A 144,179-nucleotide genomic window follows, 5' to 3' on the forward strand; every position below is an offset into this window, starting at 1 on the left:
CAGGTCTTTGCCGGACAAGTCCTCACATAATGTCCAGATTCCCCGCAATACAGGCAGAGGTTGTTAGCCTGCCGGCACTGTCTTTCTTCAGGGGTGAGAGAAGAACGGATCAGGCCGAGTTGCATCAGTTCAGCGGTATCAGTAGAGGAGTGTGCAGGAGGGTTAGGTACACGTGGTAACATCCACACTGGGCGAGAGGGACCAGTTGCGCGTTCAGCCCTGCGTTCTCTTAAACATCTATCAATTTGAATTGACATGTTGATAAGGTCTTCATGTGTGACAGGAATGCCTACCCGGGCTAATTCATCTTTTAATGGTTCAGAAAGTCCCATGCGAAACTGGTAGCGTAGGGCGGCGTCGTTCCAGTTTGTGTCAGAACTCCAATGATGGAATTCAGATGCATAGTCCTCCGCCACCCTACGGCCCTGCTGAAGTGAGAACAGTGCTGCTTCTGCGGTGGCTGCCTGTTGTGGATCTTCATATAAGAGCGCCATGGCTTGGAAGAAGGTTCCCAAGTGGTCGAGGCAATTGTTCTTCTGCTCCAGAAGTCGATGGGCCCATGCCGGAGATTCACCTAGTAGGAGGGAGATGACAAACCCTACTTTAGTGGTTTCTAAAGAAAAAGTCCAGGGTTGTAATGCAAAGAAGAGTTCACAGGCATTACGGAATGATCTAAACTTGCTGCGGTCCCCGGAAAACCTTTGTGGTGTAGGTACTTTGGGTTCAGGTGGCAGCATGACCACAGAGGGAGCAGCAGGTGGACCCGGAGCTGGGTTAGAGAGAACTTGGACACGCTCGTCTAGTTGTTTATAACCGTCTTGTAAGTCTTTGACAGCTTGTGTAAGTCCAGCTAGATGACGGCATAAGTCCTCCATGGGTGACGTCCCCTGCGTGGCCTCAGACATGGCTGTCCGGTACTGTCACGTACCTGGTAGGTAGAGCCCAGAATGCAGGGAACGGCCTCTCGTATACCTCCGACTCGGGAACCCCTGGTATTGATGACAGGGGCTCGAGAGTACGAAGGGGCACAAGTGCCTGACTGGAAGGCTGGAACAGAGAGCTGAATCAGGTAGTCAGCTGGGAGGTGTCCTGTAGTCCGGCAGCAGGATGTAGACAGTAGGGAGGTGTCTTGTAGGCCGGCAGCAGGATGTAGACAGCAGAGAGGTGTCTGGTAGTCCAGCAGCAGGATGTAGACAGCAGGGAGGTGTCTTGTAGTCCAGCAGCAGGATGTAGACAGCAGGGAGGTGTCTTGTAGTCCAGCAGCAGGATGTAGACAGCAGGGAGGTGTCTTGTAGTCCAGCAGCAGGATGTAGACAGCAGGGAGGTGTCTTGTAGACCAGCAGCAGGATGTAGACAGCAGGGTACAGGCAAGCCAGGTCAAACACAGGCTTGCAGATCAGGCACAGAAGGCAAATCCAGGAGAGTAGTCAAAGTCCAAAAGCTGAGATCAGGGCAGGCAGAAAACAGAGTAGTCAAAGTCCAGAAGCCGGGATCAGGGCAGGCAGCAAACTGAGTAGTCAGGAACAGTCCAACAGGTATCAGGTAGCAAATACAAGTAACAGGGCACTAGGGGTCTTCAGGAACGCTGTAGACCGGACAGCAAGGCAGCAGTAGAACAGTCCTCTTTAAATAGCCTCTTTGGCGCCAAGTGCTGTCACAGGGGGCGCGCGTGCGCACCCGCGCGCGCCCGTGCGCCGCTATTGGCGCTATTGCGCATGCGCGTACTCCCGTGCGCGCTATTGGCGCTATTGCGCGCGCGAGCGCCGGATGGCGCTTCTATGCACAGGCATTCCTTTAAACTTCAGTTTGCTGGGATATTTGCAAGAGGGCTTTTCCTGACACTATGCTTACTGCAGAACAACTATCCTTGATCAGGGCAAATATTGGTGGCCCCCTACCCAACAAACTGCTATCTTGCAAATAGAACATACTGCCATTGCAGCAAATCCAAAGCTTCTCCTAAGTGCTTTATTTTCTAAATTGTGCCCCTCAAAGCCCTTCTTGGATATAATTAATGCTACAGTGAGAACCTGTACAGCCCTCCAGATCATTGAGACTCTTGCAAGCCCCTCCTCCCTCATCATCAGAACTCCCATTCCCAGACCTCTCTCTTAAACTTTAGATTCTAGCAGGAATCAAAAATGTGGGAGACTTATTTACGGACACTCACATCCACCCATTTCAACATCTGTTGCGTAAATTTGACATAGCAGCTAAATCTTTTACATAAATCCACATAAATGCTCCATCCTCTCACAAATATCCTGGAATGACAACTTTTTACTATGGACCTTATTGAAATTTTATGAAGGTCCTAAATCTTGGGCAAAGGAATCTCCTTTATCTATAAGCTACTAACTGAACCAGCTTCTGAACTTATAACATCATCAATGCAATACTGAGAAAACATCAGTCACCTATCTTTCTATCCTACTCAGTGGTACTAAGCACTTACACCACCCTTAAAACCTCCCACAGGCACTTTACGCTGACCAGGCTTGAAACCATTTATCCTTCCCCCTCCCCTGCCTGCAGAAGGAATTGTGGACAAAATGGAGCTCTTTATCATACCTGGTGGGGCTGCCTTAGTCTTACTACATATTGGTCTGAAATTGCTAGATTTATTGCCTCGGTAACCCATATTTCCTTTGTCCGTACACCGCAAGTGGTCTTACTGGGTTTGGAAATTGATAACTAGCCTTGATAAAGGTTTGATAAATTTCAAACCTTCATTACACCCACTCCTATATTGGCTCAACTAGCTTGACTAGCACTTGCTTTTCCATGTTCTATGTACTGTGGGAGACCAGATATAGTGAATACAGGGTCCTGGCTTTAGTGAGCACAGTGATTGAAATCTGTTTCTTATTGGAGAGAGGAGCACTGATACTCAATGTCCAATATGTTTGATATGTAGACGCAATGTCCAACTGATCAAGGGACTTCCGGCCCCAAAATGAGGAGTGGAACGCACGCCAAGCGGCCATCTTGCCTAGATACCGGAAGTGGCATGGTTTACATGCCGAATACAGTGTGAGTTGACTCTCAAATTGGGGATTAAATTTCTTATATAAATCCTGTTGGCGGCAGTGGGGGGACCCCCAGACGATGTCCAAGGAGACAAAACGTGTTGGGTAGGATCCCACTGCCGCCATTTTACTTACACAGTGCTGTTTTATATCCATTTTCATGTGGGTGTATTTTCTTCTTTTTAAATAAATTTGGTACACATTTTCTATATGGGATTACACTATGTGGCCTTTTTTCTTCTTCTTGTCCAATGTAATCACTATCTAGTGCGGGCATCACCCCCGAGGCTTACACCATTCCAAAGATCATCCTAGGATCATCTTTCACCTTCTACGGAACTCCATCAGCCGTTTATGACTCAAGCTTGTTTGACCCAATTGAACGTAGGTTTTTTTGGGTTCAAACGTTCCCGTAAGCCTCCCTATTGTTGGTGGTGGTGTTTTTCCATTCCAGATGTCTTCTGCACACTGACATGTTTTATGCATGAAGTCACACATATATTGAGGACTATTATCCTATTATTTTGTATGATATATTCTTTGAGGACTTTGAGGACTTTTATTATCTTTGGATATACTTTTTTATGTCCCCCCTTTTGCATTTTGGATGTGCTGATTTGAGGAACTTAATGGTCTTCATGCTACATAACATATGGTTATTCGATTTTTTATATTAGCGCTACACTTATTCTGTTATCTGCCTTACAGCCGGGTGACCTGTTCCTACGCTATCTACATGGGAAATGTGCAACAAACCGTGGAGCTAGGGTCTTAAATAGACTCTAGCTGACCCCAGATGGCTGCCAATGTCACATGGGATGCTAGCATCCAATCAGATGCCATCTCTCTATGACCGAGGAAATTATAGAGGAACTAGGTTCCTCTCGACTTCCTCCCCACCTGCATTTGCCCCAACAGACAAGTGCCACCTGCAGTGGAGAAAACAGACAGCACCAGCCTACAAGAGAATGTAGAGTCACATTTAAAAGGGACATCAGTGTTTAGCTGACATGTGCCTGTCTTTGTCACATTCTGAGCACTTAATTGTGGTCTTGCAGTCTTAGGTGAAGGGCTCGTGGATGCACAATATCTGAAGCTATGTCACAGTTTCTTAGAAACTCCTTGTGTTTATACAATTGTACAACACTTGATGAGAGTATGGGGTTTGTCATGAATGAGACTGTAGGAGTTTGCATCTCTTCTAATTTCACTGATGCTGCTGGTAGCGGATGTCACTTCTGTGTTTTCTAAACGAGACAACGTTTCTAGAGTTTTTGTATTTAATATTGAGGTTTCCTCTTCTTGGTGGGCTACGAACATGTATAAATGATAAATTGAGAAGCTTGAGATGAAAAACTTAAGTACTCTTAAAGTGATTGTAAATATTCACCTTGTAAAAACAGTCCATTCAGGTTTAAAATTGAAACAAAAAGCAAAACATTTATGCATAGACATAAAAAACCCATTATAAATACAATTCTCCCCCTTTTTATGTGATCACATTCTCTTTGCTCTCTCTGTTCTCAACTGCATAAGAGCTGACGGGGGGGGGGGGGGAGCAACCGTGCACTCAGTTACTCAGTGAATGGTTGTGGGGGGGGGGCATGTCAAGACAAGTCTGATCATTGGAGGAAAGCAGGTTGAGTTCCCAGTACAGCAGGAGAACTGACCACTGTGTGTTCTCCTGCTTAATGTGGTCAGTTTTTAATAGGTAAGCAGAGGGACTGACAGGAATGCCAGGGATTTCACATAAAGAAAGAAATACAAAGAGAACAGGATACTTCTTCATACAAGTACATGGTACAAGAGGCACATATCAGGAATATGAAATGCTGGGGTAATAAACACTTTAAAGTGGTTCTAAAGGCTCAAGTTTTTTTACCTTCATGCATTCTATGCATAAAAGTGAAATAAACCTCTCTGCAGCAGCCGCCCCAATACTTACCTGAGCCCCATCTCGATCCAGTGCTGTGCACGAGAGCCTCGGCTCTCCAGGGACTCTCCCTCCTCATTGGCTGAGATAGCAGCGGGAGCCATTGTCAATCACAGCCAGTGAGCCAATGAGGTGAGAGAGGGGAATGAGCCTGCTTGGCTGCCCCCATTCTTTGCAAGCTGCTTGCTCTGACGCTACTCGGCAGGAGGGAAGGGCCAAGAGCGTCAGCGATGGGCCCGAGAAGAGGAGGATCGGGGCTGCTCTATGCAAAACCACTGCAGAGAGCAGGCAAGTAGGACATGTTTGTTTTTTTATGTTTTTTTTAAAGAGCAGTTTACTGCATTAAAAGAGAGGGTAGCCATAAAAGCTGAAGCTGTCAAAGCCCATACACAGATGCCCAAGCCTTTGCACACTCAGGAGCACTAAGCCACTAAAGCCTGAAAGCAGGCAGAACTAGAAGCTTCCCAGGCAAGTGCAAAAGCGGCACAAACAGGAGCCCAACTAGAAATTATTCAGAAGGAAAGAAACAAAGTAGCAGCCTTATGCCGCGTACACACTGTTTTCCGACAACAAATGTTCGATGGGGGCTTGTTGTCGGAAATTCCAACGTGTGTAGGCTCCATCGGACATTTTCTGTCGGAATTTTCGACAAACAAAATTTGAGATCTGGAAATCCGTTCTCGTAAATTCCGATCGTGTGTACACAATTCAAGTATGAGACGGAAGTGCTTGTTCTGGTAAAACTAGCGTTTGTAATGGGGATAGCACATTCGTCAGGCTGCAAATTTTTAAATCTTTTAATGCAGTGCATTCTCTTCTTCTTTGTTATTTCTTGTGGTCTCATGAATATATATTTTTTTTCGTCAGATCTACATAATAATGTTTAGAATCTTTGTTTATAGTGTTTTTTTTTTTTTTTCCAGACCTCCTATTTTTTTTATAATGATCTCCATAATTTTTTCCTTCGTTTTGTGTCAAGTTACCACAACACCATTATTATGTTGTATTTTTTAACCTCAAGGAGGTTGGTGTTGGTGTCCCTTGTTAATTTGACATTGTATTTTTTAAATGTACCTGCCAACTCACAAACAAACTGTCCTTTTTCAAGTAAAACACATAGGCAAGTATTTGTGAAAAATAAATAGCCATTTATTCTGGGTCATAACAAAATAAAGAGGCAGGCAACGCTGGAGAAACTGGTGAAATTTGCAAAGCCTTTGTACCCCAGGGCAGACATCAATTATTTTACAGTCAAAATTGGTGGCCTGAGGAGAATATATAGTAGTGAGCACACTCTGGTCCAGGACTACAAGAGATCAGGAACAGCAGCAGATGACATATCGGTCCCCAGGCTGTGGTCTTACAACAGCCTGCGTCTTTTGTCATACCAGACTGAACCCAGGCCATCACTTTCTGGTCTTCCTTCCATGCTTCCTTCCACACTTGCTTCCAGGCTGTGGCTCTGGTGTTGTAGTTGTGGCAGGAGGTGGAGGAGGAGGACCATGGTGAAACTCACAAAAGTAGCTTTGGCTTGTGCGTTCGCCCCTCAACCCTTTATTTAGGGCTTGTAAGATAACTTCCTCACAAAAGAGGCATTGGCCCTCCTCCATTTCCTGCATTTTGCAGGCTGCCATGTAGGCATAGTCGTCTTGATTATTGGGTGGGTTCTGAGGGCCACAGTAGCCTTCTGAAATAGGCCAAGTGCTGCCTCCTCCAGGTTACTCCTCTACCTGGGACTTTTTTTGGAAGGTGGAGGGAATGGACCTGGGATCCGGGCAGGCTACTGGGCCCGGCCACCTCCTGGCTGACACTTACCCCTGCCACCTCCTGGTTGCCACTTTCCACCGCCGCCTCCTGGCTGAGACTTTCCTGTGTATGAAAAAGGGACATAGTTTTAGTTTTTGGTTCATCAATCACACAGCTCATGACTGTTGCAAACTGAAAGTTAATAAATAGAAAAGACTATCATTCTGACCCCAGCATTTTTCATTCTTGTCCCAATCATTTGTGGCCACTACTGTCTATTGATATGTAAAACACTTTAAAAATTAATGATCAATAATAACATCTAGTTAACATCATTAATTATTTGACCAGAAATATGTTGAACAATGCTATACCTGGCTCAAGCTGGGCTCCTCCACTTCTTCCTGGCTGGAAGGCCCAGGTTGGACATCGGAAGCCTCAGCTGAGGTGGAAGGAAGCCTTGAAGGAATACTGGAGAGTGGTGGCCTGTGTTCAGTCTGGCCTGCCAGAAAATGCAGTCTGTCATAGTGCCACAGCCTGGGTACATAAATGTCATCTGCTGCAACTTCTGATCTCTAGGAATCCTGGACCTTCTTGAGCTCCCTATTATAAGTGCTCCTCATGCCACCAATTAGGGCCTTCAAATAGGGGATGTCTGCTGTGGGGATCACTGACTTCACAAATTCCAGCAATTGATCCAGCTCTGCCTTCCTCTTTGTTTTATTGTTATAAAAGGGGTGGTTTACCTGCCACAGACAGGGTAGCTCCCTGTACATATCAATGAATATGGGGATAAAGTCCTCATCATTGAATAGATCCATTTTCTCTGCAAGACACAACACAAGACAAATCCTAATGTCAGGCTAAACTCTTCTAAACTTGTCCCAATATAGGCCTCAATCTATAAGCAGTATAGGCTACTGATGCACCAAGTTAAAATTGTACCTTTGTTCTAACAATTGGCACTTCTGATTGTTAGAACTAGTGTGGGACACCAGAACAAACTTTTTAGGGTGTCCCACACAGGCGCTCCAGTGGACACTAGGGGTGTCTCCATGTGTGAAAATTGTAAAAAAAAAAGGTAAGTATTCCAGCTTTAGAAAGGGAAAAAAGTGTCTTCAGCTCGGAACTCTGCCCAATAAGACAATTGTACGACACTTCCAAGCAATGTTTCAGATTCCTATTTCTGCTCTCAAATATGTGTGTGCTAAGTATACCTTTTTTTATTCACATAGGGGAGAAAAGACTCAGGACATCAGAGGACACCAGGGACCCCCCACCTCCTAAAGAAGGGGAAATACCAAACACCACAGCCAGAGGATGTGGAGGAAGGAGAGGTTTATGAAGTGGGCAAAATAGTGACCACAACAGGTGAGTGTCTGAGACCACAGCTTCAGGTAATAGATGTACGCCTGCATATTTATAATACATGATGTGTTTTTTTATTTTAGGTGATGTGGATGCTGTGGAAGAAGAAACTCATTTCACAAGTGCAAGTGCACACGTCCTCATCGGGGAGATCATGGTGTGCAATCGGGATTTACAGAAGATCAAGGAAAACATCAATGATGTTGAAAAAAGACTCAAAAACATCATTGATGATTTAGGCAGAATCTAAAGCACACATAAATTCTTCCATGTGTTGCTATTTTTAAAATTTTTGAATCTTTTTTGAAGTATATTGAAAGCCAAATTTTGAAGATGCACACAGTGTGTCAACTTGTGCTATCTGCCATCACAGGATATGTACGCGTTTTGTGGGTGCAACCCCTTCCTCGCAACTCAAGTGGCTGAGAGGAAGGGGTTGCACCCCGAAAAACGTCCATTGATCCCCCATGATGGGAGCTAGCACATGTTGACATTAGGCATGGGATCAGGAGGGAAATCCCCATTTTGACTCTCAATTTGTGTGCATCATCAAAATTTGTCTTTCAAAGGGGTGACATCACCCCATCTGATGAAGGCAATATCAACACAATTTGGACATTCTAATGTATGCTATTGCCTTCAAATTTTCAATGTTGAACTTTGTAAGTTCCTGAGTTGTGTATTGTTTTATGGTTTTAAACATGCCTGTTTAACACAAAAAAGGCTATCTGTACTGTCAAAACCAAAAATGTTATTACAAAAATATTTCAGTTTGTTCCAATACCCTTTTCTAACGCACATGTGATTGTGCACAGAGTAAAACATTTTCTACTCAACAATGTGTGGCTTCTTATTTCAATGCTCAATAGCAGTTTTTGGACTAAGTTAGTGTTTACAGTGACAATGGGGGTTATTTACTAAAGGCAAATCTACTTTGCACTACAAGTGCACTTTCAGTGCAGTTTTAAGTGCAGTTTCAAGTGCACTTTTGCAGTGCACTTGGAGTGCAAAGTGGATTTTCCTTTAGTAAATAACTCCCACAGTGCTTTATAATTTGCAACAATCAGGCCATTTTCATGACTCCCAAAAATTAATTAATGGTGCTGAAAATTATGAATATTTTTATCAGTAATGCATTACATACATTAACAACAAAAACAAGGTGTGTGTTTGTAGCAGACCCACAACATAATAGTTCGCTGAAGAAGAGATTGTCACCTCATGTATCAAATAAATTACATTTGCACTATTGAAGAAAATGGTCAAAAAGAAAAGCCCATTGGATAACCTAAGAGACAGCTAAAAGAAACACAAGCAGTAAATCAAAGGAAATCTTATTTCAGTCTAACTAAAATATTTATTTTTAAAATGTTTCCTAAACATTTTCTGGCATATCAATGGCCCCCTACCCCCAAAGTACTCAACATACTTCTTTTTTACTTTGCGGCACTTTGGGGGGGGAGCCAGGACGGCCAGCTTCAAGCGCTGTCAGGGTTTCTTCTTGAAGTCCGGCCTCAGGCTCAACTGAGGCCACATAGTTCATTGAATTTCTCCTTAAATTGTTGTGGAGAATGCAGCATGCAAGGATTATATGGTTAAGTTTTTATTCCCCCATGTTGATTTTAGTAAGGAATAGGCGGAAAAGGCTGGCCATTATCCCGAAAGCATTCACCACCACTCTTCTGGCTCTGGCCAGCCAGTAGTTAAAAACCCTCTGGTCTGGGGTGAGGGTCCTCATGGATTCAAAACGGCCAGCTGGTCAGAACGAACTAACAGAAAGCACTGAAAAACAGAAAGGCCTGAGAAGAGCAAGCTGAAAATCAGAAACGAGCGGACAAGAACACACTGAGAATCAAATACGTACTATAATAATACACACTGAAAAACAAATGCGAACTGACTACACGCACTGACAACCAGATACGAACCCACAAGCACAAACTGAAGAGCGGTAACGATCTAAAAAGCACAAGACTGAAAAGTGCGAATCATCTCTCACCAAACTTCTACTAACACGAGATTAGTAGAAGGAGCCCAAAGGGTGGCGCACTGGCTATTGAACTTCCCTTTTATAGTGCCATCGTACGTGTTGTATGTCACCGCGTTCTTGATGTTCAGAATTTCTGACAAGATTTGTGTGACTGTGTGTATGCAAGACAAGTTTGAGCCAATATCCGTAGAAAAAAAAGATTGGATTTTGTTTTCGGAATGTGCGATTGTGTGTACGCGGCATTAGAGTGGTATTAAAGGAAAAGTAAGCCTTTTGGGCCATACTTCTCCTATGGATCACAGGTGTGCAGTTTGTTATACACTCCTGTGACCCATTTTCATCTGACAGCAGGCTAAAAATTGCTGTTGGCTGATGTAGCTTAGCCGGTCCAGGCTTGGGAAAGATCCCGACCATATGGTCAGGATCCACCCAGATGCCTGGACCGGCACCTGGCTCAGCCTCTCAGTGATCCACAGCATTATCTACTGTTTCAGCAAAAACCATTATAAGTTCATTGCTTAGTGAGGATAACTGAGGGGACGGATCTTGGTGATGACTGCTGTGTTGTTATCCCTTTGCCCAACTTCCTCTGCTTGATGCCTGCAGTACTGTACTGTTGAATATGGTGATCCTTTCCAGATATTCTTCTAATGCTACCAGTGGTGAGCTGAGCTGTCACTCCCACATTCTGATCTGCATCCCTGGTGTTACTTTACCTGCAGTGGTGTTTTTGCACTCTTCTTTAGGAGGAAGTAGAGTAGAAGGATGCAGTTTCTTGCAAATGTGGTATCTTACTGTCTATCAGTGACTTGGTCTACAATAAGGCCTTGTGCTTTCCTTTGTTAAAGACAGTAAAGCTATGTACTGTAACTATTTAAGTCTTTTCTGTGTTGATAGGCGATAAGAAGAAACCAATCAAGTAAACAAGGCATAGTGGCCCAAAACCACTAGTATTGAATCACTTATACCAGGCCCCATTTTGAACAGGACTGATATCAGCCATTTAAAATCAATAAATCCACATTATGGTATATTTTGTTCACTGAAAAAAAAGCCCCCAAATATTGCAGTGCTATGTTCACAGTACTGAATCATTTGTACTAAGCCACATTTTAAACAGGACCAACACTAGCCATTTTAAAACCAATAAATCTACATTAGAGTACATATATTTACTGAAAATCAGTTCCAAAAATATTGTAATACCTATATGCACACTAATCAATCTGCTGTACTAGGCCCCATTTTGAATAAGCCCCACATATGTCACTTGAAAAATCAAGAAATCAACATTATAGTGTATAGTATTTTTTTTTTTTTAAAGACCCCAAAAGGTTGCAGTGTTTATGTGCACAGTAATCACTTTTACTAGATCTGTTTTTGAACATGACCCACATCAACCATTTTAAAATCAAGAAATCTACATTAGAGTATATATTGTAATGCAGTGTTGCATCACTTGTACTATGCCCCATTTTGCATAGTATCCACACCAGCCATTTTAAAATAAAGCAAAAATTACATTAGATCATCATTTTTTTGCTTAAAAAAATTAAAATAAAATATTGCAGTGTCTATATATGTACAGTATTGAATCACTTGCACTACGCACCATTTTGCACAGGATCCAATCCAGCCATTATAATTCATAAAATGTACAGTGGAGTTTAATTTACTCACTTAAAAAGCCACCACATTATTGTAGTGACCGCATTCACATTATTTAAACACTTTAACTACCGGTAGGCTGCTTTATCAACATGGGCTACAACAGCCAGCTTTTATTATTAAAAAAAAAACAGCATTATGGCATCTTTATTACACTGTAAAAAGCCCCCAAAACATTGTAGTGAGTACATTAACATTTAAATACTTTGCAGTTAGCACTTAACAGTTCATATATTTGAGAGGAAAAAAAACGACCAAAAGTCTAATGAGTATGTGCACAGCCTTTAACAACCTTTTCTAAACATAATCATCAATCCACCTTTTTTTAAATTCTAACTGAAAAAAAAGGTGAAAACATAAAATAAAAAAACAGTAAAAAACAACCCTCAAAATAAAACAGCAACTACTAAGTACTAAAGTTGTATCTGACACACACACACAACGTATATCTCCTTAGAAACACCCTGAGATCTCTCCCAAATCTGATATAGGAGTGTTCAAACACAGCTGAGGGAATACAAGCAGTTTTCTGGTGCTATAGCTCTTTAAAATGGCTTGCACCATATTCCAAAATCCATTTCATTCATTTCAGAAGCTTTACTGACACATGTGGAAGATTCAAGTAGTTGTTTAATAATGTCACTATCACAAAGCGGCACTATTAATGGACCAAATTAAAAAATAATTACCTCCAGGAGGAGGTAATTAAGATCTAATCTAAATTGGCATACAGAGATAGGCAGAGTGCTTGTCTATGTATGCTGTGCAGCAGATAGGCATGTTTTACGGCCACTCCCCACCTATAACTGATTGTTAAGGGGGCTGTCAGCTTCACAGCCGACAGCCTGATAACATCCAGTGATGCTGTAGTGGGTGGAACCTGAAGGGGAAGCTGAGACACTAGTTACCATCAAGTCTGCTCTCACTATGAGTGACAGCAGGCAGTGGGCAGATTCTATAGCCAATAGTAGATTGTCTATTGGCTAAGGATCCACCTATCGCCTAATATCAATCACAAGGCAACTGGACCTGGTGTGAAACTAGTGTCTGTGAATCCCCATCTGGCTTTGCCCACCCATCTTAAAAACTCCTCTCTGCTTCGGTGTCTGTGTGACAGATGCAGTGGCTGGAAGAAGAGCAGTTTCACTGAAGCCAGAGTTTCCATATAGACCAGGGGTAGGCAATCTTAGAGAGTTGGAGATCTACTTGAACAACACTGATGAAGTCAAAGATCACGGGGATCACCGCAGGGATCAGGAATGCGTTACGCTCAGAATGCAGGGTCAAGGAGTGCATTGCACTCAGAATGCAGGGTCAAGGAGTGCGCTGCGCTCAGAATGCAGGGTCAAGGAGTGCGCTGCGCTCAGAATGCAGGGTCAAGGAGTGCATTGCACTCAGAATGCAGGGTCAAGGAGTGCGTTGTGCTCAGAATGCAGGGTCAAGGAGTGCATTATGCTCAGAATGCAGGGATCAAGAGTAAGTTGTGCTCAGAATGCAGGGTCAAGGGGTATGTTACACTCAAAATGCAGGGTCAAGGAGTGTGTTAAGCTCAGAATGCAGGGTCGAGTGCATTGCTCTCAGAATGCAGGGTCAAGAAATGCATTGCGCTCAGAATGCAGCGATTGGGGGGGTGATGTGAAGTGTGGTAGAGGACACTGCTATAGGGGTGGTCCTGCCCATAGCAGTGTCCACTGCCCCCTTACAAAACCCCCTTTCCCAGCACTCACACTCAGTAGTGTCCTCTTACCCCCCCCCTTCCCTTACATAGCATCCTACCTGTGCAAAAGTGACTTTTTATATTAACAAGCCGGTGATTGGTTGCTTAGGACCAGGCAACCAATCACCTGCTTGTTAAATTGGCCAGCTCCTCCTCCCACCCTCCATCCTGAGCTATCCTGCCTCTCATTCTCCGCTGTTCACTGATAACAGCGGCAGAAAAGGCTGAGGAAGTAGAGAGAAGCAGCTAACAATAGTAGGTGGGTGTTGCAGGGAAAAAAACTGTTATGCCCCGTACACACGGTCGGACTTTGTTCGGACATTCCGACAACAAAATCCTAGGATTTTTTCCGACGGATGTTGGCTCAAACTTGTCTTGCATACACACGGTCACACAAAGTTGTCGGAAAATCCGATCGTTTTGAACGCGGTGACGTAAAACACGTACGCCGGGACTATAAACGGGGCAGTGGCCAATAGCTTTCATCTCTTTATTTATTCTGAGCATGCGTGGCACTTTGTCCGTCGGATTTGTGTACACACGATCGGACTTTCCGACAACGGATTTTGTTGTCGGAAAATTTTATATCCTGCTCTCAAACTTTGTGTGTCGGAAAATCTGTGATGGAGCCTACACATGGTCGGAATTTCCGACAACAAGGTCCTATCACACATTTTCCATCGGAAAATCCGACCGTGTGTACGGGGCATTAGTGTGTACCAGGCTAATGCCCCATACACACGGTCGAATTTTCCGATGGACAATGTCCGATCGGAGCATGTTGTCGGAAATTCCGACCGTGTGTGGGCGCCATCGGACATTTTCCATCGGATTTTCCGACACACAAAGTTGGAGAGCAGGAGATAAAATTTTCCGACAACAAAATCCGATCGCGTCAATTCCGACCGTGTGTGGCCTGTTCCGACGCACAAAGTGCCACGCATGCTCAGAAGAAATTCCGACACGGGACAGCTCGTTCTGGTAAACTTAGCGTTCGCAATGGATACAGCACTTTCGTCACGCTGCAATGTTCAAAATGGTTTAATACAGCGCACTCTCTTCTTCTTTATAATGTGACAAGAATTAAGTCGTTTTGCTGCTCATATTCACACACACTTCTCACAAACTTTTATTTGTGTTTTTTTAGTGGGATTCCATGAATATATTGTTATTAGTTGTCACATCTGACAGTTTTATATTTTTTTTATTTTTTATTTTTTGGATTTTCAGCCTTTTTTTTTCTTTAATGTTTGGATTTTTGCCAAGGCTGATCTTTGTTCAATGTTATTTTTATTTTTACTCCCGAATATTTTTGTGTGTGTTTTGTGTGTCAAGTTACCCCAACACCATTGATATCTTTTATTATTTAATCTCAAGGAGATTGTTTGTTGTTGGTGTCCCTTGTTCATTTCACATTGTATATTTGAAATGTACCTGAATCCTCACAAACCAACTGTCCTTTTTGAAGTAAAACACATAGGAGAGTATAATTCAAAACAAAAATCCTTTATTAAGGGATCAGAACCAAACAAAGAGGAAGGCAACACTGGATCAACAGGAGAAATTAGCAAAGCCTGGGACCCCCACGGCAGACATCAATTCTTCAACATCAAAATTGGTGGCCTGAGGAGTCTATATGTAAGGGAGGCCAGTCTGGTCCAGAATTCGCAGAGATCCGGATAGCAGCAGATGACATCTGTGTCCCCAGGCTGTGGTACCACAAGAGGCTGCATTTTTTTGGCTGACCAGACTGAACCCAGGGTCATCACTGTCTGGTCTTCCTTCCACGCTTCCTTCCGGGCTGTGGCTGTGCAGTTGGAGATGTGGCAGGAGGAGGAGTAGGACCTGGAGGAGGAGGAGGACTGGGGGGACCTGGAGGAGGACTGGGGGGACCTGGAGGAGGACTGGGAGGACCTGGAGGAGAGGGAGGAGGAGGAGGAGGCCCTGCAGGAGGAGGAGGAGGACCATCCCAAAGATGTGTGTGAGGTGTAATTTTGCCCCTCATACCTTTCTCCAGAGCCTCCGATATGAGGGCCTCACACAAGACTTTTTGGCCCTCCTCCATCCTCTGCATTTTATAGGCTATGAAGGCAGCAATGTTCTCCTGCATGGTGTGGGGTGCTCCCAGGACCTCTGTAGCCCTCCAAAAGAATGCTATAGCAGCCTCCTCTAGGGTACTCCTCCTACTGACACTTTCTGTTTTCAGGGGGGGCAGAGGGACCTTGATATCAGCCAGCCGGCTCGGCCCGGCCACCTCCTGGCTGAGACTTCCCTGTGTATGAAAAAGGGACATAGTTGTAATATTTTGCATCATCAATCACAATCCTAAATTAGTACTCCCAACTAACATCTAGTTAACATAATTGATTGGACAAGCAGAAATATTTAGAGGAATGCTATACCTGGCTCAATCTGGGCTCCTCCACATGTGGCCTGGAAGGCCCAGGTTGGGTGTCAGAAGCCTCAGCCGGGGGGGAAGGAAGCGTGGAAGGAAGACTTGAGAGGGATGGCCTGGGTTCAGTCTGGCCTGCCAGAAAGTGCAGCCTGTCGTAGTACAACATCCTGGGGACATAGATGCCATCTGCTGCTCCGGATCTCTGTGAATCCAGGACTTTCTTGCGCTCCCTTAGATATGTACTCCTCAGGCCACCAATGAAAATCTTTAAATAAGTGATGTCTGCCGTGGGGATCACCTGCTTCACAATTTCACACAATTGCTCCAGTGCTGCCTTCCTCTTTGTTTGGTTCTTGAAATGGGGGTGGGTAATCTCCCACAGACAGGGCAGCTCACTTAGCATCTCTACGAATACTGACATGAAGTCATTGTCTTTCATTAAGATATCCATGTTCACTGCAAGACACAACACAAGACAAAGCCTAATGTCAGACAAAACTCTACTAATCTTGTTACAATATAGGCCTCAATCTAGAAGCAGTATAGGCACAAGTTTGTCTCTTACCTTCGTTCTTACGATCAGCGCGTCCAATGCTCCTTCCTCCACTCACAGATCGTACGTAATACGCACACGTGTTACACTTTATACACACTGCTCATGCGTGTAACTATGCCCGCCCCTGACGTTCTTTCTAGTCTATTCCCCGCCCCTTTTCGTTCGGCGCAGTGGGTGAAGAGCATGATGGCGGAGTTACAGCAGGTGCATGCTAATTCTAGCAACGAGGAGGAGGAAAGGCCGGATCCAGGCACGTCCCGATCCAGAAGGAGACGTTTTAAGGCCACAAATATGTCGTTTGGGGAGATGTTGGAGATGGTCGACATCATGAGGAAGTCCGACTATGACGGAAAATATGGGCCTTACCCCAACATCAACATCCGAAAGGCCAAGATCATGGCGAAAGTGGTCAGGAGTCTTGAGAGGAATTTCAGGGTACGAAGATCGAAAGATCAGCTCAGGAAGCGGTGGTCGGACCTGAAGTTGAGAGAGCCAGAGCAGTACCGACAGATCCGGAGAGTGCTGCAAAAAAGTAAGTAGTTGTGCTGTGTTCCTATTCTTTCTGTCTTTATTCCGTTCTTTCTGCTCCATATGCTTTTATTAATTGTAACGTTTAAAAGGGCAACTTTAATGTTCATGGGCCCATTATTCGTTCGTATCAAACATTTTTCTTTCGGCCTCTAGAACACCATTGTTTAGGCCATATGCATTTTCCTACATTTTTTTTGGGCCTACTTGGATGCCAAATATTTGTTTGTGTAGATGGGTTTGTTACTAGAATGAAATGCCAACTAGATTGTGTGTAAGGAGAGGACACTGAGCAGCTGTTTTCACATCTGGACACTGGAGCACTAGTGTGGGACCCCAGAACACCATTTTTATTAGGGGGGGCACACAGGTGCTCCAGTGTATACTATAGGGGGGGCTACATCTGTGAAGCTTGTACCAAACAGGTAAAGTATTGCAGCTTGACAAAGGCCAATAAAAAATATACATCTTGGAACTCGGCTAAAATAGACAATTGTACCCCACTTCCAAGCAATGTTTCCTAGTTCTAGTTCTGCCATCAAATATCTGTGTGCTATGTATACCATTTTTGTTTTACATAGGGGAGAAAAGATTCGGAGGACACCCCTAATCCCAGGAGAACACAGACCCCCCACCTCTGGAAGAAGGGGAAATACCGCAAACACAAGAAGCTGAGCAGGAGGAAGAAGACGATGTGGTGGAGATTGGCACCACAACAGGTGAGTGTCTGCGACCACAGGCTCAGGTAAAAGAGATGGATGGTGGCAGATTTTTGAGACCTTTTTTTTTGTTCTTTATCTCTTTTTAGGTGATCGTGATGTTGTGGATCCAGAACGTTTCACATCTGAAAGTGCCCAGATACTGATTGGGGAGATCATGGGGTGTAATCTCGAATTGCACAACATACAGCAACAAATCAGTGATGTTATTAAAAAAAATAATAACATCATTGATGTTTTGGGGCGAATTTAAACCCCACAAAATCACCTGTTTTCTTGTGGTCCAATCTTGCAAAAATTTTTTCAATGTTTAGAAAAGCCAAATTTGGAGGATGCACACAGTGTGCCAACATGTGCTATCTGCCATCACGGGAGATCAATGGATGCGTTTTGGGGGTGCAACCCCTTCCTCAATTATAAAGTCGCGTTGAGGAAGGGCTTGCTCCCCCAAAACACGTCCCTTGATCCCCCCTGATGGCAGATAGCACATGTTGACATTCGTAAATTGGTGTACATCTTCCAAATTTGGCTTTTCCAGGGGTGAGTTCCCCCCATCTGAACGCTATATCAAACCCACTTCCTAAATACTGATGTCTGATATAGCCTTCAGGTTTTACCATATGTGAACTTTGTAAGTTCAAGTTTTTTGGCTTTCTTGTTGGTTTTACACAGGCCTGTTTTATCTGAAATGGATATTTCGAGTTTTGATAATGCTACTGCAAAAATTGTTATACAACAAACATGTTGGTTTGTTTTAAAAACCTTTCGTAAATGCACATGTGATTGTACAGGTATAAAAAAGTGGCTTACTCAAGAATGTGTGGATTATTGTCTCAACACTACAACACTTTTGGGGTGATGTAATTGCTGTTTTATGCAAAAATGGGGGTTATTTCCTAAGGGCAAATACACTTTGCACTACAAGTGCAGGTTCAGTGCAGTTGCAAGTGCACTTGTAGTGAAATGTGTTTTTGCATTTAGGAAGTACCAGCCAACACTGTTTTTTATAAGGTTACCCAATCACGACATTTTTTGCACTCAACACATTTCTGTCAGGGTCAGCTAAAACAAACACAAGCAGTAAATGTCCACAAAGAATTTCTTTTGGTTGTTTTTTATTTGAAAAAGGTTTCACAGATTGTCTGGCATATTGATAGCCCCCCTACCCGCAAAGAACTCCAGGTAGCGTAACCGGACATCACGGGCACTCAGGGAGGGCAAGCCAGGACGGCCACTTTCAAGCGCCGTCAGTGTTGATGGATTTGGGATTCCGGCCTCAGGCCCAACTGAGCCAGCATAGTTGGCTGAATATTTTCTTAAAAAATTATGGAGAACACAGCAGGCAAGTATTATATGGTTCAGTTTATACTCCGCCATATGGATGGGTGTCAGAAATAATCGGAACCGGCTGGCCAGGATTCCAAATGTGTTCTCCACCACTCTTCGGGCTCTGGCCAGCTGGTAATTAAAAACCCTCTGTTCCGGGGTGAGGGTCCTCATCGGGAATGGCCGCATCAGGTGGTCCCCCAGCGCAAATGCTTCATCAGCAACGAACACAAATGGGAGACCTTCAACATTGTCCTCTGGAGGTGGCAAGTCCAAGCTGCCATTCTGGAGACGCCTGTAGAACTCCGTCTGGGTGATCACTCCACCATCGGACATCCGGCCATTCTTCTCCGCGTCCACATACAAGAACTCGTAATTAGCCGACACCACCGCCAACATCACTATACTATTAAACCCCTTGTAATTATAATAGTACGACCCCGAGTTGGGTGGTGGGACGATGTGGACGTGTTTCCCATCAATTGCCCCTCTGCAGTTAGGAAAGTTCCACCGCTGGGCAAAGTGGGAGGCCACAGTCTGCCATTCCTGTGGCGTGGAAGGAAACTGTTGAGGAAAAAACAATAAACATTACTATTTTTTCACAGAAACATGGCAAGCAGATTAGACACAAACATAATGGGGCAACCTCCAGATAGCATTTATTAAGGGGAATTTAACAACAACAAAGTATAAGGTACACCTATCATATTCCCCCTCCCCCCCTCATGGGCCATTTCTAACATTATAGGGGGGGAACTCTTGGACAGGTAACCCTCTTCACTTCATTGAGAGATGAATGCCTAAATAATGGGTATTACTTGGAACAGACCCTCCTTAGTTACACTATTGGCAGACCACTGGACAGGTAAGAAGTGTCTGAATACAAAGATATAAATACACACTGTACACATTTGAGGACATTTGGACATTCTGCTATTACCTATCAAGATAATAGGATACAAGAACTTTAAACAGTACCATTGGAAAGTATACAGGCAGGCCCTTGCACTACATGCTTTGGGGAATTCATCCATAAATCTCACCAGTAAAGAGGTGGGTATAGTGTGTATGGGTTTGGCAAAGTCAGCAGATAGATGATTGAGGATAGAGAATTGGGATCAGCTGACTTAGCAGTTGGGGGAGGGAGGGTTACTAAAAATTATTTGGGGACACCACAAAAAAAAGCCTCTGGCACTCTGCCTGAATTTAAATCAAAAATAACATTTCCAAACATTTAAGGGGGTGTTTGGGGTAAAGCACTACTATAGAGCTGATAAAATACATTGTTAAGTGACTACATGAGGTGAATATAGGGCAGGAGACACCATGCTGGAGAGGTTATTGAAGGGCAAATATGTATGAAGGACATAAAATAATAATTACATAAAAATCCAGCATGCATGAGGACAAAGGGGACATTCACAGCATATTACAATCATGGTAATTAGGGAATGAGGAAAGAAATACAATATATTATCAAACATTCAATACAATAAAATGGGATATAAAAGGATAAAAATCTTACCTTCATATATTCCTTCTGCAGGACCTGGATGATGGCAGAATAGGTCTCCGGGATAATGATCCCCAGAGCCTGGGGGGAGATGCCTGTCGAGAACTTCAAGTCCTGCAGACTTCTCCCTGTGGCCAAATACCGCAAGGTAGTGACCAACCTCTGCTCCGCAGTGATGGCTTGCCTCATGCAGGTATCCTGCCTGCTGATATAGGGGGTCAGCGAAGCCAACAAATGGTGAAATACGGGGTCCGTCATCCTGAGAAAGTTCCTGAAACATCAGGATTATTCTCACGGATCTCATGGAGCAAAGGCATATGACAGAACTGGTCACGCTGAAGCAACCAATTCTTGGTCCATGAACTCCTCCCCATCCTGTTCATGGACTGGACTTGTGTCAAGATCAGGACCCCAACACCAAGCCCCTGCACAGCACGAACTCTACGAGGAGTACGCATACGAAACATGGCTAGAAAACGGTCGGCTGCTCAGAATGAAGTAACAGAACGCACTGAAGAACAGCAAGGCCTGTGAAGAGCGACCTGAAAACTAGTAACGAACGAACAAGAATACAATGACTACCTAAAGTCATGCGGAACTTGCTGAAGAGCAGATACAAACCCACAAGCCCAAACTGAACGGCAGAAAACGATCTGAAAGCCACGAGTCTGAAAAAGCGCGAATCGTCTCTCACCAAACTTTTACTAACACGAGATTAGCAAAAGGAGCCCAAAGGGTGCCGCGCTTGGTTCTGAACTGGCCTTTTCTAGTCTCGTCGTATGTGGTGTACGTGACCGCGTGGTTTTCGATCGGAAATTCCGACAACTTTGTGCGACCGTGTGTAGGCAAAACAAGTTTGAGCCAACATCCGTCGGAAAAAATCCTAGGAATTTGTTGTCGGAATGTCCGAACAAAGTCCGACCGTGTGCACGCCCTATTAGTGTGTACACGGCTTAAGGCTCCTTTACAACAAACTGTTGGTGTGTCTGTGGCTCAGTGTAAATATAGATAGACAGTTTTTTAGCATCAGTAGCAACATTAGCACCCAAAGTCTGTTATCTTTCCTTATCTATGACTATGTCTGTGCTCCAATACACTGAACAAAGGCTGCTGGGAACCTTGACTTTAATAGGGATGGGCCGCTACATAAAAAAAAAAAATCATTATCGACTCTTCTAAGCTACCCGACGACAGTTTAAATGTCCTTAAAGTCTAGTACACACTACAAGTTTTTTTCATTCAATCCAGAAGAGTGAACAAAAGAAAACTGACAGCTCAGGTCAAGCAGGTGTACTAACTATGCAATGTTAGTACAGAAATCTCCCTTGCTGTTTTATTGTGTTCTAAAAGGGGGATGACCAGAACACTCTCGTCAGAGTTCTTATCCATTGGCTGACAGCGCTGAATGGAGCTGATCGGCAGACCTTTCTCGGTTGGCTTCTGTCGGACCAGCTGCAGTACACATTGGACCAATGTCGGCCAGTTTCTATTGAATCAGCCAATGCTGCCTGACATTCGGCCTGTGTGTATGATTGCTATTGGGTTGCTATATTGGTGAACGGTCACATTGGTTTGCGTTTTTTTCCAAACTGCGTAAGACTTGAGTTTTGGTTGAACTCATGATTGACCTGAACCTCTGAAAAATATATGCATATTTTTTTTCCCTTTTATAGGTTGAACTAGATGTGGACTGGATTTGTGTTTCTTTTTTTTTAACCTGACTAGCTATGTAACCTGAAACTCATTCTTAGATCTTACATATGCCTGTCATGCTGTACACTGTTTGCTATGTTTCTTAGCTTCTTAAAAAAGTGCTATTAGAGAGGTAGTTAACAGGGAGGCCATTAGTGGATAATGGACCATAACCAGAGAAGTACCTTCAATGCTCAATATGTCTAATTAATAGTCAATGTTACTTTAGGTATTAATGGCTTTTCCTGAAAAAATGAATACCCCCAAACCAGTAACCAGAGACATTTCCAATTAACACAGTGGTTCAGTTTCAAGTATAAGTGACATCTCCCACTAGGGAAATAACTGAAGTCATCGTGGACAACCCAATTCAGTAAACATTTAGAGGCAAATTTATAAAGTTGTAAATGTGATATTCATCAAATATTCATTGCAGGCAATTCTTTCTTACAATGTGTTTTATTATACAATGAATGTTTCAACACCAGTGTATGTTTGATGAATGTCACTTTAACTGCTTCTTAAATATGCCACCGTTTTAGGTGAGGGCTTTTTTTTCTGATTTCAGTTCCCAAAATACTTTGTGTATTTTGACTTTTGCAGCCCAATTGGAATAGCACCTGCTTTATATTTGTTCTCATTCACATAGTAAAATAAATAAATAAATGAAAAACAGTTGCTGCTTACATTTTACTTGCTGCGATTTGAAAGCTCTAATGCTGATTTTTTTCATTGTTATGCATTGAGAGCTCTATTATGCAGAGGGGGCTAGGGTAATTGTTCACCATAATCCCCCCCTTCCCCCTCCCATCAGAATACATTGATCAGCACTTGCAGCTATTCAAATGCTGGCTTTTCAGCAAGACCGTTTGATAGAAGCCGGTCATTAGACTGGCTTCTGTTGAACAGACAGTGTTACACATATACTGAAAGTTTGGTACATTTGGTACTTGTGTACAGGGCTTCATCCATAATTAATCTTGTCTGTACTGTGCTGGCAGATCTCACTAACAGCTTTCAATGGGATTTGAACACTGTCCTAACAAAGGGTTAAAGATCCAGAGGTTGGGCTTCTGTATTCTATGAGAAACTTGAATTGTCCCTCTTTGTCAGTGGGGATAGATTGAAGTGATTGTGAAGTCTTGTTTATTTTTTTTAATGGTTTTGTACAGAGCAGCCTGGATCCTCCTCTTCTCAGGTCCCTCTTCGCTGTTCATGACCCCTCCCTCCTGCCGATTTCCCCCACAGCAAGCAGCTTGCTATGGGGGCACCCAAGCCGAGCTGCAGCTCCGTGTGTCCATTTAGACACAGAACTTCCCTTTGGCCCTGCCCCCTTTCTCCTGATTGGCTAACAGACTTTTATTGACAGCCGCTGGAGCCAATGGCGCCACTGCTGTGTCTCAGCCATTTAGGAGGGAGAGTTCTGGACGGCCGATGTTCTGGACATCGCTGGATAGAGATACGGCTCAGGTAAGTATTAGGGGGTAGTATAACCTAACACCAACAAATATTTAAAAAATAATAATATAAAGTCCAAATCTCCAAAATGGTAGGATGTTCGGTTTGAACGTAAATAATAATCCAAATGAGCTATGATTGCTCTTACCAGAAATACCAATGATATGAGCGGATGGCAAAAAACCCTGCCAGGGCCTTTGGAATGATAGACCAGTCAGCACCGTCCGTTTTTCAAATCAAATACCCTCAGTGGATACAGGAGAAAAAACAAACAAAAGGAAACTGGCCATGGTGTAGTATTTTAAATATTAAGCATGGACAGACAAACATACCAAACACCCTGGTGTGCACATAACAACAACCAAAAACAAAGGGGGGAGGGAAGTGAAAAAAACCCCACCACCGTGGCTGTAGATTGTGCTTACCAAATCACGGTGATAAGCAGGCTCTAAATGAGTTGGAGGCGGATCAAAAGTTGGCAAGGAACACTTTGATTCATCCACATTAGCCCGAAATCCACATCATCAGTACACCACCCAGAATACAAATGATAAGCTTTCCATGGTGAAATACGTTTAAAATCAAGTTTAATAAGTAAAGTAATGCACTTACAGGATAAAAACACTTGTATCGCATAGAGTATAAGTCGCCGGCCGGCATACAAACATGGAAGCGAAGCTCGTCCTACTTCCTGATCTCGTAGTAGCGTCGCTGCGTGCGTACCCAGACGCGTTTCGTCATCAAAAGGACGTTCTCAATGGGGACGAGCAGCGCAGTGAGCCACCACCATTATATAGGCATCCAAGCCTCGTTCTGAGTTGCAAGCACAAGGACGCCATCTTAGATATGGGCAAAAAGCCATAATTTTCCCTGAAGTATGTACGTAGTTGAGATTTACATAATGTCCGCAAGAACAGACTAAACCGCCATAATGGATATGGGCAGTTGCCCTAACTATAACAGGACAAGCGAACAGCGCGCACTAAGACGCGCAAGAAAAACAACGTACCCGGAAACACATACAGCAATTCAGCCAAAAAATGAAAAATTATTATCAAAGGATAACAAAAAATAATGGAAACCTAAATATAAGACGTGACCAGATCCAGTCTTAATTAATAAAATTATGACCCAACAGAACATATATAAAAATAATAAGTCCCATAAGGAGATTAAAGAAATACTATTAAAGGTGTATTCCCACCTCCTAACAGGTGTAAATGAATAAGAAAAAGGTGAAAAAATAAAATGAATTAAATAGAAAAAAAATAAAATGAATTAAAAATAAAAAAAAATAAAAAAAAACTTCTAGTGAAAAATCTATAGGGAGCGAAAAAAGAAGAAAGAAAAGATGGTGAAAAATTTATAATATCCACCCTGGTAAGTATAAGTGCACATTTAGTGGTTATAAGTGACCACAAAAATTATTATTAAATTAAAATATAAAAAATATAAATGAATAATAATTACATTACTCATCTATAAATACAAAATCAATCATTAAATCAAAAAATTATGAACATGGTGTCCTTTAGCAAGCATCTCAAAACGAGTACACATCTCATGTATAGACGCATTCAAAAATTGAGACATAAACAGGTAAAATAAAATAAAATAAAATAAAAAAATAAAAATAAAAATAAAACCAAATTAGGAATTATCTATAAAAGCATTAACATCCATATCGATGTTCAACCCATAAGGGGCATATGTCCTTAACCTATGGATCCAGCTCATCTCCAGCTGGGATATGCCCCTAATTAATGCACTGCCCCTCCAATGGGGCCTAAACCTATCTATCCCCACAAAAAGGGTTTTTGAGGGGTCCCTATCGTGTACCAATAAGTAGTGTTTGGACACTGAATGATTCCTAAACCCAGTGATTATATTGGTGATGTGTTCGTTGAGTCGCACCTGGAGAGGTCGCTTAGTCCTGCCCACATATTGAAGGCCACATGGGCACTGCAACAAATAAACGACTCTCTCCGTGGTGCAAGTAATGAACGATTTGATGTTATACGTCTCTTGTGTACTAGTAGAGGTAAAAAAAGAAAAAAAGTAGTCCGTCTATGGGAACATGCATTCAAAGTACAAACCCTGCATTTCCTACATTGATAGAAACCAATCAATTGATCAAAGAAGGTTGGTTTAATAATTGGAGGATTTAAAATGTTGGGGGCCAACTGATTGCGTACAGAGGGCACTCCCCTGAAAACGACACGAGGCCTATCTGGCAAAATGTCTTTAAGAGTTGTGTCACTCTTAACTACATGCCAATGCTTATAGATTAGATTTTTTATGCTGTTGTGTTGTAAGGAAAAAGACGTAACAAAAGGGACACCTAAACCAAAATTCCCCCCACCATCAGAGCTCTTCTCCACAAGCAAGTCATTTCTATTAACACGTTGTACGTTTTCAAGGGTTCTATCAAGGGAATCCTTAGAGTAACCCTTCTCCAAAAACCTCTCGGTAAGTACCTTAGCCTGTGCAGCAAAATCCACATGGCTGGAGCAATTCCTTTTAATCGGAAGGTTGGGAGAAAGAAGAGAGGAGTCAGAGGGGGAGGCGGGTATGAGCCACACAAAAAGCCCAGAATGTAGCTGGTACAGGGATTTTTAACCTTAGTTCTAAAACATTAACTAATTCTGAAAAAGCTATATTGGACAAGGGGCTTAAATTTGTCCCCCCCACTAAACTTAATAAATTCCAAACTTTTATGGATATTCATAAATTTGTTAGGAAACTAAGCATTAAAAGATATATGGCCAGTCATCCCATCAGCGATGTTGAGGTCAATGATATGGGGATTACCCACTCAGGGTTGAGAAATGCCTCCTTGTTTAACCCTCCAGGTACACTGGCACCGGCTTTGCGGGTTTTCAGAGATGGTATTCTTAGAGATTTGGAAGTATTGGAAGTTAAGAAGGCCAGACTTAATAAAACCCTACAAGAGGGTTTGAATTCTCTGTGTAATAACAGAGATTTGGTCATTAGACCAGCAGATAAGGGGGGGGGGGATTGTTGTCTTAGATCGACAGGATTACATGAAAGAAATGCACAGGATCCTGGATGATACCACCACGTATACACCTCTCCCCTCTGACCCTAAAGCTAAGTATTTGAAAACATTGAAATCATTGATAAAGAGAGGCAGGCAGTTGGGGGTTCTGACGGAAAAGGAGGGCCTATATTTAATACCTACGGCCCCACGTACCCCCACCATCTACTACTTACCTAAATTACATAAGGACCCTATCTGCCCCCCGGGACGTCCTATCGTCAGTGGGATTGATTCCCTGACATCCCGGGTGGGCAGATATATTGATTTTTTCTTACAGCCTCTAGTACAGAGGTTGCCTTCATATGTTAAGGATTCCAAACACATTATTCAGTTACTCAATGGGGTCCAGTATTGTGCAGGAATGTGGCTAGTCACTGCTGACGTGACATCCCTATATACTAACATCTCACATGTATTGGGTTTTCAGGCTGTTGAACATTATTTGATTAGGGATTCTAATCTTGCTCAGGTTCAGATATCATTTTTGATGGATTTATTAAGGTATGCCGCCTCTCACAATTACTTTTGGTTTAGTAACAACTTCTATAGACAGGATGTGGGGGTGGCTATGGGGGCTAAATACGCCCCTAGCCTCGCCAACCTCTTTATGGGGAAATGGGAGGAGGATGTCATCTATGCCCAGGGCAACTTCCAGTTGGTCCTATGGGCTAGATATATAGATGACATCCTCCTCCTATGGGATGGCGAGCTCCCGGCTTTGCAAAATTTTCTATCTACCCTTAATACTAATTCTATTGGGATTAAACTGAACTATGAGTTAAGCCAGACCACTATCAATTTTTTGGATCTTAGAATTTCTGTGGATGGTGACAAGTTGATCACGTCCACTTTTTTCAAAGAAACCGATAGAAATTCGTTCATACCAGTTGATAGTTGTCATTATCGCCCATGGCTGGAGTCGATCCCAAAAAGCCAATACCTTCGGATTAAAAGGAATTGCTCCAGCCATGTGGATTTTGCTGCACAGGCTAAGGTACTTACCGAGAGGTTTTTGGAGAAGGGTTACTCTAAGGATTCCCTTGATAGAACCCTTGAAAACGTACAACGTGTTAATAGAAATGACTTGCTTGCGGAGAAGAGCTCTGATGGTGGGGGGAATTTTGGTTTAGGTGTCCCTTTTGTTACGTCTTTTTCCTTACAACACAACAGCATAAAAAATCTAATCTATAAGCATTGGCATGTAGTTAAGAGTGACACAACTCTTAAAGACATTTTGCCAGATAGGCCTCGTGTCGTTTTCAGGGGAGTGCCCTCTGTACGCAATCAGTTGGCCCCCAACATTTTAAATCCTCCAATTATTAAACCAACCTTCTTTGATCAATTGATTGGTTTCTATCAATGTAGGAAATGCAGGGTTTGTACTTTGAATGCATGGACGGACTACTTTTTTTACCTCTACTAGTACACAAGAGACGTATAACATCAAATCGTTCATTACTTGCACCACGGAGAGAGTCGTTTATTTGTTGCAGTGCCCATGTGGCCTTCAATATGTGGGCAGGACTAAGCGACCTCTCCAGGTGCGACTCAACGAACACATCACCAATATAATCACTGGGTTTAGGAATCATTCAGTGTCCAAACACTACTTATTGGTACACGATAGGGACCCCTCAAAAACCCTTTTTGTGGGGATAGATAGGTTTAGGCCCCATTGGAGGGGCAGTGCATTAATTAGGGGCATATCCCAGCTGGAGATGAGCTGGATCCATAGGTTAAGGACATATGCCCCTTATGGGTTGAACATCGATATGGATGTTAATGCTTTTATAGATAATTCCTAATTTGGTTTTATTTTTATTTTTATTTTTTTATTTTATTTTATTTTATTTTACCTGTTTATGTCTCAATTTTTGAATGCATCTATACATGAGATGTGTACTCGTTTTGAGATGCTTGCTAAAGGACACCATGTTCATAATTTTTTGATTTAATGATTGATTTTGTATTTATAGATGAGTAATGTAATTATTATTCATTTATATTTTTTATATTTTAATTTAATAATAATTTTTGTGGTCACTTATAACCACTAAATGTGCACTTATACTTACCAGGGTGGATATTATAAATTTTTCACCATCTTTTCTTTCTTCTTTTTTCGCTCCCTATAGATTTTTCACTAGAAGTTTTTTTTTATTTTTTTTCTATTTAATTCATTTTATTTTTTTTCTATTTAATTCATTTTATTTTTTCACCTTTTTCTTATTCATTTACACCTGTTAGGAGGTGGGAATACACCTTTAATAGTATTTCTTTAATCTCCTTATGGGACTTATTATTTTTATATATGTTCTGTTGGGTCATAATTTTATTAATTAAGACTGGATCTGGTCACGTCTTATATTTAGGTTTCCATTATTTTTTGTTATCCTTTGATAATAATTTTTCATTTTTTGGCTGAATTGCTGTATGTGTTTCCGGGTACGTTGTTTTTCTTGCGCGTCTTAGTGCGCGCTGTTCGCTTGTCCTGTTATAGTTAGGGCAACTGCCCATATCCATTATGGCGGTTTAGTCTGTTCTTGCGGACATTATGTAAATCTCAACTACGTACATACTTCAGGGAAAATTATGGCTTTTTGCCCATATCTAAGATGGCGTCCTTGTGCTTGCAACTCAGAACGAGGCTTGGATGCCTATATAATGGTGGTGGCTCACTGCGCTGCTCGTCCCCATTGAGAACGTCCTTTTGATGACGAAACGCATCTGGATACGCACGCAGCGACGCTACCACGAGACCAGGAAGTAGGACGAGCTTCGCTTCCATGTTTGTATGCCGGCCGGCGACTTATACTCTATGCGATACAAGTGTTTTTATCCTGTAAGTGCATTACTTTACTTATTAAACTTGATTTTAAACGTATTTCACCATGGAAAGCTTATCATTTGTATTCTGGGTGGTGTACTGATGATGTGGATTTCGGGCTAATGTGGATGAATCAAAGTGTTCCTTGCCAACTTTTGATCCGCCTCCAACTCATTTAGAGCCTGCTTATCACCGTGATTTGGTAAGCACAATCTACAGTCACGGTGGTGGGGTTTTTTTCACTTCCCTCCCCCCTTTGTTTTTGGTTGTTGTTATGTGCACACCAGGGTGTTTGGTATGTTTGTCTGTCCATGCTTAATATTTAAAATACTACACCATGGCCAGTTTCCTTTTGTTTGTTTTTTCTCCTGCATCCACTGAGGGTATTTGATTTGAAAAACGGACGGTGCTGACTGGTCTATCATTCCAAAGGCCCTGGCAGGGTTTTTTGCCATCCGCTCATATCATTGGTATTTCTGGTAAGAGCAATCATAGCTCATTTGGATTATTATTTACGTTCAAACCGAACATCCTACCATTTTGGAGATTTGGACTTTATATTATTATTTTTTAAATATTTGTTGGTGTTAGGTTATACTATCACTTTACTTCAAACATAAGATTTTTGGTTAGCGCAGTTTATAAATTCTTTTTGTTTTGATTGGTGTTGTCGCACTGTTTACTGCTGCTTAATTTTATATACTTCTAGCGCGGAATTTTTTTGTTATATAAAGTATTAGGGGGTGCTGGGAAGGCTGCTACACACAGAAGGCTTTTTATCTTAATGCATAGAATGCATTAAGATAAAAAAACCTTCTGCCTTTACAACTCCTTTGAGTTTCCTCTGTTTTCAAATGTCCAAACCAGCTTGCAGTCTACCCAAGGCTTGATCCAAACTGATGCCTACAAAAATAAGAAATGTTTTTATTATTATTTGAAGGTATACTGTGTAAATGGGAACAAATATATAGTGGGGCTTTCCAAAATTTGGCTGCAGAAAGTGGAAATACGCTTTAATTCTGATGGCCTTTATACACTGGTTTATTCCACTACCTAGAGGTAGAATCCTGGCAATAGAAGGGTTAACTTCACTCTCAGTTGCTTCATTAAACTTCCTCTCTAGGCAGTTGTGGTTGATATTTCTGGTTGGATGTTTTATTGCCATAATTTGTCACCAAGGCTCTGTCTGTCAAGTTTCATTATCAGATGTAACGAGATTTGACTGATGTTCATGGACAGAATAGGTTGAATAGGATGTCACTTAACAAATATAAATAAGAACTCTGTTTCCTTCATGTTTTCACATAGCGATCAGGTTTTCTTGTTTAAATTTAAACAATAGACAGAATGCTATACATTTTTATTAGAGCAAAAACTAAAAATTGCATTACCACCCGGTGCATTTCAATATGAAAAGCTAAAGTAATAGTTTGGATTCACTGGTATCATTTTTTGAACTTGAAAAAAAAAACGAATTATAAGATTGTGCATGACGGCACATATTTTATTTGAAAGCAAAATATACTGGATGTTACAGCCTGATTCACACCTATGCATTTTTTAGTACATTTTCAATTTTACAGAAACACAGAACAGTCCATTTAACATGGTTTCCTATGTATTATAGTTCACATCTATGTATTTTATGGAAAGGGCCAGGGTTTTTTCTGGTTTTTGGTTCCATAGACTTTAATAGTTTGAATATGTGTATTGAAAAACGCAAAATGCACCTGCAAACTGCAACCTGCACAAGTGTGAAACAGGCCTTAAAGAAATGCGTCAGCATTTTAATATCAAGAAAGGTCACAATCTTTGTTTTGTTTTACAATACATTATTTTTAAAAGGCATTTTTCAAAGTACAGGCTATGGCTCCTCTTAGATACAGGTTAAAATGACATGTTAATATTTCTTTAACCACTTGCTGACCAGCCGCCGCAGTTGTATTGTGGGCAACATGGCTCAGCTGCGTGAATCGGTGCCATGTTATGTCGGTTAATATTTTGTCCACCAGGGGCATGTGCGTGCGCCCCCTGCTTGCCCACGGAGCAGATGTGAGTGCCAGGCGGTCACTATCACCACCGGGCTCCCGCTATCGCTTGGGGCAAATGGAGAACCAGGATCTGTGTGTGTAAACACACAGTTTCGGGTTATCTGAGGGGAGAAGTGACAGATCGTCTGTTCATACAGAGTATGAACAGTGATCTATCTCTTCCCCTATACTGTCCACTCCCCCCTTCAGTTAGAACACACACTAGGGAACACATTAACCCCTTGATCGCCCCTAGTGTTAACCCCCTCACTGCCAGTGACATTTTTACAGTAATCAATGCATTTTCATAGCACTTCTGTATTAATGCCAATGGTCCCAAAAATGTGTCAAAATTGTCCAACGTGTCCGCCAAAAATCGCAGATTGCGCCATTACTAGTAAAAAAATGAATAATAAAAATGCCATAAAACTATCCCCTATTTTCTCGAGGCTATAACTTTTGCGCAAACCAATCAATATACGCTTTTTGCAATTTTTTTACCAAAAATATGTAGAAGAATACATATCTGCCTAAACTGAGGAATTTTTTTTTTTTTTATATATATTTCTGGGGGATATTTATTATACCAAAAAGTAAAAAATAATGAGTTTTTTTTCTTCAAAATTGTTCTTTGTTTGTTTATAGCACAAAAAATAAAAACCACAAAGGTGATCAAGTACCACAAAAAGAAAGCTCAATTTGTGGGAAAAAAAAGACAACAATTTTGTTTGGGTGCAACATCGCGCGATCGGGCAATTGTCAGTTAAAGCGACACAGTGCCAAATCGCAAAAAGTGCTCTGGTCGGGAAGGGGGTAAAATCTTCCGGGGCTGAAGTGGTTAAAGGCTAAGTTCACTTTTTTTTTCTAAAATCCAGCTTCCCTATGTACCAATATACCAGTAATGTACCTCTGTTGCACAAAAATACACGTTTTCTTTGGTTTTGAAGACCAGGTCTACATCCATCCATGGCTGTAGTTTGCAGATCATTACAGAAATGTTCTGGTATTTTTTTTTTTTATATATTCTCTTTTTATTGGTATAGGTTATTCAAGTTAAACAGCCTTGTTAATTATTACATTTTTACAAAAGTTGCCTTACATTTTCAATACATTAATCTATATTAGACATACCATCCCTCATCACATAACCTGAAAAGAAAATTTCAAAGTTTAGTAGATAATTAAATAAATCCCATAACCACACCTCCCTCCCCCCTTCTCTCTCTCTCCCTCCCCCCCACCCCCCATGCATCCACCCTCATGACTCCTCTTAACACTCCACCATCATCATATATTCTGATGATTTTTTAAACTCTAGCCACCCCTCCCATACACTGTACAGTATATGTTTCCATGGAGTCTTCACTTCTAAGTATTGTTTCTTCTATTGATCTCAACTAATCTATTTTTACTATCCATTCTTTCATTGAGGGGGGATCAGGAGTTCTCCACACTCTTGGGATCAGGCTTTTGGCTGCATTCGGAAGGTGGGGTACCAAGGTATTCTTGTATTGAGCTACTGTTTTATCCGTATCATGGAACAGACATATCCACGGCTCTTTCCGAACATGCTCTCCTGTTATTTGGTAAATGTTATCTATGATCCTTTCCCAATAAGGCTGGATCTTCACACAGTCCCACCATAGGTGTGCAAAGGTCCCCAGGGCGCCACATTCCCTCCAGCATGTTGGTGAGGTCTCTACACTATACTTCTGTACTATTTGCGGGACACATTTCTATTGTCTTAATATCCCTAGATGTAGAGCACGCTACCCTAAGAATCTTACACCTATGTTCCTCATCCCGCAGGTCACCTATTTCCTCTTCCCATTTCCCCAAATAGGGTGGGTATTTAGGTTCTGTTTCTTCTACCAATATTTTATATATTTTAGATATACTCTGGCCCAAGCACCCCAGGGAAGAGAGTAGCCTCTCCATAGGCCTTATATTAACTCTTCCCCGTAGTGGCTGGGGAGTGTCTGTAATAAGTGCTGTATTTGTGCATATCTCCATCTATCTAGTGGTCTGTTTCCCCATTTTTGTGTTAATTCAGAGAAAGTGCATAATCTCCCGTCATTACATCTTGTAAAGTTATGTCATCCTTCTTTGCCCATCTAATAAAATACATGTGCTCATCTTTCTCAGGTTTAAAATAATTTGTGTCTAGTAAAGAAATTAAAGGGGAGTTATATTGCCAGTGATATAATCTACTCAAACCATCCCATATCCTAAAAGTGTTTTTTGTTAGTGGATTTGTGCTATTTGATAATTTGCGATATTGATATGGGATCCATACCCTTTTCCCTAAGTCTACTTTGCTTTGGGCTTTTTCAATATTCACCTACCCTTTCCCGTCTTTATCATGTATCCAACCTGTTATCCGTGAGATAATAATTGCATGATAATATTTTTTAAAATCCGGTGCTGATAATCCCCCTAATTGTTTCCCCTTTACAAGTGTTGCATATGAGATTCTAGGGTGTTTGTGCCTCCATATATATTTTATTACTAGATTTCTTAATTTCGCAAAGAAATCTTGTGGGACTCTTATTGGGATCATTTGGAATATGTATGTTAATTTTGGCAGGATGAACATTTTTAAAGCATTGATCCTCCCTAACCACGAGAGGGGTTTGTGTCTCAGATAGTTTAGTTGGTCTTTGACCTTATTCAGTATAGGGATATAGTTAGCCGCATAGAGAGTTGACAATGATGCTGTAAGTTTTACGCCTAAATAGCCAAGCTCTTCTCTACACCAAACGAAGGGAAATGTAGGTTGAATTGCCTGCTGTTCTTCTTTTGATGTAGTTATGTTTAGAATCTCTGACTTTGATGTATTTATTTTAAAATTTGTCATCTTCCCATATCTACTCCGTTCCTTTATTAGGATTGGTATTGTTGTCCTGGGGTTTGTGATATAAAGTAGTATATCATCTGCGTATGCAGCTACCTTATATTCCTTATCACCTACTCTTACTCCTCTTATGTCGGTATTTTCCTGGATCGCAGCTAGCAGGGGTTCCAATGCCAGTACAAATAGCATTGGTGAAAGGGGGCAGCCCTGTCTTGTACCGTTAAACAGTTCCAGGGAGGGAGAGAGACTTCCATTTATTTTTATTCTAGCTGTTGGGTGATAGTAAAATGCGGATATCCATCGCATCATCCTTTCCTTTATTCCCAAATGCCTCAGTGTTCCCATCATGAAGCCCCAGTCGACTCTGTTGAAGGCCTTTTTGGCATCTATCGACAGTAGTATGACCGGGTCCCCACTCTCTCTAACCTCATGTATAAGGCACAGGGATTTAAGACTGTTGTCTTTCCCTTCCCTCCCTGTTACAAACCCCACCTGATCACTGTAAACCCATTGAGGCAGAAGTGGTTTTAATCTTCCCGCTATTATTTTTGCAAAGATCTTTATGTCTGTGTTTAGCAATGATATTGGTCTATAGCTCTCCGGTGCCGTTGGGTCCTTGCCCTCTTTTAAAATCAGAGTAGTATAGGCCATCAATTCCTCTTCCCGAAGATTTACCCCTTCTGCCAGAGCGTTCAAGTAATCACATAGTTTAGGGGCCAGTAGCTTTTGGAACCTCTTATAGCAGAGGTGGGGGACTTGAGTCACATGACTTGACTTAAGTCAGACTTGAGTCACTTGTTTGAGGACTTGCGACTTGCTTGACAAAATTAAATAAATGACTCGACTTGACTTTGACATGTCACTAATGACTTGCGTCTTGACTTTGACTTGGGCTATTTGACTTGCAATGACTTGGCACCACCCCCCCGAAAATATTACCCACACACTCAGCCCACCACCACCTCTGAGCCAATCAGCATTTGCCAAATGCCATTGGAGCTGTTCAGGGTAGCGGTAAGAGTTATGTCAGTCCCTGCATCAAGCGCACCTGTTGAACGTGTGTTCAGCCATGGTGGGGTGATAATGCGACCCCATCACTTACAACTGAGTGAGAAAGTACTTTCCAATTTAATTTTTTAAATGCAATGCATTTTAAGTGGCTATTCTCATCACCATTCAAGTGTCCAGATGTTGGCATTGTGTCAAGTTCAAACTTTGAGCTTAGTTATTTTCCCCCTCAGCAAGGACTACATTTTTTCAGGCTTGTTGGCCATTTAATTGCTGAGTGTTCTGCTCCTTGTCTGCTGTTTGGGCATTCAAAGTGTTTCTTTAATATGCCAAGAAAAAAGCACTAAGCAGTTTTGTTAATGTTGAAAATAAAACAAAACCTTTCCTGAAAACTGACTTTTAACTCATTTAAAGGTGGAAATGGGGTAGATCAGTATTTTGACTTAATTTGTGACTCGACCAAAATAAATAACTTGACTTGATTTGCTTGACTTCTAGCAGGGACTCGACTTGACTTGCTTGCTTTTCGCCACAGTAACTTGGGAATTGCTTGTGACTTGAAGGTTAAGACTTGAGACTTGCTTGTGACTTGCACATATGTGACTTACTCCCATGTGTGTCTTATAGTACGTAATAGAATACCCATCGGGGCCAGGACTCTTCCCCATTGCCATATCCTTAATTGCTCTTAGGAAATGTTCTGGTATAAACATAGGACAGACAAGCCAGTAAGAACCAGGAAGGAGTTTGCCAGCTGTCCTCATTAGCACACCTTCACCCATCAACTAAGTTTTTACAGCACCCCCGGCATTCCTCCATGTGTGAATTCGCCTGACTTCCCACAGTATCCCTTCAGATGGGTTTAGGGTCCATGCTAAATTCCCTGGGGCAACATGCAGCCCACAGGACACCCCAGATGTAGTGCAAGAGCCTGCCCAATTGGATACAGAGTGATTGGATAGATGGTGTGCCCTCCTATTATATAGTTTTGGTAAATCTAAAGGAGATTGTACAATCAGATTGTATAGTGTATGGCCACATTTATACACCTAAAATTACCTAGTTGCACTTTCAGTGTCATTAATTGTTAACGGCACAGCAAACACAGAAGCAAACACACATTTTGCCACATGAAAAAACAGGTGACAAACGCAGTAAAAAAATTACAAAAATGTCACATGAGCTACTTTGCCAGGTGTAGCGGCGCAGCCCATTAAAATCAACGGCCTGCCCTATGTGTGTCACTGGAGACACATTTTACATCTTTGGCTGCCCCTGTATGTTTGAACAAACACTATCCTCATATTTACACAGCCTCTTTAACCTCAAAAAAGAGGAATACTCATAGCGGTGAAAAATATGGTAATTTTCCAAGTTAAACAACTTGCTTTAGACCCAAATGGTCGATACTTTATCCTAGCCTGTACCATCAACAAAATTGATTACACACTCGCAAATATCTATGCCCCAAACATCCACCAAATCCAGTTTCTCCGCAAGCTCATGCAAATTGTCAAACCTATGCAACAAGGACACTTAATCCTATGTGGAGACTTTAACCTAGTTCCAGAAGTTCAACTAGATTCCACCTCTGCAGCAAAGCGAAGGGAGTCCCCCCTGAAAAATTACCTCTGCACACATGATCTATTCGATCTTTGGCATTGCCATCATGGATCGGAGAGAGACTACACATACTTCTACACTCTCCATAAAACCTACCCAAGAATTTACCTCTTTCTCGCAGATAAATGGCTACTTCAAAAACTTAGCGCATCTGTAACCCACACCATGACTTGGTTGGACCATGCCTCTGTCACAATTTCTATATCATACTCCCCCACAACAAAAGAATACAGTCCCCTGTGAAGTCTCCGTGCGTCAGAGGAGGGGGGTCACTGGGTGGCCCTGCCTTCCATTATAAGAAGTTTCAGAAGAACCCAAGCGTCACACGGCAGAAGACTCCTACTGAGGTGGATCGTGCGGACGGAGCGGAGAAGAAGCCGGAGGATGATGCGGGACGAGAAGAGCGAAGGAGGAAGAAGATGGAGAAGAAGAAGATGGAGAAGGTGAAGGTGGAGGAAGAAGAACACCGAAGGAAGACCAGAAGAAAGAAGATGGAAGAAGAAGAAGAAATTAATAAAGGACTTAGTAAAAACTGTCTCTTGTGTTTTTTTAACCTTCTTGACACTTTTTTTTGTGAAATGGTAGGGGTACATTTGTACCCCATTACCAATTCACACGGGGGCGGGATCTGGGGGTCCCCTTGTTAAAGGGGGCTTCCAGATTCCGATAATCCCCCCTGCTCGCAGACCCCCACAACCACCAGGCAAGGGTTGTGGGGATGAGGCCCTTCTCCCCATCAACATGGGGACAAGATGCTTTGGGGGGCTACCCCAAAGCACCCTCCCAATATTGAGAGCATGTGGCCTGGTATGGTTCAGGGGGGGTGCTCTCTCGTCCCCCCTCTTTTCCTGTGGCCTGCCAGGTTGCGTGCTCGGATAAGGGTCTGGTATGGAATTTAGGGGGACCCCCACGCATTTTTTTTTTAATTTTGGTTTGGGATTCCCCTGTGGGGAAATTCCATTCCGTTTTTATCAATGAACTTTTATGTGTATTGCTGGACCGACAATTTATTATAGCCGGCGCTAGCGATTGTAGTTTTACATGACTTTTTTTCCTTTAGAAATGTAATTTTGCTGTCAGACTGTTCTAAACACAGGAAACATGCGCCCCTTTACAGGCATACTATAAACACCCCCCAGGTACAAAATTTAAAGGAATATTACACTTTTATTGTTTCACTTTAAGCAGTATTAAAATCATTGCTCCCGAAAAACCGCCATTTTTAAAACTTCTTTTTGCATTGATACATGTCCCCTGGGGCAGGACCCAGGTCCCCAAACACTTTTTATGACAATAACTTGCATATAAGCCTTTACAATTATCACTTTTGATTATTCATGTTCATGTCCCATTGACTTTAACGGTATTCGCGTGTTCGAACAAATTTTTTGCCTGTTTGCATGTTCTGGATGCAAACCGAACCGGGGGGTGTTCGGCTCATCCCTAGTACACGCCCCACACTATATAAGGCCAAAAAGAATAAAAAATTACTGCGCTTCCCTACACCCCCAAGCTGCAGTTCTAATTCATAGGTACAAGAATCAGATATATAAAACAATTAACATAACTGCGCTAGAAAACTAAAGTGAATACAATTCCCATCAACCAGAATATCTCAAATATTGTGTTAAAATCAAAACAACATAATATATACTAAACCCAAATATCAACACAACATGATTGTGATTAATTAGATAGTTACAGAATATTGTGACTGTATTAAAAAAACTTTAAAGCAAATAAATTATAAGAGGTGATAAAAAAGAATAAGTCAGTGACTGATAGTGACTTCAAATAAAAACAGTCCTTAATGTAGATAATTCCACCAGTAGTGATTGAAGCATCAAATAGACAAAAACATCCCGTTTCACATGGGCCATTCGCACAAGCGGGATTCCAGGTTCCCCCTGTTGAATTTTGGCCTCTATGACGGAGAGTTTCGGGTGATCCTCCCCCCATGTTGAGACCGATGGTGGTGTCCCCGCAGATTGGATTGTGAATATAAGCTTTGATTAAGCGTACCTCTGGTAAGCGTACATCTTTATAGGTGGTGGATCCTTCTCACGAGATGTTTTTGTCTATTTGACACTATTTAAGGCCGCCTGCGTGTCGGCCTTGTGTAGTGTGTTGCAGCGTGTGAGAGAGATAGAGAGAGAGTCAGAGTGTCATTTCATTTCATTTCAGTTAGATAGAGCAGGCGGGTGATTCAGGTAGCTGCAATCAGTGTATTTAGTATGTATATGCATCCCAGGAGTTGTATATATATACATATATATATATATATATATATATATATACTGTATTCAGTTTAGCTAGATCTCACTTCAGAGTGTTCCTGTTATTCTCGCTGCAGTTTATTAAGTCAGTGTACTGTATACTGGGCAAAGTGTGCAGCTAAAGCTGACTGCAGACTATTCCTGTTCTATTCCTAATAATACATGCAGTTGATTGAGCTAAGCTGCAGTTTATTAAGTCAGTGTACTGTATACTTGGCACAGTGTGCAGCTCATCAGCACGTGGCTTGTCCTTTTTTTTCAGCAGCTGGCCATGTTGAGCCGCAACATGCAGAAGAGTTGGTAGAGTGGATGACCAAGCCGTCCTCATCCTCCTCATCCTCTCCCACCCAGGCTCAGGGTACTTTGTCTGCCAAAGCAGCTGCCAAAGCGGCCTCTTTCCTCGGCTCAATGGCATCAGTCACCTCTTCCCTAGCCCCACCATGTCCTGAGGAGTCCCCCAACCTGTTTGACCACAGTGTTGGGTACATGCTGCAGGAGGATGCGCAGTGTTTTGAGGGCTCCGATGATGGTACCCAGCTCGAGGAAGGCAGTTACGTGACCCAAGAGAGAGGGGGTGTCCAAGAAGGACAGCAATCTGGCAGTCATGTTCCCCCAGCTGCAGCATACTGCCAGGTTTGCTCCAGTGACGAGGAGGGAGGGGATGATGAGGTCACTGACTCTACATGGGTGCCTGATAGGAGAGAGGAGGAGGAGGAGGCACATCTCCAACAAGGTAGGATTCCCTCCAGGGGCCAGCTTAAGGGCAGCCAACTGACTGCATCACACTGCAGAGCTCCGCATGTGCAGGGCGCTGCTGTCTCTGCACGTTATTCCAAAAGTTGTTTGGTGTGGGCCTTTTTTGAGACGTGTGCAGGTGATCACACCGTTGCTATTTGCAACATATGTCTCAAGCGTATTTTGCGTGGCCAAAACATCAGCCGCTTGGGCACCACATTCTTGACCAGACGTCGACCTGCCATGCAGTCCATTGGCAAGCATACATAAAAGACCCACATCAAAGAACAAAGTGGACCTCTCCTTGCTCCTCATCAGCTGGGATCTCCAACCCCACTATACCTTCAGTCCTCTCAGAAACCTGCATTGAGAAGAATGAAGGTGTAGAATTAGATGTGTCACTGCCAAGTACTTGCAGGCAATCTGCTATCGGTACACCAACGTCAGATTGTACCAGGCAAATTTCCCTGCCCCAGCTGCTGCACCGCCGAAAGAAGTTCGCTCCCAGCCATCCACATGCCCAGCGGTTGAATGCTAGCCTGGCTAAATTGCTAGCAATTCAACTACTGCCTTTCAGTTGGTAGACTCTACCCCCTTCCGTGAGTTTGTGGAAGGTTCCCAAACGGCACTTTTTTTCACGGAAGGCAATTCTGGCTCTCTACCGGCATGTGGAAGGCAATGTCTTGGCCTCGCTGGACAGGGCGGTCAGCGGTAAAGTGCATATTACCGCTGACTCATGGTCCAGCAGGCATGGACAGGGACGTTACCTATCTTTCACGGCCCACTGGGTGACTCTGCTGGCAGCTAGGAAGGATGCAGGACAGGGTGCAGTAGTGTTGGAGGTTGTTCCACCACCACGCCTCTAAAATGCTACTAGTGGTGATTCTGCCATACCTCTCTCCTCCACCCCCACCTCTTCTTCTTCCTCCATGGCCTCTTCCTGTGCTTATTTGTCCTCGGAACCAGCGGTGCTCCGTAGTCGTTTAAGAGGCTACGCAAGTATGCAGGCAAAAAGATGCCATGCGGTGCTTGAGCTGGTGTGCGTGTCATGATCAGGGATGCATTCACTGTCCTGTCACCATTTGAGGAGGCCAAGAGGATGGTGAGCAGTGACAGTGCATGCATCCGTGACACTGTCCCTCTTGTCCACCTGTTGGAGCACATGCTGCATGGAATAATGGACAGGGCACTTGAGGCAGAACAGAGGGAGGAAGAGGAGGACTTCCTTACCTCTCAAGGCCTCCTTTATCCAGACAGTGTTTCTGCTGGCCCACCGATTACACAGGAAGAGGAGGAGGATTGTGTTAGCATGGAGGTGGAGCCTGGCACTCAGAATTAGCAGCAGTCTTCAAGGGATCATTTACAGGCCCAAGAAACCCATGGAATTGTACATGGCTGGGAGGAGGTGGCTGCGGATCATGTCACCCTTAGTGACCCAGAGGACTCTGGACCAAATGCCTCAGCAAACCTACGCTGCATGGCCTCCCTGATCCTGCAAAGCCTGCAGGACAGATCCTTGTATTTGTGGTATCAGGGAGTGGGATCATTACTGGCTGGCAACCCTCCTTGATCCACATTACAAGGGTAAGGTTGCGGACCTTATCTTGCCGTCGCAGAGGGATCAGAGGATGAAACATCTTCGGGAGGCCTTGCAGAAAGGCTTGTGCAACGCTTTTCCAGAGCCTGGGACAAATTCCTGGTCCTGGACAACATGTTGCTGAAGCTTCGGTCACAGAAGTAGCGGTGGAGAAAGTGGCCGTCTGACCGATTAATTCAGACAATTTTTTAGTCTGTATGATCGGTTCCAGCAACCATTGCCAGCATCTGATTTATATGGTGCAGGAATACCTAGGGGCAAGATCAGACTTGGACACCTTTCCCACCGAAAATCCTCTGGGTTACTGGGTCTTGAGGATGGATCACTGGCCAGAGCGTGCACAGTATGCAATTGAGCTACTGGCCTGTCCTGCATCCAGCGTTCTTTCAGAACTCACATTCAGTGCTGCTGGAGGCTTTGTAACCAATCATAGGGTGCACCTGTCCACCGAATCAGTCAATCGGCTGACCTTCATAAAAATGAATCAATCTTGGATCACCAGCTACCAAGCACCTGTTGCTGATGTAACCGATTATTTTTTTTTAATGTGAGATCCTTTCAAGACTGCCTATGCTGATGCTAAGTGACTATCTTGTTATGCTGAGTGACTATCCTCTTCCTCCTCAATTTTCATGCTGATAGCTTGTAAGAACATTTTTAGTTCTGGGCACTGCCACCAGTGGCTAAGGCCCAATTTTTCTGCCCCTGTTTAACAGGGGCATGTAATTACAATTTTAATGCAATATTTTGCAGCAGGGCTCATTCCTGCGCTCCAACTAGAGTATCTGTGAGGGGTTGCAGTGTTGTGGCACCAGCACCGGTGACTAAGGCCCAATTTTTCACCCCCTGTTTAACAGGGGAGTATAATTACAATTTTTTATGCAATACTTTACAGCAGGGCTCATTCCTGCGCTCAAACTATAGTATCTGTGAGGGGTTGCAGTGTTGTGGCACCAGTGGCTAAGGCCCAATTTTTCAGCCCCTGTTTAACAGGGGAGTATAATTACAATTTTTGATACAATACTTTACAGCAGGGCTCATTCCTGCGCTCCAACTAGAGTATCTGTGAGAGGTTGCAGTGTTGTGGCACCAGCACCAGTGCCTAAGGCCCCTGTTTAACAGTGGCAAATAATTATAATTTTTGATGCAATACTTTGCAGCAGGGCTCATTCCTCAGCTCCAACTAGAGTATATGTGAGGGGTTGCAGTGTTGTGGCAACACCAACATCTAAGGCCCCAATTTCTGCAGAGTATTTAGGGCAGGCCCCTACTTTCAAACTTTCAACTTACAAACGACTCCTACTTTCAAACAGAAGGAGACAACAGGAAGTGAGAGGAAATCTACCCCTAGGAAGGGAAATTCTCTCCTGTAAGAGTTCCTTGTTTCACTAAAAACCCAAAATTTTCAAAATCCAATTGTCATTGGGGCAGAAAGTGAGGTGAAATCTCCTGAACAGGTGCACAGACAGCAAAACAAAGGTTACAGGGGTGATAACCCTTCCCCATGTTTCCCAAAAAGCTTAAAAATAGAATTTTTGGCTGGAGCTAAACTTTAAAAATGTACCAGTTCAAAATTACAAACAGATTCTACTTAAGAACAAACCTACAGTCCCTGTCTTGTTTGCACCGCCTGTATACTGCTGTTCAGAGTATATAGGGCCTGGGGGCCCCACATCTTTCCTTTTTTTTAATTTCAGTGCGGGGTTCCCCTTAATATCCATACAAGACCCAAAGGGGCTGGTAATGGTCTGGGGGGTGTACCCATGCCTTTTTACTCAATGATTTTCATTGATATTGCCGGGACCAGACATTACATTAAAGCTGCAAGCAGTTTTAAATTACTTTTATTCCTTTAGAAATGTCATTTTGTGCAGAGAAAGTTCTAAACACGGGAAACATGTGCCACTTTACAGGCATACTATAGACACCCCCCAGGCACAATATTTAAAGGAATATTTCACTTTTATTTTTTCACTTTAAGCATCATTAAAATCACTGCTCCTGAAAAAACGGCCATTTTTTAAACTTTTTTTTTGCATTAATACATGTCCACTGGGGCAGGACCCGGGTCCCAAAACCTTTTTAGGACAATAACTTGCAAATTAGCCTTTAAAATTTGCACTTTTGATTTCTCACGTTCGAGTCCCATGGGCTTTAATGGGGTTTGAAAGTTTGTGCAAACTATCTTTCCATTTGCAAGTTCTGGTGCGAACCAAACCGGGGGTGTTCGGCTCATCCCTAGACAGGATACATTGGTAATACCTTCAAAATTGTATTGTGAGTACCTGGGTATAGTGAGTACCTGTGTACAGTGAGTACCTGTATATAGTGAGCACCTGTGTATTGGGAGTACCTGAGTATTGGGAGTACCTGAGTATTGCCTGTAACTGAGTATTGTGAGTACCTGAGTACTGTGAGTACATAAATATTGTGAGTACCTGAGTGTTGTGTGTACCTGAGTGTTGTGTGTACCTGAGTATTGGGAGTACCTGAGTATTGTGTGTACCTGAGTGTCGGGAGTACCTGTGTATTGTGAGTACCTGAGTGTTGTCTGAGTAGTGGTGGGGATCGTTAGTACCTGTGCACTGTGTTTACCTGTGTATTGTGAGTACCTGTGTAGTGTGAGTGCACGTGGGTCTACGAGTGCATGTAGGTCTGCAAGTGCACATGGGTCTGCGAGTGCCCGTGGCCTGTGGGAGCACATGGTCTGTGGGTGCACGTGGGTCTGTGAGTGCACGTGGGTCTGCGAGTGCACATGGGTCTGCAAGTGCGCGAGGGTCCGTGGGTGCATGTGGGTCTGCGAGTGCATGCGGGTCTGCGAGTACCTGTGTAGTGTATTGTTGAGTATTAGTGTCAGAAAGCTAGTTGTTAGGTAATTTGGACAGGGTATAATCCCCAATCCTCATTACATTGGTAGGTACGATGCCCAGTGGGTGTGGAGAGTGTCCATCTTACGGCATGTATGCGTTTCTTGATTATCTGATCGAGGGCGAATACTGCTGTGCAAAATGTAAGCACATTGTTTCCCTGGAAGCCCAGGTTTTGAATCTAGGGAAGCACTGAGAAGACTCTCCATACTAAAGGAGAAATCCTGGTGCCCGAAGACACGGTTATGAACCCCTAAAGGTCTATTATAGACAGACCAAAACATTGAGTGGAAAAAGGTATAAATTTATTTTCATATAACAATAGTGAACATATAGAAATCAATACATAAAAACAGTATCTGATACCCGATTAGTACAAATGTATGAGCTGACCACTGTCCTGGTGCGGGACGGACTAGTGATGATCAATACAGATGTAAAACACCTTACATGTTACGAAATAAAACTTGGTTCACATGGGAAGAGATTTTATAGTAAAATAGGGAAGTAGAAAAACCTAGCTAGAAAAATGGACTTTTTTGGGCACACGGATAAGCCATCTAAAAGTAATAAATAGTTTTTATTTGATAGAGAATTGATTGAAAAAATAGGTATAACATATAGGTACATATAAAATTCATAAAAATGTTGTTATAGGCCCCACACACAAAATATGACACCACTTATTGTAGTCCCAAAGTACAGTGATACATTCAAACGGACAGCAATTAGAGTTCCCAAAGTACTATCCAAGTAAAAGAGGAATACTGTGGGTCAGAGTTTGTATCCAGGCACAAGATTCATTTAGTCACTCGACATGTTGTGCGTACAGATACACTTCTTCAAGAGCATAACAGTCGTGTAATTATCAGACGCAGAACAATTAATATGATATATTATTTGTAAACAGAATTCTATAGATATATCCAGGGAGATAAACACCTGTAGAGGATTGGTCTGGAGGCTCAGACGCTAATGCGAGACCAGGAGATCTGTCTACACCACGCACTATGGCTCCAAATTTTCTGAGGTGCTAACCTCTCTGAGCCTCCAGACCAATCCAGTGTCTGATTAGACTTTATAACCAGAATAATGCTGGCCTTAACACCAACACCTGTGCTGTTTTAGGTCTGTGTTGGTGTTTATCTATCTCCCTGGATATATCTGTACCACTGTATCCCTGTACTTTGGGACTACAATAAGTGGTGTCAGATTTTGTGTGTGGGGCTTATAAACAACATTTTTATGAATGTTATATGTACCTATATGTTATACCTATTTTTTCAATCAATTGTATATCAAATAAAAACAATTTATTACTTTTAGACGACTTATCCGTGTGCTTAAAAAGTCCATTTTTCTAGCTAGGTTTTTCTACTGCCCACTATTGGGACATTGGCACACTGTTATCTGTATATTCACAGTGTCACCCTGTGAAAGTACACAGTAACTAGTATTTCTTTTCCAATTTATAGTAAAAAAGTCCACATGGAATAGGTCTGAGGAATAGTAGATGGTCATTCCAATCCAGTGGCGGCCCGTGCATTGTGGGCGCATGAGCATCGCCCCCCCATCCATGCGCCTGGCCCCTTTTAGAACGCCAGATGCATGGATTCCTGTGGCGGGGCGGGAGGGGGTGGTACATTTTGAAACACCAGATTAGAGCCAGAGGCTCTAATAGGCTTCAAAATAAGGTGGGTTTGGGGAGCAGAGAGTGTGCCCTGATCCCACCCAATTGTGTGACGATAGCTAATTAATTTTCACTATTTTCACACTAACCTTCCTCCCCGCCAATCAGGAGCAGGGCGTCAGACCTGTTTCCTGATTAGCCAAAGTGCCAGGCCACCCTATTGGATGCCTGGCGCTTAGGAAGAGGAGTGGAGGACACACAGGCTGGAGCAGAGGTCGCCGCCATTCTGGTGCACTGTCTTGGAGAGGAGCTTCTGCCTGCCTGCGGTAAGTGCCAGGAGGGTCTGTCAGAACCGCGCGTGGGGGGGTTGCCAGAGCTGTGAGCCCCACGAGTAGGGGTGTCGGTGGGCACAGTGGCTGCATAAACTGGGCACAATTGGCTGCATATACTGGGCACAGTGGCTGCATATGATGGGCACAAGTGGCTGCATTTGAAGGGCACAAGAGGCTGCATTTGATGGGCACAATTGGCTGCATATAATGGGCACAAGTGGCTGCATATAATGGGCACAAGTGGCTGCATATGATGGGCACATTGGCTGCATATGATGGGCACATTGGCTGCATATGATGGGCACAGTGGGTGCATATGATGGTCACAGTGGGTGCATATGATGGGCACACGTGGCTGCATATGATGGGCACAAGTGGCTGCATATACTGGGCACAAGTGGCTGCATTTGATGGGCACAAGTGGCTGCATTTGATGGGCACAAGTGCCTGCATTTGACGGGCACAAGTGGCTGCATTTGATGGGCACAAATGGCTGCATATGATAGGCACAAGTTGCTGCATTTGATGGGCACAAGTGGCTGCATTTGGTTGGCACAGTGGCTGCATATGATGGGCACAGTGACTGTATTTGGTGGGCACAGTGGCTGCATCTGCTGTGCACAGTGGCTGCATATAATGGACGCAGTGGCTATATTTGGTGGGCACAGTGGCTGCATATGATGGGCACAGTGGCTGCATTTGATGGGCACAGTGACTGCATATGATGGGCACAGTGGCTGCATATGATGGGCACAGTGGCTGCATTTGATGGGCACAGTGGCTGTATTTGATGGACACAGTGGCTGTATTTGCTGGGCACAAAGCACCAGGCCACCCTATTGGATGCCTGGTGCTTAGGAAGAGGAGCGGTAAGTGCCGGGGGGTCTGTCAGAGCCGCATTCGGGGGGTAGCCAGAGCTGTGAGCCCCATGAGTGGGGGTGTCAGTGGGCACAGTGGCTGCACAAACTGGGCACAAGTGGCTGCATATACTGGACACAGTGGCTGCATATACTGTACACAGTGGCTGCATAAACTGGGCACAAGTGGCAGCATATGATGGGCACAAGTGGCGGAATATGATGGGCACAATTGGCTGCATATACTGGGCACAAGTGGCTGCATTTGATGGGCACAAGTGGCTGCATTTGATGGGCACAAGTGGTTGCATATACAGGGCACAAGTGGCTGCATATGATGGGCACAAGTGGCTGCATATGATGGGCACAAGTGGCTGCATATGATGGACACAAGTGGCTGCAAATACTGGGCACAAGTGGCTGCATTTGACAGGCACAAGTGCTGCATTTGACGGGCATAAGTGGCTGCATTTGACGGGCACAAATGACTGCATATGATGGGCACAAGTGGCTGCATTTGATGGGCACAAGTGGCTGCATTTGGTGGGCACAGTGGCTGCATATGATGGGCACAGTGACTGTATTTGGTGGGCACAGTGGCTGCATATGATGGGCACAGTGGCTGCATATGATGGGCACAGTGGCTGTATTTGATGGGCTCAGTGGCTGAATTTGCTGGGCACAGTGGCTGAATTTGCTGGGCACAGTGGCTGCAATTGATGGCACAGTGGTTGTATTTGATGGGCAAAGTGGCTGAATTTGATAGGCACAGTGAGGCTGCAATTGATGAGTTTTTTTTTAGAATTTTTCAGTTTGTTTGCGCCCCCCAAAAAATCATGGACAGCAAACGAGATCCCCTCCAGAACATAGCAAGCTCAGAGACACAAACGGCAATCAATGCTTTTGGTCTGTCTATAATAGACCCCTAGGGGTTCATAACCGTGTCTTGGGGGACCAGGTTTTCTTCATTTGTTCTTAAATTGGGTTGGACAGATCAAATCCTTGTCCACACACATTCCAATCCCTCCCCCCTTTTCTTGTCTACACTAAAGGAGAGCCAGGAACGCACCAGGCAGATGCCAGCAGGGGCCAGCACAGAGGCGGATGGAGACAAAGAGGTACAGGCACTAGAAAAGAGTAGATGGGTTACATTCAGGAAGGGTGGAGGGGGAAGTGCCAGGGAGGCTGATCCAGGGCTGGAATATCCCAATAAGTACGCTCCATTGAGTGACATTGGTGAAACCACTCAGGGACCAGCACTGCTGCAGCTGAGGGACTCTCCTAGCTGCCAGGGGAAGAACTCATCCAGTGAGAGTGGGGGGGGAGTGAAGGGAAAGGATAGACAGATTCTGGAGGTAGGGGACTCAATTCTTAGAAGGACAGAGAGGGCAATCTGTGACAAAGACCTGAAGCGCCAAACTGTATGCTGCCTACCAGTCGCTCGGGTTCGGCACATCATGGATGTGGTGGACAGATTACTAAGAGGGGGTGGGGAAGACCCAGATGTCATGGTGCACGTTGACACCAATGACAAAATCAGAGGCAGATGGAGTGTCCTAAAGAATGATTTTAGGGACTTGGGAGCTAAATTATAAATATTCTCAGGAATACTACTGGTACCTCGAGCCACACCAGAAAGGCAGAGGGAGATTAGGGAAGTAAACAAGTGGATGAGGAGCTGGTGTAGTAAGGAGGGGTTTGGGTTCCCGGAGGACTGGGCCGACTTCTCAGTCGGTCACCAGTACTATAGAAGGGATGGACTGCACCTAAATGAGGAGGTGCATATCTTCTGGGAGTAAAGATGGGCAAAAAGTTAGAGGGGTTTCTAACTAGGTGATGGGGGAAGGTCAGGAGGTAGAGGTAGTCAGCGTGGAACATAGTCCAGAGGGTAGTATTGGGGGCATTAGTGATAGGTTGACTAAAGCACATAAACCCAAGGTAAGTATAGTAACAAGTCCTGGTTGCAATCTTGGATCAACCAATAAGAGGATAGTATGCGACCAGTCTAAGCTACATTGCATGTTCACCAATGCCAGGAGCCTAGTGGACAAGATGAGTGAACTAGAGATACTGTTGTATGAGGAGGATTTGGATTTTGTGGGAATTTCAGAGACCTGGTTAAACAGCTCTCATGATTGGCTGGCAACCATTCAAGAGTATACCCTTTATCGCAGGGATAGAGAGGGTAAAAAGGGGGAGGGGTTTGTCTATATATCAAGAATAATGTACAAGTGAATGTGAGAGATGACATCACTAAAGGAGCTAGGGAGGAGGTGGAATTCTTATGGGTAGAGCTCCAAAGGGATGAAGCTAAGGGGAAAATAATACTGGGACTATGCTATATGCCCCCTAACCAGGGAGGAGGGGGAGATGGACCTCCGATCACAATTTGGATTAGCAGAAAGGATGGGAAGTGTCATCATAATGGGGGATTTAAATTATCCAGACTGGGCGGAGGAACAACGCATTTGTCTAAGGCTCTCCAGTTCCTAAATGTCTTGTAGGACAATTTCATGGGTCAGATGGTAGATGCACCAACTATAAATTCAGATCTACTGATTACTAACAATATAGACCTGATCACGGATATGGAAATACTGGGCAATTTAGGAAACAGCGATCACAGGTCAATTGGTTTCAGTATAAATCACACAAATAGGAAACATAAGGGAAATACAAAGACACTGAATTTAAAAAGAGCCAACTAACCTAAACTATGAACCTTGCTAGAAGGCATAAATTGGGATAAAATCTCAGGAACAAAGAACACGGAGGAGAGATGGGTTCGCTTTAAGAGCAGATTAAATAAGGGCATTAGCAAGTGCATCCCATTGGGTAATAAATTTAAAAGAGCAAACAAAAGTCCTGGATGACTTAACTCCAATGTAAACATGCATATAAAAGCAAAAGAGAAGGCCTTCAAAAAATACAAGATTGAGGGATCATCATCAGCATTCAGATTTTATAAAGAATGCAACAAGAAATGTAAGGCTGCAATTAAGGTGGCTAAGATAGAACATGAAAGACACATAGTGGAGAAGAGCAAAACAAATCCCAAGAAATTCTTAAAATGGAGGACAGACCATATTGGCCCCATAAAGAATGAGGAAGGACATCCGGTTACAAAGGATGGGGAGATGGCAAAGGTATTGAATGTATTATTCTCCTCAGTCTTCACAAGGGTATTGGGAGGCTTCAGTAACCCAAACTGCAGTGTTTATCCTCATGACACATCACAGGAAGCACCCTCATGGCTAACAGAGGACAGAATTAGACTTAGACTTGGAAAACGTAACATTAATAAATCACTGGGACCTGGTGGCTTGCACCTGAAGGTACTTAGGGAACTCATTCAAGTAATTGCCAGACCATTGTTCCTAATTTTTACTGACAGTCTACTGACTAGAATGGTACCATCGATAAGAGAAAAGCCAATGTAGCACCAATATTTAAAAAGGGCCCAAAATACATCCCTGGGAATTACAGACCAGTTAGCCTAACATCAATAGTATGCAAGCTCTTGGAGGGGATGATAAGGAACTATATACAAGATTTTAGTAATGAAAACTATTGTTAACAGTAATCAGCATGGATTCATGAAGAATCGTTCTTGTCAAACCAATCTATTAACCTTCTATGAGGAGGTGAGTTGCCATCTATATAAAGGAAGGCCCGTAGACGTGGTGTATCTGGATTTTGCAAAAGCATTTAACACAATTCCCCATAAACGTTTACTGTACAAAATAAGATCCGTTGGCATGGACCATGGGGTGATTACATGGATTGAAACCTGGCTACAGGGGTGAGTTCAGAGGGTGGAGATAAGTGGGGAATACTCAGAAAGGTCAAGGGTGCGTAGTGGGGTCCCACAGGGTTCTGTGCTGGGACCAATCCTATTTAATTTGTTCATAAACGACCTGGAGGATGGGGTAAACAGTTCAATCAATGAATTTGCGGACAATACTAAGCTAATCAGGGCAAAAACTTCTCTGCAGGACGTGGAAACCTTGCAAGAAAATCTGAACAAATTAATGGTGTAGGCAACTACATGGTAAATGAGGTGTAATGTAGAAAAATGAAAAATAATGCATTTGTGTGGCAAAAATCTGAATGCAATCTATACACTAGGGGGAGAACCTCTGGGGGAATCTAGGATGGAAAAGGACCTGGGGGTCCTAGTAGATGATAGGCTCAGCAATGGCATGCAATGCCAAGCTGCTGCTAACAAAGCAAACAGAATATTGCCATGCATTAAAAAAGGGATTAGCTCCAGGGATAAAGCGATAATTCTCCCACTCTACAAGACCAGTCCGGCCGCACCTGGAGTATGCTGTCCAGTTCTGGGCACCAGTCCTCAGGAAGGATGTACTGGAAATGGAGCAAGTACAAAGAAGGGCAACAAAGCTAATAAAGGGTCTGGAGGATATTAGTTATGAAGAAAGGTTGCGAGCACTGAACTTATTCTCTCTGCAGAAGAGACGCTTGAGAGGGGATGTGATTTCAGTTTACAAATACCATACTGGTGACTAGGGATGAACCCGATGTTTGAGTCGAACGTAAGTTTGACTCGAACATTGGATGTTCGTCTGATCGCTGGACAGTGAACATTATGCAGTGTTCGCTGCAAATGCGAAAGCCAAGGAACACCGTTAAATTCTATGGGACATTAACATGAAAAACCAAAATTGCTCATTCTAAAGGCTTATATGCAATTTATTGCCATAAAATGTGTTTGGGGACCTGGGTCCTGCCCCAAGGGACATGTATCAATGCAAATATAAGTTTTAAAAATGGCCATTTTTTTCAGGAACAGTGATTTTAATAATACTTAAAGTGAAACAAAAAAAAATAAATATTCCTTTAACTATCGTGCCTGGGGGGTGTCTATAGTATGACTGTAAAGTGGCACAGTTTTCCCATGTTTAGAACAGTACCACAGCAAAATGACATTCCTTTTTCTTTCTTTTTTCAGTTTAAATATTTTATTGTGTTTTACAGTTTACAAATTAATTGCATCATAAGAATTCAAGAATTCTTATAAAATAGAGAGTAAAAAAAGTATAACATATAAAAAAGCTTCATAAATGTGTATAGATTAACAAAGTAAAGTTATCTATTGGTATATACTGACTATCTTTAACACAAATAATGCTTCTTAAGATAAGTAATGTTATGTTGACATTAATATCTAAAAAAAATATAAGATAGAGGTAGTAAGAAAGAGAAAGTGTTAAAGCATTAGTTATAGTGATATCAGTAATGGGATGTTAACTCGGAATTTTATGGGTTGGCTGATGAATAGGTCATTCAAACCAGGGCCAAGATCCGACTCTATGGCTTGGCAGTACCTGGTAAGAAGAATGTACAGACATCAATCATCCCAAGTGTTCTTATTTATAATAGAATGAGTGGTACATGGATTTGGGTAAGGGAAAGTTTAGCATAAGGGAAAGAAAGGGGGAAATTGGTATTCCAGAGAGGATTATTTGAATAAATATTCAGAGAATATTAAAGCTGAGAAGTAAAGCAGATATCCAGGTCGTTTCAGATTATAATAAGCATAGCACTAACTCTCGGTGTAGCTGCTGGTTTAAAACGGGTTGTTACCTTCACTCTCGTTACCTCTGTTTCACCAACACTGGGTCTAGGGTCCCATTGAGTTTACCTCTGGACGATGTAAGCACCAAACACATGAGTATATTTTCCAATGCTTTAATGAACAAGTAATAAAGGAAGTCGCAGGAAAGAAGGAAAGTTGCAGGGAAGCTCAAATACCTTTCCTTAGTATTCTTTAGAACATTCTTTGGAATTGAACACTTGTAGTTGAATGCACTCCCCTTGTGGGATTCAATCTTTGCCCGCCTGGATAGGCCTCTATCACTTGTCTAGCAGCCAGTACGCAGCACGAACAAAAGTCTCTGCCACAGACTTGTTTGGAATAAAACCCAAACGATCCTCTGCCACAGGATGTATTGGTTTGCGATGAATGTCAGACACAGTACTTGAACCTTTAAGCCAACCCGGCAGTACTATGCAGTAAGATTACTTCAGGATACTTCCTTCAACCGAGTCACCAGGCCCCTCTCCAGACCAGCACTCTGCATGATCCTTCCATGACGGGTCCTCCCCTGGGATCTCCTCAGTTGTCCAGCTTCTTCACTCAGGATAGACAGCTCAGGACCATTCCTCTGCTGCTGTGGTAGACCCCAGACAGGCTTCTGGGCCCACCCACACGCCACAGCGACGTGGGCCTCCAGAACGGAGGACCACGAGGTGGTACTCTTAACGCATACCTGTTGGCCAGGAGGGCCAGCAGGTGGCTGAAAAATGAACCCCTAAATATGGCGTTTGTCCCATAAATACCCTCTCCCAGAATGCAACTCGGAGGACCACCTCCACCGAGTTGTCTCCGGGACAGAGGAGCACTCATACGCTTCAACACGTTGCCTTTCCAACACCAGCCCATGGTGACAACGACACTCACCGGCACAGTGTGGAACTACACGCAACTCAGCCAGGCTGGAACAGAGGCAAATCTAACTTCACGTAACAAGTAACCCACAAGATTTTGGTTTGTAGCAAGAGATATACAAATAAACCGCCCCTGAATTTCTCTTACTCCACTGCGCCAAAGAAAAGTGCAAAGCTATATCAAAGATGTGTAAATGAATACAAAATATGTGTACATACACAGTGTACAGTGAAAAAAAGCTGCCACTTAAATAAATACATAAACTGATCAAAATCCCCAAAACTATACCTCTCACATGTGTACAGATAGAGATAGCGGCGCTAATATAAATTGTGTAAAATAATGGGTCAGAGCAGTATAATGCCTATGACCCTCTACTTATGCATACAAATATTAATAATCATAGTGTCATGAAAAATATTAATTTTATCATGAAAAGAAATTTCTTTAACACCCAGTGAAAAGTGTCACTATAAATAATAAATTACAAGAAATGAATGATCAAGTTCAACAGTTGTTTTTCAATCTTCTTGTGAAAAATCTTCTACTCTTCCACCACACCACCGTGATAGTGACACCACTCCCTCTGAAGAGCGCACTCACCAGATTGTATAGCCTCCCACTCTCGTGTTTGGCAAAACAGCAATTGAACCACACCTGGGTTGCATGTGATGAACCGTGACTCCAATCAAGCCAGCTCCATATGTGAAAAAATGAATAAAGTGCTCCACATAGCGTGATACCATTTTGACAGATTTATTAAAATCACTTCAAACACACTTCAATGGTTACACTCACTTTTAAACTGAAACATAAAAGCCTTTAAAAAGAAATCCACAGCAAGCACAGCAAGTAACAGGATCAGTGATCCAACGGTGCACCGCGGTCACAGCGGACCTGAAGTGTAAACTGGTGTATCTCTCACCCAACCTTCTAAGGCCCAGCCATCCGATCGGTGTAGTCCTCCTCAGACAGCGGCATCTAATGTCAGTGCGATGGAATGCCGTGTAACCATGCCCAAGACATGTTTCGTCGAATAGAAAAAAGTCTATTCGACGAAACATGTCTTGGGCATGGTTACACGGCATTTCATCGCACTGACATTAGATGCCGCTGTCTGAGGAGGACTACACCAATCGGATGGCTGGGCCTTAGAAGGTTGGGTGAGAGATACACCAGTTTACACTTCAGGTCCGCTGTGACCGCGGTGCACCGTTGGATCACTGATCCTGTTGCTTGCTGTGCTTGCTGTGGATTTCTTTTTAAAGGCTTTTATGTTTCAATTTAAAAGTGAGTGTAACCATTGAAGTGTGTTTGAAGTGATTTTAATAAATCTGTCAAAATGGTATCACGCTATGTGGAGCACTTTATTCATTTTTTCACATATGGAGCTGGCTTGATTGGAGTCACGGTTCATCACATGCAACCCAGGTGTGGTTCAATTGCTGTTTTGCCAAACACGAGAGTGGGAGGCTATACAATCTGGTGAGTGCGCTCTTCAGAGGGAGTGGTGTCACTATCACAGTGGTGTGGTGGAAGAGTAGAAGATTTTTCACAAGAAGATTGAAAAACAACTGTTGAACTTGATCATTCATTTCTTGTAATTTATTATTTATAGTGACACTTTTCACTGGGTGTTAAAGAAATTTCTTTTCATGATAAAATTAATATTTTTCATGACACTATGATTATTAATATTTGTATGCATAAGTAGAGGGTCATAGGCATTATACTGCTCTGACCCATTATTTTACACAATTTATATTAGCGCCGCTATCTCTATCTGTACACATGTGAGAGGTATAGTTTTGGGGATTTTGATCAACCCACAAGATTTACCTATCAGCGGTAGATTAAAAATCTACCAGCGCTACATAAGGTATTATCAATATCAGGTGGAAAGTAATGTTTGATCCATGGTTTCCATAAGTGTTCAAATTTTGGTTACTGTATCTAAGTAGATTGCTTCAGTCTTTGCATGGATCATAGCTTGCGTTACTCTTTAACAGATAGTATGCAAATGGAGTCATGTTTCAATGCTTTTGCAATGGTTTGCTTAGCTGCTGTTGTTATAAAGAGTAATAGCTTGAATTGTCAGAGAGTTACATTTTGAGGCTTTTTATTTAGCAATGCTACAATAGGATCAGGAGATAGATTTGTCTCAAACATTGTAGAGAGGATTTTGAATACGTTTGTCCAAAATGAGTAGGCAATAGGACCTTCCCACCAAATATGTATGTGGGTGCCCAATGTAGTACAACCTCGAAAGCAGTTGGAAGGGTATTGTTGGCTAAATTTGGCTATTCTGGCTGGAACTAAATACCATCTGGTAAGTACTTTTTAATTTGTTTCTAAGGCTGATTTTGTAGCTTGCCAGATCTGAGTCCAATTTAAGTCACCTGTTTGGAGGTGAAGATCCATCTCCCATTTTGAAGTATAAGATGGGGGAGAGGGAGTTGCATGTGAGAGTAATTGGACATATAAATCAAAAATAAGTCCACGTCTGTATGGATCTGATTTGCAACTCTGTTCAAAAATAGAGAATGTAAGAGATGTGGTATCTAAGGGTTTGTCTTGAGTTAAAATGTTTTTTTATTTGGAGATACCTGAAGGTTTCTGATTGTGGTAGATTATATTGTTCACATAATGTCGGGAAAGTTATCATGTTGGAGGATTGAAAGAATTGGTGTGTTCGTATTAGACCAATTTTAGACCATGCCGAAAAAGATGTTGGGGATGACCAGGCCGGGTAGAAGGAAGGATTGTGGAGGAAGGAAAGAAGAGGATTTTGTTGTGATTGTAATCCGAAACTAATTTTCAGTCTATCCCAAATGGAAAGGATATGTTTAGCGTAGGGATTAGTAATAGTTTTCCGTTGTTTAGGAGCAAGCCACAAAAGATTGGCAGTAGACAAAGGGTCACAATCTACGGACTCAAGTGCAACCCATAACGATATTTCCTTGGTGGCATGGTATTTGGTCAATTTAGCTAAATGGGCAATAGTATTTCGTAAAATCAGATACTCCCAAACCTCCTCTAATTTTGGGGGAATATAGAGTATGTCTGGGTAATCAAGGTCTAAGTTTGTCCCAAATGTATTGAACAGTTTTTCATTGGAGAATGTGTAGGAAATGTGATTGAACTGGTATAGGAAGTACTCTAAATAAATAAAGGATTTTAGGAAGAATAGACATTTTAATAACTGTTATGAGGCCCATCCATGCTAGTAGTAGTGATGACCAAGTTGAAAGCAATTTGGAAAGCAAGTTGTGTCAATAATGGAGGATAGTTAGACATATAGGTGTCCTTTTATGAAACTGAGATCAGCGGCGATCCCGAGTCTCGCCGCTGATCTCAAGTCATTACCAGTGTATGAAACTGAGGTAATCAGCGGAGAACATGTTCTCCACTGATTATCACAGCACAGTGAGAATCTGTAACTGACTGTCACAGAAATGGCCAGTGAATGCGATCTCGGCACCTCACTGGCAATCTGTGACAGAATTCTCATTTTCTGAATCACCATCTCAGAGGTGGAGAATCAGAGAGAAGTGCGAAGCTGGCTGAGTATTCTGGAGAAAGCAGGAAGTCTTTTAACTTCTTTCTTTCACCCAACAGTCAGAGCACATCTTCCCCACCATTACACACCCAAAACCAGCAGGTTAGGAATTTATAGTGTGTATATATATATATATATATATATATATATATATATATATATGTAATAGGTGACTGTGCTTAGGATCCTTACTAGGTATGCAGCCTCCCCTAATGTAGCTCCCCAAAGGGGTCTATACATATACGAGTGTAGTGAAAGGGGATGATGGCGCTCCCTAGTTTGCGTATAGGTGGCCAGTTAGTGGTGTGTGCCTGAAATGGTGTGGTATACCAAACAATAATAAATAAATAATAGTATATGTGCAGACTAATATCACACCACAAATGAATATAGTGATCAAATATGCTGATCAAATATGCTATCAAAAGTGCATACCCAGTGCTTAATAGTAATATACCAGTCAGAGAGTCAGCAATAACCAAAAAATAATAACCACACAAAAAAGGCATACATAAACATGGTTGTCTGCTGTAAGTGAAGTGAGCACTGAGCAAGCCCACTTAAATACCGTGATTTTCACTGGCATGGTTAATATGAAAAAGTGTCTAAAAGTGAATAAACAAGTAATAGTCCATATGCTTAAATCTTCACTCACAAGTAAATGGCTCACATATGGTGGCTTAGGTGTTTGTGAAGAAACTTAGTAGATATATAAGAAATATACACCAAATAAATATATATATAGGAAAAAGTGTTCATAAGTAAATGTGCAGCTGGTAGTCCACATAATATGATTAAATCTTCACTCAGAATGAGTAGCACAAAAATGGTGACTTTAGGTGTTTTCAGAAAATCCTCTCGTGACTTTGTGCTCCCCCTCCAGGGTCCCTACTCACCGGATCCACTCACCCCCACAGGTGTAATACGCGTGTAGTTGTAACCACTGCGCTCGCTCCACCACCTTAGTTGTTCTGGTGCCTAGGATATCCTTCCTTTCTCCAGGTACTATGCGGTATGATCTGTAGTAGGTTCCTCATAGAGGAAGAGAGATGTGGGCTTCCATAGTGTAGTAAATTAATTCTTTTATTAAAAAAATCAATTGTATAAACAACAACTGGATACAAAAAATGTATTAAGGTATTAAAAATTAAAAAAGTTTAAAAATAATCCTGGAAAGTAAATATCACCAGAGGGCCGCCTACCAGGCTGTGGTATAATAATAGCCGGCTAATGGTGAATATATAAGCCTATTGAGTGCAGCGAACGCTGGTAACCTGCATTGAAGACAGCATCACCGACCTGCGTTCCACCTGCGTTCCACCTGCAACTACACCAGGAAATGACGTAGCGCGCGTGGCGTATCGCATGCGTGCGTTTCGCAGCTTTCTCCAGGTTTTGGTATTCAGTCATGGGGCTCTGTAGTTTGGAGATTCCATAGTGTCTTGGGTGGGACGGGATCTCTGTGTCCAGACTTTGTAGATTACCAGCAGGGTGTGTGCTCAGGTAAGCACAGCACTTATAATTAGGGTATGGGAAGACCTCATGGCTCCCAGTTGGAGACTGCTCCACACCCAGAGAGACAGGAGGTCTTCAGGAGTCAGAGGGGCTGCAGGAGGCAGCCAGAACGTGTGACTGCAAGAGGCAGTGGAACGGCCTGAGGACTAAGGCCAAAGCGGAGCTGTGGGTGCTAAAGTGAAGCCATCCACATTGAGGAATCCTGTGGTCTGTGTGACCAGGATAAAGAGCAGAGGTACTGCTAAAGAGAGCCAGGTGCGCTAGCATTTTCTATTGTGTTTATTTGGTGGAAATGAACACCTGCGTGGGAACCCTTTATGTTACGGACTTTTATTTGCCTTTTTAATAAAAATGGGTTAAATATAGTTCCTGACTGGCTTGAATCACTGACAAACCCTTCTGCCACGAGAGCTAATGGTCCCCGATAATCCAATATATATATATATATATATATATATATATATATATATCTACCTCTGTATATGCACATATACAGATGTCCATGCAGGTGTGATGTGGAAACCCGCACAGGAATTACGCTGGTTCATGCATCGCACAAGACGCATCGCACAGAGACGTGAACATCCAAAATATATATGTGTATGTATATATAGATAGATAGATTTTAGATGTTCACGTCTCTGGCTGGGTTCACACTTGTGTGATGCGTGAACCAGTGTGATTCCTGTGCGGGTTTCCACATCACACCTGCATTGACATCTGCGCACCACTACGGGTGTCAATGTAATGTTAATGACACCCCCAGATCATTTCACAGATCGCAGTGCAAACTATGTAATGGTGCAGGAATCGGATCGCATGGGTGTTCACACCCATGCGATCCGATTCCAGTGCGTACCAAATAAAGGGTCCTGTACCATTTTGGTGCAAATGCAATATGATTTAAATTTGCATCGCACAAACATTGCATGTGATATGCACAGCAATGCGTCACATGCAATATCTGTGATTGCACAATTGTGATGCCAGCCTCTTTCTCTCTATCTATTTACAGTATCTCACAAAAGTCAGTACACCCGTCACATTTTTGTAAATATATTATATTATCTTTTTCATGTGACAACACTGAAGAAATGACACTTTGCTATGATGTCAAATAATTAGTGTACAGCTTGTATAACAGTGTAAATTTGCTGTCCCCTCAAAATAACTCAACACATAGCCATTAATGTTTTAACCGCTGGCAACAAAAGTGAGTACACCCCTAAGTGAAAATGTCCAAATTGGGCACAATTAGCCATTTTCCCTCCCCAGTGTCATGTGACTCATTGGTGTTACAAGGTCTCAGGTGTGAATCGGGAGCAGGTGTGTTAAATTTGGTGTTATCGCTCTCACTCTCTCATACTGGTCACCGGAAGATCAACATGGCACCTCATGGCAACAAACTTTCTGAGGATGTGAAAAAAAGGAATTGTTTCTCTACATAAAGATGGCCAAGGCTATAAGAAGATTGCCAAGACCCTTAGACTAAGCACAGTGGCCAAGATCATACAGCGGTTTAACAGGACAGGTTTCAATCAGAACAGGCCTTGCTATAGTCGACCAAAGAAGTTGAGTGCACATGCTCAGTGTCATATCCAGAGGTTGTCTTTGGGATATGGACGTGTAGCGGGCACCTACTTTTATGTAGGTGACCTTTTTGCTAGTTTAAAATGTCAGGTAAATTTAGGCAGGCTTGTACCATTACAGCAGGCCTGTTTGTTCATTTGGGATTTGGGTGGCAGGTGGTTTGTATGCGAGTCTCGGCCAATCATTAATTTGTTGGGCGATGTCCCAGGACTCTTATACAAAAGCTGGGTCACATAGTCAGGAGTGGGGGTCCTGTGTCAAGCGTGGAGAAGCCGGAGAGGTTCCCCCTCTGGGGAGCCAACGGAGCTCCCCTTGCGAGAAGGGTGGGGAACTGGTCTCCATAGAGGAAGAGATGACACCGTACAGCATGTAGTCGCTGGTGTCGTTGGCCGCCCCTGCGGGGAAGGGAGCCAGCCAGAAAGGAGAAAAGGGAACAAAGAATCATAGCGGAAGGAAACTGGGCGATCAATCGTATATGAGTGGCACATGGACTATTGATCACGTGAGTGAAAGCCCAAGGGAAGGGTACTGCCAGAGGCAGAGGGATGTTGGTACGCCAAGTCAGTGAGACAGGCGGTGATGGCCTGTGAATTTGGATTCAGCAATGCCCCTTGATTCCAATCAGTCAAACGGGAGGAGTTATACAGAGTGACTTTTGTTTAGCTTAACTTGGAAGTACCATGCAGATGGGAAGTAGTGGTAAAAAGGTAGCGGTAAAGCTGCAAGCGCACATATAGAGATACAGACTGTTCTTGAAAAGTTCTGCAGATGAAGAAGTTATTCAGAGTGACTCTTTATCAATTATTCTCTATCAAATCTACTTCCATCTTCCATGATTGAAGAAATCACACAAAGTGATTTCCTATTATCCGCAAATGATTCTAGTTCTTCCAGAAGAGACAGTGAAAAGATGATGATGCAACAAAAGAGCATCTCAAAAGAAGTCCTTCTCCTATCCCAGTTCATGTTAATTAATAAAGCAAGTGAAAAAGCATTATGGACTGTGTTTTTGAATTTATGGGCTACGATGGGTTGGGTGGTAAATGTGAATTATGGATAAAACAATTATTTAGCCGCTCCTTTGGGGGTAAGCGCTTCAGACGTATGAGTGCTGCCAGCATTTCTGCAGAGGTTGAAGGGGTGGGGGGTCAGCCTGTCAGTGCTCAGACCATACGCCGCACACTGCATCAAATTGGTCTGCATTGCTGTCATCTCAGAAGGAAGCCTCTTCTAAAGATGATGCACAAGAAAGCCTGCAAACAGTTTACTGAAGGCAAGCAGACTAAGGACATGGATTACTGGAACCATGTCCTGTGGTCTGATGAGACCAAGATAAACTTATTCGGTCCAGATGGTGTCAAGCGTGTGTGGCGGCAACCAGGTGAGGAGTACAAAGACAAGTGTGTCTTGTCTACAGTCAATTATGGTGGTGGGAGAGTCATGGTCTGAGGCTTCGTGAGTGCTCCCGCCACTGGGGAGCTACATTTCATTGAGACAATCATGAATGCCAACATGTACTAGGACATGATCCTCTCCTTTCAAAGACAGAGCCGCAGGGTAGTATTCCAACATAATGACCCCAAACACTCCTCCAACATGACCACTGTCTTGCTAAAGAAGCTGAGGGTAAAGGCCATTGACTGGCCAAGCATGTCTCCAGACCTAAACCCTATTGAGCATCTGTGGGGTATCCTGAAACGGAAGGTGGAGGAGCGCAAGGTCTCTAACATCGACCAGCTCCGTGATGTCATCATGGAGGAGTGGAAGGGGACTCCTGTGGCAACCTGTGAAGCTCTGGTAAACTCCATGCCCAAGAGGGTTAAGGCGTGGTGGCCACGCAAAATATTGACACTTTGGGCCCAATTTGGACATTTTCAGTTAGGGGTCTACTCACTTTTGTTTTCAGCGGTTTAGACAATAACGGCTGTGTGTTGAGGTATTTCGAGCGGACAGCAAATTTTCACTGTTATATAAGCTGTACACTCACTACTTTCCATTGTAGCGTGTCATTTATTCAGTGTTGTCACATGAAAAGATATGATAAAATATTTTCCAAAATGTGAAATATAGGGGGGTTTGTTTGACATAACATATATTTATTGTAAATAACTGTTAACGAATATATATATATATATATATATATATATATATATATATATATATATATATATATATATATATATATATATATTATTCTACCTGTATTTAAATGCTATTATTAATGTAATTTTTATATAATTTTTAATTTATTAGTAAATAAAATTTTGTAAACCCTGAAATATGGTTTTACCCATGGCATGTTCTATTACAGTAATGCAGGTGTTTATCAGTTATGAAATATATTTTATTTTAATTCACTAATACATATTTATACTTGATTACTTTATTAAAATTATTTTTTAATTATTATAAATGTATTTTGCATTTATATGAATGGTGTATAGCTGCATTACATATGTGGATTACATTAATTTACTATACACCATTCACATTTAAATAGGCACATGTATGATCTTTAAATATTGGTAAAAACTGTTTTTTTAATAATTAGGTTAATGTATATTGTGTAGGGGAATTAGGGGTATGAATCAAAAGCTTTTCTCATGTCTAGTGAAAGAAAACATGTTGGGATATTTCAGGTATGTGCTGTGTGAGCTAACAGTAAAGCACGATGTATGTTGTCTCCTACCTGTCTGGAGGGGATAAATCCACAAAATGACATTTATAAAGGAAAAAAAGTAATTCAAAACTGATCACGGCTGTAATGAATTGTCGGGTCTTGGCAATATGGATAAAACTCATTGAAAAAAAAAAAAATAAATAATTAAAAAAAATTGTGTAGGGGTCCCTCCAAAATCCATACGAGGCCCTTCAGGTCTGGTGTGGATATTAAGGGGAACCCTGTGCCAAATCTAAAAAAAAAAAATGGCATAGGGGTCCCCCCAAAATCCATACCAGACCCTTATCTGAGCATGCAACCTGGCAGGCCACAGGAAAAGAGGGGGGGGACTAGAGAGCGCCCCCCCTCCTGAACCGTACCATGCCCTCAACATGGGGAGGGTGTTTTGGAGTAGCCCCCCAAAGCACCTTTTCCTCATGTTGATGGGGACAAGGGCCTCATCACCACAACCCTTGCCTGGTGGTTGTGGGGGTCTGCGGTTGGGGGGCTTATCGGAATCTGGAAGCCCCCTTTAACAAGGGGACCCCCAGATTCCAGCCTCCCCCCTATGTGAATTGGTAATGGATACATTGTACCCCTACCATTTCACAAAAAAAAGTGTCAAAAATAGTAAAAAAGACAGGAGACACTTTGGGACAAGTCCTTTATTAAAAGAAAAAAAAAAGAAAAACGCCACACGATGTAAATCCATCTCATGCTGCCGACAAGCCAAAAAAAAAAAAAAAAACCCTGCAATAGCTCCGCCTCCATGGGAGGCTCCCGCCGAGTGACATTTCTTCTCAGTGACAGCTGTTATATAGCTGAGGGTGGGGCCACCCGGTGACATAAACGGGTGACCCCACCCCCCTCTGATGCCATGTGATATCAGAGGAAGGCAGGGTCGCCTGTTTACATCACCGAGTGGCCCCGCCCTCAGTTGTATATCAGCTGTCACCGAGAAGAAGCGTCACTCGGTGGGAGCCTCCCATGGAGGCGGAGCTGTTGCTGCTTTTTTTTCCTTTTTTCGGCTTGTCTGCAGCGTGAGATGGATTTACATCGTGGGACATTTTTATTTTTTTATCTTTTAATAAAGGACTTGTCCCAAAGTGTCTCCTGTCTTTTTTACTGTTTTGACACTTTTTTTGTATTCATACCAGACCCAAATGGCCTCGTAATGGACTAGAGGGGAACCCATGCCGTTTTTTTCTTTTCATTGTTTTTTATTAAGATTTCAACATTAACAACAGTAGAACAGTACAGTATATTACAATGGTTAGTAGATACAGGATACATTTCTTGGTTCCTTCTATAAAAATAAAAATATCCAGTATGTAGATCTATATATCTCAGTGTACACTATACCTTAACTTTTAAACTGAATTAAATTGAGTATTTCAGGTTATTTCCATTCATTAACAGGAACAGGTCGGGGATTAGGAGTCGCCCCCCCACACACCCCATCTGGGAACAATCTGTGTCCGGGGAGGCACCCCCCCCCTATCCAGTAGCACAGTCAAGCTTATAAAACGGTTGTTTCTTGATTTTCTCAATTTTCCTTTAAAATATTTGTGTTACAAACATTTATGTGTAGAGGTATGAGTTAACCTAGATTTGCTAAAGATGTTCACCATCAAAAAAATATGAGTTCAGATATACGGATAAGTATTAAGCTTTCCCATGACGAACCAATATATAATAAAGAAGAGTACAAAAAAAAAGGAAAAAATAGGAACATAAACTATGGAAATTATAAAATAAAGAAAGGAACATAGAACTAAACATAAAATTGTAATGACAACATCTTACCACCGACTTTTAACATAGCTAGAGTGACTAAATCAGAATATCAATGAGAAGTCTCTGGAAAACTTGCGCACCATGGAGCCCATTCATTCTGTAATTTTGCCAATGAATTATTTGAGTAGGCGAAAACATTTTCATAAGTATAATGGGTATTCACTCTATGTATTACTTCATTAATGTTTGGTATAGTACCTGATTTCCATTTTGAAGTAATAGATAAGCGTGCAGCTATCAATATATGGGTAGTTATGCATCTGTGTTTTGTGGGTATCTTATCTATCCCTAAGTTGAGAAGAGCTAATGCAGGATTGGGGGAGATGACAATTCCAATAATTTTTGCCAGTAGGGAAAAAACTGTATTCCAGAAGCTTCTCACGGATTTACATTCCCACAAAATGTGGACTATCGTTCCCTTAGTGCCACACTGCCGCCAGCATAGTTTATCAGAACTGCTAAAGATTTGTGAAATTCTCATCGGTGTTAGGTAGCTTCTATATAATACTTTCAGGGAGATATCCCAGTGATTAGTACAATGGGAATATAGATGAGTGGCTTTAATAGCTTTATTACATTCAGATAAAGCAAATTTACTCTTAAAGTCTCTTTCCCAATTTAGCATGCCAACCATTTTAGTTTGACTGTGTGTATTTTGTAGATTTTTGTAGAACCATGAGAGACCTTTAGGTTTGTTGAAAGATGTGGTGAGTTATGTCCACATTTCAGGACTGTGGTTAAGATAGGAGAGCGGGTATTTTATATGGTAGTGGTGTAGCTGGATGTTTGCGAATGAAAGTGTTGCTGGACTTTGGTCTTTAAATTGTACATATGTCATATTTTTCGAGAAGTATTTTTCATTTATATTTAAGGAAGGGATAAGGAATTTGTACATACCTAAGGTGATTGTTCTCTTTTGTACGGCTTTGCTGCTATCAGCATTAAATATTTGCCATGCTTTGACCGTTGCAGTGATAGAAGGACAGTTAGAATGAAATAATGGTCTATTTGTTAATGTGGCTAATAGAAGTGATGGTAGGTCCTTATGTTGTACTATTGCTTTTTCTATTTGCACCCACAGTTTATCTGTTTGATTAAACCAAGACTTGGCCTCATCCAGTAGGGCTGCTACATAGTAGTTGCGTATGTTGGGAAAGCCTGTTTCACCTTTATGTTTTTGTTTTTGTAGCGTAGAATATGAGAGTCTTGCTATTTTACCAGACCATATAAACTTCCTTAGTAGCCTATCAATTGTGGTAAAAAAGTGGTCAGGTACTATGATAGGAATGGTATGAAAATAATATAATATTTTTGGTAGGACAATCATTTTAAACGCGGCTATCCTCCCTATCCATGAAAGTTCATGTGAGGAGATATGTGCAAGATCAGTTTTTATGGTGTTTAACAAAGAGGGGTAGTTATGGTCATACACAGAGCTAGAGGGGTAGGATAAGTTTATCCCTAAATATTTTAAATATTTATGAGCCCACACAAAAGGAAATTCAGCTTTTAGTTTTTTAAGGTTAAGGTTATTAATGTGTATAGGGAGAATCGAAGATTTGATATTAAGTTTATAATATGATATCTTCCCAAATTCACTGAGAATTTGTTGGGTTCTTCCAAGAGATGTGGCTGGTGAGGTTAGTGTCAATACCATGTCATCAGCAAATAATCCTATCTTATGATCTATATCTGAAACATTGATACCCTTGATGTAGATGTCCTTTCTGATGGTCTCCGCCAGGGGTTCCATCACCAGAGAAAATATCAGTGGCAATAGAGGGCAACCCTGGCGGGTCCCGTTTGTTATATAGAATTTGTTAGACATGGCATTGGAGGTGTATACTTGTGCAGTTGGGACTGTATATAATGCTGAAATAGCGGAAAGGATAGGACCTTCAAGACCAAATTTAGCAAGTGTCGCTAATAGGTACCCCCAGTGGACCCGATCGAACGCCTTTTCAACGTCTAATGTCAGGAACACTGTGGGCACCTTTCTCATTTCTGCTATTTTAAGGAGATTGTACATCCTACGGGTTCCATCTGGAGCTTGCCTTCCTTTAACAAAACCTACTTGGTCTGCTTTGATTAAGTGGGGGGTTACTTCTGCTAGGCGATTAGCTAGAATTTTTGAGTATATTTTTAAATCAGTATTAAGTAAAGATATGGGTCTAAAGTTTTGTGGGGCATCTGGTTTTTTTCCCGGTTTGGGAAGAGCTACTATGATGGCTTGGAGCATTTCTTCTGAGAATGAGCCATCGATAGTAGCTTGGTGAAAGAGTTTGTTCATATATGGCACTAAAATATCAGAAAAGGCTTTATAATATTCAGCTGAAAAGCCGTCGGCACCTGGTGATTTGTTTTGGGGTAGGGATTTAACTACTTGAGCAATTTCATTATCTGATATTGCAGAATTTAAATAACTTAGTTGGTCACTATTTAGGGTAGGGAGGTTAACTGAATGGAGAAAATTATTGATCCCTGTATCGGTAGGTTGTGGCATTGAGGGATCTGCTTTTAAATTATATAGTTGTTTATAGTAATTACAGAAAGCATTTGCTATATCTTTGGGGTGGTATACTATTTGTGACGTAATAGGGTCTTTAATATAGGATAGTTTGGACTTCTGCAGTTTTTTGCAAATATAGGCCGCTAAAAATTTGCCCGCTTTGTTTCCTTGGGTATAGTGTGTGGCTTTAAATTTTTGCAGATGTAGTTGGTGTTCTAAAATTAAATAGGTTCTAACCACTTGTCTTGTTTGATTTAACTCTGCATTTATCTGGGAGGAAGGGTTTGCTTTGTGCTGTTTTTCTAGGGATGAAAGTTTAGCCATTAGTGTGGTAAATATTTTTAGTTTCTTTTTTTTTTCCCGTGATGCTGTTTGTAATAATAGGCCTCTACTAAAAGCTTTATGCGTACACCACAGCGTAAAAATATTTATGTCCGGAGTATCATTAATTTGAAAGAATTCTTTGATCCGATCACACAAACCGTCCCTATGTTTAGGATTCTTCAAAACTGATATGTTGTTTCGCCACAGATGTATAGGTGGGGCTGCATTGTTTTCTTTAATTGAGAGGGACACGGGAGCGTGATCAGACCAAGTAATTGGGTGAATTCTAGCTGATAATACATTATTCAAACAATGTAGACCAGCTACAAATAAGTCGATTCTTGAATAAGACTTATGGGGAGCTGAGTAGTAAGTAAAATCTCTTTCACTAGAGTTAACACAGCGCCATACATCATATAGATTAGAGGAATGTAAAAAGGATTGGAGTTCAATTCGTGTAGCTTTAGATTTATATGGAAATGAACAATCTAGTTGTTTATTAGGAACACAATTGAAATCCCCGCAGTACAGTACTAAGCCTTTTTTGATGCTCTCAACCTTTTTCCTGAGGGCACCCAAAAAGGACAATTGTCCCTGGTTTGGAGCATATATATTAATGATAGTATACATGGTGTTGTTTAGTTCACACACTATAATAATATACCTTCCTGCTTTGTCGCATATTACATCCTGTAATTTAAAATGCTACATTTTGGTTTATAGCGATCATCACTCCAGCTTTTTTCTTTGGGCCTGAAGCCATGAAAATGTGCGGGAATTGTTTGTCTTTGCATAAGGGATGCTTCTGTTGGACAAAATTAGTTTCTTGGATGCATAACACATCGCTCTTAAGGGATTTTGCTTGCTGCCACATTGCCCTTCTTTTGAATGGACTGTTGAGACCATGAGCGTTAATAGTCACAAGGTTAAGAACCATTTGACTGTTGAGCTAGGTTCTTGTTTGTAGATGTATTCTAAATTTGAATTGTGAGGTAGTATATGAAAGTACCTGTGATTGAAGTTGTCTTGAAGTTGATTGAAGGGTGCTCGTTCAGGTGAGGTGGTTTTGCAGAGAGAATGGACTCCAGATTGTTGTCATCAAGCTTGCCGTAGGTGGTTGTCAGTGGTAGAATAAAAAAGAAAAGGTAAAAAACGTCAACATACAAAACAAAAAACAAAACTTAAAAAAATGAGGAGGTTTCCCTCAAAGTGCGAATAAAATCGCATAGGAACACTTGGGGGTACAAGCTCCTAAGAACCAGCTTCGGCCTTGAGATAAGTGAGCAAACATTGAATATGTTATTTCTTCCTAGTGTATGGGAGAACAGTCAAGTATCTTTGCCTGATTTCCATTCAGGGGATATACCTCTAGGGGATTTGGTAGTAAGGGTGTCTTCCTCTTCTGTTGGGAGAAGCCCCCATTTTCTTGAAAGTTGGAGGCCTTCTTCTAAAGATCTGATGGCGAATGTGCAGCCATCTTTGGTTACAAGAAGTTTCGTAGCGAAGCCCCAGGAGTATGGAAGTTTGTTATTGCGCAATAACTTTGTTAGTGTTATTAACTTCTTCCTTGCCAGCATTGTGTGCTGGGAGAGATCAGCGTATATATTGATGCCTGAGTAAGGGTTGGGTAGTGGGGAGTTTTGCCTTGCAAAACGCATTAAGTCGTCTTTGACGTGGAAAAAGTGTATGCGAGCTATGACGTCGCGGGTTACTTTCTCTGGTAGGTATTGTGGCTTAGGTAGTCTGTGAGCTCGATCTACCGTAATTTCCCCATCTGGCGTGTCGGGAAGTAGCTCTTTAATTAGCTGCTGAACATAGTTCCGGAGTTCAGAGGGGGGTACAGACTCCGCTACCCCTCGCAGTTTTATATTATTTCTGCGGGACCTATCTTCTAAATCCGCCATTTTGTTTTTTAAGGCTTCCAACTCCTCATCCTTTTCATTATGTGCATCCACTAACTCGTTATGTGCCGTTGTAAATTCCGCCATTTTGTCCTCCACGTGGCTAACTCTCTCCCCAATTTCATTAATATCGGTTTTTATTTGTGATATGCAGTCCATGAGGTCCCTATGCATGGACCCCCGCAATGAGACCAGCATCTCTTTCATTGTAGTGTCACTTAGGGGCTGTCTAGATGTTGGGAACTCCTGAATCTTATCAATAAATTCAGTAGTGCTGTCGTGGGATGTATAATCCTCCTCATTCCTTTCCCCAGCATATGTGTGGGCAGATGAGCGCTTAGGGGCCGCTTTCTGTGGGCTCTGGGATGGAGTGTTGCAGGTGGAAGAGCGGCTACTGTGGCCTGGAGAGAAGGACGGGGGTCTGCTATCATCTCTCCTATTTCCCCTGGTGTCTGTCTGCCTGGCGCGCTGCTGCCTGTGAGCGGCGGCACCATCTTGGATCTCCGAGGGGTAAAAGTCTGTCAGTTTGCGGGGTCCCCCTGTGGGTTTTCTCTTACCCATCGCCGGCTTTGTGTTGCTGGGTCCTCTGGTGCTTGCGATGTGTGTCTGCTGGCTTCAATGGTCGCTGTGTATGGGCCGATACCGCTGGTTGTCACGGAGCTCTCTCCTTATGCGGCCATCTCCTTCCACTGCTGGCCACGCCCCACCATGCAGTTTTTTTCAATGAGTTTTATCTATATTGCCAAGACCCGATAATTCATTACAGCCGCGATCAGTTTTAAATTACTTTTTTCCTTTAGAAATGTAATTTTGCTGTGGTGCTGTTCTAAACACGGGAAAACGGCGCCACTTTACAGGCATACTATAGACACCCCCACAGGCACGATATTTAAAGGAATATTTCATGTTTTTGTTTCACTTTAAGCATTATTAAAATCACTGCTCCTGAAAAAAATGCCGGTTTTAAAACTTTTTTTTTGCATTGATACATGTCCCCAGGAGCAGGACCCGGGTCCCCAAACACTTTTTATGACAATAACTTGCATACAAGCATTTAAAATGAGCACTTTTGATTTTTCATGTTCATGTCCCATAGACTTTAACGGTGTTCCCGTGTTCGTCCAAATTTGACCCCACAATAGGGTTAAAACTTTTTTGCGAAAGGGAGTTTAACAAGACACATGACCACTCATTAAAATTAGAAGGAAGGAGGTTTAACCTTAAACTACGTAGAGGGTTCTTTACTGTAAGAGTGACAAGGATGTGGAATTCCCTTCTACAGGCAGTGGTCTCAGCGGGGGGCATCGATAGTTTAAAAAAACTATAGATAAGCACCTGAACGACCACAACATACAGGGATATACAAGGTAATACTGACATATAATCACACACATAGGTTGGACTTGATGGACTCGTGTCTTTTTTCAACTTCACCTACTATGTAACTATGTATGTAAGGTCCTCCAAAAATATGCATTCAGTGGACATATCTTAAAAGCTCTACTAGCACTATACTCAACTCCCTCAGAGTTTTATCAGCTGACATGTTATCCCAAACATTTCATATAACAAACGGCACTAGGCAAGGATGCCCGTTATCCCCACTAATTTTTAATTTGCTTATAGAACCCCAAAGGGAACATATCAGACAAAACCCCAAGATATCAGGATCTGAGATAGGTCAAACATCTCACAAGATTAGTCTGTTTGCGAACGATTTTATTCTCATGCTCACTGTCACGGAATGTCCCTCACTCCGCTTGAGTGTTTCTGCCAGTATACTACTTCCTCTCAGTCTGGTCTCAGATATCAGATATTCCAACCGCTCCCAAGCATAAACCAAGACGAGACTTGCTTAGTTGCTAACATGGACTATATTTAGAATCAAAATTACAAGACTTTATATGCTGTTGGAACCTCCTCTAACAATACAACTGTAACCTAATTAACACGAGCTAGTTAACTAATCCTTTATACAGACTAGGTGACTGAGACATGACCTTTTGCCCAGACTTGTGGTCACCGAGCTTCACACAGTAACAGAGTTAATTATCATAAGTACAACCACAGGACATTTTCTCACAATAGCAGGAGCTCCAATAGGAGTCGGCCCATCTCCTACATTCTATAGAGGACAATGTGATCAGCTCATTCAATTAACATGTTGAGTTCAGAATCAATCAAACCAAGAATAGTCTCTACCTACATCCTGGGAGATATTGTGGACAAATATTACTGTCCCATTTTAAGTAGTCCAAGATATACTTTCTCTCTTACCCTGTGCCAGGATAGCACAGGGTGACTTAGACATAAGAGGTGTATGGGGAGCTGAAACAAGGGCATCCCCTACTTTCCAAGGGATTCTGAGTTCCACGGGCCCTCCTGTCACATCTCTCCCCTTTCGGCAGAAGACTAACACAGGAGGAGACCCCAGACGGGTTGACTCCAAAGTTAGTCAGTAGTTCCAGTCCTCTAATGCCTGTGCCCACACAGTACCCCAAATAAATTGTTCCAAACAAAGCATTACTCACCCAGCCAACCTCTGCCTCTCTCAGAGAACATATCTGCCACTGGGGAGAGGCCTGGACTGGCCCTTCTCCCTGGAGTCCTTTCTGCCGCTGGAGAGAAGACTGGGCTCACTCCATCATGCTGTTGGGGATCTGGGCCGACTGCCCAGCATTCTTGAGGTATACAGGTGGAGAATGAAGTCCCATCCACCTTCACAGGAAATCCATCCTCTGTTAGTTGAGGGCAGAGTCCAGCAGTACTCGGCCCTGTTGCCAGCCCTTCTGCTGGAAACCCCACACCATCTGCTCCGGCTAACTGTTGGGGGAGGGAGGCCGATTGCCACGCTTCCCTGGAACTCTGTAGTTGTTGCCAGTGCTGGGCAGAGGTTGGTAGCACTCTACCCTGTTGCCAGCACTTCTGCTGGGGACTCCGCATCCTCTGCTCCGGCTAACTGTTGGGGCAGGAGGCTGGCTTCCTCCACTCCCAAACTGTGTAGCTGCTATTGGGGAGGTGAGCCGGCTGCTTCCTTTTCCATTCCCTCATCTGGCTGCTTGCACGACATATCTATGATACTGTCTCCCAGGTGCACGGATCTTTGCTGGGGAGGAAAAGCCGCTTCCTCCACCCTGGCCAACTGTTGGGGAGGGACAAACACACACCTCCTCTCCCTTCTCCCCCTGTATCTGCTTCTGGGAAGTGATTGCCACCTTCTCACCCTGAGCCTCCGAAACTGCCACAAGTGTGGGGCAGAGGTCTTGAACTCTCTGTCCGGTTGCCAGCACTTCTGCTGGGGGTTTGCTAGGTGGTTCCTCCTCTACAGAAACGTCTATAAAATCCCCAGTTTCTGGAATTGCTAAAAGTGTGGGGCAGAGGTCTTGGACCCTCTGTTCAGTTACCAGATCTTCAGCTGGAGAAGTTTGTTGTAACTCCACAGATACTGCTGTTGGTGCTGGGCAGAGCACAGTGAAGTTTGGCCCTAATACCAGCTCTTCTGCTGGAGGCTCATCAGGTTGTTCTTCCTCAGCAGAAAAGTCTATTAAATCCCCTGTCTCTGCAACTGGTGTCTGGGGATAGAGGTTCACCATCTCCTGCCCATGGAACCCAGAAGATGCTATCAGTGCTGGGCAGAGGTTAGCAGAGCTCTGCCCTGTTGTCAGCACTTCAGGTTTGGGGACGGCAATCTTCAGATTTTCCACTGCCGATTCTCTGGCATGCTGCTGGACAGGCACATTCCTCCATCCAAGATCATCCCATGCAGAAACAGGATCATCAAGGTAAGTCAGCACTTGCTGCATCCGCCATAAGACCTCCGCCTCCCTAGCTGTGGGGGCAGGTTGGCAAAGCACACTGTTACTCCGCCACATTGCCGACTCTTCAGCCAGGATTTCAGAGTTGTCACCTGGTATTTCCTGATCATCCCAGGCAAAGGGAGCCCAGCCCTGGCACTGAGCAATGTCTAGCAGCCGTTTGTAGGTGATCTCCAGCTCCCATTCCTGAACGGCCAGAAACTCCAAATCTTCCTGTGCCCAGTGCACTTTCGAAATGTTCAGTAGCCCTTCTCTGAAACCCATGATTTCGTCCACACGCCACTCCAAATCACTCCCAGAGTTAGGGTCCCCTGTCAGCTTCACATACAACAGTCTCAAGCCGCCGTAGCTTAAGCCTTCCATTGGGCTGTCATCCGCTATCCAGGGACATGCTTGGGATACATGCCACCGGAGGGCTCTGTAACTCTCATCCAGATTCATCTCTGCCCAGACCAGCCTGCTTAATTCAGCTGTCTGCTCCTTTCTCACAAAAACCGCACCCGCAATCCGTACTGCGACCAGTACCTTTCCTGGATGGAGGGGAGAACTTCTCCCTGGTGTCACTGCTCACGGCCTAACACTTCTTTCCAGAGTTTGCAGCGAATAGAATCACACCATCCCAGCAGGACCTGCTCTGATACTGGTCCGGTGTGCTGTATCTGCATCTCTCGCAACCTCCTTCTGAATTCCTCCTCCATGGCGGCTGGTATCTGTACCTCTCCTCTCCTGCTATCCGGACCTTGGATCAAGGTGGAAGTTTGGATGTCCCAGACTGCAGGAAGCGTCCCGCTGCTTGCCACCAATGTCACGGAATGTCCCTCACTCCGCTTGAGTGTTTCCACCAGTATATCACTTCCTCTCAGTCTGGACTCAGATATCAGACATTCCAAGCATAAAACAAGACGAGACTTGCTTAGTTGCTAACATGGACTTTATTATTTAGAATCAAAATTACAAGACTTTATATGCTGTTGGAACCTCCTCTAACAATACAACTGTAACCTAATTAACATGAGCTAGTTAACTAATCCTTTATACAGCCTAGGTTACTGAGACATGACCTTTTGCCCAGACTTGTGGTCACCGAGCTTCACACAGTAACAGAGTTAATTATCATAAGTACAACCACAGGACATGTTCTCACAATAGCAGGAGCTCCAATAGGATTTGGCCTGTATCCTACATTGAATAGAGGACAATGTGATCAGCTCATTCAATTAACATGTTGAATTCAGAATCAATCAAACCAAGAATAGTCTCTACCTACATCCTGGGAGATATTGTGGACAAATATTACTGTCCCATTTTAAGTAGTCCAAAATATATTTTCTCACTCACCCTGTGCTAGGATAGCACAGGGTGACTTAGACATAAGAGGTGTATGGAGAGCTGAAACAAGGGCATCTCCTACTTTCCAAGGGATTCTGAGTTCCACGGGCCCTCCCATCACACTCACTAACCCAGCTTCTTCCCTGACAGGTACAAAGAATCCTTCATTGGTTTAGTAGGATATCCTACTACAAGGTGAAGGCAACAAAATCGTATATACTAGATTTAGAATTAGATGCCACAACCATACATTTACTCCAAGCCCAATACTCTTATGCTATGTACACACAATCAGACATTCCGACAACCAAACTGTGGATTTTTTTCCGACGAATGTTGGCTCAAACTTGTCTTGCGTACACACGGTCACACAAATGTTGTCGGAAATTCCGTTCGGCAAGAACACTCTGACATACAACACATACAACGGGACTAGAAAAAGGAAGTTCAATAGCCAGTGCGCCACCCTTTAGGCTCCTTCTGCTAATCTCATGTTAGTAGAAGTTTGGTGAGAGACAATCTGCGATTTTCAGCCTCGTGCTTTTCAGTTCGTTACTGCTCTTCTGTTTGTGCTTGTGGGTTTGTATCTGTTTTTCAATGCGTGTTGTCAGTTCGTATCTGTTTCCCAGTGTGTTCTTGTCTGCTCGTTTCTGATTTTCAGATCGTTCTTCTCGGGTTCTTTCTGATTTTCAGTGCGTTCTGTTAGTTCGTTCTGACCAGCCGACCGTTTTCTAGCCATGTTGCGGGTATGTACTCGTCGTAGAGTTTGTGCTGTGCAGGGGCTTGGTGTTAGGGTTCTTACTTTGACCCAAGCCCAGTCCATGAACAGGGTGAGGAGGAGTTCATGGACCAAGAATTGGTTGCTCCAGCGTGACCAATTCTCTCACATGCCTTTGTTGCGGGAGATCCGTGAGAATAATCCTGATGATTTCAGGAATTATCTCCGGATGACGGACCCCATTTTTCACCATCTGTTGGCTTTGCTGTCCCCTTATATTACCAAGCAAGACACCTGCATGCAGCAAGCCATCACTCCTGAGCAGAGGCTCGTTGCCACCTTGCGGTACTTGGCGACAGGGAGAAGTCTCCAGGACATCAAGTTCTCGACAGGCATCTCCCCCAGGCTCTGGGGATCATTATTCCAGAGACCTGTTCTGCCATCATTCAGGTCCTGCAGAAGGACTATATTAAGGTAAGTTTTATCCTTTAGCATCAAATTCTATGAATTTAATGTTTGCTAACCTATTGTATTTCTTGCATCATTCCCTAATTACCATGATTGTAATATGCTGTGAATGTCCTCTTTGTCCTCATGCATGCTGGAAGCTTTTAATTCTCCTTTTTTGTCCTTCATGCATATTTGCCTTCACTAACCTCCCCAGCATACTATCCTGGGCCCATACACACCTAGCCTAGTCACTTAACAATGTATTTTGTCAGCTCCATTGTACGTGGGCCATTAATCTGCCAGCGAATGTGTGAAACATTTTTTAAATACATTTTTATTATAAACTGAACTAATATTTCATTTGATTTACTGCTTGTGTTTATTTTAGCTGTCTCCTAGGTTCTCCGATGGGCTTTTCTTTTTGGCCATTTACTTCAATAGTGCAAATAGTGCAATAGTGAAAGTACATTGAATCTGGACTGAAAGTGCACTTGTAGTGCAAAGTGGATTTGCCTTGAGTACATACCCCCATTGTCATTGTAAACTACAACAACTTACTCCAAAAACTGGTATTGGGCATTGAAATAAGAAGCCACACATTGTTGAGTATAAAACATTTTACTCTGTGCACAATCACATGTGCGTTAGAAAAGGGTATTGGAACAAACTGAAATATTTTTGTAATAACATTTTTGAAAAACTGAAGGCAATATCAGACATTAGTATGTCCAAACTGTGTTGATGTTGCCTTCATCAGATGGGGTGATGTCACCCCTGTAAAAGCCAAATTTTGAATCTGCACACAAATTAGGAGTCAAAATGTGGATTTCCCTCCTTATCCTATGCCTAATGTTAACATGTGCTAGCTCCCAACATGGGGGATCAATGGACGTGTTTCGGGGGTGCAACCCCTTCCTCTCACCTACTTGAGTTGTGAGAAAGGGGTTGCACATTGATATCCCGTGATGGCAGATAGCACATGTTGACACTTTCAAATGACTTTAAAACTTGATTCATTTTTTGTTGAACATCATTGATGTTTTCCTTTATCTTTTCTAAATCACGATTGCACACCATGATCTCCCCGATGAGGACGTGTGCACATGCACTGGTGAAATGAGTTTCTTCTTCCACAACATCCACATCACCTAAAATTAAAAAAAAACACATCATGTATTATAAATATGCATGCAGAAATCTATTACCTGTGGTTTCAGACACTCACCTGTTGTGGTCACTATTTCATGTACCTCAGAATCCACATCCTCAGGTTGTGGTGTGTGGATTTTCCCCTTCTTTAGGAGGTGTGGTGTTCTTGGTGTCCTCTGATGTCCCAAGTCTTTTCTCCCCTATGTGAATAAAAAATAAGGTATACTTAGCACACAGATATTTGAGGCAAGAAATAGGAATATGAAATATTGCTTGGAAGTGTCGTACAATTGTCTGTTTTGGCAGAGTTCCAAGCTGAAGACATGATTTTATCCCTTTCTTAAAGCTGGAATACTTACCTTTTTTGGTTACGTTTCACACATGGAGACACCCCTAGTATCCACTGGAGCACCTGTGTGGGACACCCTTAAAAGGGTGTTCTGGTGTCCCACACTAGTGCTCCTGCGTCCAGATGTGGAAACAGCTGCTGAATATCCTTTCCTTACACTGAATCATGTTTGCATTTCATTCTAGTTACAAGCCCATCTAGACAACAATGTAATAGACTTATTTTAATACAAATAGGCCTGAACAAATGTAGGTAACCTGCATCTGTCAAAAACATTGTATTAGTGGGCGAACGAACGATGTTTACTACGAACGATTACTGTCCCCCATGAACCGTAAACCTGCCATTTTAAACACCATTTTAAATTGTACAACCTTAAAGAAAAGCAAATGAAGCAGCATGCAATTAATAATAAAATAGGATCACACGACAAAATACTTACTTTTTTGTAGCACTCTCTTGATCCTTCTGTACTGACCCTGCTCCCTCAATTTGAGGTCTGACCAGCGTTTCCTCAGTTGCTCCTTGGATCGCCGTACCCCAAAATTCTTCTGCAGACTTTTCACAACTTTAGTCATGATTTTGGCCTTTCTCACATTTGGGTTTCTGTACGGTTCATATTTCCCATCATAGTTGGCCCTCTTCAAGATGTCCACCATCTCAACAAAGGACATATTTGATGCCTTAAATCTCCTCCTGGATCAGGACGTATATGACTCCGGGCTTTCCTTGTCGTTGCTGCTCTCCTCTGCATGCACCTGCTCTGTCTCCGCCATGTGCTCTCCCACTGTGCCGAAAGAGAAGGGGCGGGGAATATACTAGAAAGAAGGTCAGGGGTGGAGTTTCACGCATGCCCAGTGTATATAAAGCATAACATGCGTGCGTCGTACGTATGATCTGTGAGCGGAGGACGGAGTAGCATAAGTGCTGATCGTGCAAACAAAGGTACCATTTTAACTTGGGGCATCAGTGGCCTATACTGCTTATAGATTGAGGCCTATATTGAGACATATAAAACAAGGAGAAAGAGGCGCCTCTGGGTGCAGACGTTTAAAACAATTTATTAAAAAAATATAGCAACAGCTGGTGATGCACTCACATTTAGTAGAAAAAAGTAGGCAAAGGACTGTCCCAAAACAATCAAGGGGATCCGTGGGGTCATCTAATCCTGGCTGATGGATGACAGAGATACTGGGCAGTCTGTAAACGCTGGATGTTTTCCGGCCGAACAGCAAAGACAGGCTCCAGAGAGAGGCTTGGATGGCATCAGGCGAGGAATGATGACGTCACTCGATATGCGACGCGTTTCCTGAGCTGGCTCACCGTGAATGGTGTGACGGCGGCGCTCCTTTGTCAAGCTGATTGGCTGGGAGCTGAAGAGGAATTTAAGTAGAGAATGCTGAAGGGGAAGGGGGCGGAGTGGGGGCGGAAAGGGGGATGGACCTGGAATCTGATGTGTGGAAGTGTCAGCAGAGGAGGAAATCAAGGAGAAGGACGATATGAGGGGATGTGGTGTGCTGATTTGAAAAAAAGGGGGAAAATAAATAGAAACTAAAAACTATTGGTTACAATGGGAAGGTAGGAGGGGGACAATGTAAAAAAGGAAGGGAAAATTTATCATAATATGCACAAGTGTAATGAATGGAATGGACTGGGGCAGAGGGCTGCAACACAACTATGGGAGGAAAAATAAATTAAAATAAAAAAGGAAAAAACATGTGTATGTGTGTGTACACATATAGACGGTAGCATGCACCTGTGTGCACATACAAAAAGTCAATTGCATATACACACATATATATATGTGTACAGATAGATGGTGACCACATGTGTCACCTATTGGGCATAAAAGCAGGCGTGCAAGCGGGCACATGCGTGCGCACACGTATGTGCGCCACCACAACATGACACACGCTGCATATGGATCGATGAGCTCGAACCCCTATAGGTGACAAAAGGATATGGATGGTATATTATAAGGGAAAATATATATAATAAAAATAAATATACAAAAAATACAAATAAAATGGTCGCTACATGAATAACATGTAGGAGTATATGTATATATAATATGTACAATACATGCATGCATTATTGTGCATCCATATATAGTGTTGATATTGATGTATATATATACATATACATACGTGTATGTGTGGGGAGGGGGAAAGGGGAGGTAAACAGGAAAGAAAGAGAAGGGGGGGGGGGGAGGTGGTTGGGAAAAAGGAGGAAAATGGGGAAGGGGGGGGGGGGAAAATGGGGGAAAAAAATTGTGTGTATGGGGGGGGGGGGGGGGGGAACGGGGAAAGGAGAAAATGAGACCTAGCGTATCGTGACATACAAAATCTAGCTAAAAAATGGGTAATGTATCTGCATTTAGCAATATATACGTCCATTATACAATACAACAGAAAGGAATAGAATTAAAATCAATATAGTTAAAATCAATAAACCTATGAGTAAAGGAATATAACAATCAATGGGATAAAAAAGAAAACCAGAAGAGTGTGGGTACCATGTAAGTTAATATTCATATCCGCCTTACAAAATGGTAGAGGTTTCAATACATTCATTGATTCCCCCGGGCGAAAGGGCATCTAAAAGGTAGATCCAATAGGTCTCTCTTGCACACAATTTTTTGAACCTCTCGGCAGGTGGGAGAGACCTAGGGATCTGTTCTATAACCCAAACTGAGAGCCCAAGGGTAGAGCCCTTATGCACTGCAGCAAAATGTTTCGGTACACTGTGGGGGTCTGTGCCACCCTCTATGTTTCTTCTATGTTCCCCGAAGCGTTGTCTTAGGGGCCGAATAGTGCGGCCGACATAAATGAGGCCACATGGGCAGGTCAGGCCGTACACAACGTAGTCGGATGAACAATTATAGAAATCTTTCAGAATGTATGTCTGGCCTTTAGTGCAAAAGGATTTTTGGCCATGTTGGACAAAGTGGCAAGTCTTACATAGTTTTTTCCGACATTGAAACATCCCTACTAGAGGGATGAGTGGGGTGATAGGCACAAAGGTCGGAGTGATCTTGAGTTTACTGGGGGCAATTTTGTTCTTGAGGTTGGGAGCCCTTCGATAAGTAACCTGTGGATATGTGGGAAGAATGGATCTAAGGTGAGGGTCTTGTTGGAGGATGACCCAGTGTTTTCGGAGTATCTTCTCCATTTTGTTATGTTCGGAATGAAAAGTGGTAATGAACCGGATGGGGCAATTCATCGGAGGCGTGTTGCTACGTGGAGGTTTCTCGTGTAGATAAGATTCATAAGCAGTCTCCACCAGGTCTTTCGGGTATCCTTTCTCAGAAAACTTTTGTTTGAGATGGATACTGGCGTCTATATAGTCCGCTTTTTTGGTGCAGTTTTGTCTCAAACGACAAAATTGACCTTTGGGAATATTTTTTATCCAAGGGGGATAATGGCAACTTTTGAAGTGAAGATACGAATTGCCACTAGTAGGTTTGATGTAGTTTTTGACATATATCTCCTGATGGTCATGTCTTAATTCCAGATCAAGGAAGGCTAGAGAAGTCTGATTACTGTCATGTGTAAAGGATAGACCATACTTGTTATTGTTACAGTGTGTAGTGAATAGTGGAATGAGGTCTAGAGGTCCATCCCAGATGATTATGATATCGTCAATATATCTTCCGAAATAGACGATATTGGCTGAGAAGGGGTTATTGTGATAAATGTACTGTTTCTCCCAAAACCCCATGGCCAAGTTTGCGTACGAGGGGGCAAAATTTGCCCCCATCGCCGTCCCCTGTAGCTGTAAGTAGAAGTCACCGTTGAATGTAAAATAGTTGTGTGTTAAACAGAACTTGGTGGCTTCTATGATGAAGGTGGCCTGGCGGGGGTTCATGAGCGGGTCTGTAGAGAGAAAGTACTCAAGGGCCATGATTCCAAAATCATGGGGAATGGAAGTATACAGGGAACTTACGTCTAAAGATAACCAAGAGTACGTAGGTTCCCATCTGTATGGTAAGAGTTGTTCAACAAGATGTGTCCCATCTCGTATATAGGACTGGAGTTGGTGAACCAACGGTTGTAGGTATTTATCAACATATAAGCTGAAACCTGAGGTAATGCTGTCCATGGAGGCAACGATAGGCCTACCTGGGGGATTCTGTTGATTCTTGTGAATTTTGGGTAAGTGGTAAAAATAAGGGATGGAATAAAATGATTTACGGAAGAAAAGACACTCCACCTTCGAGATGATATTATCCCTAAGAGCAGTGGAGATCAGAAGCTCAGCTTCTGATGTGAAATCGTTAGTGGGGTCTTTAGATAGTTTCATGTAGGTGGTCTGATCTGATAGAAGCCTTTTAGCCTCTGCGATGTAATCAGCTTTATTTTGAAGAATGATACCGCCTCCTTTATCAGCAGGCTTGATAATGATATCTTCTGCTTGAATGAATTGTTGCAGGGATCTGGTTTCGGATGTTGAAAGGTTGTGTGATGTGGAGATAGATGTGGTATTACAGAGTTTGGTCATGTCAGAGAAGACCACTCTGTAAAAACTCTCTATGTAGGGTCCTTTTGAGTGTGTGGGAAAAAAGATGGATTTGGGCTTTAAACCGGAATGTATGATGGGTGGGGATGTGGCAAGATGTTGTGTAAGTAGCCTAGATAGATCATCTTCCGTATATGAATGGTTGTCCATGGTGTATGAGATATCTGAACAATCATGATCAGGGATGTCTGAGATGTTGTCGGCATCCAGTGATAGAGGTGAAAGTGAGGTGGTATTGGTCTGTGAAATGGGGGTTTGTAAATCTTTTGTTTTTTGGATATTGAAATGTCTTTGAAGGGTTAAGTTTCTGATATAGCAATTTAGGTCTTTGAACAGCAGGAAAGGGTTAGGCTTATTGATAGGGGCAAAGTTTAAGCCTCGACTAAGAAGTGCCATGTCAGAGGAGGACAACATATGGTTAGATAAATTGAAGATTTTTACCGTTTTTTTTGAGGTCTGAGTGTAGCACAGCTCGTCTGGTTCGTCCCCCTCGGCGGCCTCTTCTGTGAGTTTTCTTTTTCTCGATATGGTTGCCAGAGGGGGACTGAGAACTAAAAAAGTATCCTGGGGAGAGGCAGTGGGGGGACCAGCAGGAGTATGGCCTGCTACGGTATGTAGGACTGAGGTGGACGAATCCGTGTGATGATTGGCTATATCTGCTATTAAGGTTCCTAAATGGGAATGTGTGGCATCCGCATGCACAATGGGTGAATATGTAGGGCCACTGGCTTCGTTGTGGGTGTCTACATTCGTGGTCTGGCTGGATGAGAATGTGGGGGTGTGACGCTGCCTATTGTAAAATAGGGTCAAAGAAGTAATTAATTCTCTATTTTTTTGTATATATTTTCTGGGATATTTGAGATCATCTCGTAGGTTGTTATTCTTCCGTATAGGTATGGGATGATGGTTACCTGAAAGACGTGAACCATGTGTGTGAGAGGAGCGTTGGGCTTTAGGAGCTATGGGGAATGATTTGGATCTCTGAGGTATATGGAGTTGTATACTCATAAGGGGCGGTGGGTAGGGAGTGGGGACAGGTGGTGGTAAACTCATGAGGGGTGGAGGGGCTGGAACAGAGGAGTCTGAGAGAGGAGATGCCGTGTATCTTGAGGCCTGAGTGGAAGGTATACAGGCGGAACTGGATGGAGGTTTTTTATTCCACGTGAAGATTCTGTCAGAGTTGTAATCATCTAGGTCTCTTTTAAATTTACCCATTTTAGAGCTGACGAGGGAATCTTCATCTCTTTTGGTGTTACTCTGAAGTATAGTGAACCATATTTGGGGAATGATGGTAGATGTACTTTTTATATCATTTATAAGAGAGAGTATTTGTTCCTGCAATTTGTCAAATCTATTTTTCCTATGGGATATTAGAATTCCCATCCATTTAGCCGTACAGAATTCGGCTAGGCTGGCCCATTCTTTGGTGTGCTCGGTACCCAAAAAGGCCGGGCTTTCTTTCAGAACTCTGAGGCCTCTGGGTGAAATCCGAGTTTTGGTATATTGTTCAAGGAAAAATTGATCCCAACACTGTTGGTTGGCAGAATGTATCAATCTTTCCAATTGTTTGAACTTGCCACAAAGATGTGAGCGAGTTTTGCCCGTAAGTGTGGCCTCCTGGGAAAAAGTAACCTGGAGTAGACTGGAAGAGATTTGATCTAAAAACTTATATCTATGGTCATCTATGATGGCTGGAAGGTCCATAGTTGGTTTTAAGGAAATACCAACAGATGTGTATTTATAATTAAAAAGTAGTATAAAGCTGTAATAAAGGAAGGGGGGGGGGGGTTGGGGGGGGAGAGAAGGAAAAATGGAATAGAAAATGCACAGTATTGTATATATTTGTGCGTATATTTGTAATAAAACTACAAGGGGTACACGTCTATATGTGTATAAAGAAGGATAAAGTTGGGGCAGAAAGGAAAAGAGATCTTTATACAAACAATAGGTGTAAAGCAAATATACAGATAAAATGAAATTAAAAACGCATATTTATATGCGTATATATGTGCGTGTGTATATGCTCACACGCACACACATATATGCACATGTATAAGGATAATAGTCAATATGCTGCACAAGAGGCAATCAAAGACAACAATACAGCAAGTAAATGGCGCAAAAGAGACAAACAAATCCTGATATAAAATGATGCGCATAAACAATAAGGAAAAGAAATTCCATAACAATTAAATTAAACATGAAAATTATAAGTCCATGTAATGACACTGCAGATGAAGGAAGCAGGAATAGGGTGTAAAATCCACATTCAGGGCAGCCTTCTAGTGGGAGTGAAAGCCATGTCCCAGTAGCACTATAAAACAAGGAGAAAGAGGCGCCTCTGGGTGCAGACGTTTAAAACAATTTATTAAAAAAATATAGCAACAGCTGGTGATGCACTAAACATTTAGTAGAAAAAAGTAGGCAAAGGACTGTCCCAAAACAATCAAGGGGATCCGTGGGGTCATCTAATCCTGGCTGATGGATGACAGAGATACTGGGCAGTCTGTAAACGCTGGATGTTTTCCGGCCGAACAGCAAAGACAGGCTCCAGAGAGAGGCTTGGATGGCATCCGATCAGGCGAGGAATGATGACGTCACTCGATATGCGACGTGTTTCCTGAGCTGGCTCACCGTGAATGGTGTGACGGCGGCGCTCCTTTGTCAAGCTGATTGGCTGGGAGCTGAAGAGGAATTTAAGTAGAGAATGCTGAAGGGGAAGGGGGCGGAGTGGGGGCGGAAAGGGGGATGGACCTGGAATCTGATGTGTGGAAGTGTCAGCAGAGGAGGAAATCAAGGAGAAGGACGATATGAGGGGATGTGGTGTGCTGATTTGAAAAAAAGGGGGAAAATAAATAGAAACTAAAAACTATTGGTTACAATGGGAAGGTAGGAGGGGGACAATGTAAAAAAGGAAGGGAAAATTTATCATAATATGCACAAGTGTAATGAATGGAATGGACTGGGGCAGAGGGCTGCAACACAACTATGGGAGGAAAAATAAATTAAAATAAAAAAGGAAAAAACATGTGTATGTGTGTGTACACATATAGACGGTAGCATGCACCTGTGTGCACATACAAAAAGTCAATTGCATATACACACATATATATATGTGTACAGATAGATGGTGACCACATGTGTCACCTATTGGGCATAAAAGCAGGCGTGCAAGCGGGCACATGCGTGCGCACACGTATGTGCGCCACCACAACATGACACACGCTGCATATGGATCGATGAGCTCGAACCCCTATAGGTGACAAAAGGATATGGATGGTATATTATAAGGGAAAATATATATAATAAAAATAAATATACAAAAAATACAAATAAAATGGTCGCTACATGAATAACATGTAGGAGTATATGTATATATAATATGTACAATACATGCATGCATTATTGTGCATCCATATATAGTGTTGATATTGATGTATATATATACATATACATACGTGTATGTGTGGGGAGGGGGAAAGGGGAGGTAAACAGGAAAGAAAGAGAAGGGGGGGGGGGGAGGTGGTTGGGAAAAAGGAGGAAAATGGGGAAGGGGGGGGGGGGAAATGGGGGAAAAAAATTGTGTGTATGGGGGGGGGGGGGGGAACGGGGAAAGGAGAAAATGAGACCTAGCGTATCGTGACATACAAAATCTAGCTAAAAAATGGGTAATGTATCTGCATTTAGCAATATATACGTCCATTATACAATACAACAGAAAGGAATAGAATTAAAATCAATATAGTTAAAATCAATAAACCTATGAGTAAAGGAATATAACAATCAATGGGATAAAAAAGAAAACCAGAAGAGTGTGGGTACCATGTAAGTTAATATTCATATCCGCCTTACAAAATGGTAGAGGTTTCAATACATTCATTGATTCCCCCGGGCGAAAGGGCATCTAAAAGGTAGATCCAATAGGTCTCTCTTGCACACAATTTTTTGAACCTCTCGGCAGGTGGGAGAGACCTAGGGATCTGTTCTATAACCCAAACTGAGAGCCCAAGGGTAGAGCCCTTATGCACTGCAGCAAAATGTTTCGGTACACTGTGGGGGTCTGTGCCACCCTCTATGTTTCTTCTATGTTCCCCGAAGCGTTGTCTTAGGGGCCGAATAGTGCGGCCGACATAAATGAGGCCACATGGGCAGGTCAGGCCGTACACAACGTAGTCGGATGAACAATTATAGAAATCTTTCAGAATGTATGTCTGGCCTTTAGTGCAAAAGGATTTTTGGCCATGTTGGACAAAGTGGCAAGTCTTACATAGTTTTTTCCGACATTGAAACATCCCTACTAGAGGGATGAGTGGGGTGATAGGCACAAAGGTCGGAGTGATCTTGAGTTTACTGGGGCAATTTTGTTCTTGAGGTTGGGAGCCCTTCGATAAGTAACCTGTGGATATGTGGGAAGAATGGATCTAAGGTGAGGGTCTTGTTGGAGGATGACCCAGTGTTTTCGGAGTATCTTCTCCATTTTGTTATGTTCGGAATGAAAAGTGGTAATGAACCGGATGGGGCAATTCATCGGAGGCGTGTTGCTACGTGGAGGTTTCTCGTGTAGATAAGATTCATAAGCAGTCTCCACCAGGTCTTTCGGGTATCCTTTCTCAGAAAACTTTTGTTTGAGATGGATACTGGCGTCTATATAGTCCGCTTTTTTGGTGCAGTTTTGTCTCAAACGACAAAATTGACCTTTGGGAATATTTTTTATCCAAGGGGGATAATGGCAACTTTTGAAGTGAAGATACGAATTGCCACTAGTAGGTTTGATGTAGTTTTTGACATATATCTCCTGATGGTCATGTCTTAATTCCAGATCAAGGAAGGCTAGAGAAGTCTGATTACTGTCATGTGTAAAGGATAGACCATACTTGTTATTGTTACAGTGTGTAGTGAATAGTGGAATGAGGTCTAGAGGTCCATCCCAGATGATTATGATATCGTCAATATATCTTCCGAAATAGACGATATTGGCTGAGAAGGGGTTATTGTGATAAATGTACTGTTTCTCCCAAAACCCCATGGCCAAGTTTGCGTACGAGGGGGCAAAATTTGCCCCCATCGCCGTCCCCTGTAGCTGTAAGTAGAAGTCACCGTTGAATGTAAAATAGTTGTGTGTTAAACAGAACTTGGTGGCTTCTATGATGAAGGTGGCCTGGCGGGGGTTCATGAGCGGGTCTGTAGAGAGAAAGTACTCAAGGGCCATGATTCCAAAATCATGGGGAATGGAAGTATACAGGGAACTTACGTCTAAAGATAACCAAGAGTACGTAGGTTCCCATCTGTATGGTAAGAGTTGTTCAACAAGATGTGTCCCATCTCGTATATAGGACTGGAGTTGGTGAACCAACGGTTGTAGGTATTTATCAACATATAAGCTGAAACCTGAGGTAATGCTGTCCATGGAGGCAACGATAGGCCTACCTGGGGGATTCTGTTGATTCTTGTGAATTTTGGGTAAGTGGTAAAAATAAGGGATGGAATAAAATGATTTACGGAAGAAAAGACACTCCACCTTCGAGATGATATTATCCCTAAGAGCAGTGGAGATCAGAAGCTCAGCTTCTGATGTGAAATCGTTAGTGGGGTCTTTAGATAGTTTCATGTAGGTGGTCTGATCTGATAGAAGCCTTTTAGCCTCTGCGATGTAATCAGCTTTATTTTGAAGAATGATACCGCCTCCTTTATCAGCAGGCTTGATAATGATATCTTCTGCTTGAATGAATTGTTGCAGGGATCTGGTTTCGGATGTTGAAAGGTTGTGTGATGTGGAGATAGATGTGGTATTACAGAGTTTGGTCATGTCAGAGAAGACCACTCTGTAAAAACTCTCTATGTAGGGTCCTTTTGAGTGTGTGGGAAAAAAGATGGATTTGGGCTTTAAACCGGAATGTATGATGGGTGGGGATGTGGCAAGATGTTGTGTAAGTAGCCTAGATAGATCATCTTCCGTATATGAATGGTTGTCCATGGTGTATGAGATATCTGAACAATCATGATCAGGGATGTCTGAGATGTTGTCGGCATCCAGTGATAGAGGTGAAAGTGAGGTGGTATTGGTCTGTGAAATGGGGGTTTGTAAATCTTTTGTTTTTTGGATATTGAAATGTCTTTGAAGGGTTAAGTTTCTGATATAGCAATTTAGGTCTTTGAACAGCAGGAAAGGGTTAGGCTTATTGATAGGGGCAAAGTTTAAGCCTCGACTAAGAAGTGCCATGTCAGAGGAGGACAACATATGGTTAGATAAATTGAAGATTTTTACCGTTTTTTTGAGGTCTGAGTGTAGCACAGCTCGTCTGGTTCGTCCCCCTCGGCGGCCTCTTCTGTGAGTTTTCTTTTTCTCGATATGGTTGCCAGAGGGGGACTGAGAACTAAAAAAGTATCCTGGGGAGAGGCAGTGGGGGGACCAGCAGGAGTATGGCCTGCTACGGTATGTAGGACTGAGGTGGACGAATCCGTGTGATGATTGGCTATATCTGCTATTAAGGTTCCTAAATGGGAATGTGTGGCATCCGCATGCACAATGGGTGAATATGTAGGGCCACTGGCTTCGTTGTGGGTGTCTACATTCGTGGTCTGGCTGGATGAGAATGTGGGGGTGTGACGCTGCCTATTGTAAAATAGGGTCAAAGAAGTAATTAATTCTCTATTTTTTTGTATATATTTTCTGGGATATTTGAGATCATCTCGTAGGTTGTTATTCTTCCGTATAGGTATGGGATGATGGTTACCTGAAAGACGTGAACCATGTGTGTGAGAGGAGCGTTGGGCTTTAGGAGCTATGGGGAATGATTTGGATCTCTGAGGGACGGCGATGGGGGCAAATTTTGCCCCCTCGTACGCAAACTTGGCCATGGGGTTTTGGGAGAAACAGTACATTTATCACAATAACCCCTTCTCAGCCAATATCGTCTATTTCGGAAGATATATTGACGATATCATAATCATCTGGGATGGACCTCTAGACCTCATTCCACTATTCACTACACACTGTAACAATAACAAGTATGGTCTATCCTTTACACATGACAGTAATCAGACTTCTCTAGCCTTCCTTGATCTGGAATTAAGACATGACCATCAGGAGATATATGTCAAAAACTACATCAAACCTACTAGTGGCAATTCGTATCTTCACTTCAAAAGTTGCCATTATCCCCCTTGGATAAAAAATATTCCCAAAGGTCAATTTTGTCGTTTGAGACAAAACTGCACCAAAAAAGCGGACTATATAGACGCCAGTATCCATCTCAAACAAAAGTTTTCTGAGAAAGGATACCCGAAAGACCTGGTGGAGACTGCTTATGAATCTTATCTACACGAGAAACCTCCACGTAGCAACACGCCTCCGATGAATTGCCCCATCCGGTTCATTACCACTTTTCATTCCGAACATAACAAAATGGAGAAGATACTCCGAAAACACTGGGTCATCCTCCAACAAGACCCTCACCTTAGATCCATTCTTCCCACATATCCACAGGTTACTTATCGAAGGGCTCCCAACCTCAAGAACAAAATTGCCCCCAGTAAACTCAAGATCACTCCGACCTTTGTGCCTATCACCCCACTCATCCCTCTAGTAGGGATGTTTCAATGTCGGAAAAAACTATGTAAGACTTGCCACTTTGTCCAACATGGCCAAAAATCCTTTTGCACTAAAGGCCAGACATACATTCTGAAAGATTTCTATAATTGTTCATCCGACTACGTTGTGTACGGCCTGACCTGCCCATGTGGCCTCATTTATGTCGGCCGCACTATTCGGCCCCTAAGACAACGCTTCGGGGAACATAGAAGAAACATAGAGGGTGGCACAGACCCCCACAGTGTACCGAAACATTTTGCTGCAGTGCATAAGGGCTCTACCCTTGGGCTCTCAGTTTGGGTTATAGAACAGATCCCTAGGTCTCTCCCACCTGCCGAGAGGTTCAAAAAATTGTGTGCAAGAGAGACCTATTGGATCTACCTTTTAGATGCCCTTTCGCCCGGGGGAATCAATGAATGTATTGAAACCTCTACCATTTTGTAAGGCGGATATGAATATTAACTTACATGGTACCCACACTCTTCTGGTTTTCTTTTTTATCCCATTGATTGTTATATTCCTTTACTCATAGGTTTATTGATTTTAACTATATTGATTTTAATTCTATTCCTTTCTGTTGTATTGTATAATGGACGTATATATTGCTAAATGCAGATACATTACCCATTTTTTAGCTAGATTTTGTATGTCACGATACGCTAGGTCTCATTTTCTCCTTTCCCCGTTCCCCCCCCCCCCCCCCCCATACACACAATTTTTTTCCCCCATTTCCCCCCCCCCCCTTCCCCATTTTCCTCCTTTTTCCCAACCACCTCCCCCCCCCCCCCTTCTCTTTCTTTCCTGTTTACCTCCCCTTTCCCCCTCCCCACACATACACGTATGTATATGTATATATATACATCAATATCAACACTATATATGGATGCACAATAATGCATGCATGTATTGTACATATTATATATACATATACTCCTACATGTTATTCATGTAGCGACCATTTTATTTGTATTTTTTGTATATTTATTTTTATTATATATATTTTCCCTTATAATATACCATCCATATCCTTTTGTCACCTATAGGGGTTCGAGCTCATCGATCCATATGCAGCGTGTGTCATGTTGTGGTGGCGCACATACGTGTGCGCACGCATGTGCCCGCTTGCACGCCTGCTTTTATGCCCAATAGGTGACACATGTGGTCACCATCTATCTGTACACATATATATATGTGTGTATATGCAATTGACTTTTTGTATGTGCACACAGGTGCATGCTACCGTCTATATGTGTACACACACATACACATGTTTTTTCCTTTTTTATTTTAATTTATTTTTCCTCCCATAGTTGTGTTGCAGCCCTCTGCCCCAGTCCATTCCATTCATTACACTTGTGCATATTATGATAAATTTTCCCTTCCTTTTTTACATTGTCCCCCTCCTACCTTCCCATTGTAACCAATAGTTTTTAGTTTCTATTTATTTTCCCCCTTTTTTTCAAATCAGCACACCACATCCCCTCATATCGTCCTTCTCCTTGATTTCCTCCTCTGCTGACACTTCCACACATCAGATTCCAGGTCCATCCCCCTTTCCGCCCCCACTCCGCCCCCTTCCCCTTCAGCATTCTCTACTTAAATTCCTCTTCAGCTCCCAGCCAATCAGCTTGACAAAGGAGCGCCGCCGTCACACCATTCACGGTGAGCCAGCTCAGGAAACGCGTCGCATATCGAGTGACGTCATCATTCCTCGCCTGATCGGATGCCATCCAAGCCTCTCTCTGGAGCCTGTCTTTGCTGTTCGGCCGGAAAACATCCAGCGTTTACAGACTGCCCAGTATCTCTGTCATCCATCAGCCAGGATTAGATGACCCCACGGATCCCCTTGATTGTTTTGGGACAGTCCTTTGCCTACTTTTTTCTACTAAATGTGAGTGCATCACCAGCTGTTGCTATATTTTTTTAATAAATTGTTTTAAACGTCTGCACCCAGAGGCGCCTCTTTCTCCTTGTTTTATAGTGCTACTGGGACATGGCTTTCACTCCCACTAGAAGGCTGCCCTGAATGTGGATTTTACACCCTATTCCTGCTTCCTTCATCTGCAGTGTCATTACATGGACTTATAATTTTCATGTTTAATTTAATTGTTATGGAATTTCTTTTCCTTATTGTTTATGCGCATCATTTTATATCAGGATTTGTTTGTCTCTTTTGCGCCATTTACTTCCTATATTGAGACAAGATTAGGAGAGTTTACCCTAACATTAGGGTTTGTCTTGTGTAGTGTCTTGCAGAGAATATGGATAAATTTAATGACCGTGACTTCCTCCCCAACTTCATTGATAAATACAGGGAGCTGCCCTGTCTGTGGCAATGAAACACCCATTTTATAATAACAAACTAAAGAGGAAGGCAGCGCTTGATCAACTGTTGGAATTGATGAAGCCGGTGATTCCCACAGCAAGCATCCACTATTTGAAGTGCAAAAGTGTTGGTCTAAATAGCACATATAATAGGGAGAGCAAGAAGGTTCAGGACTCCATAAGATCAGGAGCAGCAGCAGATGACGTTTATGTCCCCAGGCTGTGGTACTACAACAGACTGCAGTTTTTGTAAGACCAGACGGAAATCAGATCATCACTCTCAACCCTTCCTTCCACTCTTCCTTCCACACTTCCTTCCAAGTTCCACTTCAGATGAGGCTTCCGAAGTCCAAGCTGGGCCTTCCAGGAAGATGTGGAGGAGCCCAGCTTGAGCCAGGTATAGCATTGTTCAACATTTTTTTTGACCAAAAATTAATGATGTTAACTAGATGTTGTTATTGATCACTAAGTTCAGCTTTAATAAAGTGGTTTACATATCAATAGACAGTAGTAGCCAAAAATGATTGGGACAAGAATGAAAAATGCTGGGGTCAGAAGGATAGTCTTTTCTATTTGTTAACATTACATTTGCAACAGTCATGAGCTCTAAATTGTGTGTGATTGATGACTAAAAACCTAAAACTATGTCCCATTTTCATACACAGCAAAGTCTCAGCCAGGATGAGGCCATGGAAATTCTCAGCCAGGAGGTGGCAGGGGAAAGTGGCAGCCAGGAGGTGGCCGTGGAAAGTGGCAGCCAGGAGATGGCCATGCCCAGTAGCCTAATGAAATCACAGGTTCCTCTCCTCCACCTTCCAACAAAAAGGCCCAGGTAGGGGAGAAACGTGGAGGAGTCAGTGCTTGGTTTGATTCGGCAGGCTACTGTGGTCCTCACAAACACCCCTAATGTCCAGGAGGCCTTTGTGTGTATGACGGCCAGAAAGATGCAGGAAATGGAGGTGGGCCAATGCCTCATCAATGAGGAGATCATATTTCAGGTCCTAAATAAGGGGGTGAGGGGCGAACTCACCAAGAAAAGTCACATATGTGAGTTGGACCATACTCCTCCACCTCCTGACACAACTCCAACAACCACAACCACAGCCTAGAAGGAAGTGTGCAAGGAAGTCTTGAGAGTGATGGCCTGGGTTTGGTGTGGTCTGGCAAAAGACGCAGACTGTTGTACGACCACAGCCTGGGGAAATATATGTCATCTGCTGCTGCTCCCGATGTCTTGGAGTCCTAGACTGTATTGTGCTCCCTATTAAATGGACTCCTCGGGTTACCAATTTGGCCTGTCAAATAATTGATGTCTGCCCTGGGGTACAAAGGCTTCACCAATTTCAATAGTTTATCCAGCATTGCCTTCCTCTTTATTTTGTTATGACCCCTAATAAATTACTTTTTTTTTTTTACAAATCCTTGGCTATATGTTTTAGTTCAAAAAGGACAGTTTGTTTGTGAGTAGGCAGGTACATTTCAAAAATACAATGTCAAATTAGCAAGAGACACCAACACCAACCAACCTCTTTGAGGTTAAAAAATACAAGATAATAATGGTGTTGTGGTAACTTGACACACAAAATGACAAAAAATATTATGGAGATTACTAAAAAAAAAAAAAAAATCAGGAGATCTTGATAAAAAAAAGTAGATCACTATAAAAACAATAAAAAAACATTATTCTGGAGATCTGGCGAAATAATAAAGAAATCAGTTTGTCAGAACTCTGTGTGAATATCAGCAGCAAAACAACTTCATTATTCTAGCATTATAAAGAAGAAGAGAATGCGCTGCATTGAAATATTTAAAAATTTGCAGCCTGACGAATGTGCTATCTCCATTATGAATGCTAGTTTTACCAGACCGAGTGCTTCCATCTTGTAATTGATTCTGAGCATGCGTGGAATTTTGTACCTCGGACTTGTGTACACATGCTCGGAATTTCTGACAACAAAGTTTTTGGTCGGAAAATTTGAGCACCTGCTCTCAAACAGTTGTTTTCGGAAATTCCAACAGAAAATGTCTGATGGAGCATACACACGGTCGGAATTTCAGACAACATGCTCACATCGAACATTTGCCATTGGAAAATCCGATCATGTGTATGCCCCATTACACTTGGGCAGACAACGACATAACTTATCTAGGAGTACAATTAACAAAATCAATGAAAAAACCTCGTGTGTATGCCCTATTACACTTGGGCAGACAACTACATAACTTATCTAGGAGTACACTTAACAAAATCAATGAAAAACCTTTTTACAACTACAGTAACTTTAAACCATTTTGTACCAAACTCTAGAAAGACATCCAACACCTTGCAAAACACGAGTTGTCTTGGTCAGGTAGACTGGCATCATTCAAAATGATACACCTACCTCAAATACTCTACCTATTTAGAACCATCCCCAACCCTATATCCTATTTTAAATCTCTCCAAACCATACTTAACAAGTTTTTATGGCAAGGGAAGAAACCTAGATGCGCACACGCTAAACTCACTAAACATAAACATGCAGGAGGGGCAGGATCCATAGATTTAGAAGATTATTACTTGGCATCAGTCCTGACCCATCTGCAAGACTGGTTCCAACTGTTTCCCTGCACTTTATGGGGGTCAACTAGTGGCAGCAGCATTAAGACACACCAACCCACAAAGATGGTTACCGGGAACTCCCCTTGGGTATCCCATCCCAACAGCACTACTCCTCATGATGAGAGCCTCTGCCCTAGCTTGGAACAAGTTAGCTAACTTAGGAACAACGCAACATTGCGCCTTCTCCCCACCTCTTCCAATAGAAATACTACATAAGTTCTCTACAGATCTTTCTTTCACTCCTTGGTCATCAAAGGGCATTAAACACCTACAGGACCTATTCCAGGGGACAACCCTTATGACATTTCCTCAACTACAAAAAAAGTTCAATCTTCCTGCCCAGAATTCTTCACCTATTTTCGATTAAAACACTGCATTTCCCACATAACAACCCCATTATACACACTACCTCTTATACACACGGTCGGACTTTTCGGCTACAAAAGTCCGACGGACGCCAACGGACCAAGTCCGGCGGACAATCCGATCGTGTGTGGGCTTCCCCGGACTTTCAGCTGACTTTTCCAGCCGCAAATCTGACAGACTTTAGATTTGGAACATGCTTCAAATCTTTACGTCGTAACTCCGCCGGACCCAGAAATCCGCTCGTCTGTATGCTAGTCCGACGGACAAAAACCAATGCTAGGGTAGCTATTGGCTACTGGCTATCAACTTCCTTATTTTAGTTCGGTGTGCGTCATCACGTATGAAACCGTCGGACTTTTGTGTGATCGTGTGTAGGCAAGTCCGGTCATTAGAAAGTCTGTTGAAAGTCCGCCAAAAGTCTGTCGAAAGTCTGTCGGATGGGCTGTCAGACTTTTGTAGCTGAAAAGTCCGACCGTGTGTACGTGGCATTAGTATATGGACCTACCTGACCAACTCTGATATAAAAAAATGAAATGCCTTTCATTTTTGTAACTTCTTTCACCAAAAACATGTATTCAATGAATATAAATCACACCTCGACTGGGAGACAGACTTGGGCCATAACTTCACTGAAACACAATGGCAGGCAGCATTGCATTCTATCTACAAATCCTCTTAATGCTCTGCTCTTTGGGAACTCACCCAAAAAATATCCCTGCTTTGGTACCTAACACCCACAAAATTAGCAACATTTAGTAATACTACTTCAGACATCTGTTGGAGATGTAACACAGCAAAAGGCGACTTACTACACATCCTGTGGTAGTGCACAAACCTACAAAATTATTGGGAATCTATCTTTCGCATCTTGTCTGACATTACACAAAGCCATGTACTTCCTTCACTGGCATTAGCACTACTGAATCTGTCAATATAATTAATCTCCACCCCCCCCCTTAGACAGGTGGTAACTCATGTTCTCCTAGCAGCCAGATTAAGCTTAACCAGACTCTGGAAAACTAGCCAGACACCAACCATAGAAAACACTCTTGAGCTAGTTAATCTGCACCACAACTATGAACTAATGTTGGCCTCCAGCAAAGGCCTGATTACTAAAGCACAAACAGAATGGCTCCCTGGTCACAGTGGTCTAGAACAACGGTATTCATATGACTCATGTATCTCTGATGGTAAACCCTGTACTATACTCTTGAGATTAGACATGTTTATTGAGCTGAACTAAATGTTTTGATGTTATAGAAATCATAACCCACTTAACATTGAAGATAATACCTGTATTACTGAGCTGAACTACATGTTTTGTAACCATGGAAATTGGAATGTAACCTCTGTTTTATACTTGTAACACATTTAAAAAATCAATAAAAAATATTGGTTAAAAAAAAGGTGTCCAGTGCATCCTTTGCAGCAAGGAGCACTAGCCAATACAGCTGATGTATGTATTTGCAAATGTGTGCAAATGTGTGGTTTGTTGCAGGGTGGCTGGTAACTGAGCTAGGAATTTTTGTTTGTTGTTTTTTGACATGCTATAATATTGCTCGCATTAAGGAAACACAATGGATTGCTTTAGTGTAAATTAGCTCGTAATATCAAGATTTGCCCCCTATACAGTCGATTTCAGTGGGATTTGTTGTTGAGTTCAGGTTTTGCAAATAAAACAGGATCACCCCCCTCCCCAGAAAATTGAACCTGAGCAGATCTTGGCAAATACCAGAATATTAAAGTCCTTGATCTAAAGCCAGCTAAGTATTGTAATGTTACAGAGTGAGGGTATAGGGTATAGTACAGTACAGGATATAGTAATAATGCTACAGATTGATGGTATTCTGCCATCTTTCAGTCCCATGACACAAAAATTATATCTGAATTACAATTGTAATCAATATATAGACCAGGCGCTTTTTGCGTTTTTTGGTACTTTTTGCATTGTACCTCTTTTGTATTACAAAGGATGTTATGCCATTGTGTCGATGCCTTTGTTATGCATCTAATTCTTATTTTCTACTATATTGAAATTGAATAGAAATTATAAAAAAAAACAAAAAAAATTTGTTTTAAACCTCCAAAAGAAGCACTTATGGGGCTCATTTTCACTGTAACACTAATGATAAAAAATGTCCTTTCTTCTTTATTTCCTTCCTTCCTGCCGTATTCTTCATGGAATCAGATATTAAATTCACTTTTTGGATAACTTTGGTGTTTACTGAATCAGTGTTTGGCTGTATTAATAAATCATACAGTTCTGTGTTGTTGAGATGGGAAGAAAGATATAATAGTGGTCCCTATTTAACCAGAGCATTATTAGCATTTAGTGCTTTCAAGCTAAAGAAAAATATGGCTGTATATTCTGCAAGCACACATCAATATTTTAAATATTAAGTGTAAAGTAATTTCATTTTATCGAACACAGTTTATATTGCTTTTGGTGGAAGCAGAGAAAAAGATCAATTTTATTTTCACAACATAAATTCAAGTTAACCCCTTAAGGAGAGAATCTAGTAATACGTTGTTTAAAACAAATACCATAAAAAGTATGAAAAAGTCGCAAGGCTAATTGACTCACAATAACTAAACAAAGCTTTTTCTTTAAGTGGGGAGCAAGCCAAAGCAAATCAATAAAGAAGTCCGGTACACTAATATGGCTGAAGGTAGTACCATAAAGCGACTACAAAACTAAAAGTGAGATGCCACAAGTAGCAATCTAGAAGAGCAAATAAGATTACTTCAGAAAAGAATAGTGATGCGGTCTTTGATTTACTAAAGGCAAATAAGCTATTCACTTTGCAAATGAATTTACCCTTTTAGCCTAGCCAATGTGGTGGAAATGAATTGAACAAATTATTAGACATGTGCATTCGTTTTCGTCCGAATGCATTTTCGTCCGAATTTCAGGTATTTTCGAAAGCGCAGATTCCGAAAAACGAAAGATCCGACATAAACAAATGCTTTATTTTCGTTTTCGTTGCGACAACAGTTCGATATAGATAGGAGATTCGACATGACGCTAACAATAACAATTTGTGTCTATCGAACCTGTGGTCGAATGTGCCTAACCTTAACTCTATAGTCTATCCACCATAGTAGTCCAAGATTATTCGAAAAGATTCAACATAGAGAGAAGATTCGACATAGAGAGAGAAGATTCGACGTAGAGAGAAAAATTAAGTAAAATAAAAATAATGATGATGATGGTTATTATTGGTCAATTGTAACCAAAGAGGAGGGGCAGTAACATAGCTAGAACCGCATGTACAGCCAACTTAGTTTCACTTACGATTTGCTAGCAGAGAGAGACAGACACGCTGATTCATTTCAGAACAGTCAATCTTAGCTGGTCCGTTTGAATTCATTGTCACTTTATCAGAGATCCTGAACTATTTCATTTGAGCATAAGCTAAGCACAGCAGCAGAATAGTAGTGAAGCAAGCTACATCTGTGTTGTGAACTTGATAGATAGACTAGTGATACTAGTGTTGCTGCTAGTGTTGTGATAGCCTCAGAGGCTGCCCGTGTTGTGGTGGGGGGTGATTTATAGATTGAGATTCTATATACCCTATCTCCACTCCAGTCCATTTTCTGACTTGCAGTTGCTGTAAAGTTCAGAAATGTACCGTTCTAATGTAAAAGTGAAGGCTGGTAGAGGTAGTGGTCGTGGTCGTGGTCGTGGTCGCGGTGGACGCCTTGGTAAAAAAAGTGGCAAGGTCTCTGCTACTTGTGCCTCTGACACTTCTGCCGCCACCAACATGCCGTCCACAGCAGTGGGTGTCACTGCCAATGCCACCAGCAAAGCTAGTTCCACCACCCCCAGTTCTTCTAATATTACTTTTCCTGCCAGACCACCAACATCTGCTGCCACTTCCACTGCCAGTGCAGCGCCTCCTTCCACTTCTACAGGTGTCATGGCTGCATATTTTTATGGAATAGGCAAGAAACCTAGTAAAGTGGAGTTGCCTTTACAGTCACCACCACCAATCACACTACCAGTGCCACTGCCCAGCTCCCCAAAGGAGCAATTGATGGAGACAGCAGCAGAGACAGAGTGTGAGACTTTTTCTTCATTGGCCCAAGAAGATGATTTAGAATGTGATGCTCCTCTTTCCCCAAACACTGCGGATGTTTTATACAATCTTAGCCCACAGGACTTACAGCTTGACCTGGAGAAAGTGCAAGAGGGATATTCTGTGAGGAGTAGGACAGGTAGCAGTCCACTTTTTTCATCTGCTGCTAACTCCCCTTCTCCCTCTGTTATTATGGAAGAATCCTGTGATGATATCACCGACCTCCCAGTCCCCAGCACCCCTGCCATTAGCAGCACTAGTTCTAGTTCACCAAGTGTAACTGTAGTGGCAACAGCTTCCACCACTGGTGTGCTACCTGCTGCAGCTATATCAGCCCTAAATAGATATCCACAGGGTCAAGGGGCTGCATCCCGCCGCAGCAACGTTTGGAAATACTTTCAAACATTGGAAGGTGGGTTCTTTGCCAAGTGTAAATTGTGTGGGAAGCAAGTAAGTAGGGGTAAAAAGTTAGGTCATTTAACCAATGCTGGTATGAACCTACACCTTAAAAATTACCACCACTCTACTTTACTGCGGGCAGAGGCAGAAAAAGAAGATGGTAGCGCAGGAAGCAGCATAACGGACTCTGACTGTACTGGTGGTACCTCCTCAAGCACACCACTTACTCAGAGCACAGGAGGCAATAGAGAGGGTTCAATTAATACAACCCGCCCACGTGCAGTAGTTCCACTGCAGACCCAATCAGGCTCCTCATCCTCCCAAGGACATCATCAGCCTACCCTCGATAGTTTTGTTGGCTTTAGTTCCAAGGGCATGTCAAAACAGCAGGCCAACAAGATCACCCGCCTCATTGGCCAATTCATTGCTGTTGGAGGAGCCTCTTTTCGCATGATTGAAGGGGAGCCGTTTAAACAGCTCATGCATGCCCTTGCTCCACGATACGTTGTTCCTGCACGAACAACTTTCAGCAGAAAGATTATTCCAGCACTATACCACTCATGCGTTGGATTATTGAAGGAAAAAATGGCCAAAGCCGAGGGTCAGACAATTCATTTGACAACTGATTTGTGGACAGCTCCCAGCGGTCAACACGCTTTCCTGTCTTTGACTGCACACTGGTGGCAGGCCACTGTGCCTGTTGGTGGTGGCGCTGGTGTAAGAGTTCAAACTCCATCAGGAAGCAGGTCTGCAGCGCAAGACCAGCAGGGTTATCAAGCTTTCCTGCTCCACACAGAAGTCCGTGATGACCAACACAGCTCTGCCAACATATTGCGGGCAATTAGATCAATGTTGGCCAATTGGTTTGGAGAGCAGGCAGTCACCAATGTCTCTGTTGGGTTCATTGTGAAAGACGGAAGTTCAAACATGGTTAAAGCTCTCCAAGATGGATCTTTTGTCGGTGTGCGCTGTTCTGCACACATACTGCATTTAGTGGTCAAGGGTGCAATCCCAGTGGAGAAAACCAACAAGATTGCTCAAATCTTGGACCTTTGTAGAAAGATTGCAGGGCATTTCCACCGCAGTGTTGGGGCTAGTCAACTGTTGAGGGAGGAGCAAGAACAATCAGGGCTCCCCATACATCGCCTGAAACGAGATGCCAGCACCCGGTGGAACTATACCCTGGAAATGCTGGAACGCATTTTGGAGCAAAAGACAGCCATCCACAATCTATCATCCCGCCACAGCATCGGGATTGATTCCACACTGGGACGTGATGACTGGTGTATAATTGGGCAGCTCGTTTATGTCTTAAAACCCTTTCGGAATGTGACGGAAAACTTGAGTCAGAGCAATGCCAGCCTAGGACAGGTCATACCCTTGTTTACCTATCTCATAGATAAGATGGGATTGTACCTAGAAAACAGTGAGCCTGTTTGTGGCAGCCCACTTCATGCCGATGTAGCGTCTTTCATCAGAAAGCTACAAGCTAACTTAAAAGATCGGCTAAATGACCGTGTCCGCAAAAGCCCTGAACTCATGCTGGCTTCCCTGTGTGATCCCAGGATCAAAGGTAAACTGGCACTCAGAGACAACAGCCTCTCCTACTGGAAACAAAAATTGATTGAAAGGGTCCAGAATTTGCAGCAACAGAGATGTACGACGGTTGAGGCTGGTTTGGAAGATTCACCTGCCATGTCTGCTATTCCAAGGCCTGGCAGCATCACTCAAAAACAACAGAGTGGAGCATGTGCATGTTGGGTAGAGGCACTTGACAATCTGGTGGATGCAGGTCAAGCAGCAGGTAATCGAGAGGAGAGCAGTGCCTCTGAAATGGTCAGGGCCTACCTATATGAAGCACCTTTGCTTCCTACAGAGGACCCTTTGACCTATTGGGATGGTAAGAAAAGTTTGTGGCCTGGTCTTTGCCTGGTTGCCCAGCAACTACTATCCTGTCCTCCAACCACTGTGCAAAGTGAGAGAGTTTTCTCTATTACTGGGAATATCCTTAATCCACACCGTTCACAACTAACACCCCATTTGATGGAACAAATAACTTTCCTCAAATTTAACCTCCCCAAGCTGGGTTACCCTACCCTTAATTTGTGAGACCTGAATCATTGTTACCATGTGAAGATAGATGGGACAAGAGTGACTTGATTGTGCGTGATTGCATGAATGAATGTTGTGTGAATGGACAGTGAAGATAGATGGGACTCAGAGGAACCATCCAAATGTTGAGGAAAATCATTTTTTTTATTTTCTTACCACTTGACACAATAGCAGTTGTCTACTTGACTTTGGTGTGACCCCAAGATTTAAATAGAATTATATTGTTTTAAGCAATCCAAATTTTTCCCTTTATTCCTTCCATCACCCTTTTTTGTAATGAATGTTGTGTAGAGTGACTAGAGTGTGCTTGATTGCATGAATGAATGTTGTGTGAATGGACAGTAGCAAGGGTTGAAGCCTTGACGTGGCGCTACTGCTCACGTGTTGCTGTCTTTGTAAATACAAATAGCAACATTTGCTAATTTAACCATTTTTGTTTGGTGGTCTGGAAATAAGAGACAATGATTAAAGATGACCTCAACAGCATGACAGTTCCTCTTGATGGAGAGACTGTCAACTCAAGGATCAGAATATGCTACCAACACAACATAGCACAAAGAAGCATACAGTTGGAAACGTGATTCTATGCAAGATATATTAGTTGGTCACTGCTGAGCTGCATCCAGATGCCCAGGACCCCTCCCATTTACCATCTCTGACCCTGGGGACACCAGGGCCCTCTCTGATCCTCCGCCTGTTTCATGACCATCTGCAATTATCCATAGTCACTAGTGTGAGTGAGTAATCTACCCTGCTGCCATGTTACTCAAGCCCTGGAAATGATGACTGCCTGTCAGGTCACCTTGAGGCTAGGTGACAGATGCACTCTGTAGGAATCGGAAGTGCACCACTAGGTAGTGGATCCTAGGACTGACTGCTGTGGATTGAAACCTGGGAGGTTCAGGAAGCAGGTCTACTGGATCACTAACACAGATCCCACTGGGAGCTAGAGCATAGATTCTCCAGGGCGCGGAGTCTAAGAGCCAGTAGGTGTTCACCAGAGCCTCTAGTGGTGAGGATGGACTGCGCTGCAGTCTGGCTCCAGGTCGCAGCCCCCAGGGTCTCACATCTCATGCTCACGGTAGACTACAGGAGAAGAGGAAAGAGGCAGCAAGCTGGAACAACAAGGAAGTAAGGGACAAGCCAAGGTCGAGGCCACAAGCAGACAAGGACAACAGAGTACACGCCAAGGTTCAGGGTCACAGGCAAACAGGGATGGTCAGGGACACGCCAAAGGTCAGGGTCACGAGCAGACAGGAATAGTAGAGAACAGGCCAAAGTCGGTTAACTGGAATCAGACGTAGGAAACACAGCCAGTACACACGAAAGCTAACACACAATGGTTGATCAGCACTGCTGGCTTGCAGTGCACAGGTTAATATAGGGTTCCCTGATAGAAGCTGGGGTGGAGCCATGCTAGAGGAGAGCTTACAAAAGCAGTCAGGTGAGGGTCAGCTGGTCTCTAGAGATGAACACATGGAGACAGGTATGCTGACAGACAAACTCTATTGCATAACCATGACACTGCCCTTTGAACTGTTGCCCCTTGTAATTGCGTTAGCCTGTGAACCTCTGTCCGGTTAACTGTTGCCCTCATGATTGCAAGCCTGCAACCTATGTCCTGTGAACTGTTGAGGACTGTATAGAGTAACCCCTGCTCTAACTATCTGCTGTGTATTCTGGTGGAGGGAAAGCTGAACGGCGTGACTGGACACAATACATTGGATTACCCTTTGCACATTGAAATAGTGTAGAGAGAAATCTCATCAATTTTCTAAGTTCAGCCTGATGGTTAAATGTAGAAAAACTACAATTATAAGGCCTCTAGTAAGTTAGTAACAATATATGGACTAGTTCATTTAGATAAACATCACACAAATCTAACAAGTAAAGCAAAACTCAAGAAAACAATTATTTCTGAACAAAATTTTTTTATTTAACAGTTAACATGAACAAAACAAAAAAAAAAAAAAAAAAAGAGTACATTCTCCCCCAACCTGGTGACCAGTCGCTGTAGGGACATATTAATCCCAGCCAACTGGTCACCAAGGTACCGCGTAGCCTCCAGGTGTCTCCTGAGGCTACGCTGGTACCTCTGCAGAGCCACAGAGTGACGGAGCTGCCGGCGATTGTGGAGGGCCAAAGATCGACGCAGCCTCCGGGTAACTGCAAAATGTCTCTTTTGGACCTCCACAATGCGCCGCAGATAATCCGTCACATGTGGCTCTGGAGGGTGGGGGATGTGTGCCTGTTCTGGAGCGGGTGAAGGATGCACTGGGGAGGCCAGGTGGGGGGATGTTGAAGGGTGGAGGACTGTAGAAACCACTGGGGACTCAGAAGGACAGCCAGTCCAACCAGACGCGGGCAGGTCCAGGTCTTCGTCCACAGGCTGCAGTTGCAGGATGAAGACTTCACTTGTGAAGAAAAGAAAATACATTAGATAGATAGATAATACAATACACATACACATGGCTTCTTCACCCTAACATTATATAAAGGCAACGATCTCCCAGCCCTTGTAGACAATCCTGTAACATCTTGAGATGTTTTCACTTCCATCCATACCAGTTTTTGATACTTAGTGAGATGCACCTAATCAATTTGTGTGTAGGAGATAGTGGTGTCTGTGTCAATTCGCTGCATCACACCAAGTTTGCAGAGCTGTGCAGGAAGGTGTAGTACTACTTTACTGTACTCTGACCGGGGTGGAGCTGAGTGTCCTCCCCGGCCAGAGTACAAAGGGATTCCCCTCTACACATTGAGCAGTGTAAAGGGGAATCTCCCAAAGATTTTATCCGCTTGGTCGCACGGGCGGCTGGAGAAAATCTTAAGGTGTAATGGACGCCTAAGTGCTACTGCTAACTAATCTACCTCATCCAGACTGACTGACTTTGGCAAATATGGAGGATCAGTTGCACTTGCAGAAAAACATATCAGCTATACCAGCTTTTAACATTACACTCACCAAAGAGAAGCCATTCAAGCCATTGCATTTGGGATGACCTAATAAAAAGTTGTTTAATAAAATATAGCAGGCTATTTTTTAAAGTTGATAATTTTGTAAGGCCACTGATTGTTGAATAAATTAAGCCCCACTTCTGTTCTAGGCTAGGTAGGTTACTCACTCCTGGTCTAGGCTAGGAGGTATAACAGGTATAACATCATGAGAAAAGTGTAAATGCATGCATTAGGGGCATGCCAGAGATTGAACATGTCCAGGGACTGCCAACCAATAGCTGGAGATTCTTTTCTGACACCCCCCCCAGCCTGCTGTGTTATTCATAATGATTAACAGTGATTGGCTCAGACTGGGAATCTAAACTGCAGCAAGAAGGTGGCATGATCAGGGACATTGGGGAAATATTAACAAGCACAGGTCACGCTAACAGGAAGACTGGAATCATCTGCAGAGGGGAACTAATATAATTAATAGTTCCAGCTAAACCGAAGCCTTGCAGAATAAATCACAAGCTATTCTAGACAAGGTATGCCATCAGCATTTCATATTTAAAATACTATATTTGCCTGTAAAATACAAAAAAAGTTATGCTTACTCCCTGGATCTGCCGCATCTGGCTGTTCCTCCGCATCCCCAGCAGCCTCTACAGGGCAGGTCTCCTCCACCTCCTGCTCAGCAGCTGTTGAGTAATGATAGAAAAGAACATTACAATCTGCAGTGTACAACAATCTCACACATTAGTACAAGAACATTGAAACATGTATGATCACTCAGCAGATACCAGCAAGATTATACTAACTTACATGTGGGCGTTGCTGCCTCAGCCTCCTCCTCAGTCTCCCCCTCTGACTGGATGACACCTATTTATAAAGGAGAAATGATGAACGTTAATAAACGTAAATAAGTATACTGTAGTGTAAATAGATAAAATTAATTATCCATTAGCATGGCAATACAGGGCAGGTCACTAACGTTTATCTACAAGGCAGGGACATGCATTCACCATTTAGAAAAAATCATTTAAAAAAAAAACAAATACGAGGCACTTACCTGTCCTGGTTCCAGCAGCGCCGGCGAGTGCTAGGTGCACTGCCACTGATCAGGCACCTCAGTTCAGAGCGGCCACGTTCTGTCAAATTACGTAAGTTACGCAATCGCTTGCGTTACCTGACAGAGCGTCGCAGAGGCTCTACCTGTCACTACATGAGCGAGAAACAATGACGCTGGAATCAACAATGGAAGGCTGGACAAATGGAAAAGGAACCACTGTATTAGTGTCACTACTACAGTACTTACTGCATGATGACGTGGAGGACTCCTGCTCCTCTGCCCTCTGCCTCCGGCGCCGCTGGGCCTGGAGACGATCTTTAAATAAAATCAAACACATCATGGTAAATGACTATGTCGCGTCGCATGGTTGACAAAAAAAATTTCCTACACACAATGCAATGCTGACACCAACCCTGATGAGCAAGCAGTTTTTTTATCTCATCCTCCCCTACAGCTGCTAAGAGCTCCTTCTCATGGGGGAGGAGAGATACCTGCTTTCCTCTGCGCCCCGACTGCCTGCGTTTACGCGCTATGGAACTGCAAAACAAAAAGAGAAGAGAAACGGGTTCCACAATTAAACTACAATTGTAATCTGAAAACGACATCAACACATGAAACACATGTAGAATGAACCCGTAGAATGAAACAATGCAAATGGAATTTTTGGATTAGGCACATTTTTTCATGTAGCACAAGGTTTGCACATTTATTTATTAACCAAATTTATTGTAAGAAAAACCTATGCTTTTTTGGTGCACAATAAATAATAAAAGGCAGGATAGGGATTGTGCCGAGTAAATGTCCATTGTGTCCACTCCAGTCCACCTTTCTATTACGCGCTTGTGTGAACTGTGTATAGTGTAAAATTTCCTTCCTTGTTTCTTTTGCAAAGCATTAACCCACTTGCAGATGTGGACCCCCCCCATAGTAACTAAAAATATGGCGGGTCCGCAAGCTGGTTAAGTCCAGCCACCGTAACACTTTTTTATATATATACACATATATATATATATATATATATATATATATATATATATATATATATATATATATATATATATATAACTTTTTTATTTTTCAATAACAAAAAATGTAAAACCCAGCGGTGATATAATGCCACCAATAAAAGCTCTATATATGGCGGGAGAAGAGCATAAATTTCATTTGGGTAATACATCACAGGAGCGTGCAGTTTAAAGCTGCAATGCGCTAAATAGCAAAATATGGCCTGGTCAGAAAGGGGGCGCAACCTACAGGTGGTCAGGTCAAGTGGAACTTAAAAGCACTTACTGCTCAGTTTAGTGATAACTAACTAAGAACAAATAACGGCATGGAAATATTCCTCTTAAAATGATTGTGGCGATAATATATAACATGTGCAACTGCAAACTATGTGTAGGCTAGGCACACCTATGCGCAAATTTGGTTTTTCACAGGAGGGAGGATAAATTGAAAATTATTTATTCCTTTTTAAAAAAAAAAATTCACCTAACTTTACTGACATCAAATTGTGATAGCAATAACATATGTTTATATGTGTGTGTGTAAAATCAGTGCATTTTTTGGAGCTTTTATCATTGTATAAATGACAATGGTCCCGAAATGGCATCAAAAGTTTCCGATGTGTCCGCCATAATGTCGCAGTCACAATAAAAATCGCTGATCGCCGCCATTACTAGTAAAAAAAATTGTTAATAAAAATGCCATAAAACTATCCCTATTTTGTAGACGCTATAACTTTTGCACAAACCAATCAATAAACGCCTATTGCAATTTTTGTTACCAAAAATATGTAGAAGAATACATATCAGCCTAAACTGAGGAAAAAATTCGTTTTTTATATATTTGTTGGGGATACTTATATAGCAAAAAGCAAATAAAAACCGCAGAGGTGATCAAATACCACCAAAAGAAAGCTCTATTTGTGGGAAAAAAAGGACATCAATTTTGTTTGGGAGCAACGTCACACGAACGCGCAATTGTCAGTTAAAGCGTCGCAGTGCCGAATCGCACAAAGTGGCATGGTCATTTGGCAGCCATACCTCCGGGGCTGAAGTGGTTAAAATGTAAAAAAAAAAAATAATCAGACACGTTACTTACCGTTTTATGTCGCTGAATTTTTTGCGACAGGCAGTCGGGTCACGCCGATGGCGATATGTCTCCTCCACCTTCCTGGAAATCTCCTCCAACTTTTCTCGCTTCCACTCCGTAGTGGTTTCCCTGGAGCGGGGGCCACACAGCTGCATCCAGCAAGGAAGCGTTTCCCTTACCAGGACCTGGGACTCAATATGAGTCCACATTAGGTTACGCTTCCTGCTGGATGCAGCTTGTGTCCCCCTCCTGTGCCCATTTTTGGATGCTGCCTTAGAAGGCCCAGGAACAGCCTCCTCCATGCTGCTAGTGCTGGAATGGGTTGCTGCTGGTGCTGCCATTGCCATTATCTCTCTAAGCCACACAGCGTCGGATTTTGCGGCCGCACTTCCGCACTTCCGATTGAGAAACGAATGTGAAAGTTTGGTTGGCTGACTGCTGGGGCAGAGTAGACCAATGCAATGAGCATGAACGATGAAGATTCGACACAGAAACGAAAACATGCAAACGTAAATGTGGCTTATGGTGTCTGTCAAAAGTTAGAAGATTCGACAGAGCAGCTAAACAAACTGTACGATGCTGCTATCGAACATTTCCGGTCAAATGCATCCCAGAAAATTCGACCGGAATGTACGATTGCGACGTCGTACAGTTTAGCTGCTCCGTCGAATCTACTTTGAACATTTGACAGACACCATAAGCCTTTAATGACCGATTCGACCTTAATTCATTTCGATTTTCGGACGAATGCAAGTTTTTAACGAAAAACTAAATAAAGAAAAACGAATTTCGGGAGTAACTAAATAAATTTATATTTCGGACGAAAACGAAATTCCGAAACGAAATATTTCAGTGTGCACATGTCTACAAATTATAGCTAATCACATGCTAGTAAAAAACAAAATAAAACAGTGTATTTGCATGCATATGACTAGATAATGGAAGTCAGGAGAGCTGTACCTCATTCACTGAAATACAGGTAATTTCCCTTTGATGAATGAAGAATCTTTTCGTCTTTAGTAAATTAACCCCTTTGTATCACAATGCTAAACCTTCTATGACAATGGTCGTTTTTAGGGATGAGCCGAACAGACCGAAAATTTGCACGAACGTTAGAACCCCATTGACATCTATGGGACTCGAACGTTCGAAATCAAAAGTGCTCATTTTAAAGGCTAATTTGCATGGTATTGTCCTAAAAAGGGTTTGGGGGCCCGGGTCCTACCCCAGGGGACATGTATCAATGCAAAAAAAACTTTTAAAAACGGCCGTTTTTCGGGAGCAGTGATTTTAATGATGCTTAAAGTAAAAAAAAAAAGTGAAATATTCCTTTAAATATCTTACCTGGGGGGTGTCTATAGTATGCCTGTAAAGTGGCACGTGTTTCCCGTGTTTAGAACAGTCCCTGCACCAAATGTCCTTTTTAAAGGAAAAAAATCTCATTTAAAACTGCTTGCGGGTTTAATGTAATGTCCGGTCCTGGCAATATGGATGAAAATCAGTGAGACAAACGGCATGGGTACCCCCCAGTCCATTACCAGGCCCTTTGGGTCTTAAACCCCGCACCCAAATTAAAATAAGGAAAGGTGTGGGGCCACCAGGCCCTATATACTCTGAACAGCAGTATACAGGCAGTGCAAACAAGACAGGGACTGTAGGTTTGTTGTTAAGTAGAATCTGTTTGTAATTTTGAACGGGTACATTTTTAACGTGTTTAGCTCCAGCCAAAAAATCTTTTTTAAGCTTTTTGGAAAACATAGGGAAGGGTTATCACCCCTGTGACATTTGTTTTGCTGTCTTTCCTCCTCTTCAGAAGATTTCACCTCACTTTTTGTCCCAATGACAAAATGTTTTTTGAAAATTTGGGTTTTTTTGTGGAACAAGGATTGGAAAGCATCAGTGGAAATGAGAAATGTTTTTCCCATATTAACTCTTACAGGAGAGAGTTTCCCTTCCTAGGGGTAGATTTCATCTCACTTCCTGTTGTCTCCTTCCGTTTGCAAGTAGGAGTCGTTTGTAAGTTAGATGTTTGAAAGTAGGGGCCTGCCCTATATACTCAGCAGAAATTTGGGCCTTAGGTGTTGTTGTGGCCACAACACTGTAAGCCCTCACAGGGCCCTGCTGTGAAATATTAGATCAAGAATTGTAATTACATGCCCCTGTTGAACAGGGGCTGAAAAATTAGGCCTTAGGCACTGGTGCTGGTGCCACAACACTGTAACCCCTCACAGACACTTTAGTTGGAACGTAGGAACGAGCCCTGCTGCAAAGTATTGCATCAAAAATTGTAATTATACGCCCCTGTTAAATGGGCAGAAAAATTGAGCCTTAGGCACTGGTGCCACAACACTGCAACCCCTCACAGATTCTCTAGTTGGAATGCTGAAATGAGCCCTGCTGCAAAGTATTGCATCAAAAATTGTAATTACACGCCCCTGTTAAACGGGCTGAAAAATTGTGCCTTAGGCACTGGTGGTGGCGCCCAGAACCAAAAATGTTCTTACAAGCTATCAGCGTGATGATTGAGGAAGAGGATAATTTCTCAGGGATAGTCATTCAGCATCAGTATAGGCAGTCTTTGAAGGGATCTGAGATTTCAAAAAAAATTATTCGGTTACATCAGCATCAGGTGCTTGGTAGCTGGTGGTGATCCAAGACTGATTTATTTTTATGAAGGTCAGTCGATCGACCGAGTCGGTGGACAGACGCACCCTGTGATCGGTTACAAAGCCTCCAGCAGCACTGAATGTGCATTCCTGAAAGAACGCTGGATGCAGGACAGGCCAGTAGCTCAACTGCATACTGTGCAAGCTCTGGCCAGTGATCCATCCTCAAGACCCAGTAACCTAGAGGATTTTCGGTGGGAAAGGTGTCCAAGTCAGATCTTGCCCCTAGGTATTCCTGCACCATGTAAAACAGACGCTGGCGATGGTTGCTGGAACCGATCATACCTTGGGGCTGCGGACCAAAAAATTGTCTGAACACATCGGTCAGACGGCCACCTTCTCCACCGTTCCTTCTTTGACTGCCCAAAGCCTCAGCAACACGTTGTCCAGAAACAGGAGTTTGTAACCTCCCAGTCTCTGGGAACGCGTTGCACAGACCTTTCTGCAAGGCCTCCCGAAGATGTTTCATCCTCTGCTCCCTCTGTGATGGCAAGATAAGGTCTGCAACCTTACCCTTGTAACGTGGATCAAGGAGGGTTGCCAGCCAGTATTGGTCCTTCTCCTTGATACCACGAATACGAGGATCCTTACGCAGGCTTTGCAGGATCAGGGAGGCCATGCAGCGTAGGTTTGCTGAGGCATTCGGTCCGGAGTCCTCTGGGTGACTAAGGACGACATGGTCCGCAGCTACCTCCTCCCAGCCACGTACAAGTCCATGTGTTTCTTGGGACTGATCCCTTAAAGACTGCTGCTGATGCTGAGTGCCAGGCTCCACCTCCATACTGACACAATCTTCCTCCTCCTCCTCGTCCTCTTCCTGTGTGATCAGCGGGCACGCAGGAACACTGTTTGGATAAAGGGGGCCTTGAGAGCTAAGGAAGTCCTCCTCTTCCTGCCTCTGTTCTTCCTCAAGTGCCCTGTCCATTATTCCACGCAGTGTGTGCTCCAACAGGTGGACAAGGGGGACAGTGTCACTGATGCATGCACTGTCACTGCTCACCATCCTCGTGGCCTCCTCAAATGGTGACAGGACAGTGCATGCATCCCTGATCATGGCCCACTGGTGTGGGGAAAAAAAACAAGCTCCCCTGACCCTGTCCTGGTGCCATAGTCGCACAGGTACTCATTGATGGCCCTCTGCTGCGTGTGCAGCCGCTGCAGCATGGCCAACGTTGAGTTCCACCTGGTGGGCATGTCACAGATTAGGCGGTTCTTGGGCAGGTTAAACTCCTTTTGGAGGTCCGTCAGCCAAGCACTGGCATTATATGACCGGCGGAAATGCACACAGACTTTCCTGGCCTGCCTCAGGACATCCTGTAAGCCCGGGTACCTGCCCAAGAATCGCTGCACCACCAAGTTAAGGACGTGAGCCAAACAGGGCACATGGGTCATTTGTCCCTGTCCTTCTTGGCCTTCCAGACATACTAATGGCCTGTAGCTGCACTAAGCTAGGATATATATATATATACTGATACTGCAGCTAGCAAAATCAACTGCCTGCCTGTAGTATGAGAACACCACCAACCTTCTACAGGTAGCTTTAGCTGAACACTGTGCAGAGCTCGCAAAAAACTAACTTGTAGCTTTTTTAGCTGCCTGCGGTAGTGATAGGATCAGGAAAACACCACCAACCTTCTACAGGTAGCTTTAGGTGAACACTGTGCAGAGCTCGCAAAAAAATAACTTGTAGGTTTAGCTGAACACTGTGAGGTGGACGTACCACACTAACTTGTAGTTTTAGCTGAACACTGTGAGCAGGACGCACTGCACTAACTTGTAGCTTTAGATGAACACTGTGCAGAGGTCTCACTACACCAACTTGTAGGTTTAGCTGAACACTGTGAGAAGGACGCACTGCACTAACTTGTAGCTTTAGATGAACACTGTGCAGAGGTCTCACTACACCAACTTGTAGGTTTAGCTGAACACTGTGAGGTGGACGCACCACACTAACTTGTAGTTTTAGCTGAACACTGTGAGCAGGACGCACCCCACTAACTTGTAGGTTTAGCTGAACACTGTGAGCAGTAAATAGTCTAGCTGCCTGACTGTGGTACTAATAGGATCAAAATAACACCAGCAATTTTATTCAGGTAGCTGTAAATACTGTAACAAGACAAGCCTGCCTGTCAGTAAGAAGATAACAGGAACGGATCTAGCTGAACACTGTGAGCAGGACGCACTGCACTAACTTGTAGCATTAGATGAACACTGTGCAGAGGTCTCACTACACCAACTTGTAAGTTTAGCTGAACACTGTGAGCAGGACGCACAGCACTAACTTGTAGTTTTAGCTGAACACTGTGAGCAGGACGCAGAGCACTAACTTGTAGTTTTAGCTGAACACTGTGAGCAGGACGCACTGCACTAACTTGTAGCTTGAGATGAACACTGTGCAGAGGTCTCACTACACCAACTTGTAGGTTTAGCTGAACACTGTGAGCAGGACGCACAGCACTAACTTGTAGTTTTAGCTGAACACTGTGAGCAGGACGCACTGCACTAACTTGTAGCTTGAGATGAACCCTGTGCAGAGGTCTCACTACACCAACTTGTAGGTTTAGCTGAACACTGTGAGCAGGACGCACCCCACTAACTTGTAGGTTTAGCTGAACACTGTGAGCAGGACGCACCCCACTAACTTGTAGGTTTAGCTGAACACTGTGAGCAGGACGCACCCCACTAACTTGTAGTTTTAGCTGAACACTGTGAGCAGGACGCACCGCACTAACTTGTAGGTTTAGCTGAACACTGTGAGGGGGACGCACCACACTAACTTGTACGTTTAACTGAACACTGTGAGCAGGACGCACTGCACTAATTGTAAATAGTGTAGCTGCCTGACTGTGGTACTAATAGGATCAAAAGAACACCAGTAATTTTCTTCAGGTAGCTGTATATACTGTAACAAGACAAGCCTGCCTGTCAGTAGGAAGATAACAGGAATGGATCTAGCTGAACACTGTGAGCAGGACGCACTGCACTAACTGTAAATAGTCTAGCTGCCTGACTGTGGTACTAATAGGATCAAAAGAACACCAGCAATTTTCTTCAGGTAGCTGTAAATACTGTAAAAAGACAAGCCTGCCTGTCAGTAGGAAGATAACAGGAACGGATCTAGCTAAACTGAATACAGTGTATATATATATATATATATATATATATATGCAACACCTGGGATGCATATATATACACAATACACTGTAAGTGCAGCTAAACTGACTGACTGTTCTGCCTAATCTATCTAACTCAAATCAAATGACACTGTCTCTCTGTCTATCTCTTTCAACACACACTACACAGGGCCGCCGTGCAGGCGGCCTTATATAGTGTGGGGCGTGTACTAAATCCCCTGAGCCATAATTGGCCAAAGCCTCCTTGGCTTTGGCCAATTACGGCTCTCTGTTCAGACGGTGCTGTGATTGGCCAAGCATGCGGGTCATAGTGCATGCTTGGCCAATCATCAGCCAGCAATGCACTGCAATGCCGCAGTGAATTATGGGCCGTGACGCGCCACACGAATTTGGCGCGAACGGCCCATATCGTTCGCAATTCGGCGAACGGGCAAACAGACGATGTTCGAGTCGAACATGGGTTCGACTCGGACACGAAGCTCATCCCTAGTCGTTTTACATGAAACACACAAGATTTAGGTATTGAAAAGATTGTGTTCCTTAATGAGTATAAAGAAATGTTTGAAAGGGGAGCTGTCTTGGTTAATCAGAATCATCGCTGGCTTGGCCTATAATATATGTGATAATTTAGTTGATTATTGTGAGCAATACAGATAATCATTAATTTCCTTGTCAAAAGAAGTTTATTGAGTATACAATATTATAAAGATACATAAAGTAAGTTTACAAGGATCTATAAAGTAAGCTCATTGTTTTACAGTAGGGTTTATATAGGTAAATATCATGAAATTTCAAATATTAAACATTGGGTTCACCTAAACCTAAATTAAAGATATATATAATTTCCTTAGTTACTTTTTGTAGGTATTTAAATGATTTATACCTACTATACATATTGTTTACAGGTAGAGTGTATATAGGACAAATAAATTCTGATAATGAGCTTTAATCGTAAGGTGGAGAAAAGGAAAGAGAAAGAAGAAAAAGGGTAGAAAGGTAGAGGTATGGTCCACAAGGTTGTCCCGCTCGTCAGTTTATTATTCTTTTTAACTTTCAAAAGATTTTAATTTTTTTTAACAGAACACAAACAAGTACATTGACCATAGTGTAGAAATAATAATGTACATATACCATTTGCATTGAATTAATATCTCCTAGGATCAGTTGCGAACAGTATATGTATAAGAAAAGGTGAGGAGTAGAGAAGTGTAGAAAGGAGAGAGAAGAAGGTGTAGAGAGGAGAAGGAAAATATGCCAGTCTACAGTCCGGGCTCAAATGGACAAGTCCTTTAAGCTTTTATGCCAGGTATGATGGATATGCCTACATATTTGGCCCAAGGTTCCCAGGTAGCTTCGAATTCCTTGGTTTTGTCTAGGAGTATTCTGGAGAGTTTTTCTTGTGACATAATCCATGAAATCTTACGTTTGGTGGACAGTAGGGATACTTTGGGTTGTTTCCATGCTTTGGTGATAGATAGTTTCGCCCCTAACAACATGAAATAGATCAGTTTACACGTGACTCTAGGCAACTTGGGCAAGTTGGCGTTTAGTAGGGCAGTGGCCGGGGTTTTCGGTATCTGGTGAGTTGTGACTTTTTGAATCATGGCAAACATCCTGTCCCAGAAAGTCCTAATTCTTGGACATTTCCACCATGTATGGGTCATAGTGCCCGTTAGTTGACAACCTCTAAAACATTGGGGATTAGCTGTTTGGTACATGGATGCCAGTCTCGCTGGGGTGAGATACCATCTGGTCATTACTTTCAGATTGGATTCTATCAAAGAGATATTCTGAATCCCCTTAAAAGCCCTGCAAAAGGATGTATGCCAGGAGTCCAGACTCCAACTCATCTGAAGTTCCACTTCCCAATAATTCATATATGGGGTTTTTGTGGTTACGTAGGCCAGTGACTTGTAGATCACAGATATCCCACCCCTCTGTTCCATGGTCTGACCGCACCAAATTTCGTATGGAGTGAATTTGAGCGGGGGCAATGTAGATTTCCAGAGTTTATGGAGGAAGTGATGAATTTGTTGAAATCTGAAGTGTTCTTTAATCGGAATCTCCAATTGTTCGGTACAGAATTTCATGGAGATAGGTCCTCCCGAGGTAAAGAAATGGCCGATCCGGTACAACCCCTTGTCTAACCATCATTTAAAGTCTCTGATTGATAGACCTGGGATGAAGTCGGGGTTATTAAAGATGTGTGAAAGGGGATTGCATTCCGAGATTGGAGAGCGATTCTTTTTCAGTGTATCCCACAAAGTAAAAGATTGAGACAAAATGGGCGAAAGGATCGGGGGTCTATTTTTCGGTGGGATCCCTAAAAGATAGTCAAGGGTATAGGAGGGGGCTGCCTGTCTCTCTATGTGGATCCAGTCGGGTTTCTCTGTTTTTAAATGTACTGTAGAGAGCTGTGAGAGTCTAGCTGCTTGATAATACCAAAGCAATCTCGGTAGCCCCAGTCCCCCCTCTGTCCTCAGACTGTACAATGTAGTTTGTGGAAGTCTGTGGCCGGACTTCCCCCATACGAATTTGTTAACTTTTTGTTGAAATGTTTTTAAATGATCCTTTCTAACACAGATCGGAAGGGCTCTAAAAAGGTATAGAAGTCTGGGCAAAAGTGTCATCTTGATGGCATGTATCCTGCCTAGCCATGAAAGTTCTCCTTTTTCCCAATTTTTCAAGTAAGTTTCCAGTTTCCTATATGTGGGGACAAAGTTAGAGGTGTAGAGGTCTTCAATTTTGGCTGTGAGGGTGATTCCCAGGTATTCTATTGAGGAGTTGCTCCATTTGAAGGGGAAAGAGCTTTGTAAGGATTTAGCTAAGTCAGGTTTCAGGGAGATATTTAGGGCGTGAGATTTATCGTAGTTCACTTTGAGGCCGGAGACGATAGAGAAGTCCCCAAGTGTTTTGCAGAGATTAGGGAGAGATGTAATCGGGGAAGTGAGAAATATAAGCATGTCGTCGACAAATAAGCCGCATTTGTGTGTTTGCGTTCCGCATGTTACCCCTTGAATATTGGTGTTTGTGCGTATCGCTATTGCCAACGTTTCTATTGCTATAGCGAAGATTAAGGGAGACAAGGGGCAACCTTGTCTGGTGCCTTTCGCGATATTAAAGGGCTGTGAGTATTGTCCTCGGATACGAATTAAGGCTTTCGGGGTGGAGTATAGTGAGTGGAGCAACCCCATAAAGCGTTGATTGAAACCCCATCGTTCCATGATGGAAAAAATGTATGTCCATTCGATAGAATCAAACGCTTTATGTAAGTCAAGAGACAGAAGCATCCCTTCTTGTTTAGGGCCCTGATTCCAATTAGACTGTAAAATAGAAATGATATCTATGGCTCTCCTGGTTTGGTCGGGTCCTTGTCTCCCGGGAATGAAGCCTACCTGGTCCTTGTGGATGTATTTATTAATAAAGGAGGCGAGTCGGTTAGCTAAGATTTTTGTTAAAATCTTGAGATCATTATTTATTAGGGAAATGGGCCTATAGTTCTCGACTTCTTCTGGGTGTTTATTATTCTTTTTAGTTCTCTTTGAAGCCTTAGAATGGGTGTCTCTGTAAGTCATGTAATCTGTTACCATGGCAACAGGACAGAGTCATTGAAGTTTGACAGGAACTGTTGTTTTATCCAAGGATGCCAAAGTTTTTCAAATTTTGGAATTTGATTTTGCTCGATGGCTACCATCTTAGCATGGGACATTGTATTATTCATTCTGTGAATTGTTTCTGCTAGTACCAATGTATGAGATTTCCATGCCTTGGCCACTGTTTGTTTTGCAGCCGTTATTAGTTGGATCATAAGTTTGAATTGAGAGAGTGTTAACCATTCCGGTTTTAGATTAAGTAAAGTTAAATATGGATCTGGTTGTATTATTTTTTAAAATATTTTAGATGCAATCACGAAGACTTCCTTCCAGAAGGTTTGGATTACTGGGCACGTCCACCATATGTGTAAATGTGTGCCTATTTCTGGGCATCCTTGAAAACAAAGAGCTGAGGTATTAGGTGAATATTTTGCCACTCTAGCGGGTACAAGGTACCAGCGAGTTAGGACTTTATAATTTGTCTCCAGGGCTAAGATGTTGGGTGAAGATGACTTAGATGTGAGCCATATGTTAGACCAGTCCGTGTCTTCTAAAGTTCCTCCCAGGTCCTCCTCCCACCTCTGAACGTAAGAGGGTCTATTAAGATTTGCTACTCCATATAATTGGATTATAAAGTGATGAAATTGTACCTTTAGCAAATGGATCTTTTGTACAGATTGATTCAAAAATGGATAATTGGGATAATGGTGTATCCCCCTTTAGGAATGGTGTATAGAAATTTTTGATTTGGAGATATCTAAATATCTCAGAGTTTGGTAGATCATATTTTTCTCTAAGCGATGGGAATGAAAGGAATGATTTAGATGCTATGAAGTCATTTAGTGTCTGAATGCCTGATGTTGTCCAAGCTTTAAAAGAATTTGGGTAGATCCATGCCGGATAAAAGGCCGGATTTCTGATAAAAGAAAGGAGAGGATTGTGTGGAGATTGTAATTGATATTTGGTTTTTAGTTTATCCCAGAGAGATAAGAAGTGTTTAGTTATGGGATTATGAATTTTAAAGCGGTCTTTAGGATCAAGCCATAATAAGTTTGCTATTAATAGAGGGTCATTTTCTGAAGCCTCTATAAATGCCCATAATGGGATTTCCTGTTTTGCATGGTATTTGGACAGACTGGCCAAATGTGCTGCTCTGTAGTAGTTAGTAAAATTAGGGTATCCCAGGTCTCCTTTATTTTTGGGAAGATGTAGTGTGTGTATAGGTATACGTGGTTTAGAAGAGCCCCATATAAACGAAGTTGCTCTTTTTTGTACTATTCTCAAAAAATAGGAAGGAATTGGAATAGGGAGGACTCTGAATAGATAAAGCAATTTGGGTAGAATAGTCATTTTGATTGCATTAATCTTCCCTATCCAGAATAAAGGAAGTTGCGACCATTGTTTTATTAGATTTGTGATCTGTCTTAATACAGGAGGATAATTGGTTGAGAATAAGTCAGAATGAGATGCTGTTAAATGAATTCCAAGATATGGGATTGATTTTCCTGCCCATGTGAATGGGAGTGCAGCCCTAGCCGGGATCAATTCCATGTTTGTGAGTGAAATATTAAGCACTAGGCATTTCTTAGGATTAATCATAAGGCCGGATAGGGCTGCAAATCCATCAAGAGCTGGTATTAAGTTAGGACTAGAGACCTGTGGTGATGATAGAAAAAGTAATATATCGTCTGCAAATATACATAATTTGTGTGTAATACCTCCTACTTCAATGCCAGTTATAGTTTGGTTTGTTCTGATGTATTGGGCCATGGGTTCGAGTATAAGGGCAAATAATAAGGGAGATAATGGGCAACCCTGTCGGGTACCTCTTTCGATATTAAAGGTATCAGATTTGTATCCAGCATATTTTATATAGGCTTTGGGTTTATTATATAATGCTTTGATCCATGTTAAAAAGTGGGGTCCAAAACCCCATTTTTGTAATGAATATTGCATATATTGCCAGGATACTGTGTCAAATGCCCTCTTAATATCGAGAGATAGAAAACATAAAGGGATTTTCTGTTTTTTAGCAATATGTGCCCTGCCCTGCGTATATTATCGCCTGCCTGTCTATTTGGCATGAAGCCTACTTGATCTCTATGTATTAATTTTCCTATAATGCTATTGAGGCGTTTTGCTATTATTTTTGCTAATAATTTAATATCAAGGTTTAACAGAGAGATAGGCCGATAATTCACACAGGAAGTATCATCAGAAAGGGGTTTTGGGATCATACTAACAATTGCCATTAGTGTTTCTTGCCGAAAAGAATGTCCATCTAGAAGTTTGTTAAAAGCTTCAGTGAGAATGGGAGAGAGTATTTCTGAGAATGTTTTATAGTATAAAGCCGAGTAGCCGTCTGGGCCTGGTCTTTTGTTAAGTTTTAGGTCTTTTATGGCGTTAGCAACTTCATCTATAGTTATAGGCTCATCCAAACTGCTTTTTTGATTCTGAGATAACTCAGGTAAGGTTATTTTTGAGAAGAAGGATTCGGCCTCTGTAGGATTAAATTCATTGTTTGTCTTGTATAAAGTTGCGAGATGTGAGTGAAATTTATGGACTATTTTAACTGGATTACAAGTATAAACGTTTTTTGATAATTTCAAACGTATTGGTTTGAAAGATTTGTTAGTTGAATTTAATGCCCGAGCCAAATATGTACCTGGTTTGTTTGTATTCATGTAGAAATTGTGTTTGGAGCGTTAGAGGGATTTATCAACTGACTCAGTGAGAAACAGATCGTATTCCAATCTAGATTTTTCCAGATGAGATTTTGTACTCTGAGATGGATTATCTTGGAATGATATGTAGGCTGCATTAAAATTGAGTTCTAGTTTTTTTGCTAGATTTTTGCGTTCCCGTTTAAATAGTGCCATTTGTCTTTGTATTGTACCACGCAAGACAGGCTTATGAGCTTCCCACAGTGTTATTGGGGAGATGTCTGTTGTATTATTAATTGATATGTATTCCTTTAAAGCTTGTTCAATGGCCATCTGATGTAGTGGGTGTTTGAGCATTATGTCCGGTAAGTACCACGTTGGGTCATGCGCTTTTGGTATGGCTGAGGCTATAGTAGTGTATACTGCATTATGGTCAGACCACGGAATCGGAATTTTATCTGATGCAATAATTTCTGGTAGCATTCCTATTGTTAGAAAAATATGATCTATTCTGGTGAAGGTTTGATGAGGGTGCGAGAAATAAGTGAATTTCTTTTTCATTGGGTTACTTTCTCTCCACGAATCTACCAGATTGTATTTGGAAAGAAGTTGAGAAAAAGGTAATCTAGAGGTTATTTTGGATGGTGTAAAAGGTGATTTATCTAGAAATGGGAGGAGGACCTGGTTCGAATCCCCACACATTATCACTGTTCCTATTTTGTGTGTATTAATCACTTGTAATATATGTGAGAGGAATGGTGTAGGTTGTTTGTTAGGAGCGTAGTAGGAAATCACCGTGATTGCTGTATCCATTATATAACCCATGAGTATCAGGTATCTACCTTCTGGGTCTTTAATTTCTGATGATAAGGTGAATGGTGTGGATCGGTGAAATGCAATTAGAGTTCCCCTTTGCTTGGTACAGGCAGAAGCCGTGTAAATTTGTTGATAAAAAGGAGAAATATATTTTGGAGTAGAATCTTTGGTGAAGTGTGTTTCTTGGAGGCATACTATGTGAGCCTTCTTGTTATGGAAAGTACGGAAGGCTTTGGTCCTTTTTTGAGGGACATTTATTCCCTGAACATTCAGGGAAAGTATATTCAGTGGTGCCATGGCAACAGATCAGATAGTTTTGACTTACTTTTTGTTATGCAGAGCTGACTGCGCAGATCAACCTGTGTGGACTGAAGAGATGAACAGATAGAAAAGAAACCAGTGAATTCTGGAGTAAAGAGTAAACAAAAAACATATGAGATTAGATGATACATTGTATAAATTATTTTTTGCAAGTAATCACAATTTACCCGTGAAAGAGAATAAATATCTCTCTCAGGGGAATAAGTGCCTTCGTCACACTCCCACATAATATGGTTGGGAGAATGAGGAGGGCTAATGGGGGTACATGGATCTTCCGCTTACAGGAGAGAAGTGCTATGTCAAAAGACATCAAAATGATGTTTCATTAATTGGAGTGCAGAATATAGTTTTTGTTGAAATTATTTATTCCAGGGTGGTTGTATATGGTTAGTCTTGCCCTAGGCTAAATAATTCAGTTAGAAAGGTACTGTTAATAACTTTGGTATTGATGAAGATAGTTTGAATTATTTTGGGATTTTAACCCTTTTAGAGTAAACAATTACATATTTTATTCATATGTAACTGTTTAGATATGTTAACTCATAAAATTGAGGTTGTATTGCCTCAGATTGGAATAAACAAAAACATAATTCTAGGAACTAGTTAGGTAATAATATATTTGTTTTAAGAAAAAAAAGAAAAAGCTTCCATTACTTCTGGATTATTGAACATATTTGTCCTAAAAAGTAATAAATCTATTGTTATTACCTGATAATATATAACTGAACAAGAATTTCCTTATTTCACTTATATATTCTAAGGCTATATGAATCAGAAGCAATAAGAAATATAACTGGAATGTAACATGATCCCACACAGTGTGTGACTATCAGAATGCAGTTACATTCAGTTATAAATACAGGTTTTTTTATAGAGAACCATCTCTTAGTATAATAAATGAAGAGATATCAGGAATTAGGATGTCAGTCCATTGAATCTTCTTGGTCCATGGATGATGTGGCATAACGGCCTCTTTTGTGAGAATGATGATTCCCATTTTGTTCTGGAATTTTCTGGGTGCTGCCTGAAGGTGAAGATGATGCCATTCTTCTGCGTGTGGGAGTGTTGCTGCTTGTGGGTTCTGTCAGATTTAATTTTAAAAGGGTTTGTTGTAGTTCATCTGCTGATCTGCTTCTGTAAATTGTACCTTGGTGGTTAAATCTGACTGAAAAGGGGAAGCCCCATTGATACATAATGTTGTGGCGCTGCAGTTCCATTAGTTGGGGTTTCATGGATCGTCTTTTAGTAATAGTAAGTTGGGATAGGTCAGCAAAAATTTGATAATTGTGTCCTTGAAAATTAAGTTCCTTTTTTTCTCTTGCAGCAATTAGTATTTGTTCTTTTGTTCTGTAATAATGAAATTTTGTGATTATATCATGTGGGGGTCCATCTTTCTTTTTGGCTGTGAGGGCTCTGTGTACTCTGTCCAGTTCTAAACGTTCAATAGGGATATCTGGCTTTAGTTCTTGTAATAGAGCAGTAATAGTAGATTGCAGGTCTGTCACAGTTTCAGGTATTCCCCTTATGCGCAAGTTTGAACGTCTGGCTCTATTTTCGTAATCTTCAAGCTTAGTTTGAAGTATTAAATTCTCTTCTTTTAATTGTTCCAATTCTGTTATATTTTCTTGGGTTGTAATTTCAATTTCATCCATTTTTATTTCTAAGGCTGCGGTGCGGTTTCCCAGCTCTCTTATTTCTTTGGTTAGGCTTTTTGTTATTTGGTCTGAGGTTTGTTTTAAAGCCTTATGAAGCATCTTTTCAAATTGTAATAATATTACTGGGGATGCTGAGGAGGCTTGTGGAGAAGTTTGTGAGAGGATTTGTTCTGTATCTGACTCAAATGGAGAGTCTTGCTGTGACATTTTCTGTCTGCGAGAGCGCCCTGATGCTGTATCTTGTGAGGTGACTGGAGCTGCTTTAGTTGCAGTAAGTGCCTGTGAGCTCTTTGTGAGGTGATTTTTATTTCTGCCACGGTTTCCTCCCAGTACCATATTTCCTGCCCAAACTTTCACAGTTTGTTCCCAGGGGCAAAAAGGTTCAAATGGATACCTTTTGAGCCTGCAGGCTCCGCTTTGTCCTTCTCTTCTCTCCTCAGCGGTGTGGAGCTCTAACAATGCATGTCTGCTCCGTTAGGCTCCGCCCATCTCCCCCCCTGATAATCATTAATTTAAACATCAATGGTTGGATTCTTAAAGACACATTTATAATTTAATTGGCAAAGTGGAAATCAGTTGCATAAATGTCTCCTTCTGTTTCAAACACTTCTACTCAGCACCCAACAATTCCCAAACTATTTGTAATCTGGAAAATATCAATTACAAACAGTTTGCATCTTTTTGCCACCACAAAATTGTATTACGGCCGGTTCACATTGGCAATCACATAGGAATGCGTTATTGTGCGATTCACATGCAGCTCTGTGTGGTGTGATTTCAGCCCATTCATTTTGAATGGGCTGAAATCGCACCACACTGCACAATACCAAAAGTAGGGCATGCCCTACTTTTGGAAACTCACTGCAACTGCATTGCATGGTACTTCTGTACCATGTGATCCAGTGTAGGCAAACATACTGCATTTGTGACCTGCGATTGGGGTGTCGTTAACTTAATATTGACACCCACTGCAGACTGAAACTGTTTTGAACGTGCTGTGAGAAATGTGCATGGAACATACTAATGTAAACTAGCTCTCAATCAGAGAGAAAAAAGTGAAATGTTGCAGAAGAATAGAGCAACACAGTGACGCAAAAAGGGGGCTCTTTTAAATTCAGCTTGTTCATTTAAGCTTTTACAATAAAACCTAGTAGCTGATTGGTTACTATGCACAGCTTCACCAAATTCTGTTTGCACTAATGTTAGCAAATCTCCCCCAAAGTGTTTGTTTTTGCCATTCTTTATATATAGGCACTATAGTATACTGTAACATTATTTAATGTCTTCTCATACAATGACAAGAAACAATCACTACTATGATTGCTCAGTTATATTACCGACCCAACCATACTAATGTAGGCAAGCAAAAGCAGTTACTACTAGGTAAATATACAAACAGCAATAATCACTCTATTTTCCAGACTACTTCAAGTGATTATAAAAGATCACCTTGTAAATCAAACCATTCCATTTAAAATAGAAATGAAAGGCAAAACATTTTTGTATAGATGTGAAAAAAATTATGAATATATTTTTGTCCTTTTTTATAAGTGATCACATTCCCTCTGTTCTCAGCTGCATAAGAGCTGGGGGGGGGGTCCAAGAAGCAGCAGCACACTGTGTCAGGACAAGTCTGATCATTGAAGGAGTGCACACTGAGTTCCCAGCATAGCTAGAGAACTGAATATAGTGTGCTCTTCTGCTTAGTGTGGTCAGTTTTTAATAGGAAAGCAGAGGGCAGAAAAATTGGGCCTTTGGTGGTGGTGGTGGTGCCACAACACTGTAAGCCCTCGCAGTTACTTTTGTTGGGCGCAGGAACGGACCCTGCGTTAAAATATTATATCAAAAATTGTAATTACATACCCCTGTTAAACAGGTTCAGAAAAATTGGGCTTTGGGTGGTGGTGGTGCCACCACACTGTAAGCCCTCAGTTACTCTTGTTGGGCTCAGGAACGGGCCCTGCGTTGAAATATCATATAAAACATTGTAATTGTAATTACATGCCCCTGTTAAACAAGGGCAGTAAAATTGGGCCTTGTTGGTGGTGGTGGTGCCCTAAACCAAAAATATTGTTGGAAGCTAGCATCATCAAGATTGAGGAGGAATAGGATAGTCAGCATAGGCAGTCTTCAAGGGATCCCACATCCATAGCAAATTCAATCAGTTACATCATCATCAGGTGCTTGATAGCCACAAAGACCCAGTACACCCTAAAGGTCTTCCTATAATAAGTGGAATAGATTCTTTCACTTCACGTATAGGGCGATATGTCGATTTTTATTTACAATGGTTAAAAAGCATGCCTAGTTAATGTCCTTAACCTGCCTATGAAGTGGAACATCTGTATGATGTATACAATGTACAACAGCAAAGCCTGACATTTACCAAGAAAAAAAATGCTATTTAAATTGCAGGTAAATTGCAGCTCTCGACTGCATCATTCAGCTTGTAAACAGAGTGGCTAGGATTTCTTGTCATCTATTAATGAAAAAGACCTCAATTTTTGCTGCAAAAGAGTTGTGAATTAATGTATTTAAAGAAAAAAGTAGTGCAGTGAAAGGGTTCTCTTCATCTATACCAGATCCTTATCCTAGATGAGGGTCTGGTAGACAGTACATGCTAAAAACAGTTGGGCTCACCTTGAAAATACATACCAGACAATTATTCTAGATGAGGGCCTGGTATGGGTGTGAAGGGGGACCCCACATTAAAAAAAAAAAGCATGCGGTCTGCCTCAAAATCCATACCAGTTCTTTAGCCAAGCGTGTAATGTGACAGGCCAGGTAAGGGGGATGAGCATGCACCTCCCTCTCCTTAACCATACCAGGCCACATGCCCTCAACATGGGGAAGTTACACCCTGGCAAAGCACATTGTCCCCATGTTGATGTGGTCAAGGGTCTCTTCCCAACAACCCTGGCACTGTGGTTGTGAGGGTATGCTGGTGGGGGGAGGCTTATTGGAAACTGGAAGCCCTTTAAAAATAAGTGAGCTCCAGATTTTGCAAGGTTAACCATGTCATTAGGCAATTCACATCCTTGTCAATCACAATGAACAACACCCATGCCTGCTGAAACAAAAACACTCCAAGGCCTATGTGTCTGTTTCTTGTTTGCTACACTAGTCAAATGAAATGTTTCCATGCTGACAGCTGAAATGTCAAAGGGATGGGGATATGGTCTGTCTATTTTTCAACAATGATGTCAGCCATCAATTCCCAGCTCTTTTGTTTACATTTCAACTGTTAGTGTGGAATCCCCTATTGACAGCAGAATGGTCAGGGAGGATGAGTCATGGTAAGGAAGCAAGCAGCTACTAGCTTCATTACAACCAGGTGCTCTTTGGAAGCTATAATATTTTGTAGCTAGTAATAATACAAATAATTATTTTCCAGCAATAGACACACTGTCCTAAGGCCCTTTCCTAAATAGGAATAATTTGACCTTCTTGGCATAGCTGTCCTATTGCATTCATGGTACTGTGCTGCCATCTGGGGATTAAAAGAAGAAATGTTAACCTTATAGAAACTAACATAAGAATCAAACATTATGCCCCGTACAGATGAGCGAAAATTCCGCCAGCAAAAGTCCGATGTAAGCTTTTGATCGGAAATTCCGACTGTTTGTATGCTCCTTCAGACTTTTGCTGGCGGAATTTCTGGCAGCAAAAGATTGAGAGCAGGTTCTCTATTTTTCCGTCGGAAAAAGTTCCTATAGGAAATTCCGTTTGTCTGTATGCAATTCCGACGCGCAAAAAAAAACGCATGCTCGTAAACAATTTGACGCGTGCTCGGAAACATTGAACTTTATTTTCTCGGCTCGTTGTAGTGTTGTACGTCACCTAGTTCTTGACGGTCGAAAGTTCCGAGAACTTTTGTGTGACCGTGTGTATGCAAGCCAAGCTTGAGCGGAATTCTGACGGAAAAACCATCCAAGATTTTTCCAACGGAAATTCCGCTTGTGTGTACGGGCATAAGTGGGAAAAGGCTACCCCAGTGTGAGAAGGGCAAAATCTTTCTAAGGTAAAAAGGCTAGTACTTTTAGGCCAAACTGGGAAATCATTTCCCATTATCATGGAACAGCATTAAAGCTGCACTACAAGAGAGCAAGAGGGCCCACCAAGATAAAAAAAGAGTTCCCTTTAACCACTTGCCTACCAGGCACTTACACCCCCTTCCTGCCCAAGCCATTTTTCAGTTTTCAGCGCTGTCACACTTTGAATGACAATTGCGTGGTCGTGCTACACTGTACCCAAACAAATTTTTTATCATTTTCCTCACACAAATGGAGCTTTCTTTTGGTGGTATTTAACCACTGCTGGGTTTTTTAATTTTTTACAAAAAAGACCAAAAATTTTGAAAAAAAAATGTTTTTTACTTTTTTTCTGTCAGAAAATTTTGTAACCCTTCCTAATTCTTCGCCTTCACTGATGTGCGCTGATGAGGCAGCACTGATGGACACTGATAGGCTGAACTGGTGGGTATTGATGAGGTGGCACTTATGGGCAATGATGAGGTGGCACTGATGAGGAGGCACTAATATGCCGCACTTATGGGCACTGATAGGTGGCACTGATATGTGGCACTGATAAACACTGATAGGCGGCACTGATGGGCACTAATAGGCAGCACTGGTGGGCACTGATAGGCGGTACTGATGGGCATTGTTAGATGGCACTGATGGACGACACTGATGAGCACTGATTGACAGCAGTGATGGACATTGATGGGCAGCACTGATTGCCAGCACTGACTGGCATCCCTAATAGGCACTGATTGGTGGCAGTGGTGGGCACTGATTGCTGCCACTGGTGGGCACTGATAGCTGGCATTGGTGGGCAATGGTGGGCACTGATTTGTGACACTATACTGCACTATTGTAATTAGGGCACTGATAATCAGTGCCCTGATTACATTCCTAGCTGTCCCCTGTGAGGAGATGCCGCTGATCGGCTCTCCTCTCCTCACACTTTGTCAGTTGTCCTTGTTTACATGTGACCGGCTGTGATTGGACACAGCCGATCACATGGTTAAAGAGCCGCGGACGTGGCTCTTTACAGAGATCAGGGTCACGCCATATCCTAGCAACATGGGGCGGCCACGATCTCCAAGATGCGTGCCCCCACAGGGGCACGAGAGCGGGCGTTCTGGGATGCCATCATATGACGGCGTCCCAGGACGAGAGCAGCAGCGCCACACCATCATTTGACGCTGGGCGGGCGGAAAGCAGTTAAACACATTATTATAGTGTGTATCTGTTTATGCATACATATTTGATGCACTCTGTATATCTCTTTTTTGCTTTCCTGTACCTGTGAGTAGTTTGTATATGGTGGATTCTCGTTTAGTAAAAGCCATATAATACAATACTTGGTATTTCCCTTGCTTTAATGCAAATAATTAGATGAACAGTTAGCTGAAAAAAAGGAAAATTTATTATCAAATACTTACTGTAATTTTCCTTTCCTGATGGACTCCATGGCAGCCTATGTGTGGGTTAACCCCGCCTCCAAAGCTATAGGACCCCATTCCCATAAATGAGCACTCACCGCTAGATACTGCGTTCCGTAACTAGCCTACTCTTTGACCAATTTGATAATAAATTTTCCTTTTTCCCGACAGACTCCATGGCAGCCTACGTGTGGAAAATAACTAGCCAACCACACGTGTGGGTATGCTGAACAAAACGTAATTTTAATTTGTCCTATCAACCGATAGGATTTTCAAACCAAAATTTACAGAAGACAGTGAAGCAGGCTCTATGTAGTAATGAGACATGAATGTATTAATAGAGGCCCAGGAGGCCGCTTTGCAAATGGTGTCTGGAGCCACATGTCGGGCCACCGCCCACGAGGCTGCCATTCCCCTGGTGGAGTGAGCTATCACCGCCTCTGGAGGAGCCAAGCCCTTAACCCTGTATGCTTGCTGGATGGTTTGCATGGTCCAGGCCGTGAGTGTCCTGGTTGAGGCTTTCTTCCCTTTATTGCTACCAGAATGCAAAACAAAGATGACCAAAACATCTAAAGGGAGAGGTAATTCGTAGATATTCCTTTATAGCTTTGCCTACATCCAGGGGGTGAGTTTCTGTGGACCCCGGGGACCTGAATGTAGGTAAGACGATCTCCTGATTCTCGTGAAACACCGAAGACACTTTCGGGTTTGAACCCAGCATAGGGATGAGAACTGCATGGTCCGGAAAAATCGTCAAGAAGGGTTCTTCATGACCCAGTGATCCGATCTCAGAGTCCCTTTCAGCCGAGGTGAAAAAAGGCGACTTTTGCTGAAAAGTCCTTGAAGGAAAGCGGGAAGGGCCCCATGGTACTGAGTCCAGAGATTGAGTCGAGGACACTTGGGAAATCTGGGTTTTCTCTGGGGCCTGAGCCTTGATGCCCCGCTGAAAAATTGCTGAATCAAGGGATGAACCGCCCATGAAGTACCAGAGAAGGCCGACAAAGCAGATACTTGGACTCTAAGAGACCTGATAGATAAGAGTAGATCTAGACCAGTTTGACGGAAGCTGAGAACATCCTGGACTTCTGAATGTCTAAAAGACCTATCCGTAGAAGAGCAAAATTCCACAGATTTGGTCCAGATTCTCCCAAAAACTTTATTTGTGCTTGATCTTCTTGAACTCATAAGGGTGGAGATCACTTTTGAGGCGCACCCAAGAGATTCTAGCCTCTCCCTCTCAAGAACCAGACCATCAGTCTTAGTACTGCCGGACAAGGGTGTAGGACTTTCCCCTGAGAAAGAAGGTCCGGCCTCAGAGGGAGAGGCACTGGGTCCTGGAAACTGAGTTGGATGAGGAGGGGGAACCAAGGCCTGTTCAGCCAATAGGGAGCTATTGTCACCACTTTGACTGCTTCCACTTGGAGCCTCTGCAGGAATCTCAGGATAACCGGAAGTGGGGGAAAGGCATACGCCCTCCTGAACCTCCACTGATCCGTCAGGGCATCTGTTCCGAAGGCCTGGCTGCAACGGCCTCGGGTGCAAAATTTCTTCAACTTGAAATTGCAGGGGGAAGCGAACAGATCTACTTCGGGATCGATTCCCAGCGACAGGATCCACTTGAATTTCTGTACATGAAGGGGCCACTCCTTGTTGTCCAACGGGGTACGTGATAGGAAGTCCTCTTGAGTGTTCTGGACTCCTGGGATGAAGACTGCTGAGATGTTGGATAGATTCTTCTGTGCCAATGATAGAATGGGTTCGACTTCTCGAAGGAGTGTGGAGCTCCGAGTACCCCCTTGCCTCTTAACATAGGAGACCGCCGTGGTGTTGTCCATCCTTAATAACACTTACTCCCCTTTCAGAAGATGAGAGGAGGACTGGAGGGCACACTAGGCCGCTCGAAGTTCCAGGATGTTCGAGCCCAGGTCGGGGAGACGAGTGTCCCATTTGCCCTGAGCAAGGTTCGATCCGCAGAGGGCTCCCCAACCGGTACCACTGGCGTCGGTTGTGACCATGACCCAAGAGATGGGGGCAATGGAGTGGCAAGTCAGAAGGTTTCTGCGCTGAAGCCAACAGAAGAGGCTGTTCCTCATTGACGTAGTTATGTGGATGATTTGATTCTTGTCTCCTGACTTCCATTGCTGGAGGAAACCTGACTGGAAAGGACGTAACCTCCACAAGGCCCATTTGATCATGGGAGTCGTGGAAACCATTGTGCTAACAATATCCAGGCATTGGGAGGCTTTCAGACGCGGGGCGTGTAGGGCCTGAGAAATTCTGTCTCGAACAGTCGGGATCTTCTCTATTGGAAGGGAGATGGTGTTTTCCACTGTATTGAACTGAGCTCCTAAGTATATTAGGCGTTGAGCTGGGTCTAGATGACTTTTTTCTAAGTTCAGGAGCTACCCGAAGCTGGACAGGGTGGAGATCACTTGCTCCCGGTGGACCAGCAACTGCTTTCTGTTTTGAGACAACACTAGTACGTCGTCGAGGTATTGGTAAAGTCGTACCCCTTTTAATCTGATGAGAGCCACTGTGGCCAGGAGAACCTTTGAAAAGACCCGGGGGGATGTTGTCAGCGCAAAGGGGAGGCAGATAAATTGTAGATGATCTTGCCCGACTTGGAATCAGAGATATTTGTGAAATTCCTTTTCCACCAGGACATGGAAATAAGCGTCCTTTCAGTCGATTGAAATCATCCAATCGCCTGGCTGTATGGCTTGCTGGATGGTTGACAGGGTTTCCATTTTGAACTTTCCATGCTCTATGAATTTGTTGAGGTACAGTACCTGACCGCGGGATTGTGTTTCCAGCGCGATCCCATCGTGCTGGTTCTCGGCAACAGGGTACTGTGCATGTCGCGCTGGCTCGCTCATCGGGAAAGGAAACAGTTTTTTTCCTTTCGCGATGAGCGACGGGCAGTGCTGACAGCTGTCTGGTATGAATCATGAGGGGGAAAGCCGCGCCAAATTTTAAATAGAAAACCAGCATGGGTTCCCCCAGGGGCATACCAGGACCTTAGGTCCAGTATGGATTTTAAGGGGAACCCCCTATGCCGAAAAAATGGCGTGGGGGTCCCCCCAAAATCCATACCAGACCCTTATCAGAGCACGCAGCCCAGCAGGTCAGGAAAGGGGGTGGGGATGAGCGAGTGCCCCCTCCTGAACCGTACCAGGCCGCATGCCCTCAACATGGGGGGTGAGTGCTTTGGGGCAGGGGGCGCCCTGCGGCCCCCCCCACCCCAAAGCACCTTGTCCCCATGTTGATGAGGACAAGGGCCTCTTCCCGACAACCCTGGCCATTGGTTGTTGGGGTCTGTGGGCGGAGGGCTTATCAGAATTCGGGAGCCCCTTTAATAAGGGGGCCCCCAGATCCCGGCCCCCCCCCCACCCTATATGAATGAGTATGGGGTACATTCACCTAGGAAAAAAGTGTCAACAAAAAGAACAGTACACAGGTTTTTAAAGTAATTTATTAGTCAGCTCCGGGGGTCTTATTCTAACTTCGGGGGTCTTCTTCTGACTTCTCTCTCCGGCCTCTTCTCCCGCTGTCCGGCCTCTTCTTCTGGTGTCCAGTTCTTCTCCCGCTCTCCGGATCTTCTGCCGGGCTCCTCCGCTATCTTCTGCTCTTTTGCCGCTCTTTTTTTAGCGGTGGCCCAGTCTTCTCTGCCGTCTTGTTCCTTCTTCTCTTCTTCCAATGTTGACACGACGCTCTCTCCCACTGTAATGCTGTGTGAGCGGTGCACAATGACTTATATAGGCATGGGGCGTGGTCACCGAGTGATGTCACCCGGTGACCCCGCCCCTTTTGACATCACAGTCCAGGGGCATGATGGGACTGTGATGTCATAAGGGGGCGGGGTCACAGGGTGACATCACCTGGTGACCACGCCCCGTGCCTATATAAGTCATTGTGCACCGCTCACACAGCATTACAGTGGAAGAGAGCGTCGTGTCAACATTGGAAGAAGAGAAGAAGGAACAAGACGGCAGAGAAGACTGGGCCACCGCTAGCAAAAGAGCGGCAAAAGAGCAGAAGATAGCGTAGGAACCCGGCAAAAGAGGCCGGACACTGGGAGAAGAGGCCAGAGAAAGCAGAGAAGTCAGAAGAAGACCCCCGAAGTTGGGGGTTCCCCTTTAAACCCATACCGGACCTAAGGGCCTGGTATGCCCCTGGGGGGAGCCCATGTCGTTTTTTTATTTAAAATTTGGTACGGCGTTCCCCCTCATGATTCATACCAGACAGCTGTCAGCACTGCCCGTCGCTCATCGCAAAAGGAAAAAAACAGTTTTCCTTTTCCGATGAGCGAGCCAGCTCAGCGCTGGCTCCCACGACGGGGCTTGCAGGTGTCAAATCTCGCTGATAACAGCGGTGAGATTGACACAATATTGCGGTCACCTACTGTAGGTCAGGTCTATGACTGGGCGCCAAGAGCCACTCTTCTTTTGAACTAGGAAGAGAGGGGAGTATATCCCCTGGAACCATTTGTCCTTTGGGACATGTACCACTGCTCCCTGAGTCTTCAGTAAGTCCACATAGGACAGTAACACTTGTCTCTGTTCTTCTGAACAAGGAAGTAGAGTGGAGATGAATATGGGGGGAGGAGTACTGGAGAAAGCCCATCTGTGTCCTGACGAGACTGTCCTTATGACCCAGAAGTCCGAGATTGAGGCCACCCAGATGTGCCAGAAGAGAAGCAGAAGAGCTCCTACCTGACCCGCCTGGGCTGGTGCAATCTCAAAAAGACTTGGCCTTGACCCGCTGGATGCCTGTCTTTTAGAGGTTTTACGAAAAGATGCCTGCCCTCTGCTCCAATTTTTCCTGAAGCCTCGGCCAGGCTTATAGGAGTGTGCTTCTCTGGAGCTCTCCAGGCTGCGTCTTCTAAACTGGGTTTTCTTCTGTCCGAGCAAATGCCTGTCCTGGGGAAGGAAGCCCGACTTACCGCCCGTGGCCCGTGTTATGGCATCATCTAGCTTGTTGCCAAACAGCGAGGACCCCTCAAATGGAATTTTACACCAGGCTTGCTTGGAAACCGGGTCGGAGAGCCAAGGGCGCAACCATAAGGCCCTCCCAGTAGGCGGATCAAATCAATAGACGCCTCCCCCAGGAAGACTGCTGCCAGCTTTAGTTCTGCAGCTGCTGAACTTCTGGCCAGTTCCTCCGAGATGCCCCTGAGGAAGGAATCTACATTCTCCATCCAGGCATCCATGGACTTCGACATGGCTACTAGTGCCAGGGCAGGTTTACAGGCCATACCGGCAAGCCCATCAATTCTTTTCAGATCCTGATCTATCTTCCTCTCAAGCCCATCCTTGAAGGACACTGCATCTTCCAAGGGAAGAGTAACGTGTTTGGCCAGACGCATTAGGGCTGCATCCACAAGGGGAGTGTTTTCCAGATACTTCACTTTCTCTGACTTGTAGGGATAAAATCTGGAGGTTTTACTTGACATGGAGGGCTTCTTCTCTGTCTTACTCCATTCCTCATCAATGATGTCTTTTAGTTCAGGAAGAAGCGGAAAATTTGAGCGTTCTTTCCCCAGATGTTTAAAAAACTTTTTCTGTTTATTTAATTAAGGGGTGTGGTTAATTTCTCACAGGTGCCTATTTAACTTGTTGTAGGACTCAGTCTGAGCGTGCTCAGTTTGAAGCTGTGGAGCTTGGTGTAGGTGGAGCTGGATTAAGTGGGAGTTAAAAACAAGAGTTTAAAACAGGAGGTTATAACAGGGGTCATAGTACCTGTGTAGTGTGAGTATCTGAGTGTTGTCTGAGTAGTGTGTGTGGATCGTTAGTACTTGTGTATTGTGTACCTGTGTATTGTCTTGTCGTGTACCTGTGTATTGTCTTGAGTATTAGTGCCAGGAAGCTAGTTGTTAGGTAATTTGGACAGGGTAAAATCCCCAAATCCTCACCAAATTTAATAGGTACGATGCCCGGTGGATGTGGAGAGGCGACTCTTTGTACATCTTGCCGCATGTATGCGTTCCTTGATCATCCGATCGAGGGCGAATACTGCTGTGCAAAATGTAATCACATTGTTTCCCTGGAAGCCCAGGTTCTGAATCTGGGGAAGCAACTGTCAGCACTGAGAAGTCCCTCCATACTAAAGGTGAGCCAGGAACGTACACGGCAGGTGCCGGCAGGGGCCAGCACAGAGGCGGGTGGAGACAAAGAGGTGTAGGCACTAACAAAGAGTAGATGGGTGACAGTCAGGAGGGGTAGAGGGGGAAGTGCCAGGGAGGCCGATCCAGGACTGGAGCATCCCAATAAGTACGCTCCATTGAGTGACATTGGTGTAACCAGTCAGGGACCAGCACTGCTGGAGATGAGAGACTCTCCTAGCTGCCAGGGGAAGAACTCCTCCAGTGAGAGTGGGGGCAGCAAAGGGAAAGGAAAGACAGATTCTGGTGGTAGGGGACTCAATTCTTAGAAGGACAGAGAGGGCAATCTGTAACCAAGACCTGAAGCGCCGAACAGTATGTTGTCTACCGGGCGCTTGGGTTCGGCACATCACGGATCTTGTGGACAGATTACTGGGAGGGGCTGGGGAAGACCCGGCTGTCATGGTGCACGTTGGCACCAATGACAAAGTCAGAGGCAGATGGAGTGTCCTAAAGAATGATTTTAGGGACTTAGGAGCTAAATTGAGGAAAAGGACCTCCAAGGTAGTGTTCTCAGGAACCGGTACATCGAGCCACACCAGAGAGGCAGAGGGAGATTAGGGAAGTAAACAAGTGGCTGAAGAGTTGGTGTAGTAAGGAGGGGTTTGGGTTCCTGGAGGACTGGGCCGACTTCTCAGTCGGTAACCGGTACTATAGAAGGGACGGACTGCACCTAAATGAGGAGGGTGCAGATCTGCTGGGAATGAAGATGGCCAAAAAGTTAGAGGGGTTTTTAAACTAGGCGATGGGGGGGAGGGTCCAGAGACAGTGATAGCCAGCGCGGAAGATATTCCAGAGGGTAGTATTGGGGCCATTAGTGGTAGGTTAACCAAAGCACAAAAACACAAGGTGAGTATAGTAGCAAATCCAAGTTGCAATCTTGAAACACCCAATACGAGGACAATATGCGACCGGTCTAAACTATGTGGCATGTTCACCAATGCCAGGAGCCTGGCGGACAAGATGGGTGAACTAGAGATACTGTTGTACAAGGAGGATTTGGATTTTGTGGGAATTTCAGAGACCTGGTTCAACAGCTCTCATGATTGGCTGGCAAACATTCAAGGGTATACCCTATACCGCAAGGACAGAGAGGGTAAAAAAGGGGGAGGGGTATGCCTATATATCAAGAATAATGTACAAGTGAATGTGAGAGATGACATCACTGAGGGGACTAGGGAGGAGGTGGAATCTTTATGGGTAGAGCTCCAAAGGGATGAAGCTAAGGGGAAAATAATACTGGGAGTATGCTATAGGCCCCCTAACCTGAGGGAGGAAGTGGAGACGGATCTCCTATCACAAATTGGATTAGCACCAAGGATGGGAAGTGTTATCATAATGGGGGATTTTAATTATCCAGACATAGACTGGGCGGAGGGAACCGCGCATTCATTTAAGGCTCGCCAGTTCCTTAGTGTCTTGCAGGACAATTTTATGGGTCAGATGGTAGACGCACCAACTAGAAATAAAACATTACTAGATCTACTGATTACCAACAATACAGACCTGATAACAGATGTGGAAATACGGGGCAATTTAGGTAACAGCGATCACAGGTCAATTAGTTTCAGTATAAATCACACAAATAGGAGACATGAAGGGAACACAAAGACACTGAATTTCAAAAGAGCCAACTTCCCTAAACTACAAACCTTGCTAAAAGGCATAAATTGGGATAAAATATTAGGAACAAAGAATACGGAGGAGAGATGGGTTTGCTTTAAGAGCATATTAAATAAGGGCATTAGCCAATGTATCCCATTGGGTAATAAATTTAAAAGAGCGAACAAACATCCTGGATGGCTTAACTCCAATGTAAAAATGCATATAAAAGCAAAGGAGAAGGCCTTCAAAAAATACAAGGTTGAGGGATCATCCACAGCATTCAGAATTTATAAAGAATGCAATAAGAAATGTAAGGGTGCAATTAGGATGGCTAAGATAGAACATGAAAGACACATAGCGGAGGAGAGCAAAAAAAATCCCAAGAAATTCTTTAAGTATGTAAACAGTAAAAAAGGGAGGACAGACCATATTGGCCCCATAAAGAATGAGGAAGGACATCTGGTTACAAAGGATGGGGAGATGGCAAAGGTATTGAATTTATTCTTCTCCTCAGTCTTCACGAGTGAATCGGGGGGCTTCAGTAACCAAAACTGCAGTGTTTATCCTCATGACACAACACAGGAAGCACCTACATGGTTAACAGAGGACGGAATTAAAATTAGACTTGAGAAACTTAACATTAATAAATCACCGGGACCAGATGGCTTGCATCCGAGGGTACTTAGGGAACTCAGTCAGGTGATTGCCAGACCGTTGTTCCTAATTTTTACAGACAGTCTATTGACTGGAATGGTACCAGCTGATTGGAGAAAAGCCAATGTAGCACCAATATTTAAAAAGGGCCCAAAGAACATCCCTGGGAATTACAGACCAGTTAGCCTAACATCAATAGTATGTAAACTCTTGGAGGGGATGATAAGGGACTATATACAAGATTTTAGTAATAAGAATGATATCATTAGCATTAATCAGCATGGATTCATGAAGAATCGTTCTTGCCAAACCAATCTATTAACCTTCTATGAGGAGGTGAGTTGCCATCTAGATAAAGGAAGGCCCGTAGACGTGGTGTATCTGGATTTTGCAAAAGCATTTGACACAGTTCCCCATAAACGTTTACTGTACAAAATAAGGTGCGTTGGCATGGACCATAGGGTGAGTACATGGATTGAAAACTGGCTACAAGGGCGTGTTCAGAGGGTGGTGATAAATGGGGAGTACTCAGAATGGTCAGGGGTGGGTAGTGGGGTTCCCCAGGGTTAATTTGTTCATAAACGACCTGGAGGATGGGATAAACAGTTCAATCTCTGTATTTGCAGACGATACTAAGCTAAGCAGGGCAATAACTTCTCCGCAGGATGTGGAAATCTTGCAAAAAGACCTGAACAAATTAATGGGGTGGGCGACTACATGGCAAATGAGGTTCAATGTAGAAAAATGTAAAATAATGCATTTGGGTGGCAAAAATATGAATGCAATCTATACACTGGGGGGAGAACCTCTGGGGAATCTAGGATGGAAAAGGACCTGGGGGTCCTAGTGGATGATAGGCTCAGCAATGGCATGCAATGCCAAGCTGCTGCTAATAAAGCAAACAGAATATTGGCATGCATGAAAAGGGGGATCAACTGCAGTGATAAAACGATAATTCTCCCGCTCTACAAGACTCTGGTCCGCCCGCACCTGGAGTATGCTGTCCAGTTCTGGGCACCAGTCCTCAGGAGGGATGTACTGGAAATGGAGCGAGTACAAAGAAGGGCAACAAAGCTAATAAAGGGTCTGGAGGATCTTAGTTATGAGGAAAGGTTGCGAGCACTGAACTTATTCTCTCTGGAGAAGAGACGCTTGAGAGGGGATATGATTTCAATTTACAAATACTGTACTGGTGACCACACAATAGGGATAAAACTTTTTCGCAGAAGAGAGTTTAATAAGACTCGTGGCCACTCATTACAATTAGAAGAAAAGAGGTTTAACCTTAAACTACGTAGAGGGTTCTTTACTGTAAGAGCGGCAAGGATGTGGAATTCCCTTCCACAGGCGGTGGTCTCAGCGAGGAGCATTGATAGCTTCAAGAAACTATTAGATAATCACCTGAATGACCGCAATATACAGGGATATGTAATGTAATACTGACACATAATCACACACATAGGTTGGACTTGATGGACTTGTGTCTTTTTTCAACCTCACCTACTATGTTTAGCTGGGGGAGTGGAGGAGTCTTCCCACTTAAGGGCCTCCTTGATTGCTTTGATTAATGGCGAAACCATAGCGAAGTCAAAGCCTCCGATGTCCTCTTCGCCTTCAGGTTCATCATCCAAAGAGTCAAGAGAGGCAACATAGAGCTGGGAAGTGCCCGGGCCATCACGGGCCTCGTCAGCTGGCGGGCCAGACAAAGTAGTGGACTGGCTCAACGTATGGGGTTTATCCATCTCTCTTAGGGATTGTTGCACCACATATTTCACAAAAGACTCCAAACGCTGGTTTTCCGTCTTTTTCCCCAACCGCATGGGCATAGCAACGATCACACAAGGACTTGCCTTTCCGGGACTCGTGTCCCACATCCCCAGCAGGCTGTGCGATCGGAGCTGCTGTCATGGCAGTGGGAGCGATGTCTGGAGGAGAAATGAGAACATCTCCTCTGGTGGTGAGATCCGGACGGGGAGTCTTATTTATTTATTTATTTATTTATTTTTTTTTTCAAAATAAAAAAAACCCTTAAACTTTTTTTTTTAAAGAAAATATCACTTTAGAAATACATAAAAAATGTTCCTTTTTATTTTATTTTCCTTAGCATGTATATATAGCACAGACCAGAGCAGGGGAACCGTCCTGCCTCCTTTGACTGCCAGGGGGACCAAATCCCATTTAGGCAGGAGCTGGAGGTCAGATTTAAATTCCCCGCCCATGACGTCACCGCCCCCCCTTGCGCACATGCTGTGGGACGGCGGCCGGATGGTGCCTGCGCGGCCATCGTGCGATCCGCCGATCTGCACATGCGCGAGCCAAACCTCACTCTCGAGGCGGCTACTGCGCAAGCGTAAATAACGGAGACCGCCACGACCCAGAAGTGCCGTGGAGAGCTGGAACGCACAAGAGCTCCAGCCGCCATGAGGAGGAGACACACCCAAAAAAAAGCCACATTATGGGGAAAAGACAGCCCAAAGGACATGAATACACAGGGAAACAGACACAGAGATACTGCCATGGAGGAGAGAATAAGGATAGTTGCAGACCTTGCCAGCTGTTGATGCATCCATCCGTCAGGCATACAGAGGCGACCAGCCTTCCACCATAGGGGAATATTCCAGCCTCTAAAGCTACTTGCCCGCCCATGGCTGGGCTCTGAGCTGCACCGCATAAGGTATGCCAAATCCTGGATCTATCCGACCCGACGCGAACAGCATGTGTAGGTCCATTGGAGGAGAACAAAAAAGGAACGCAGTATCTAGCGGTGAGTGCTCATTTATGGGAATGGGGTCCTATAGCATTGGAGAGGAGGCGGGGTTAACCCACATGTAGGCTGCAATGGAGTATGTCAGGAAAGATAAAACTAAAATACCTAAACAGCAGCCAAATAGGTGACCACCCCGCCGGTCACCTATTTGGCTGCTTCTGCAAACCAAGCTATGTAGTTTTTATTTAGGTGATATGGAGTTTTCTCCAGCATTTCTGAAAAATGGGTTATGACTAGGGTTCAATACAAATGAATGCCCACACATTTAGCCATTTGGTGGAAGCAGTATTATTACCGCTATTATACATGATACTGGTGGGTGCCGGCACCGCTGGGTCCTTAACAACCAGTGACATTGGTCCCCTCTGAGACACAGTTCTTAAGCCGCTATCTAGGATTTGTGCATACACGTCATCTTTCAAAAACACAGACAGACCCCTTTAAGCTGTATGCTCTACTTGTGGATTTACTTGTTACTTGGATTTGTTGCTACTAATATTTACATTGTTTTTAATTATTCAATACTTTTTTCTTACAAGAATGTTTATTTGTGTGATAGTTTTTTCTGCCCTCCTCCTTCTGTGTGTGGTCTTTTTTAACACATATGTTTGATGGCGAAAGCTATGGCAGACTATGATTAAGCATGAAATGTGTTAACCCTCTGTCCAGCTCCCTTTTTATTGTGCCTGCTTACTGTTTTATGGAATAGGAGAGCAAAGTTGATTTCTAGGATGTGCGGCTGTCCAGATCTTTGTCTTCAATTGCGAGCCGGCACTCCCATCCCTAATCAGCATTTTTGTGTGGCTTCACCTACAGAGACATTTCTGTCTCCTTCACCCAGTGACACCTCTGGCCCCACTGGCTTACTTACCTGGGAATCTCTGGCCATGTAAGCAAAGGGGTAGGATCATAGTGACATTGTCTATATATGGTCAATTACAACATTGAGAGGCCCCTCCCCTTTGTATATAGCAGCTGTCATCCGCCAGACTTTCCAGAAGAATGAGTCAGATGTGTCTCAGTGGTGGCATTTTTCTCTTTTTTAAATGTGGTGGGTTGTTGGGCGTCATGATTGGATGATGTAATAAATTTACAACACAGGTTTTTTTTTTTTTCCAATAAAGGTAATAATGTCTGGGTATCCTTATTTTTTGATTTACAACTTTTTTTGTGAATCAGTAGCTATGTACCTAATACTTATTCAGATGGGGGGCAGTAAATTGGTTCTCTTATTATTAACCACATGCCGACATTTACGTCGGCAGAATGGCATGGGCAGGCAAAAGGGCGTACCCATACATCCCTTTGAAATTCCCACTTAGTGGGCGCATGCGTGCCCGCCGTGCGCTGCAGGAGCATGCCTGCGGGTCCCGCAAAATCTATGTTCCCCGGCGGCCCGCGGTTGCGGTAAGGAGAGGCAGAACAGGGAGATGCCTTTGTAAACAAGGCATTTCTCTGTTCTGCCTAGCAACATGACAGGGATCTACTGCTCTCTGTAATCGGGAGCAGTGATCTCTTCATGTCCTAGGTAGCCCATCCCCTCTACAGTTAGAACACGCTGAGGGAACACATTTAACCCCTTGATCGCCCACTAGTGTTTAACCCCTTCCCTGCCAGTGACATTATATAGTAATCAGTGGCTTTTTTTTAGCTCTGATCGCTGTATAAATTTCAATGGTCTAAAAAATGGTCAAGTGTCAGATCTGTCCTCTGCAATGTGGCAGTCATGATAAAAATCACAGATCGCCGCCATTACTAGTAAAAAAAAAATAATAAAAATGCCATAAATCTATCCCCTATTTTGTAGACGCTATAACTTTTGCACAAACCAATCAATATACACTTATTGCGATTTTTTTTTTTTTTTTTTAAGCAAAAATATGTAGAAGAATACATATCGGCGTAAAATGTGGAAGAAATTTGTTTTTTATATATTTTTTGGGGATATTTATTATAGCAAAATAAAAAATATAGCTTTTTTCAAAATTGTCACACTTTTTTTGTTTATAGTGCAAAAAATAAAAACCACAGAGGTGATCAAATACCACCAAAGGAAAGCTCTATTTGTGCAATTGTCAGTTAAAGAGACGCAGTGCCAAATCGCAAAAAATGCTCTGGTCAGGAAGGGGGTAAATCCTTCCGGGGCTGAAGTGGTTAAAGAAGGCTTCCAGATTTCAATAAGCCCCCCCTACACACAGACACAAGGGCAATGGTTGTGGGGTAGAGGCCCTTGTCCTCATCAACATGATGACAAGGTGCCTTGCCAGGGTGTCCCTGGTAAGGCACCACCCCTATGTTGAAGGCATGTGGTCTGGTATGGCTGAGGAGGGGGGAGCAACATGCTTGTCCTCCCCCTTTTCTTGCCAGCCAGGCGGATTAAGGGTCTAAAATTGATTTTTAGAGGGACCTCACACATTTTTTTTGTGTGATGTAGCCCTTAAAATCCATACCAAACTCAAAGTGTCTGGTATGTATTTTGGGGGAATCTAAGCATTTTTTCTTTTAACCACTTGCTTACTGGGCACTTAAACTCCCCTCCTGTCCAGACCAGTTTTCAGCTTTTAGCGCTGTCACACTTTGAATGACAATTGTGCAGTCCTACAACACTGTACTCAAATGAAATTTTTATAATTTTTTCCCACAAATAGAGATTTCTTTTGGTGGTATTTGATCACCTCTGCGGTTTTTATTTTTTGTTAAAAAAATTGAAAAAGACCAAATTAAAAAAAAAAAAATTATATTTTTTAAATATTTTGTTATAAAATTTTTCAAACAGGTAATTTTTCTCCTAAATTGATGTACGCTGATGAGGTGGCAGTGATGGGCACAGATAGGTGGCAGTGATGGGCACTGATGGGTCGCAGTGATGGGCATTGATTGCTTACACTGATGGCAGCACTGCTAGGTGGCACTGATTGGCACTACTGGTGGGCATTGATAGGTGGCACTTGTGGGCATTGATAGGTGGCACTGGTGGGCACTGTGGGCACTGGCAGGTGGCAATGGCAGGTGGCACTGGCAGGCACAGATGAGGCATATGTGCCTCCTTCCTCTTCGGGACCAATGTCCCTTTGACATAATCTGGTGATCGGCTTTTTTTTCTCCTTATGCTGTCAGCGTGAGGAGAAACAAAAATGATTACCAAGCTTTTGTTTACATCATGTGATCAGCTGTCATTGGCTGACAGCTGATCATATGGTAAGGGGCCAGGATCGGATCTGTGATCATCCGAGTCTCCGTGACTCGGTGATCACAGCGCGCGTGCACAGGGGAGGACGTCCTATGAGGAAAATTGAGGTCCACTCTGTGGCCGTCATTCGGCTATGGCCCGGACCTCATGTGGTTAATACTTGCTGTAGGGTGTGCTATAGCAAAAATTTTATTTACAAAGGAAAACAGTGGTACAGTTTAAAATGCCGGCAAATTACATTCAATGAGCACATAAAAAGATCCAAAAGTCCCTCAAAATGCATAGCAGACCCTTGGAGGGGAAGGAGGAAGTTTGTGTGCTGTTTCAGCAACAAGGGAACAAGCAGAGTAGTAGCAGGATACAGGGAATAGCTGAAAGACCAGTCAGCACTTAACATAAGCAGAAGCATCCTTAAATGTTGCCAACATGCGCTGAGTGCGTGCCTGTGTGCGTGTGTGAAACCCTGTGCACATTTTTGCATGCGCCTGGTCACAATTCTGTTAAGAATGCCACACGCATGCACATTTCTCTGAGACAAATGTCTGATAAGCATTCTCTGATACTGACCAGTAGAACCAGGAATGTGTAAACCTCTCTTGCAATATTTTAGGGAGGCTCTGAGGTTTTCCAGTTCCTTCAGTTTTGACACATTTCCAACATAGACTGGGAGGTTTGTGGGTAGATTTTTTTTGGAGGACTAAAGTTACCTTGTACCATTTTGTCAAGATCTTGTAGCCTGATTCTTGAAATCTACTAGTTATGGAGGAGTAATGGCAAAAATAGAGAATATCTTCTCTTTACTTTGGTGTAAATGTGTCCTGTTTAAGCAGAAGGGGCTTCAGGGGTTGTATTAGAAGTTGGTAGGTATGTAACATAGAATTACTTGGTGGGCCAGCCTCCATGCGCAGCCTTTCAAGATGCTTAGTTTTTGCAATGTGTATACCCTTTTTTGTGGATGACAGTAAGCAAATAAATTAGCTGTTGGAGTCTCCAGTCATCAAGTGGGGGTCAAGCAATGTTTAGATTTCCTCAGGTGCTTTAAGCCATGTGCCAGCGAGGAAGTCCCCAAGTCTAAAAGTTTTGATAGTGAAGTAGTGGGAGAATTATTTGTCATTTAATCCAGTGGGGAAAACAGGATTTTCTATAACAGGGGTCATAGTGGTGGTCTTTGAGTTAGGTTTGGGTTGGCCATGAACAGCCGCAAATATTTTTAGCCGGGGAAATGGTAAGGTGACTAAGGTAAGTCAATATAGGAGTACCTTAGCCATCGCTTGTTCCAGGACAAAAGAGGAACTCTGTCACTAGTCTAAGGTGTGAGAGTTGTGCACGGCCTGGTAGTAGTGCACAGTGTCAGGGAAAGCTACTCCCCATGAGTATCCTTGAGAGGTCAATATGATAATCGATGGTGTTTAAGACCATATAAAGTGTAAGAATATACACTGTAGTGATTTCAGGAAGGCCATAGCTGTTAAAATTGGGGGGTCTTCAATAGATAAAAAATATAGGGTAATTTATTCATTTTTTTGGATACTTATCTTTCTAAACCATGTGTGGGTCAGTTTATGCCAGCACTTAAGGTTATGTTGGATCACACAGAGGGGTAGATTTACTAAAACTGGTGCACACTGAATTTGATGCAGCTGTGCATAGTAACCAATCAGCTTCTATGTAATTTCAGCTTGTTCAGTTAAGCTTATTGGTTTCTATGCAGAGCTGCACCAGCTCTTGCACGCTCCAGTTTTAGTAAATCTCCCCCAGAGTATGGGTTGAAAATTGGAGTAAAAGATTTGAACTAACGATGGGGTGATTTTGGTTCCCAGATAGGATATGAAAATTTGTTATCTTTTATTTAACTGCAAAATTATATTTTGATGATACACACCAAGCTTAAACACACCTCTGTGGTTTGCAAGTAATTTGTTAATTATAATTCTGCTATTTAC

General features: G+C 43.0%; 1 long non-coding RNA gene across 1 annotated transcript; it reads right to left on the reverse strand.

Annotated features, from left to right (window-relative positions):
- Nucleotides 1–104,802: 104,802 nt before the first annotated feature.
- Nucleotides 104,803–105,762, reverse strand: LOC141102502 (uncharacterized). The gene is made up of 3 exons (XR_012235126.1): nucleotides 105,719–105,762; nucleotides 105,226–105,282; nucleotides 104,803–105,101 (listed from the first exon to the last, which is right to left on the reverse strand). It is a non-coding gene; the product is annotated as an uncharacterized lncRNA (long non-coding RNA).
- Between the last annotated feature and the right edge of the window lie 38,417 nt (nucleotides 105,763–144,179).

This window comes from Aquarana catesbeiana, linkage group LG07 (genome assembly GCF_042186555.1).
Source record: "Aquarana catesbeiana isolate 2022-GZ linkage group LG07, ASM4218655v1, whole genome shotgun sequence".
NCBI lineage: Eukaryota > Metazoa > Chordata > Amphibia > Anura > Ranidae > Aquarana > Aquarana catesbeiana.